General features: G+C 60.2%; 4 protein-coding genes and 23 non-coding genes across 31 annotated transcripts in view; 1 reads left to right on the top strand and 26 right to left on the bottom strand.

The window, feature by feature from the left end:
• LOC142024757 (uncharacterized) overlaps window positions 1-9,783 on the bottom strand; it is a 30,464-nt gene extending 20,681 nt beyond the window's left edge. Inside the window, exon 1 of one of the 3 annotated variants that reach the window (XM_075016955.1) lies at window positions 7,679-9,783. In XM_075016955.1, coding sequence (XP_074873056.1) covers window positions 7,679-8,038 — 360 coding nt within the window. In that variant the 5' untranslated portion in view covers window positions 8,039-9,783. Of the gene's footprint in view, window positions 1-1,674; window positions 1,797-3,787; window positions 3,922-7,678 lie in introns of those variants that run through there. The other 2 variants (XM_075016957.1, XM_075016956.1) reach the window with 2 other exon arrangements.
• Window positions 9,784-11,537: 1,754 nt separating this feature from the next.
• On the top strand, window positions 11,538-49,927 carry LOC142024619 (uncharacterized). The gene is given in 13 exon segments (XM_075016759.1): window positions 11,538-12,968; window positions 14,808-14,893; window positions 15,330-15,456; window positions 22,070-22,183; window positions 22,694-24,488; window positions 24,490-24,734; window positions 33,079-33,140; window positions 33,747-33,889; window positions 34,500-34,612; window positions 35,797-35,888; window positions 45,508-45,634; window positions 46,775-46,888; window positions 47,261-49,927. Coding segments are annotated over 12 exon segments (4,059 nt in total). The 5' UTR covers window positions 11,538-12,968; window positions 14,808-14,869; the 3' UTR covers window positions 48,364-49,927.
• A 3,876-nt stretch (window positions 49,928-53,803) lies between these two features.
• On the bottom strand, window positions 53,804-65,853 carry LOC142024756 (uncharacterized). Of its 3 annotated transcripts, none has more exons than XM_075016952.1 (5): window positions 59,771-62,206; window positions 59,213-59,339; window positions 58,611-58,718; window positions 55,884-57,618; window positions 53,804-54,625 (listed from the first exon to the last, which is right to left on the bottom strand). In XM_075016952.1, exons 1-4 carry the CDS (start codon window positions 60,308-60,310, stop codon window positions 55,916-55,918), a joined length of 2,478 nt encoding a protein of 825 aa, XP_074873053.1. In that variant the 5' UTR covers window positions 60,311-62,206; the 3' UTR covers window positions 53,804-54,625; window positions 55,884-55,915. The 3 variants fall into 3 exon arrangements, with proteins under 3 accessions (XP_074873053.1, XP_074873054.1, XP_074873055.1); XM_075016953.1 differs by lacking the exon at window positions 59,771-62,206 and adding an exon at window positions 64,645-65,853 and having other exon boundaries at window positions 53,805-54,625; XM_075016954.1 differs by lacking the exon at window positions 59,771-62,206 and adding an exon at window positions 62,225-62,899 and having other exon boundaries at window positions 53,805-54,625.
• Window positions 65,854-69,564: 3,711 nt separating this feature from the next.
• On the bottom strand, window positions 69,565-69,637 carry TRNAK-UUU (transfer RNA lysine (anticodon UUU)). The gene has a single exon. It is a non-coding gene; the product is annotated as a tRNA-Lys (tRNA).
• A 1,714-nt stretch (window positions 69,638-71,351) lies between these two features.
• TRNAK-UUU (transfer RNA lysine (anticodon UUU)) lies at window positions 71,352-71,424 on the bottom strand. The gene has a single exon. It is a non-coding gene; the product is annotated as a tRNA-Lys (tRNA).
• A 1,714-nt stretch (window positions 71,425-73,138) lies between these two features.
• TRNAK-UUU (transfer RNA lysine (anticodon UUU)) lies at window positions 73,139-73,211 on the bottom strand. Its single transcript has one exon. It is a non-coding gene; the product is annotated as a tRNA-Lys (tRNA).
• Window positions 73,212-74,915: 1,704 nt separating this feature from the next.
• TRNAK-UUU (transfer RNA lysine (anticodon UUU)) lies at window positions 74,916-74,988 on the bottom strand. The gene has a single exon. It is a non-coding gene; the product is annotated as a tRNA-Lys (tRNA).
• Window positions 74,989-76,702: 1,714 nt separating this feature from the next.
• On the bottom strand, window positions 76,703-76,775 carry TRNAK-UUU (transfer RNA lysine (anticodon UUU)). The gene has a single exon. It is a non-coding gene; the product is annotated as a tRNA-Lys (tRNA).
• A 1,704-nt stretch (window positions 76,776-78,479) lies between these two features.
• On the bottom strand, window positions 78,480-78,552 carry TRNAK-UUU (transfer RNA lysine (anticodon UUU)). The gene has a single exon. It is a non-coding gene; the product is annotated as a tRNA-Lys (tRNA).
• Window positions 78,553-80,266: 1,714 nt separating this feature from the next.
• TRNAK-UUU (transfer RNA lysine (anticodon UUU)) lies at window positions 80,267-80,339 on the bottom strand. Its single transcript has one exon. It is a non-coding gene; the product is annotated as a tRNA-Lys (tRNA).
• A 1,719-nt stretch (window positions 80,340-82,058) lies between these two features.
• On the bottom strand, window positions 82,059-82,131 carry TRNAK-UUU (transfer RNA lysine (anticodon UUU)). The gene has a single exon. It is a non-coding gene; the product is annotated as a tRNA-Lys (tRNA).
• A 1,704-nt stretch (window positions 82,132-83,835) lies between these two features.
• On the bottom strand, window positions 83,836-83,908 carry TRNAK-UUU (transfer RNA lysine (anticodon UUU)). The gene has a single exon. It is a non-coding gene; the product is annotated as a tRNA-Lys (tRNA).
• A 1,714-nt stretch (window positions 83,909-85,622) lies between these two features.
• Window positions 85,623-85,695, bottom strand: TRNAK-UUU (transfer RNA lysine (anticodon UUU)). The gene has a single exon. It is a non-coding gene; the product is annotated as a tRNA-Lys (tRNA).
• A 1,713-nt stretch (window positions 85,696-87,408) lies between these two features.
• On the bottom strand, window positions 87,409-87,481 carry TRNAK-UUU (transfer RNA lysine (anticodon UUU)). Its single transcript has one exon. It is a non-coding gene; the product is annotated as a tRNA-Lys (tRNA).
• A 1,701-nt stretch (window positions 87,482-89,182) lies between these two features.
• Window positions 89,183-89,255, bottom strand: TRNAK-UUU (transfer RNA lysine (anticodon UUU)). Its single transcript has one exon. It is a non-coding gene; the product is annotated as a tRNA-Lys (tRNA).
• A 1,725-nt stretch (window positions 89,256-90,980) lies between these two features.
• TRNAK-UUU (transfer RNA lysine (anticodon UUU)) lies at window positions 90,981-91,053 on the bottom strand. The gene has a single exon. It is a non-coding gene; the product is annotated as a tRNA-Lys (tRNA).
• Window positions 91,054-92,748: 1,695 nt separating this feature from the next.
• Window positions 92,749-92,821, bottom strand: TRNAK-UUU (transfer RNA lysine (anticodon UUU)). The gene has a single exon. It is a non-coding gene; the product is annotated as a tRNA-Lys (tRNA).
• A 1,713-nt stretch (window positions 92,822-94,534) lies between these two features.
• On the bottom strand, window positions 94,535-94,607 carry TRNAK-UUU (transfer RNA lysine (anticodon UUU)). Its single transcript has one exon. It is a non-coding gene; the product is annotated as a tRNA-Lys (tRNA).
• Window positions 94,608-96,320: 1,713 nt separating this feature from the next.
• Window positions 96,321-96,393, bottom strand: TRNAK-UUU (transfer RNA lysine (anticodon UUU)). Its single transcript has one exon. It is a non-coding gene; the product is annotated as a tRNA-Lys (tRNA).
• Window positions 96,394-98,105: 1,712 nt separating this feature from the next.
• TRNAK-UUU (transfer RNA lysine (anticodon UUU)) lies at window positions 98,106-98,178 on the bottom strand. The gene has a single exon. It is a non-coding gene; the product is annotated as a tRNA-Lys (tRNA).
• Window positions 98,179-99,897: 1,719 nt separating this feature from the next.
• Window positions 99,898-99,970, bottom strand: TRNAK-UUU (transfer RNA lysine (anticodon UUU)). Its single transcript has one exon. It is a non-coding gene; the product is annotated as a tRNA-Lys (tRNA).
• A 1,712-nt stretch (window positions 99,971-101,682) lies between these two features.
• TRNAK-UUU (transfer RNA lysine (anticodon UUU)) lies at window positions 101,683-101,755 on the bottom strand. Its single transcript has one exon. It is a non-coding gene; the product is annotated as a tRNA-Lys (tRNA).
• Window positions 101,756-103,474: 1,719 nt separating this feature from the next.
• TRNAK-UUU (transfer RNA lysine (anticodon UUU)) lies at window positions 103,475-103,547 on the bottom strand. The gene has a single exon. It is a non-coding gene; the product is annotated as a tRNA-Lys (tRNA).
• Window positions 103,548-111,201: 7,654 nt separating this feature from the next.
• Window positions 111,202-111,274, bottom strand: TRNAK-UUU (transfer RNA lysine (anticodon UUU)). Its single transcript has one exon. It is a non-coding gene; the product is annotated as a tRNA-Lys (tRNA).
• A 1,707-nt stretch (window positions 111,275-112,981) lies between these two features.
• On the bottom strand, window positions 112,982-113,054 carry TRNAK-UUU (transfer RNA lysine (anticodon UUU)). Its single transcript has one exon. It is a non-coding gene; the product is annotated as a tRNA-Lys (tRNA).
• Window positions 113,055-114,765: 1,711 nt separating this feature from the next.
• Window positions 114,766-114,838, bottom strand: TRNAK-UUU (transfer RNA lysine (anticodon UUU)). The gene has a single exon. It is a non-coding gene; the product is annotated as a tRNA-Lys (tRNA).
• Window positions 114,839-121,788: 6,950 nt separating this feature from the next.
• LOC142024769 (uncharacterized) lies at window positions 121,789-125,618 on the bottom strand. The gene is given in 6 exon segments (XM_075016971.1): window positions 121,789-123,867; window positions 123,870-123,904; window positions 124,211-124,324; window positions 124,998-125,124; window positions 125,477-125,527; window positions 125,529-125,618. Coding segments are annotated over 6 exon segments (2,079 nt in total). The 3' UTR covers window positions 121,789-122,205.
• Window positions 125,619-135,460: the final 9,842 nt, after the last annotated feature.

The following is a 135,460-nucleotide window of genomic DNA, read 5'->3' as shown; positions in this document are numbered from 1 at the left end:
GTTATCTCTGCCCAGACCTGACCCCTCCCACGGGGACCAAACCCACAGCACACCAGGGAGCCCCCCCCGGGCTCTGTCCCTGCAGACAGACACCCTCGACTGCACCGCGCTGGGAACCCCAGTGGTGTTATCTCTGCCCAGACCTGACCCCCCCACGGGGACCAAACCCACAACACCCCAGCAAACCCCCCCCGGGCTCCGTCCCTGCAGACAGACACCCTCGACTGCACCGTGCTGGGAACCCCAGTGGTGTTATCTCTGCCCAGACCTGACCCCCCCACGGGGACCAAACCCACAGCCCACCGGGGAGCCCCCCGGGGACAGAGCCTCTCAGCCAAACGCCGTGAAAGACCGGAATCCAAGGAGCTGCTCTAGCAGCTGCCCCGACCCCATCCCCATTCCAGCGCCGGGACCAGGCAGGATCAGCTCCTCCCCAGGAAACCTGCCCTGCCCTGGGATGCGCAGGGCTGGGAGCCTCCCTCCTCGCTGACTCCCCTGCTGCCCCTGCCGGGTTCCCTCTCTCTGTCCGGCATGGGGCAGCCAGTCACTGCCCTGCCATTCCCAGGGGCAGGCCCCCTCCAGCGCCTGGTGCCGCTGCTGCTGCTAATGGTGCGGGGGGGACAGTGGAGTCCAGGGCAGCTGCTCTCGGGCTCGCAGACATGGGGAGCTGAGCTGGGGTGAGTGGGGGCCATTGGGGCAGAGTCACTCCCCGCCCAGCCCTAGCACATACCCCAGGTCTCTCTCCTCAACTGCGGTCCAGGGCAGAGCCCAGGGCTGCCCCAGGAGGCTGGTTCCAAGCACAGCAGAGTCCCCACTGGCTGGGCCCGGCGAGGCGTTGGTGATGGTCGGCCCCAGCACAGACCCCAACGGGCAGCGTCTGGGCACCCTGGGTCCCAGAGCACGAGGGAGGCAGCAACATCTGCCCCAGGGAGCCCAGCTGGGTCCTGGGCTCCCACACCCTGAGCACAGGGTGCCCCCCGCCTCCTCCGCCGTAGCACTCAGCAGGGGCTTCTGCTGGGGACAGCCCATGGCCCAGCCTTCCCGTGCGGCCCCGACAGCCCGGCCCAGAGCTCACTGGCCAGTCTGGGCTGACAGTGAAACTGGAGCAGCCACTCAAACCTCGCGGGAACCAGCCAAGCAGTTCAGAGGGGTGTTTTGAGCTGGAACCGGCTCCCCGGGTGCGAGTGAGCTGAACCGACCGAGAAGGGGGCGGGGGCCGGCTGGACGCCCCACCGCTTTCAGAGCAGTGCCGGCGAGCCTGTTTTCACCGCAGGAGAAGACAACCAGCTCACCCCTGGGCTGGGGAGGGGGCCGGGAACGGCCTGCCCCGGGACAGCGAGTGAACAGGAGACATGAGTGGGGGAGCGGGCGCTGCCGGATGACCACGGGGAGCAGAAGTGGGGCCGGGAGGTAGAGGAACCGTCTCTGACATGTCCTCCGCCTCCCCGACCCCCAGCCAGGAGAGCAGAGCTGGGATGCTCCCCAGGCCTGGAAATTCACAACAACTCCAAGTCCAGGGGGCATGGGTCCCCCTTACCCCCCCCAGCACCCCCAGTTCCCCCCCCAGTCCAAGGGGCATGGGTCCCCCTTACCCCCCACAGCACCCCCAGTTCCCCCTCCAGTCCAAGGGGCTTGGGTCCCCAACCTTCTCCCCCTAGACAGGCCTCTACCCACCATCCCCGGCCTCTGGGCAGCTCCTGTCTCCGCCCGAGGCAGGGAACATGCTCCCAGGGCCTTTCCCGGCTGAAGTTACCAGCAGATCCCACTGCCAAGACCCCCCGGGGGAACTCTGCGACGCCTGCTTCCAGACCCCGTCCCCCACCGCGGACAGATCGGTTTCTCTCCAAGGCTGCGTCTCAAAGGCACATGGCGCAAAGCTTCCGCGTCTCTCCGGCCGACGGTTCTGTCAGGAGAGGCTTTGACGGCATCTGGCCCATCCGAACGGGGACACACGCCGGAAAACCCCCTCCGCCGACACCTCCGTACCACGAGGACGACTGGGATGCCGACAGGACATTCCCAGCCTCCTGTCGGGACACCTCCGGGCAACGTAGACACAGCCCTACGTGGGGCCGGGCCTTCGACTCCCATCCCCGCCCTCAGAGGAGGACGAGCCGAGGCAGGATTTCGTTACACCAAACCCTGGACGACGATGGAAGCGCCGGCCTCAGAAGTCGGAAACGACGTCACGGAATCGGCGCCCGAGGGGTCGGAAATCGAGAGGGGAACCGGGACGCCTTCTGAGCGCTGCAAGGGCAGAAGATACGCAATTCCAGCCACGGCACAGCTGGAATCCACAGCTCTCCGATCGACTTAACCGGCCGCTCTCGTTGGAGGCGGCAGGAGGGAGAAACTCTCCTCTCCACCTCCTTTTCTCCCCCTGAGAACGAGGAGTATGGGGTCAACTGTCCACCCCGATAATTCGACTTTGCGTGTTCCCGCTGGGCGTGTGAAATCCATCCCCAGAAGACTGACCGCGACGGGGCCAGTCTCCCAGGTAACGTATTGGTGCCCTGTGACGCTGCAGCGTCGGGAGGGAGGAAAGCTCCAAAGAGGATCGGCCCGTTTCTTGGCTCCCTGGCCGATGAGCCGCAGCTCAGTAAGAACGGGAACAGACCGAACCTCTGGGAATGTCGCGCCCCGGGTGCGTGAACCAGCACAGACCGGACGGGCAGTCCCAGCAGCACCCGCGAGGGCTGAAAGGCAGCTCCCAGGCCGCGAGGACACCTTGCGCCGCAGAGGTCCAAGGGAACCGCGCCAAGCCGTTACTCAGGCTGCTCCGGGAAACGGGGCGTAAAACACTACAAAAGCTCGGGGGACACGCACGGAGCAGGGGAGCTAGGAAAGAACAGCAGCGGCCGCCTTTCCGCAGCGCCGCCCCACGAGGGGCTCACCCAGGGCCCTGGGCTCGGATTCGATTTCTTTGGGGGGCTGGAACCCGAAAGGAAAGCGAAATGTCGAACGCCGGAACGAACCCAACCGAAATACTAATTGGAGTCCCTGCCTGCTGTTGACACAGAACCGCCCCCCCACCCCCAGCCATCACAGCGGGATCTGCACCAGCCCGGTCGCCCCCCAAGCTCTTAGCGGGGCAGACCCACCATCCGAGTTTGCTTTACAAAGGGGGTTGGGGGGGCAGGATATGGGTGGGGAGGTGGAATCTGCATTGGAGCCGCTGAGGCCTTTGGGGGGCTATGCCCTGCTCGGCCCCTTCTGCCACGTGTGGGGTCATTTCTAGGGGAAACGATCCAGCCCCCCTCCTGCTGCTGGGGGGCAGCCCCTCCCCCCCTCACAACCCAAGAGCTGGGGGGGCTGCCCAGGTCTCTCCCCATCCCCCCTCCGTATCCTGCCTCCTTCCAGGCCCCCCACGCACCCTTTGCTTCCCTTCACCCCCACCCATGTCCCCCGTTCCCCCGACCTCCTCCACCGCCCCACAGCCTCGGGGCCCCCTCCACCTCCGCTCCCCCTTACCCCCCCAGCGCCCCCAGGGTCCCCCCCAGCCCAGCTCAGTCTCCCGAGCCCCAGAATCCCCCTGCCCCATTGCTGGGAGTCTCCCCCGCCTCCTCCAGCGCCCCACAGCCTCGGGGTCCCCTCCACCTCCGCTCCCCCTTACCCCCCAGCGCCCCCAGGGTCCCCCCCAGCCCAGCTCAGTCTCCCGAGCCCCAGAATCCCCCCGCCCCATTGCTGGGGGTCTCCCCCGCCTCCTCCAGCGACCACTGTCCCCTGCACCCCCCGGCCCGGCAGGGACCCACACCCGCCCCGCACCCTGGCAGCGCGGGGGCCTCACCTTCTCCCACGTGGGGCGCGGCGGGGGGGCGGCTTCTCTCGGGGAGCAGCGGGGCCCCCCACCGGCGGGGCTCGGGGACCCCCCAGCGGCAGCGGGCGGGAGCAGCGGGGAGGGGGGGAGCAGCGGGGGGGCAGCGGGAGCAGCGGGGAGGGGGGGGAGCAGCGGGGGCGCAGCGCTCCAGTCCCAGCGGCGGCGGCGGCGGCGGCGGCCCCGAGTCACTTCCTGCGCCGGGCGGAGTCCACCGCCCCCTGGGTCCTAGCGGGCCGGGCCGGGCGCGGGGCGCGATCCTCCCCCGGGCTGCCGGGCCGCGCCTCACACTCACACCCCTACACACACTCACACACACACCCCTACACACTGAGGCACACTCACCCCTACACACAGAGACGCACACACCCCTACACACAGAGAGACACACACTCACACACACACACACCTACACACACACACACAGAGACACACACTCACACCCCCCTACACACTGAGGCACACTCACACCTACACACAGAGACGCACACACCCCTACACACAGAGAGACACACACTCACACACCCCTACACACTGAGGCACACTCACACCTACACACAGAGACGCACACACCCCTACACACAGAGAGACACACACTCACACACACACACACCTACACACACACACACAGAGACACACACTCACACACCCCTACACACACTCACACTCACCCCCCTACACACTGAGGCACACTCACCCCTACACACAGAGACGCACACACCCCTACACACAGAGAGACACACACTCACACACACACACACCTACACACACACACACAGAGACACACACTCACACCCCCCTACACACTGAGGCACACTCACACCTACACACAGAGACGCACACACCCCTACACACAGAGAGACACACACTCACACACCCCTACACACTGAGGCACACTCACCCCTACACACAGAGACGCACACACCCCTACACACAGAGAGACACACACTCACACACACACACACCTACACACACACACACAGAGACACACACTCACACACCCCTACACACACTCACACTCACCCCCCTACACACTGAGGCACACTCACCCCTACACACAGAGACGCACACACCCCTACACACAGAGAGACACACACTCACACACACACACACCTACACACACACACACAGAGACACACACTCACACCCCCCTACACACTGAGGCACACTCACACCTACACACAGAGACGCACACACCCCTACACACAGAGAGACACACACTCACACACCCCTACACACTGAGGCACACTCACACCTACACACAGAGACGCACACACCCCTACACACAGAGAGACACACACACACACACACACACACCTACACACACACACAGAGACACACACTCACACACCCCTACACACTGAGGTACACTCACACCTACACACAGAGACGCACACACCCCTACACACAGAGAGACACACACTCTCACACACACACACCTACACACACACACAGAGACTCACACACCCCTACACACTGAGGCACACTCACACCTACACACAGAGACGCACACACCCCTACACACAGAGAGACACACATCCTCACACACCTACACACACACACTCACACACCTACACACACACAGAGACACACACTCACACACCCCTACACACTCAGGCACACTCACATCTACACACAGATACACACACCCTCACACCCTACAAGCACACACACACTCACACACCCCTACACACTCACACTCAGACACCTACACAGACACTTACACATACCTACAGCCCTACACACACGCTCACACACCCCTACACACTCAGACACCTACACACACACACTCACACACCCCTACACACTCAGACACCTATACACACTCACACCCCCTACACACTCAGTCACACTCACACACACACCCCCTACACACTCACACTCAGACACCTACACACATACCTACACACACCCACAGCCCTACACACGCACACCCCTACACACTCAGACACCTACACACACACCCCTACACACTCGCACACACCCTACACACTTACACACACACCTACACAGACACCTACACACAGACACACACACCTACAGACACACTCACACATGCACTCCTACATGCTCACACTCAGACACCTACACACACACGTACACACACCCACAAACACACCCACACCCCTACACACAGACACACACTCACACCCCTACACACTCAGACACCTACACACACACACCCCTACACACAGACACGTGTCACTTTTATCTCCGCCCGGGGGGGCCACCAGGCTGTACCACACACACGTCACTTCCATCTCCCCTGGGTGTCTGCCCCCACCCCACGGTGCACTAGGCTGCACCTCTCTCTCTCTGTCTCACACACACACACACACACACATCTCACTTCCATCTCCCCCAGGTGTCTCCCATGGCCCGTGGCATTCCAGGCTTCACCTCGCTCGTTCACTCACGCACACACATTCACAAACACACACACACAGGCATCACTTCCATCTCCCCAGGGTGTCCGCTATGGCTCTGTGGCGTGCTGGGCTGTGCCTCACTCACTCTTACACACACGTCACTTCCATCCCTGGCCAGGTGTAACACTGCCAGCACAAGAACGATGCAAGACCGAAACCAAATCCCGACAAGCCGTCCCGCAGCACCTTAGAGACGGGTTTATTTTATTTTATTGTATTTTATTTTATTTTTTGCGCGGTGCTGCACTTAGGAAGGAACAATCCGTTTCACACCTACCGAATGGGAAGCAAAAGGGAGCTCGGGGTCAGCGGACCACAAGCTAAAAACGATTCAACAGGGTGAGGCTGTTGCCACCAAAGCAAACGTGAGTCCGGGTTGCACTGCAGGAGTGTGGTGAGCAAGACACGAGGAGTCATTCTTCCCCTGGACTCTGCTCTGGCCAGGCCTCCGCTGCAGAGTTGCGTCCAGTTCTGGGCGCCGCAGTTCAAGAAAGATGTGGCGAAAGTGGAGAAGGTGCAGAGAAGAGCAACACGAACAAGGGAAGGTCCAGAGAACACGAGCTCTGCGGGAGGCTGGCAGAACTGGGCGTGTGCAGCTTAGGAAAGAGAAGACCCAGAGGGGACATCACAGCGGTTTTCAAATAGCTCCAAGTGGGTGGCGAGGAGGAGGGAGAAAAATTGTTCTCCAGCCTCTGAGGACGGGGCAAGGGGCACAAACTGCAGCACGGGAGGGTCAGGTCGGACATTAGGAAAAAGTTCCCAACTGCCAGGGTGGCCGAACACTGGAATAAGTAAATTGCCGGGGGAGGCGGTGGGGTCTCCATCCCTGGAGATATTGAAGAGCAGGTGAGACACACGCCTGTTGGGGACGGTCCACAGCAGATGGTGCCTGGTCCAGCCATGAGGGCCGGGGGGCTGGACCTGAGGTCCCTCCCAGCTCTCGTGTTCTGCGATCAGGTCCTGAGCTCTCATGAGTCAGACCCGCTTCTGGAGACTCTGCACTAGCAATGGGAAGACGTGGGTCTTACCCAGGCCAGCTCACACGGGGCGATTTGTCAGCTGGGCTTCATACCCGCACCTGGCAGAGGAGCACCTGGCATGGAGGAGGACGGCAATTCGCTCACGCGTTACAGGGACTGCGTCCCCTCCTCTGAGGGCGGCAATGCTCTCAGGCCGGACACGCACCACCCCCAGCCCCTGCACTCGGTGTGTTCGATTTGTCAGGTTTATGGCCGGGTTTTGGAGCCCTGCTGCGCACCTGGGCCTGGACTGGAAAGTCGACAGACGCACAGAAGTGGCGCTGCCCCGCGAAAGCTCATCGCGGAACAGATCCCGGTGTTAGTCTTTCAAGCACCCCAGGACTGCTGTCCTGGTTCGGCAGCAGACGCCTCGTTAGAACACGGCGCCTCCGCCCCGTACCACGAGAGCTCCTCACCTCATAACGAAAAGGCTCGTTTTCCGGTGCTCCAGGCCTGCCGGTGGGCTGCTGTGAAGCTGCAGGCCGTCCGCCAGCACAGTCTGTACCGGGAGTGCTCGTAACCGTCGGGCCTCCTCTCCGGCACTGTGTCTCTGCGCCCCCGTCCTTCGCCCCAGGGCTCTTGAGCTGTGACAGTGGTGAGCGTGTCCCCATCACTTTCCGGTGCTCCAGGCCTGCCGGTGGGCTGCTGTGAAGCTGCAGGCTGTCCGCCAGCACAGTCTGTACGGGGAGTGCTCGTAACCGTCGGGCCTCCTCTCCGGCACTGTGTCTCTGCGCCCCAAGGCTCTTGAGCTGTGACAGTGGTGAGCGTGTCCCCATCACTTTGCTGCCCCTCCCTTTGCGCCCCCTCCTCCCGCTGCCACACCCGGCACAAGTCGTGACCTTCACTGGAGAGCGAAGCCCTCCCTGCCACGGGACGGCGTGGGGCAGCGGAGGACTACGGGAGCCTGGTGCGGGGCGGCCCAGCTTTGCCACGGCCCGTGCTCCCCCCAGCAGCCTGCTTTGCTCCGCGCACTGCCCCCTGCCAGCTCTCCTTACCGCCGGGGCGGGAGGCAGAGCCCCTGGGGTGCAGAGGCTGGGGGGAGGCTGCCCGGCCCCTCCAGGTCCCGTCCCCAGGGGGGTGCAGGAGTGGGCCCCGCTGGAGCAGCCCCTCTGGGAACCCACCAGTGCTGTTGCTCAGGTGAGACGGGGGGGTGGTGGGGGGCTTAGGGAAGGGGCAGAGCTAGGGGCGGGGTCTGCCGTGGGGGGTGCCCTAGGCCCTGCACCTGGGGCATTCAGGGGAGGTTACCCAGGCCCCGCCCCTCCATTGGGAATGGCCCTGCCAGAAGGGGGATGGGGTGGGGGAACTGAGCATCCATTTCGCCCCATACAACAGGCTCTTTCCCTCCTCTTCCTGCTGAGCAGCTGCCCCTGGAGCCCTGGCCAGGAACGGGGCCAGGCAGATGCTGGGAGCCAGGGGCCTCTCGCCTGCCTGGAGTGGGGAGGCCCGAAAGCAGCCCCTGGCTGAGGCCCCCGCCAGCTGGAAAGCCCACGGCTCCCCTCACTATTGCTTTCTCGGGGCCGGAGCCACATGGTGGCTGAGAGGAGCTGCAGACCCTCCAGCCACCCTGTGCACACAGGGGCCTTGGGGAGCTGCCTTGAGCACCCCCAATCCTGGCGGGTGGAGGGACCTCCCGCCTCCTGCTTTCTTGGGGGTGGAGCTCAGCGGGAAGAGGGGAAAGGGTGGGGCAGGGGCAGGTCCATCAGGGTGAGGAAGAATCCTTCGGCCCCTGCCTCTGGCACAGCCATCCCCTCCCGAGGTGGGGCGGCTGCCCAGGCCCCAAGGCAGCTGCCCCAGCCATCCTACGGAACGGAGGGGAAAGAATTACCTGGGGCTGGGGCTGGTATTATCTGGGACTGGGGCCTGGGATTCCCTGGTGTCTGGGCCGTGGGATTATCTGGAGCCAAGGCTGCGGGATTACCTGGGGCTGGGGTGGCGTGTAGCTTTGGGTGCCGGGAGCCCCAGAGCTGGGATCAGGGGAGCTGCAGGGCAGGGAGGAGGCCCAGAGATTGTAACCGTGTGAGTGAGTGGGAAGAGGGGACCTCAGCTGGGAACAGAGGGGAGCAGCCAGGCAGGGAAGTTGGGGGACCCTGGCTGGGACAGGAGTGGGGAGCCAGGCTGGGGCACCTACAGGTAGGTGGGGGATGGGCTGCGACCCACCGGGGGTCCTCTGGTTGAGGGGCGCTGGGGGTTTCCCAGGGTGGGGGGGGGCAGTGTGCGCACCGTCCTGCCCCGTCCCATCCCCGGGCACTTTGCAGCGGGTGCTGCGGGCGGGTGGGCGGCGAAGGGGGTGCCCAGCGGCAGAGCCCCCCTGCTTCCCCCCTTGGGAGCTGGCCCTGCTCAGTGCACGGCCGGTAGTTCCCGCCCCTCCGTGGGGCCCAGGGGGCAGCCCCGCCTCTCCCCAGGGGCTCGGCCCGAGCTGGAAATATTTCCCACGCGCCTTCCGAGTCCCGCGGCAGTAACTTCAGCGTGGGGGGGCGCCTTTCCCGGGGGGGGGCACAGCACGGGACTGTCCCACCCCCCCTTTTCGGCCCCCCGAGCCCGTCCCAGCTCCTCACCCACCCCCGACCGGCTCACTCGAGCCCCACCCCGCCTACACACTCCCGCCCCGGCTCGGCTCCTCTACCAGCCGCCGCCCTCCCAGCCCGGGCCCCCTGCGTGGGGTTAGCACCCCTCCCCCTCCGGAGTGACTCCGGATCCTGCTCCGCTTCCCCACAGGGCGGCCCCAGCGAGCTGGGCGGCTGAGCACAGCCCAGGGGGCGGGCTCCACCCCCACGGAAGCTATTGTCCGCCCCCGTCCTTTGTCTGGGGTGGGTGTCCCTGGGAATCTCGTCCCTAGCTGCTCCAGCCTGAGCGGGCCGGGCCGGGCCGGGACCCGGTGCTCCTGTGCCCCGTTTATACCGGCAACCCCCCGGCGCCACAGAACCCGCTTCGCTCCCGCCCGCTGCTCCGCCCCGCCCCGCCCGGGACACGGCGGCTCCTCTTCCCCGGGACGTGGGGCCCGGCCGGGCTGCAGCGAATACCGCCCGCGCTAGGACCCAGCGGCGCCGGGAGCGGGGCCGGGCCGGACCGGGCTGCAGCGAATCCCGCCCGCGCTAGGACCCAGCGGCGCCGGTGAGCGGGCGGGGCGGGGCGGGGCTCGGCCGGCGCAGGAGGGACTCGCTGCTGCAGTGAGTGCGGGGAGCCCCGAGCCCGGCGGGGGGGGACCGACAGCAGGGACCGGCCGCTGCGCCAGGGACCCCCTAAATCCCCCAACTCCCCCAGCTCCCCCTGCCCAGCCAGGGACCCCCAAATCCCCCCAGTGCCTCCGCTCAGGCAGGGACCCCCAAATCCCCCCAGCACCCCCTCTCGGCCAGGGACCCCTAAATATCCTAGCACCCTCCGCCTGGCCAGGGGCCCCCACATTTCTGTGGCACTCCCCACCTGGCCAGCTTCCCCCCCCGCACCTGGTCAGCGGCACCTGAAATCCCCTTGCCACCCCCAGCCTAGCCAGGTACCTCCAAATCCCTCCCACTGCCCCCTGCCCGGCCAGGGCCCCCTGAGCACACCTGCCCGGCCAGGGTCCTCCCCCAGCACACGCAGCCTGGCTAGGGACCCCCAAATGCACCATGGGTGGGCAGCGCTGGGAGGAGGGGAGGGAGGCCCCGGGAGGTTTTGACCCCAGGCTGAACCCGGACGAACTGCTGCAATACCAGCTGGGTCCCAGGGAAGCTGCTGCCATCCCCCAGGGTGGGGCGGGGGGCAGATCAGCGTGGGGGGCTGGGCTGGGCTGGGCTGGGCTGGGTGGGGGGGCAGGTCAATGGGGGGTGCAGATAAGTAGGTAGAGGTACAGCCAGGGATGGGGAAGGGGGTAGTGAGGGGGGATGGGGAAAGGTGGGGGGAACGAGGCTGGGGGAACCCACAGCGGTTGTGGCTGGGGGAGAATTCTGGGCTCGGGGAGCAGAGCTGGGCGGGGGGGACCCTGGGAGGTGAAGGGAAGGAGAGGGGGTGTAGGGGAGGCGCAGCCTGGCCCGGAGGGCAGAGCCAGAGGGCAGGGTGGGGGTGGGGAGAGACCCCCAGCAGCTCCCCCAGCCTGTGGGGAAGGGGCTGCCCCCAGCTGCATTGAATGGGTATTGGTGGGTGGGTAGGCAGGGGGCTTCCCCCTGAGGCCCTGGTGGCCAAGCAGGGGCTGAAGCAGTGGCCACACCAACGAGCTGCACTCAGCCAGCCAAGGAGACACTTGTGGCCAGCAGCTTGGGTGTTGGGCCCCCTGGCTCTTAGCCCCCCGACCTTACACACACACACACACACACGCTGCTCCCCAGCAGTCTTTGGTAAGCTGAGACAATTTCCTCCTGTCTGTGCCCGACTCCTGGGTGCTCCGTGCTGGGGCAATGGGGCTGGTTCTGGGCAGGATGCTGTGTCCACCCCCGGTCACTGGGAGCAGCAGCTGGGAATGGGCCCTCGGTGTTCAGCCTGGTTTGGCTCAGGTTTGGCTTCCCTTGCCGTCAGTGTGTTGAGTTTCCTGTCTGAGTCCAGCCACCCAGCGACAAGGTCAACTGCCAGCGTAAGTCTCAGAGGACCTAAGTTCAGGAAGGAGAGCGCCAACCCCACAGCCCAACATCCAGAAACTTCCCACGTTTGTTTGGATTTTCACTTGATCAGTGTATGAGTTTTCCGAATGTTTAACAAGATTTCTGTCGTGCCCGCATTGCTCGCGCAACCTAAAACAACAGCTCTGCTCGGTGGCGTTGGACTTCTGCAATGAAAAGGCTGGAGGCCTGGAAGTTTCCTTTCCGCGCTTACTTGTGCTGCTGGAACCTGCAAGGGTCTGGAACCTGCAGCTCTGTGAGGACTTCCGTGTGGTGCCCGCTGCGAGAATTGCAAAGTTAAAAAAAACAACCAAACCCTCCTGGTTCTTTTCGCAAAGCCCTGGAAGTCTAAAAGCCCCCAGGTGAACAACTAGCAAATGAGCTGAGAGCTCCAAATGTTGGAGAGCTCCCTCTCGCGTCCCCTGGAGACAGGGGAAGTTTGGGAGTGACAGTCAGGAAGACGGTGGTACAAACACCCCCCTGTGAATTTGAGGCAATAGAATATGGCCGTGTCTACACTGAGACAAAACTTTGAAACGGCCGTGCAAATGGCCAAATTGAAGATTACCGATGAGGGGCTGAAACGTGTATTCAGCGCCTCATTAGCATGCCGGCAGCCAGCCACGGCACTTTGAAATTGCCGCGTTTCGCTCCCGCGTGGCTCATCCCAATGGGGATCCTTCTCGAAAGGACCCTGGAACTTTGAAATCCCCTTATTCCTATCAGCTGATAGTGCGCTGATCTGAGCGCGGGGTTACAGAAAGCACGGTTTGATGTTATTGATTAAGCGCTGTCTTGTATGCCTGGTGGCTCCTGAACTGTAGGTTTCTTTAACTGAATTGGGAAAAATGGCTCTTGTACTTTGGTTGGTAGCCCCATACCAGTTCATACAACAGGATGTGACCTTTTTTTTGTGGTGTTGCCAGTACTTTGGTGTAAACAACAAGAAGCCCGGTGGCACCTTACAGACTAACGGATTGTTTGGAGCGTGAGCTTTCGTGGGCAAAGCCCCGCTGCGTCAGATGCCTGCTTTGGCACACTCCCTTTCTTCTTGCTGCTCGGCTCATCCTTTCCTTCCCCTAGATGTGGCTCCCTTTCAAGCGTTCAGAAGACGTTCCAATTCCTATCTCAACTGCAGGTGCGTCTGGCAGGGATTCTGTGGCCTCCTTACTTCTCACCACTGACTGAAGCATTTCCATCGTCATCTATCTTTTGGTGTCATGGTTTTGCCTACGCTTTCCCCTTCTCGCAGTGCATCAGAGGGGTTGCCGTGTTTGTCTCCATCTGCAAAAATGAGGAGAAGTCCTCTGGTAAATTATAGACTGACATGTCATGCATCTGATGCAGCGGGTCCTTGCCCACAAAAGCTCATGCTCCAATAAATCTGTTGGTCTATAACGTGCCACAGGGCTTCTTGTTGTTATCTCGCAATGGCTACGCTAGAGAGTTTTGTTGGCAGAAGGGGCCTTCTGTCAACATGACTCAGGGAGCGTGTGCACACTTAAAGCATTCAGTTGACAGTCTCAACAGAACTCTGCACTTTCCTCGAGAGTAGTAGGCATCCTTTGATCCCGAGGGATCGTGGGTTTGCGCCCCAGTTGGACTGATTCCAGCAGCGTCTCCTGTGGCTGTGCAATCCAATCCGGGAGTGGCGGTCCTTTCCGCACTGTGAGCAGCAGTAGGCAGATGTCGCTCTGGTATCACGGGCACGGATCTTCCTGAGGGCTCTCCTGTCTTCAGCTTCCTTCACCAAAGTAGTTTCGTACATAGCAAGAGCTTCCTTCACTCCCTGTTTCCAGGCGTGCCTGTCTGAGGCGAGCGAATGCCAGGTGTTCACACTGATAGAGAGAGCGCTGAGGTCACGCTTGCACGTGTCCTTGTAGCGCAATTTAGGTCGCCCTTTCGGCCTCTTTCCAGACGCCAGTTGGCCGAAGAGGAGGTCCTTCGGTATTCAGCCATCCGTCATGCACGAGACATGGCCCAGCCAGCGCATACGCCTCTGTTTGAGAAGGGTGAACATGGAGGCGGTGCCTGCCCGCTCAAGCACTGCGCTATCGGGGGCCTTGTCCTGCCGTGAGATACCGAGTACGCGCCTAAGGCAGCGCGTGTGGAATGCGTTGAGCCGCTGCTCTTGTTTTGAGCGCAAAGTCCACGTTTCACTGGTGTCCAGCAGTGTGCTCAAAGCACAGGCTGCGCAGACCTGCACCTCGAGAGTGTTATCCCTCACAAACTGCAAACCTTTGTCGATGGGGAGGACTTCCGGCTGCAGGGCAGCCCTCTTTGCAGAGCTGCCCTTCCGCTTTCTGGCACCAGAGGGTGGTGCAGCCTGGCAGCCGTCTGTCGACAGAGCAAGTTGTGGGTTGGGGGCGCAGCGGCTGTCCCATGTTGGGGCTCCTGCTGCTCCAGGGTGAGGCACCAGGACAGGGGCGCTGCAGCCTCCGATGGGCAGGCACTAGGGATGAAGGGGAGTCGGGGATGGGGGCTCCAGAACCCCCTGGTGGGGGTGTTCCAGAGCCTCCCAGTGGGGACGCGAATGAAGCAGGAGCTGCCTCCCCGAGGCATGGGAGGCCGGGGACGAGGCAGCCGACCCGTGGAGGAGCTCCCTGGCGGGAGAGGCTGCCAGCCCCAGACATGGGGCCAGAGGCCAGGGCAGCCCCCAGGAGAGGAACTCCCTGGCAGGAGAGGCTGCCAGCCCCAGCCACAGGGCAGGAGACAGGAGCCCTGCAAAGTAAGGGACAATTTGCCCATTTTGTTAAAGAGGTGGGGAGGCCTGTGAGCTGCCTGTGAGACAGCTCAGATAAGGGCCTGTCCCGGTGAAAGCAGGAGCAGCGGTCACCCTTCCCAGAGGGTTTCCCCAGCAGAGCCCTGTCAGCACCTGGCTGTAGGAACGGGCCCTGGAGCAGAGAAATGTAAGTGCAATGGACCAAGGCTCATTCAGAAACCACCCCACCCCCACTTGCCCTTCTCACCCTGACAGGCAGCGGCACGGCCCCGAGTTGCTCCAGATCATCCCATCTCCCCAGGTAGCAGAGACGAGAGATGGCTGTGGTGGACCCAGCTCAGGTAGGGGAGGTGGTGGGGAGCTGCTGGGGAGGGGTGTTGAAGAGGGGGTGGGCAGGAAACGTGCAGGGTGAGGCCGGAAGGGAACAGGGTGTGATGAACCTGGTGGGACATGCTCAGCCTGGGGCCTGATTTATGGGTAGGCCCATGGAGGGGGTCCGTGTTTCCCCATTTCTGAATCAGGGCAGGGCTGGGAGAACCCGCCAGAACCCGCTGTGAACCGCAGAGGGGAGGGCTGGGATTCCTGTCCCGCTTCCCTGCCCAGAGCTCCGCTGCCCGTGTCGGCCTGTGCCGAGCGTGTGCGGTAAAGGAAAAGCCCCGGCCCCGTCTCTCTGTTCCCGGGAGCCTCCTGGCCACTTCGCAGGGTGATGCTAGACGTCTGTTCCCCCAGCTGTGGCTGGGGCAGCCAGCGCTGATTGGGGGACTGTCGTCGTTCCAGGTGCTGGTGACCTTCGAGGAGGTGGCTGTGTACTTCACCCTGGCTCAGGGGGTGCTGCTGGGCCCCGCTCAGAGAGCCCTTTACCGGGCCGTCATGCTGGAGAACTACCAGATGGTGACCTCGCTGGGTAAGGGCGTCCCGGCCCCTCGGTTATTAGAAGCTGCGGGTCTGTGTGTGTGACACCGGTCAGGTTCCTCCTGGGTCTGCAGGGAGGGGATCCCCCCAACCAGGTCTACACCTGCCCTTGCTAGTGAAGACGTCTGCTGTTCCAGGTGCTAACCCCTCACTTCCCCTCTCCGTGAACGGCAAAGCCTTGCCCTGGCAGGTGTGCGCGCAAGCCCTGCCCGGTTGGCAGGAGCGCTCCCTGGCTGACACCGCAGAACCCCTCGTTGCAGGGGCGGGCGGATTTGTTGGCAAAAGCCCCAGCAAACAGCCTTTGCACAGGCTGACTCGTGGTGGCCGGGCTGTGTCGTCTCTGCCTGGTGGCTAAGGCCACGTCGCGTCGGCACGCCTGTATTCCACAGCTGCAGTGAGAGAGGGACAGTCACCTGCAGGTCTCTTTCCATGGGCAAAGGGAGTCATGGCCTGGCTAATTTATCCCCTTCCCACCAGCTCTCCTGGGCTGCAGACACAGGGCGTTATCTGCTCTGTGTTTACTATCACTCGAGCAGAATCCCCGTTCGCCGCCTTCTGTGGGACCTAGCCCCATCTGGGCAGGACCCTCCGTTGGATTTTTGGTGCCTACGCTGTGCTCTGAGACAGGCGCGCCTCTGCCTGGCTTGGTCTTCGCAACACTTACAACAGTTTACGGTGCTGCAGAACTTATCCCCAGCCCTGTGTAAAAACCAGTTGAAACAAATGAAGTGCCCTGTAATGCTGGTGGATTACGACTGCAGCTGTAGGAAAAAACTGCTTCATTGCCAGAGGGATGCGCGTAATACAATATTTCATATCTGTCCGTATAACCTTTTACTGGAAATTGCAAGGCAGAGGTAAGACTCGGAAAGGAGCCAAGTTAATCTCTAGCTGTAAAATCCCCAAGTAATCCTGTGGCATATTATAGACTCACAGATTTACTGGGCATAAGCCTCTGTGGGGTTAAAAACCCCTCCTTTTTACCCACCAAAGCTTTACCCACCAAAGCTTGTGGCCTGATAAATGCGTTGGTCTGTAAAGTGTCCTGGGACTCCCCGTTGTTTACGAAGAGGTACTGAAACAAGGATTTGTTTTTAATTACAGTAGAACCCTGACTTACACGCAGGTTACATTCCTGGGTACCCGCGTAAGGAAAACTTCGTGCAAGTTGAGGGGGGATTAGACCTCCTGCCAGCGGCAGCTCCAGCCCCATGAGCCACCTGGCTGGGGGTAACCCCTGGCAGTAACAGGGCTGGGAGGTGACTGGGGCGCAGCATTCTGCCCAGATCCCAGCCCCCGTTGCTGCCAGGATCCTCCCCAGGGGTGGAGCTGGCGGTGGAGCTGTGCTCTGGCGAGTCCCTGTTGCTGCTGGGAGCCCCAGGAGCGCATGTTTGTGTATACGTGTGAATGACGCACACCTAGGGTTTCCTTTTAAAGTCACTTGTTAACCGTGACTTGCCTTGATCCAAGACACACATCAGTGGAAAGCGTGTAAATCGGGGAGTTACCATAAAGGCATTCTTCCTGCCTTCTTTTGGCTCTAAAATCAATCGTGTGACAAAGGCGAAGTGGGGTCTTCTTCCACTGCAAGAGTACCAAGACCAGTTGCGTGCTCCTGGCTCGTTGTAGAATGGAGGTCGTTTCTAATGAACTTGGGTTTTGAGAAGTTGCGTGGAGGCCTGTAGCTTACGAGGGGATGTATAAAACAGCAGAAATGCAGGCTTTTTGCTCCTCTGGACTTATAACGGTCAGCCTGTGTTGGAAATGAGATTGATCTGCTGAAGTGGGTCTGCCCCACGAGGGCTCATCCCCGAGTAAGTTGTTTGGTTAGTCTTTAAAGTGCTACATTTCAGCTGCTTTGTTGTGCTGGAGTGCAGACTAACACAGCCGCCTCTCTGCCCCTGTTCAAGGGGATATATGTACTCGTTAGGGTGTGGGCCAACAGGCGAGCTGGGGCGGCTGCCGGACGGTGCCCACCGCTGACTCTGCGAGTGGTAACGTTGATGACAAAGCACTCAGTGCCTCGGACATTTCGTTCGAATCAGAAATGTCGCTGTGCTCCGGGGGCAGGGTCTCCATGCTCCCTCCCTTTGTCCTTAGCGGCTCGTGTGTAGTGACGTTGCTGGGGAAGGAGAGCTCAGTGGTTAGAGCAAGGGCCTTATAAACCCAGCCTCGTGAGCTCAGCCCTTGAAGGGCCCTTCCAAAGGTCGGGGGCAGGTTAGATTTAAAAAAAAAACATCTTGTCAGGGATGGTGCTCGGCCCTGCCCTGAGCACAGGGGACTGGGCTTGATGACCTCTCGAGGTCACTTCCAGTTCTATGAAATAGTGTCTGTTCGAGCTCTACGTCAGCCTTGTACTGGAAACGGATCAGTGGCATTATCCGGTTAACTCACAGCGCACCCCACGGGTCCTGAAAACGCCTCATGCAGGCATGAGAACTTCACCTCCCCAAAGAGCTGCCCCCTCTCAAGGAGGGAGCCCATCTCCCCCATTTACTTCGTGAAAGTTGTACAAAACATGGTGGAAAACCTGAGCCATTGGCTGCACAACCTCTGGTCTGGGAAAAGCTACCCTGGTGCGCTGGAAAGCAAGGGATTGCTCTGTACCATAGTCAGTAGATGGGCAGGGAACAGGAGGAGGACAGCGTGGGGCAGGTGAGGCGGTGAGTGGGCGGCAGGGAGGGAGGCAGCGATGTGGGGTGGGAGCAGGAGGACAGTGGGGAGGGGAGCATGAGATTACCAGTTCTGAGCACTCTGTTTAGCAGTAATGAGGTTACAGCGCACAGTCAACCTGTGGAACTCCTTGCCAGAGGACGCTGTGAGGGCCAGGACTCTAACGGAGTTCAAAAAAGAGCTTGATAAATGTTTGGAGGTTAGGTCCATAGATGGCTATTAGCAAGGGGTAAGGGATGGTGCCTTTTGTCGAAGGCGGGAGATGGATGGCAGGAGACAAATCGCTTGATCGTTGTCTTCAGTTCACCTCCTCTGGGGTGTAGAAAGTACAGGCCCAGTATGAGGCCTGAGGCCTGAACCGAAGTAATGGTTAAGGCTTTGCTAACAGAAAGCAAAGTGCAGCTGTGCGCTGAAGGGATGCATTGCTCACGGAAGTTGGCAACAAGGGGGCTGATGGTGCATAAACAGAGCTACCCAGCATATTGAAGTAGGAACATGGCACCAGAACACCCGACCCTGGAACATTCCACAGAGAAGAAAGAACAGGCCGACCCATCCCAATGACAGGGGCAGAAGGGTAATATGATGGATAGAGTTGTTTTGTTCAAACCAACATGTACAAGGTGAGAGGTGGCACCTGACTACGTAGAAGGCTTGTACTTCAGTATGTCAGGAGTGATGTGTGAATTGTTTGTACCTGTGTATAAGAATGTAATCCTAGGATGTGGTCTGGGTCCGGCCGAGGGGGCAGTGGAAAGTCCTGCCACTGACTGAGCCGAGTCCATTGACCGTGGGTGCATATTTGTAGTATGCCCTGACTTAGACTGAGGAGTCTACAGGGAACTACTATTGTATCCAATACGGCAATCAACCTGGCCGACGTGCCTTCGCACCTTACTAGACTCTGTGGTCATTGGGGGTTCTCTTCGAGTCTGCTGTGTCAGCCATCTGCAGAGCTGGGGCAGCGCACAGAGGGAACACACGCACGCAGCCGAGTGATACCGACATTGGAGAGAGCAGAGCACCGCGCTGGTGGCAACTCTGACGACATGGAGCACCAGGCGTTGGCTACTGTCGGCAGACAGGATACTGGGCTAGACGGACCTTTGGTCTGACCCAGTATGGCCGTTCTTATGTTCAGGAAGGCCCGTCAACATTTTTTGTTTCTCTGATGAAAACGCGCCCACCCCCTCCCTGAAACCGAGCTTCTCAACTTGACTATCAGGTTTTGGCTCAGGTATTGTTTTGGATTCATAGAATCATAGTCTGCTAGGCATGGAAGGGACCTGAGGGGTCATCAAGTCCAGCCCCCTGCCCAGAGCAGGATCAATCCCAACTAACTCATCCCAGCCAGGGCCTTGTCAAGCCAGGACTTAAAAACTTCTAGGGATGGAGAATCCACCACCTCTCTAGGCAACGCATTCCAGTGCTTCACCACCCGCCTGGGGAAGTAGTTTTTCCTAATATCCAACCTATACTTCTCACTCTGTAACTTCAGACCATCGCTCCTTGTTCTGCCATCGGACACCAGTGAGAACAGTTTCTCACCCTCCTCTTTAGAGCTCCCCTTCAGGAAGCTGGAGGCTGTTATTAAATCACCCCTCAGTCTTCTCTTCTGCAGACTAAACAAGCCCAGATCCCTCAGCCTCTCCTCGTAGGTCTTGTGCTCCAGCCCCTTAATCATTTTTGTCACCCTCCCCTGTACTCTCTCCAATGTGTCAACATCCTTTTTGTACCGGGGAGCCCAGAAGAAGACGCAGTGCTCCAGATGTGGCCTCACCAGTGTCAGATAACGGGGAATAGTGTGTGCGAGGGCTCTGTTCTACGCGGTCTTGCGTAACGCGGATTTCGCTTAAGTGGGGGTCCGGCTTTTTCCCTGGCAGAACCCCCATTCCGCAGCCAGGGAAGCAGCAGAAAAGTAAGTCCTGGGGTGGCGGGGGGTGGGGGGTTAAGCCTGACAGTGGGTTGATGAGCTGGAGCCCTGCTCGGGTGGTGAGTCGGGCGGCGGGGGGTGGGGGGGTTGAACTGGAGCACGGGGCTGGGGAGAGTTGAGCTGGAGCCGTGCCTGAGAGGTGGTGAGCCAGAGCCGGGCGCGGGGATGGGGGGTGAGCAGGAGCCAGAGCTGCGCAGAGCTGGGGCGGTTGAACCAGGGCCGGGGAGAAGGAAGTTAAGCGCAACTGGAAATCACGCATTTCCAGGGTTTACTGTCGGAATCGGGGTCAGAGGCGTAAGGGCCGGGTCGCATCCTCTGGGTTTGTGTACTCTGAGACCTGACCGTAATCAATGCCATAGGCCTGCTGGAAATGCTTCTCTTAATACTCCCCAATATGCCATTAGCCTTCTTGGCTACAAGGGCACACTGTTGACTCATATCCAGCCTCCCATCCACTGTAACCCCCAGGTCCTTTCCTGCTGCACTGCTACTTAGCCAGTCGGTCCCCAACCTGTAATTGTGCTTGGGATTCTTACTCTGCGCTTCTCCTTGTTAAATTTCATCAGGTTTCTCCTGGCCCAGTCCTCTGGGAGACCCCTTTTTGTGAGAGCCTTTCAAAGTTCTTCACAGTCTGCTTTGAACTTACCTATCTTGAGCAGTGTTGTATCATCTGCAAATTCTGCTGCCTCATGAATTACCCCTTTCTCCAGATCATTTATGAGTAGGTTGACTAGGATTGGTCCCGGTATAGACCCTTGGGGGACACCACCAATTCTCTCTCTCCTGTCTGAAAACTGAGCGTTTATTGCTACCCTTTGCTCCTTTCTTCTAACCTGTTGTCAGTCCATGAGAGGACTTTCCCTCTTAGCCCATGACAGCTTACTTTGCTTAAGAGACTTTGGTGAGGTACCTCACCACAGGCTTTCTGAAAATCTAAGTATGCTACATCCCCAGGTTTCTTGAACCCCCTCCCTGAAGAATTCCAGCAGATGGGCCAGAGATGATTTCCTTTACAAAAACTTACGAACTTAGAGTTCACTTAAACAGATTTTGGAGCTGGGAGGTTGCAAGTGGTTTGCAGGAGAGGGTCACAATTCAAAACGATCTGGACAAACTGGGGACGTGGCCTGAGGTGAACAGGATGAAGTTCAGTCAGGACAAACACAAAGCGCTCCACTGAGGGAGGAGCAATTGGTTTCACACATACAGAATGGGAAGTGACTCCCTAGGAAGGAGTCCTGCAGAAAGGGATCTAGGGGTCAGAATGGACCACAACCTACGTACGAGTCAACAGTGTGACGCTGTTACAAACAAAGCAGACGTGATTCTGGGAGGCATTAGCAAGAGTGTGGCGAGTAAGACATGAGAGGTCGTTCTTCCACTCTGCTCAGCGCTCATTAGGCCTCAGCTGGAGTGTTGTGTCCAGTTCTGGGCTCCACAGTTCGGGAAGGATGTGGGGAAATTGGAGAAGGTCCAGAGAAGAGCAACAGAAATGCTGGAAGGTCTAGAGAACATGAGCTCTGAGGGAAGGCTGGCAGAACTGGACTTGTTTAGTTTAGAAGAGAGAAGGCTGAGCGAGGACATGACAGCGGCTTTCAAATACCTAGAAGGGTATTACTAGGGGAAGGGAGGAAAATGATTCTCTTTAACCTCTGGCGCTATGACAAGAAGCAATGGGCTTACCTTGCATCCAGGGAGGTTTAGATTGTACGCACTGGAATACATTGCCTGGGGCGGTTGTGGACTCTCCATCACTGGAGATATTTACAACATCTCAGGTGAGACAGACACCTGTCAGGGATGGTCTAGCCGGTACTTGGTCCTGCTGTGAGGGCAGGGCGCTGGACTCGATGACCTCTCGAGGTCCCTTCCAGTTGCAGTATTCCCCGACAAGTTACGTTCATCTGTGTATTTGGTCCGTTCTGTGCTGTGGGTTCAACCAGTTTGCCCTCTGCTGAAGTGTACATTCTGATCACACCTGATTTCACTCCCCGAGCAGGACTCCCCATGCCCAAACCTGACCTGATCGCCCGGCTGGAGGCAGGGGAAGAGCCGTGGGTCCCCGATCCCCAGGGCTCTGAGGAAAGGAAGAGCCCCAGGGGCATCTGCACAGGTGAGGAGTCAGTGAGGCTGACACAGAAATATCCATAAAATGAGGGAAAAGGCCAAAAATCCCCAAAATGTAGTGTGAGCCCCCTCAGTTCTGCCTCCTGTCACCCAGGTCAGGCTGTGGTCACCGGGTGTCATGTCATCATGGCAGGTATTGCTCATGGGTCCCACCAGCCTTCCCTGTAAGCTGAGCGCTTGGGCAGCCACCCAGGAGAGATTCAGGTGCTGCCCAGCTGATTAGCAGGTGGCCCCCAGCTTCCCACACCCCACTGTGCGTGTTTCTGCTGGTGGTGCAGATTTGCACAGGCCTCGGTGCACATAAAATTGATTCCATGCATGGGTGGAAAAGATTAGAGCAAACATTGGCTCCCACCCACCAGTTAGCTGTCAGTTTTCTCTCTCACCTCCCGGTGAGTGCTTGAATCGGAGAATGCAATCTGTCAGTCTTCCCAACAGTCACTGTGTTGTATTTTCCCTCTTTGCAATTCCCCTTTTGTTCCTTTCTACCATCCAGGGCTTTTCTCTCTCCCTGCAGAAAGTGAGAGAGTGCGTGAGAACAAGGAGGGAAACCCACAGCCTCAAGGTCCTTGGCAAGTGGAACTGCAAGGGATCTCTTTGAGACAAGTTCATGGAAATTTTTCCCAGTGTCTCAAACAGAGAAAAGCCTGGCAGAGTCGGCAGAGGTCAGCGAGGAAGTTGGGAAACAACCCAAGGAAGAAAGCAGATGAACCCAGTGAATGTGGGGGAGGAGGCAAGTCTCCCAAAGAAGCTGCAGCCCAGCCAACAAATCATAAGGCGAAGAAACTCTTCAAATGCTTGGATTGCGGGAAAAACTTCAACCGGAACGCAAATCTCACTGCTCATCAAAGGCTGCACGCAGGAGAGAAACCATACAAATGCCTTGAGCGTGGAACAAGCTTCACACATCTCTCAGGTCTTATTAACCATGGGAGAAGCCATGCCAGAGGGGGACCCTGTAAATGCCTCGAGTGTGGGAAGAGTTTCGATACGCCATCAGCCCTTGTTGTAAATGAAAGGACTCACACAGGAGAGAAACCCTATAGATGCCTGGAGTGTGGGAAAAGCTTCAACTGGAGCTCGAATCTAACCACCCATCAAAGGCTGCACACAGGCGAGAGAGTGTATAAATGCCTGGAGTGCGGGAAAAGCTTCAGCCAGCTCTCCGGCCTTACTAGCCATGGAAGGATCCACACTGGAGAGGGACCATATAAATGCCTGGAGTGTGGGAAAAGCTTTAGTGCGCCCTCAGCACTTACTACACATCGAAGGACCCATACGGGTGAGAAACCCTATAAATGCCAGGAGTGTGGGAAGAGCTTCAGCCAGTGCTCACACCTCGTTAGCCACAAGAGAACACACAGGGGAGAGGGCCCGTATAAATGCCTGGAGTGTGGGAAAAGTTTCAGCGCGCCCTCAGCCCTTGCGACACATCAGAGAACTCACACGGGAGAGAAACCCTATAAATGCCTGGAGTGTGGGAAAAGTTTCAGCCAGCGCTCAGTTCTTGTTGCCCATGGGAGAACACACACGGGAGAGGGGCCATATCAATGTCTGGAGTGTGGGAAAAGTTTCAGTTCGCCCTCAGCCCTTCTTATACACCAGAGGACCCACACAGGAGAAAAACCCTTTAAATGCTTGGACTGTGGGAAAAGCTTCAGCCAGCGCTCAGGGCTTCTTAGCCATGGGAGAATCCACACTGGAGAGAGACCCTATAAATGCTTGGACTGTGGGAAAAGTTTCAGTCAGCGGTCAGTCCTTACTAGCCATGGGAGAATCCACACCGGCGATGGCCCATGTAAATGCCTCGACTGTGGGAAAAGTTTCAGTGTCGCATCAGCCCTTATTGTCCATCTGAGAACTCACACCGGAGAGAGGCCCTATAAATGTTTGGTCTGTGGGAAGCGCTTCAGCCAGCGCTCCATCCTTATTAACCATGGGAGAATCCACACGGGAGAGAAACCCTATCAATGCCTGGCCTGTGGGAAGAGCTTCAGTCGCAGCTCCAATCTTATTACCCACCAGAGACTGCACACGGGGGAGAGGCCCTTTAAATGTCTGGATTGTGGAAAAAGCTTCAGTCGCAGCTCCAATCTTATTGCCCATCGGGGCCTGCACACGGGGGAGAGACCCTATAAGTGCTTTGAGTGTTTGAAAAGCTTCAGCCAGCGCTCAGGCCTGATTAACCACTGGAGAATCCATACCGGAGAAAGGCCCTATAAGTGCTTGGACTGTGGGAAAAGCTTCAAGAGGAGCTCAACTCTTACGTCCCATCGCCGATTGCACATGGGAAGGAGACGGTAAAAATGCCCCGAGCGTGGGAGAAGCTTCTGTTGGAGAATCCACAGAGGGGAAAACAACGAGAAGGCCGGTGGCACTTTATAGACTAACAGATTCACTGGAGCAGAAGCTTTCATGGGCAGAGACCCGCTTCTTCAGAGGCGTGCGTGCAAAGCTGGTCTTTGCCCACAAAAGCTTATGCTCCAATAAATCGGTCAGTCTATCAGGTGCCACAGGACTTCTCCTAGTTTTTGCGGGTACAGACTAACATGGCTACTCCTCTGATACGTGTCACCACAGAGAGGAGAAGCTCATGTTTCCCTGTGATGAACATGGGACACCTGGTAAAATTGTTCACATTCAGGGGAGTTCAATGGCAATCAATCAGAACTGTGTGGTACCCTCCCCCAACTAGGGGCAACCAGAGGGGGTAGCAGCAAAGCACCATTTGACCTTGGCCCCAAGCTCGGAGGGGGCCTCAGATTTAGATGTGTTTGGGCATTGATCGGCTAGGAAGGTATTTTTTAAATAATAAAAAAGTGTTCCAGTTCTCTCTCTCTCTCTGTCTCTCTTCTGTGGAGCCTTATTTTGTTTTCGTGCATCACCTTAACACTCCGGCATTTAATTTCAGAAAGGGGAATTACACTAAAATGAGGAAGCTAGTTGAACAGAAACTAAAAGGTAGAGTAACTAAACTAAAATCCCTGGAAGCTGCATGGAAACTGTTTAAAGACACCATACTAGAGGCCCAACTTAAATGTATACCCCAAATAAAAAAAACACAGTAAGAGACCTAACAAAGAACCACCATGGCTTAACAGCCATGTTAAAAAGGCAGTGAGAGAGAAAAGGGCAGCTTTTAAAAAGTGGAAGTCAAATCCTAGTGAGGAAAACAGAAAGGAGCACAAACACTCCCAAATTAAGTGTCATAATGTAGTAAGAAAAGCCAAAAAAGATTTTGAGGAACAGCTAGCCAAAAATTCAAAAAATGAGAGTAAAATGTTTTTTAAATACATTAGAAGCAGGAAGCCCGCTAAAAAAGGCAGTGGGGCCCTTGGACGATAAAGATATAAAAGGAGCGATCAAGGAAGACAGTGCCATTGCGGAGCGATTAAATGATTTCTTTGCTTCAGTCTTCACGGCTGAGGATGTTACAGAGGTTCCTAAATCTGAGCCAGCCTTTTTAGGTGACAAATCTGAGGAACTCTCCCAGATCGAAGTGACATTAGAGGAGGTTTTGGAGTTAATTGATAAGCTGAATAGTAACAAGTCTCCAGGACCAGACGGTATTCACCCAAGGGTTCTGAAAGAACTCAAATGTGAAATTGCGGAGTTATTAACAGTGGTTTGTAACCTATTCTTTAAATCCGCTTCGGTACCCAATGACTGGAAGACGGCCAGTATAACGCCAATATTTAAAAAAGGCTCTAGAGGAGACCCTGGCAATTATAGACCGATAAGTCTAACATCAGTACCAGGCAAATTAGTAGAAACAATAGTAAAGAATAAAATTGCAAGGCATGTAGCAGAGCATGAATTGTTGGGCAAAAGTCAGCATGGTTTCTGCAGAGGGAAGTCGTGTCTAACTAATCTATTAGAATTCTTTGAAGGGGTTAATAAACATGCGGACAAGGGGCACCCAGTGGACATAATATACCTAGATTTCCAGAAAGCCTTTGACATGGTCCCACACCAAAGGCTTTTATGTAAATTAGGCGGTCATGGGATAGGAGGAAAGATCCTTTCATGGATCGGGAATTGGTTAAAAGACAGAAAACAAAGGGTTGGAATAAATGGTAAATTTTCACAATGGAGGGGGGTAACTAGTGGTGTTCCCCAGGGGTCAGTCCTGGGACCGATCCTGTTTAACTTGTTCATCAATGATCTAGAAAATGAGGTAAGCAGTGAGGTGGCAAAGTTTGCAGATGACACCAAGTTGTTCAGGATAGTCAAAAACAAAAGGGATTGTGAAGAACTACAAAAAGATCTCAGCAAACTGAGTGATTGGGCAGCAAAATGGCAAATGAAATTTAATGTGGGTAAGTGTAAGGTAATGCACATTGGAAAAAATAACCCAAATTACACGTACAACATGATGGGGTCAAATTTAGCTATGACAGATCAGGAAAGGGATCTTGGAGTTATAGTGGATAGTTCTCTGAAGACATCCACGCAGTGTGCAGTGGCAGTTAGTGAAGCAAATAGGATGTTAGGAATTATTAAAAAAGGGATAGATAATAAGACAAAAGATATCATACTTCCCCTATATAAAACTATGTTACGCCCACATCTTGAGTACTGCGTGCAGATGTGGTCTCCTCACCTCAAAAAAGATATACTGGCATTAGAAAAGGTTCAGAAAAGGGCGACTAAGATGATTAGGGGTTTGGAATGGGTCCTATATGGGGAGAGGCTAGAGAGACTGGGACTTTTCAGTCTGGAAAAGAGGCGATTGAGGGGCGATATGATAGAGGTATATAAAATCATGAATGGTGTGGAGAAAGTGAATATAGAAAAATTATTTACCTTTTCCCATAATACAAGAACTAGGGGACACCAAATGAAATTGATGGGCAGTAGGTTCAAAATTAATAAAAGGAAATTTTTCTTCACACAGCGCACAGTCAACCTGTGGAACTCCTTGCCCGAGGAGGCTGTGAAGGCCAGGACTCAATTAGGGTTTAAAAAAGAGCTTGATAAATTTTTGCAGGTTAGGTCCATAAATGGCTATTAGCCAGGGGTAAAGTATGGTGCCCTAGCCTTCAGTACAAGGGCAGGAGATGGATGGCAGGAGATAAATCACTTGATCATTGTCTTCTGTTCTCCTTCTCTGGGGCACCTGGCACTGGCCACTGTCGGCAGATGGGATACTGGGCTGGATGGACCTTTGGTCTGACCCAGTATGGCCATTTTATTCTTACGTTCTTATTTTGTAATTTATTGGCATTATGAGGACGGCCCTCAAAAGCTGGGCATGGCCAGGCCCTCTCTGGACCCTGTGAGAGGCCCTGCCCTGCCCGCTACATGCTTTAAAAGAGCCAAGGCCCAACAGGGAAGGGGGCCCATGAGGGCCTGGGCAGAGGGTGGGGGGTGGGGTCTCAGCTATAGATGTAATGTGACTTCTGTTTTGAGGCAGGACCCAGCAGGCTCAAGCCAGCCCCATATTGCAGGACCAGGAAGGCAGCACCACACCCCCCCGCATTCAAACCAGCAGCCACCCAGCCTGGCTTGGCTGTGGTGGGGAGAATGGGGGAGTGAGGCTCAGCTCAAATAGTTTGAAAACAGCTCCGGGTGTGGAAAGAGGAGTGGCCAGGAGCTGTGTGTGGGCAGCAGCTAGCTAGGGGCTGTGTGCTTCAGTAGGTAGCTAGGGGTTGTGTGCAGGCAGCTGGGTTCAGGGCGAGGTGGCTAGAGGCTGTGTGCAGGTAGGCAGCTAGCTCAGGGTGCAGGCCAGGGTAGCTTAGGGTGAAGGCAGGAGATAGCCCTGGGGACAGGAAGAGGGTAGCTTGGGGCTATATGTGGCCGGGGGGATAATGGGGTGCAGGGAGCGGGTAGGTAGAAGCAGTGTGTGGACAAGGGGTAGCTCATAGTGCAGGGAAGGGGGCATTAGGGGCTGTGTTGGGGCAGGAGTAGCTCATAGTGCAGGGAAGGGGTAGCTAGGGGCTGTGGGCAGGTAGTGGGTAGCTCAGGCTGCAGGGATGGGATAACGAATCTGTGTGCCAGGAGGGATCCCCTGCAGCCCCAGCTGTCTGCGGGCTCTGCCACCTATGGATCCGGGTCCCCCACCCCTGCAGCTCTTACTGGCAATGTGAGAAAAGGGGGCTGGGAGCTGGCCAGAGGCAGGGAGAGAGGAGGAGCGGGTCTGTCCCTGGGACTGCTCCGCACTTTTACTTAAGTTTGGGGAGTGTGCACAGAGGTCACCAGGGCTCAGGCATTCAGTCCCGCAGCTCCCGGCTTTGTTGGCAGGAGACAGGGGGAACAGCAGGGATCAGGGCTTCAGCCTCGTGGAAGGAGCCTGGGGGGCAGAAGGAATGGCTCACTAGGAACAGGTCTTCAGCCTGTGAGGAGGGGCACACCAGGCATTGGGGCTTCAGCCCTCAGTTCCTGTCCTCAGCCCCATGGGGGTCACCCATTTGGGCACTCAGCTCTGCAACTCCCAGCGTCAGCGGGGGACAGGAGGCTGCCAGGGATCGGGGCTTCAGCCCCACAGCCTGCAAGGGCTGGCAGACTCCACTCCCTCTTTGAGAAACGCCGTTTTAGGGGGCACACAGAGGGGTGACACCCTAACCCTCCATCACACACAGGCTGCATCTCCTCCAACTGCCTTCGTGTCCATCGGCCGCTGAGCCTGGCCTGACACCGGCACCAGCTGGCCGCAGCCTGCTCGGCATTGTGCCAGTCACAGACAGGAGGCAGCTACACTGGCCGCACCTGCCCAGGAAGGGGAGCGCTGGAGCTAGAAGTGTGGGACAATCGGCTTTTTAACCACAAAAGTCAGGACAGGGCCTAAAGCGTAGGCCTGTCCTGTTAAAAACGGGAGGGGTGGTCGCTCTGTGTTCCTCCTCCTGCCGTGGGAAAATGGCCCTAGGAACTCAGATTAGGGCTGTCAGTTCATCTGAGTTCACTCGAGGGGTAAACTCAGCGAAATTGCTCAGTGTAAGAAATGAATCACACTGATCACGGTTGTGGCCTCCCTGCTAAACAATAACGGAATGCCAGTCTACGTTTATGCAAACGGTTTTGGCTGCTTTTCTGTCTTCAAATACATCGGTGACGGTGCACGATAGACAGTGTGTAGCGTGTACCATTATTTTTGTTAGAAACATTTGCACTGTAAAAACCATAAAAAATAGTATTTTTGATTCACCTGATACAAGTAGCTTAGTGCAAACTCTAGTGACAGTGTAACTTAACAAATGTAGAATTGCAGTGAAGGAGCTACACATTGTAGCATTATTCTGTGTCTTAAGAGCTCCTATTTCGAAGGAGGCATTACTCTGCCTGCAGTGAGGTTTACGAAATTCGAAATAGTGCACCCGCCATTTCAATTTTATTTCAAAATAACGTGTGCATCGTGCAGATGCTTGCAAAATTGTTTTGAAATAAGAGCTGTTATTCTGAAATAACTTTGCTGTGTAGTTGTGGCCTGGGTCACCTTGGTCACACGGACTGATATTAATTCAGCATGACAGGCTGCAGCTCAGTCCCTATGATGGCTTCATAAGAGACCTGAGCAATTCCCAAAAGTATCTTCTTCTTCTTCTTCTTTTGATTTTCTAGTAGCCTTTCTTCACCTTTTGTCATGAGATTGTTTGAACAACGTAGGTGCTTAATATCTCTCGCCATGAATGCTCACTCCAAGTCTGGGAGTTCTTCCATTGATGTCCGCAGGGCTGGGAGAGAAGGTTGGAAAGGAGGAACTTACGGAGCTAGAAAACTGATGACTTGTCTCTTGAGAGCTAGACAGCTGAGGCTGAGAACTGTGAACTTGCTGCACCAGTGCCAGACAAAGACAGGAGTTGCCCTGGGAGTGCTGGGTAAAGCCGCCCCAAAATCTTAAAGGCAACATTTCCCTCACGTCAGCAGCGTTACAGTGATGACCCAAGAGGAGTGATGGCGGCAAGGGGGTGCTGGGCAGCAGGAAGAAGGAAGATGATGGAGAAGTCAACACCCCTGGGGCAGGTTTGTAGCCATAGTGACCATCTTCAAGGCCAGGAGAGACCAGCAGCCCGGCTGGTCACTGTCAGCTCGCACGGCCGTGGCCAAACAGGACTCTGGATTTGCTTTACCACAGCGTGTCCTTTATTAATCTTCCGCACGCTGCAGGGTACGCTCGAGCAAGCGACGGCACTTCAGGCCAGTGCTTAGAGAAGTAAAAGGCTCCTTGGAAGGCTTACGTCCCTTCTGCCACGGGAAGTCTCTTCCCCGTGGCCTCGCACCAGGGCTGCAGCCGATGTGCCTCCAGCTGGGGGAATCCAGAGCACCCCTGAGGCTGAAGTCCCTGGTGAAACTCACCAGCGGCGGGACCTTCCAGTGATGTTATCCCTTAGCTGTTCCCTGAGTGTGCGCACACTGGCTCATTGCCACTCTTATCTTTCTCACGAGGCTAAAAACAAGTTACGCTGCCTGCTGGTTCCTTGGGTCCCGGCTCAGCTGCAGGTGCCAGGGCTGCCCTGGCTGTCGGGTGTCTGTTTGCGGGATTTAAGGCTGTAATGGGCTGTAACATAGCGATAGGAGCTTGCTGGGTTCCCTGCCTTCTCCGTGCGTGCTTTGTGCCTGGGTCCAACATCTGACCTGGACTCCCTGGTCTGATTTGCTGCTTGCTCTGGTGCACGGTGGAAAGTGCCCTGCTGAGTTGGGCTGAAGATAACAGGGTCGAATTTCCCTTCTGGCACTCCTGCCGGTGTCCTCTGTTCTGCACTCAGTGTGCAGCAAATTCAGCGAGGAGGTTGCCAAGGGTACTGAGGGAATTGGCAGATACCTTTGCAGAGCCTTTGGCGTGGAGATGGGGAGAGGTCCTGGGTGATTGGAAAAATGCAAACGTGGTGTTCATCTTTAAAAAGGGAAAGAAGGACAATCCAGTGAACGACAGACCGGTCAGCCTTACCTCAGTCCCTGGTAAAATCCTGGAGGGGATCTATCTTGGAGCACTTGGAAGAGGGGAAAGTGATCAAGAGCAGTCAACATGGATTCACCAAGGGCAAGCCGTGCCTGACCAACCTGATTAGCTTCTATGACGAGGTAACAGGCTCCGTGGACATGGGGAAGTCAGTGGATGTGATATACCTTGACTTCAGCAAAGCTTTTGATACGGTGTCCCACAACATTCTTGCCCATAAGTTAAGGAAGTATGGATTGGATCCTTGGACTATAAGATGGATAGAAAGCTGGCTTGACAGATGGGCCCAGTGGGTAGGGGTCAATGGCTGTGTCTGGTTGGCAGTTGGTTTCAATTGGAGTGCCCCCCAGCATCAGTTCTAGAGCTGGTATTGTTCAACATCTTTATTAATGACCTAGACGAGGGGATGGATTGCACCCCCAGCAAATTTGCAGATGACACTAAGCTAGAGAGACAGGTAAATACACTGGAGTGGGCGGACAGGGTCCAGAGTGACCTGGATAAATTGGAGGACTGGGCCAAAAGAAATCCTATGCAGCCCAACAAGGAGACGTGCAGAGTCCTGCCCTTGGGAGGGAAGAATCCCGAGCACTGTTACAGGCTGGGAACTGACTGGCTCAGCAGCAGTGCAGCAGGGAAGGACCCGGGGATTGCAGTGGATGAGAGGGGCAGGACGGGGTAGCGATCCAAGTGCTTGATGAGTTTCAGAAGACTCTGCCACACGCTGTCGATGTTTCGTAACGCTCAGGAGCGATCCTGAGAGCAAAAGGGCTATGAGTGACGCGCCAGGGGCCTCGTGTCCTCAGCTTTTGTCTGCCAGTGCTTGGGGATGGGTGACAGGAGAGAGCTCACTTGATTGTCTGCTCTGTTCCCTCCCTCTGGGGCACCTGGTGTGGGTGCTGCCAGCAGACAGGACACTAGGCTAAATGGGCCTGTGGTTGGACTCAGTGCGGACGTACTTGATGAGGGGAGGGGGCAGCGTCCGAGAGAAAGTGGCTTTCTCCTTATAGCAGCTCTTGTTACGTGTGGACAATGCAGAGTTTTCTTCTCATGAATTCCAGCCGTTCTTCTTAGGCTTTGCTTCAACGCGGCTGCCCAGTCCCGGCGGGGATGCTGGCAGAGAGCTCTCCCACCCCTCCCCGGTCTGGGTGGCCGATGGACCACTCTGTCCCTCTTCAAAGGGAGTCCCCCACCAGCACCACCCGGCGTCTTCTCTTGGGGGTGCGGTTGTAGAAGTCCCATCCCTAGGCCTGTGCATCCCAGGCCTTACAATCCGTGGGGTGGTCTTCTGACCCCTTCCCTGGGGGCTCCCTGCCACAGCTAGCTCCACCGTGGCCCCCGTGCAGACAGCCTGAAAGCAGGTGCTCACCTCCAGCAGATTTGGAGATATCTAATGTTCTCATCTGCCTCCTTGAAGAGGCAGAGGAGAAACAAAGTGCAAGAAAACAGACTAACAAACAGTAAGACCACCAAAATGGTGAGTGCCTGGGCCAGCCACCTGCCCAGCCCTGCACCCGGTCCAGCCACCTGCCCAGCCCTGCGCCCAGTCCAGCCACCTGCTCAACCCTGCACCAGCCCAGGAGGACCTGGGCCAGACACCTACCCAGCCCTGCGCCCAGGCCAGGAGGGCCAGAGAACATTAACACTGGCACACCTTGGTATCTTGTCAATGCTGCAAAAGAGGAAATGCAGAATCAGACACCATCGCACAGGCCGGGCGTGGTAGGGGGTGTTGGTGTGTGGTGGGGTGGTGTGTGGTGGGGTGGGACTAAACCGTAAAATACACAATAACTACAAGTCAACACAGGTAGGCAAGGTGGAGATGGGCGATCGGCCGGGACCGAGGCTCTGGGCTCAGGTCGGCAGCAAGCAGTGACTCAGTCGCTGCCCAGCAGGAGTCGCTCTTCCTCCTCCAGGAGCTGCCGCGGTCGATGAAATTGAGACTCAATCATCTGCCTCTCGGGTGTGTCTGTTTCTGTAAAAAGATGAGGAACAGGCTGGCTGGGAACGTGGGTGGAGCCGGGGGGCCATTAACGGCGTCTTCCAGGTGAGCATCCCCTTACAGGCTGCCAGACGTCTGTGCAGGGCCCGGCCCTGGGCTGTCAGATCCGGATTCAGAGCCAGGATCTCCCCATGGGTTGGAGCCAGAGTCGAGATCAGGAGTGGTGCCCCAGGCAGAGCCGGCATCCGTGTCGGGAGTCAGGGGAAGGGCAGGTTGGGTGTTGGAGCCAGACAGCCATACTGGAGGTCCAGCCGGGGCTGGGAACGATGTGAAGCCACAGGCAGGGCCCCATCCAGCAGCCACGCAGGGATTCGCTGGGTCGTCTCAGCCACCTCCAGGGACTCCTGCTGGAGGAGCAGGCCTCCGGGTGCACCACCTGCAATCAGGAGCATCGCAGGCGCACGCACACGCACGCGCGCGTGCACACACACACACACACGCACACACACACCCCGCGGGCTGTGGAGAGCTATGGGGGGGCCGTGATGATCTGGGGGTGATACGGCTGGTGCTGGAGCACCCTTTGTCATTCCAGGGGAGCGCAGCTTCCCACAGCTTCCCCTTGGCCCCAGTGTCTCTGGCAGGGCTGTCGGCCTGTGTGCTGGGGCTCAGGCACGCCTTCGCGTGTGCCGAGCTTCCCTGGCGCCTCAGGTCCGGAGCAGCAGGCCGCCGATGGGTGACCGGGGCGAAACAAGCGTCCAGCGATTTAAAACCACGCAAGAGATGATGGCGATGCCGGCACACGGCTCTGCCGGGAGACACTCGGTCCCCTTTGGGAGCAGCCGCCAGGAAAGGTAACAAACGCGGCCACTAAAATCCAGCTTAGCTGCTGCCGGGGCTGCTGTTGTCCTTCTCAAATGACAGAGCATTCATGATGCGCGCGCGTGTGCTCGTGTGTGTGTGTGTGTGTGTACACACCCTGCCCCACCCCCCAGAGTAACACACACACACACACACACACACACACACACACACACATTTTCCTCACCACGGAGAAATCAGCCAACAAAGAAAGCTGCCACCTCTATGCCCAGCAGGCAGGCAGCAAAGCAGCTACTCAGGGCTTTGCGTCCCTCCAGTGATTTCTAGTCCCAGGCACTTTTCTCTCAGCCCAAAGAGGCTTCAAATGGGCCTGGGTTTTCTCCTGAAAAGCGGAAGCGACGTAGTGGCTTGATTCTGAGAGATGATCGTGTGTTTGGAGGGTTTGGCTTTCCACCCAGAAAGCAAGACTTGAGATATCCGAAAGTCCTACTGCATAGCTGAGTGGTTAGAGCACTGGCCTGGACCTTGGAACCCCAGGAGTTTCTACCCAGCTCTGATACTGATGTGCTGAGAGGCCTCGGTCAAGTCACTTCCCTTCACTGTACCTCTCCTTCTGCTCGCCGCTTTGGCTGTCTTGTCCAGCGAGACTGTGAGCGGCTTTAGGCAGAAACTGGCCTTCGCTGGGTTCTGTTCAGAATCCTGCACAGTCTCTTCCGGGGTCTGCTGGGATGCAAACAGCAATGAATACTGCGATAGTAAGTAAGAACCATGCGTTCGTAGAACAATTTCTGTATCGTTTTCTTACAATCTTGTGTTATGTTTCTCTACCGTTTGCTTATTAAACCTTTTTATATGGAGACCTCGTAACGTTTAAGTCTTTTGTCACGTATCTGGGGAGCAACATAGCGCGTGGTCTAGACCATAAGAAGGAAACAGCGACTGGAACAGCAAAAGCAAGAGCAAGTTTGGAGGTGACGGGTAAGATCTGGAAAAGCAAAGCGATTAGCTTAGGAACAAAGCTGAGTGTCTCGAAAACGTGTGCATTCAGCAGCGTGTTGTGCGACGTGAGGCATGGGTGATAACGAGTGATTCGAAGAGAAGGATACTGGCGTTCGAGAGGAGCTGTTGTAGAAAGAGCCTGAGGATACGATGGATGCAGAAGGTCACCCATTAAGAATTAGATAGGAAGATACAGCCGAAAGAGAACCTGCTGCGGAAGAAAAAGCGGTCAAGTAGCACTTTAAAGACTAGCAAAATAGTTTATTAGGTGATGAGCTTTCGTGGGACAGACCCACTTCTTCAGCCCAGAGCCAGACCAGAACAGACTCAATATTTAAGGCACAGAGAACCAAAAACAGTAACCAAGGAGGTAGGGGCTCGTCCGCATACTTAACTCAGTCTAATTCTTGACCATCCCCCCCACCCCTCCACTCTCTGATTTGCTCACCTTGATTATCTTTTTCCGATTTGTCCTCCTTGATTACTGTTTCACCGGGGCGCAGCTGGGCCAGGGGCATTCCCGGGGCTGTGGTCACCCCCGGCAGCAGTGCCCTGGGGAGGCTCCACTTCGCCTCCTCCCGGGGTGGGGTAATTGTCCCCTGCTCCCCGGCCCGGGGTGACTGTCCGACCCGTCCCCCGCTGCGGGCGCGGCCTGACCACCGAGGTGCCGGGGGGGAGCCCCGAGCCCCCCGCCCCAGTGCCCCGGGTAAGGGAACCCCGCAGCGGTTCCCACGGCCGCAGGGTGCTCGCCCCGCTCGGTCCGCTGCACAGGCCGGATCGGGCCCTGCGGTGTGTCCCTGGCCCGGGCGCTGCACCGCCCTGAGCTGGCGGCGGGGACCGCGGGGTTGGGGGGTGTAGGGGGAATGAGGAGCGCTAGGACCCAGCGGCGCCGCCCGCCCGCCCGCTCGCTCACTCCGCCCGGCCGCCGCGGGGACTGGAGCGCAGCCCCCCCCGCACCCCCCCGGGGGGCACCCGCTGCTCCCCGAGAGACGCGCCCGCCCCGCACCTCCCTCCGCGCCCCACGGGGAGAAGGTGAGACGCCCGCGGGCCGGGGGGCGGGGCGGGGCGGGGCGGGGGGAGCCGGGAGTGGGTAGAGGGGGGCTGGGGGGTAGGGATGCGGGAGGGGGAACAGGGGGTACAGGGGAGGGGCCCAGGGCGGGGGGAAGCCGGGAGTGGGTAGTGGGGGGCTGGGGGTAGGGATGCGGGAGGGGGTACAGGGGAGGGGCCCGGAGCAGGGGGAGCCGGGAGTGAGAAGGGGGGCCTGGGGGGGTAGGGATGCGGGAGGGGGTACAGGAAAGGGGCCCAGGGCGGGGGGAGCCGGGAGTGGGAAGGGGGGGCTGGGGGTTAGGGTTGCAGAAGGGGGAACAGGAGGTACAGGGCCGGGGGAGCCGGGAGTGGGTAGACGGGGGGATGGGGGGGTTGGGATGTGGGAGGGGGAACATGGAGTACAGGGGAGGGGCCTGGGGCAGGAGGATCCGGGACTGGATAGAGAGGGGCTGGGGGTTAGGGATGTGGGAGGAGGAACAGGGGTACAGGGGAGGGGCCAGGGGCTGGGGGCGGTCATGAGAACTCACAGCCATCGGAGCAGGGGGACACGGTGGGGGGAAGGGAAGCAGAGGAAGAGGGGGGTGCAGGCTGGCGGGGAGGGGAGGGCAGAGCTGGAGGGCAGGGCAGGGTAGGGAGAAGGGTGGGGGAGAGGCTCGAGCAGCTCCCCCAGCTGGGGTGCGGGGGGCTGCCCTGGCTGACCTTTTCCTGTACTAGCCCTGGGGTGGGGTGGGGGGCGGGGGATTGGCCGGGCACTGCTGCCCGTGGGGTCAGAATTTACAAGGTCAATCTCCCCCCCCTGCCCTCCGTGCCCTTGCCCCTCCCCCACCAGCACTCAGGGGGCTGCCCCCCATGGTGAGGGTGGGGGCCGGGTAGGACTCTGTGGCCGGCGGGAGCCCCAGAGTCTGGCTGCGCCGTTTTCCGGTCAGGCAGTTAAACGACCTTAGGGCTCTGCTTCGGCCCTGTTTGAGCTGCTTCTCTGGCTCCGGGGTGGTGCGAAGGGCAGGGGGCTCAGGGCTGCACAGGGGGCTGGGCATTGGCTGCCCCTGGTGAGTGCTAAGGCTGAGGAGGTGGGGGGCAGCCTGTGCTCAGGGTGCGGGAGCCCCGGCCCCAGCTGGGCTCCCTGGGGCGGACGCTGCTGCCTCCCTCATGCTCTGGGAGCTGGGGTGTCCAGCCGCTGCCGAGCAGGGCCTGTGCTGGGGCCAACCATCCCTCTGGGCAGTGGCTGGCACCAGGGCTGTAGGTCAGCCATAGGTCCTGTCGCCACCAGCTCCTGAGCCGGTGAGGGGGCGACTGGAGAATGGCCACTCAAACCGCCGGTCCTCAGCCCGTCTCTGCTCTGGGGGTCTGCGAGTCCCAGAGCTGCAGCCCCCATTAGCAGCGCAGTGGGGAAGACCCAGGCCTGGCGGGGGCCGTAAGAGCTCTTCCAGGCAGAAGGGAGACCAGACAGCCGGGAGCGATCCGTGAGGATGGGGGTTCCCAGCTCCCAGCCACGTCCAGCTGCATCAAGCTGGACATGAGTCAACAGTGTACCATTGTAGCCAAGAAGGCTAATGGCACATTAGGGTTGTTGCATCAAGAGGAGCGTTGCCAGTAGATCCAGAGAAGTGATTATTCCTCTTTGTTCGTCTTTGGTGAGGCCGCATCTGGAGTACTGTGTCCAATTCTGGGCCCCCAATTATAGGAAGGATGTGGACACACTGGAGAGGGTCCAGTGGAAGGTGTGATGGAGTGGGGGATACCTGTGTGTGTGTGAGTGGCTCACAGAGGGTGTGGGGCTCCTGCTGAGGGTAACCTTGATGACCAGGTAACACCTTTGTACTGCAGACAAAGGAGGAGGTGGAGCCTGAGGGGTCTGAATTGGAACTGGGAGTTGGGAAGTAGTTAGTCTGGGCTGAGGGAGAGAGAGACCAAGGAGGGGGCAAGGCCCCAGCTCTGGGGGCCCCTCGGGGCCTCCTCTCCCCAACATGAATTGGACTGGCTGTCTCTGCCTGCTGCACTGACTCCTCTGTATGATGCTGTGTCCTGTCGGCTAATAAACCCGCTGTTGTCCTGCTGAGTGAGAGTCACTCCTGCCTGCGGACGGGGTGCAGAGCTTGGGGGACCCCAGAACCCCATCACACTGGTGTCAGAAGTGGGATGTTCTGCACCCCGAGGATGGAGCATCCAGCAGTAAGTGACCGGGGCCCCGGAAGAAGTGGGGCCTGCGAGACCCAGGTGTGCTGAAGGGCAGTGAGGTGCAGCTCCCCAAGGCGGAGGGGCCTGCGGCCAAACCCAAGCAACTGCGGTCGTGGTCCTCGAGAGGGGGTGTCACACCCGAGGAGGGGTTACTCCTGGGAATCTGTTGGAGTCGGTCCCAGAAGGTGGAGGGGCCGAGAGCCCAACCCCCAGGAACAAGTGACCCCTGAGGAGGCTGACGCTGAATGAGTCCTTCCCAAGACAGGGTGCTCATGGTCCCTGAGAGCGGGTGTCACACTGAAGAAGGGGTTCCGCTGGGAGTCTGTTGGAGTCGGTCCCAGAGGGCAGAGGGGCCTACGGCCTAACCCCGGGCAGCTTGTGACCCGCAAGGAGCCTGGCACACTGAAGGGATTCTTCCAGGAATCGTGGGGTGCAGAGGGCATCAGCCTGAGAGCCTGCAACCACGCTGAGCAACTCCGCTGTGAAGTGGCAGCACCTGGAAACCGAATCGAGATTAAAGAAGCTGGACAAGGCAGCGTGGATGTGCAGTGGCGGAGCTGAGGGCTGGGGAGAATCCTGCAGAGGTGAGCCCAGATCGGAGCAGGGAACCCTGGACTGCATGGAGCTCTGAACCGAGTGGCCTGCCGCAGCTCAAGGAGGGAAGGAGCGATTCCAACCCATCATCTACTAGTGGCCAAGACAGACCTGCGAAGAGTTTTCCAGGCCTGGGCCGAGGAAGGTGCCTGTGTGTCTGTGCAGGAAAGCAGCTGGTCCACTGGGAATGGCAAGTTGTCTCTGAGAGAAGCTGCCTCACCTTCTGGGTGTGTGTCTCAGACCAGCCAGGGGGCTGGGACAAAGGAGAAAGTGTCTCCCATTGTCTGTCTGTGTTGAACAGCAGCAGCAGCAGCAGCCTGGGGAGAGAGCAGAGCCTGCGTTTGGAAAAGGTGCCAATAAGGAAACTAGCCCATTGTCTGAGGAAGATTCACCAGCCTGGGGTGGCTGGAGAAGGAACCACCAGAAAAGAGCATTCCAGGTGTGACTCTGAATCCAGCCATGGGGGCTGGAGCAGAGGGAATGGCTCTGGGATGGGCAGTGGTGTCCCTGCTAAGGACACTGGTCCTTGGTGCAAGAAAAGTGCTTCTGCTTCTGGGGAAGTGAATCCTTTGCCTGAGCCTGTGGGGGCTCAAGATGGAGCCAAGATCCCAGAGCTGGATCTGAGGGCAGCTGAAGCCCAGATGGGAAGTGGGCCTACCTCTGTGTCTCTCAGGGGGGATGATGCTTTAACTTGGTCTAATCCAGTTAGGATCATCAGGGAATCCCAGAGACCAGACGATTCTGGTACTTGTTCTGTGCCTGATGCTGAGGTGTTACTGGGAGGGGGTGAGAGGGCTCTGTCCTACCAGAGTCATCCTCTCGCCAGGACACAAGAACAGATGGGCAATAAAGTTATGCTGACTGAAGATAAAGGAGCTGGTAGCAGAAGGGAGGAAAGGGACCCTGACCTTCTGTCCGGTGGTACTGGCTGTCTGCCTGGAGGGGGATTACATGGGAATCTGCCTGATGGGCCAGAAGTGATCCTGGGTGTAGGTAAAACCCAGGAGCTGGTTGTGGCTCAAGGGAGCAGTGCCCCTGTGGAGCCAGACAGGGGTAAGTTGTTGTTTGGGGGAGCTCTTAAGGAAAAAAATTTCCCTGAAACTTTTCCTCACCCGTCTGTGGGGACTGCAGAAAATGGGAATGAGGTGGAGGAGAGTGAACAGGAAAGGTGCTTGTCTGTAAGCACCAGAGCAACCCTTTGCCTGGGGAGAAGTTTGTTTCAGCTCCTGATGGCCAGGACCTGCCTGAGTGTGAAACCACTGGCTGTGCTCTGCAAGGGTCCAAAGCAGGCAGGGTAAAAGTTTCTCAGGAATTGGAAGCTGGTGCAAGTAAAGTAAAAACTATCAGGAAATGTAAGCAGCCCTGTGAGAACCAAGTAAAACAGCTGCACAGCCAGAGAGATCAAATTTCCACCCCAGGGGGCAAGGGAGAAGATTAGAACTTGATGGTGCTAAGAAAGGCCTCAGCCATTTATCCCCAAAATACCAGATTCTCAAGGAGGTTACACAAAAGTTGTGGTCTACCAAAGAGCAACGTAAATGTGCAGTTGCAATGGGTTTGTTCTGTTACTCACACTGACTGCTGTAACCAAGGGGTGCTGCTACCAAAAGCTGTAGAATTGTACCATGCACTGAATGTTTGAAAAGAGCCATGTGACATGATGACATTGATGTAGAAGCATGAATTGTATGTTGAAGGAGTCTGTAACTCTGAAATGTCACCATTGTTCCCTGTAACTAGTCTTGCAACCTCTGACATGAGAAGGAACATTCCAAACCTATTGTGTGGCATGGAAGGGGAAACTGAGGCACACAACCATTTTGGTGGTCTGGCTAAATGCCAAGGGTGGAAGCATTTGTACCTTCCGTTACTGGACTGTAACTGAATTCCAGACATCGGCTGGAGCAGCTGTATGGACTGGTGGTCAGATGGGGCAGGACCCAGACCACAAAAGACCTGTTTGATCTGTTGGTGCTGCAGCATCTGTATGGGCTCTGCCCGCCCGACTTGAGAACGTGGCTGACGGACCGGGGCCGAAGCAGCGAGACCAACCAACCCAAGGGAACTAAAAGGACTTGCCCGGCTGCATCACATGAAAAGGGCCAATACCAAGCTCCTGAGTTGGAGCCTCCCCCAGCAGGACTATGATGTGGAGGTGGTGCACATCGAGGGGAGCACTGAGGGTACAGCCGATGCCCTGTCACGAGGGGAGAGCCCCGAACTTCCCCAGGTCACCAGTTGAGTGACCCTGCTCAGTTCGGTCTGAAATGGGGGAGAGATGTGATGGAGTGGGGGATACCTGTGTGTGTGTGAGTGGCTCACAGAGGGTGTGGGGCTCCTGCTGAGGGTAACCTTGATGACCAGATAACACCTTTGTACTGCAGACAAAGGAGGAGGTGGAGCCTGAGGGGTCTGAATTGGAACTGGGAGTTGGGAAGTAGTTAGTCTGGGCTGAGGGAGAGAGAGACCAAGGAGGGGGCCAGGCCCCAGCTCTGGGGGCCCCTCGGGGCCTCCTCTCCCCAACATGAATTGGACTGGCTGTCTCTGCCTGCTGTACTGACTCCTCTGTACGATGCTGTGTCCTGTCGGCTAATAAACCCGCTGTTGTCCTGCTGAGTGAGAGTCACTCCTGCCTGCGGACGGGGTGCAGAGCTTGGGGGACCCCAGAACCCCATCACAGAAGGCAACCAAAATAATTAGGGGGCTGGAGCATATGACCTATTAAGAAAGGTTGAGGGAATTGGGACTGTTTAGTCTGCAGAAGAGAAGACTGAGGGGGGACTTGATAACAGCCTTCAGCTTACTGAAGAGAGGTTGCAAAGAGGCTGGAGAGAGGCTGTTCACAGCGATCACAAATGGCAGAACACGGAACAATGATCTCAAGTTGTGGTTGGGAAGGTCCAGGCTGAACATCAGGAAAAACTTTTTCACTAAGAGGGTGGTGAAGCACTGAAATGTTCTACCCAGGGGAGTAGTGGAGTCTTCATTCCTGGAGGTGTTTAAGTCTCGCCTGGACAAAGCCCTGGCTGGGCTGATCTGATGGGTTTGGTCCTGCCTAGGGCAGGGGGCTGGACTTGATGGCTTTTTTAGGTCTCTTCCAGCTCTATTGTTCTATGATTTTATGATCACCTGCGGGGCAGATTGACTCCTCTGATGACAGTGATGTGAAGAGGGGCAGAGAGAGGAAAAGCCAGGTCCTGCCTCTGGCTAGTCCCTGCGCTCCCGGGGGAATATCAGCCAGGGCCGGGGATAGTTCAGGGCAGCTCCTTTGACCAGGCTCGGCACCAGCACAGCAAGAAGAGCCATTTTTTCAACTTTGGGAAAAGCTCAGTAATTGGAGGGCTGCAACGTGTGTGCGTGAGTGGGAGACGGTCCTTGAAAGTAAGGTCCGAGCGTAACCCCTGTTTTCAGAGCAGCGCCCAAGCGGCGATTTGCAACGCGAGACGTGCTTACGGCGGGACGGTCCCGAACTTCGTACACGTGCTACGTCCGCACACTTCACGTGTGTGCGTTGGTACCCTGTCCTCCCAGCTCTGACACCGCCCATTTTACTTCCTGTTACATTCCTGTTTCCTTCCTTACAATGCAGAGCGAGAGAGGCATCAGACGCCAACGGGCGCCGAGCCCACGGTTACTGATGATGAGGATGAGGATGACGTTACCCTGCCCACCAGGAGTGCTGCAGGCTTCTTTTTCCTTTTCAAAATCTAGATTTCATTCGCAACATGTTCAGCACCCAGCTCCGGTCTCGTGTCCCACAATGCACTGCGCCTAGTAAAGCAGGGCGTGAGCCAACATTTGGAGATCACACGTGGTTTGCTGTTCAGACAGGGGTTGTTCACTGGTGGGCTTTGAAAAGTTCACCGCTTAGCAAACAATCAGGAGGGTTTTTTTTGTTTTTGTGGTTTTTTTTTTAACTTTGCAATTCTAGGGCCGGGAACCACAAAGAAATCCTCAAAGAGCCGCATGTGGTTTTGGAGCCGCGGGTTGCAGCCCCCTGCCTCTGACCGTGCTCCTTTCCGGCATTTGGCTCAGAGGCTCTGTGCCCCGGGAGGGTCGGTTCTCGTGGGTTTAGCCCAGTGGGAAAGATCAGGTCTGTGTCTTACTGTGACCGAGGGTTTTCCCAGCCTGGCCAAGCCCAGCACCCCTGGCTACAGGGAAAGAGCCTCGGCAGAACCGGGTGCAAAATGGGCTAACGATGATCCGAAGCTGCCCTTCTCCCCGGACAGGCAGCAGGATAACGACCCCGTCAGGGCAGGGCAATGGCTGTGCTGGAGGCAGCTCAGGTAGGGCTGTCTGGGGAGCTGTGGTAGGGGGTGTGGCCTTTTATTACCATGTGTAAGCGGGTGAGAGGGCCGCTACGCTTCCAAGCAGAGGGAAAGTCGTTTTGGTCACTTGCTTCAGATTTAGAGTCTCTGAGAGCCCGAGGTGGAAAGGGTACTGGAGTACTGAGAGTACCCAAAAGTTACTTGAGTAAAAGCAATAACGGTGCGTGTGTACTTTTACTCAAGTAGTTTCCCAGAGGGACACCGGTGCCTTGTACTTAAGTACACCCCCCCCCCCCCAAACAGCTGCACTTTTACTCAAAAAAACTTTGTGGGTATTTTTCCACCCCTGCTAGGAACATACAAGGACCGAGGATCGTGCCCCCTAGGGGATGTAAAACCCCATTTAATTAGTTAACGGTCTGACAGATTCAATTGGGGGGCGGGGTAATGGGAGGGGGGCACGCTGGTTGTGCTGGAGCAGCTCCTGGGCCCACCAGGGAGGGGGGCTTCTCTGGCTGCACGGGGCTGGAGCTGCTCATGGTGCTGTACCCAGTAAGCCTCGTCCGTTTAGGTTTACTGTTAACGTTCCTAGTGACCTCCCCAGCCTTCACCAGCCCAAGAGTTAGTCTGCTGGAAAAGTTTTATTGAAGTTGTACCGAGGTTACACCTGCAGTTCTACTCACTGTCCTGACCACAGCGCCAGGCTCTGATGGGTCTCTCAGGCCTAGATCACCAGGGGTTCCCGCTGGAGTCTGCCAGAGGCAGCTCCGCGTTTCCCGTTCTGCGCCCCCTTTTTACGCCACCTACACGTCCTTTCTCCCCACGTCCAGGTGACGGTCCAGCCTCTGTCCTCTGGTTAGTCTTTGTCCCCTGGAAACTTACGGGCCCCCAGTCTCTGCAGGCAGGGCCATATCCCTTTCTTCTTTATGAGCACTGATGGACAATCTGTCTCTCCTGATTAAAACTGGGCAGAATAAATCGGGTTCTGCGCACCGAGCTGTGTGCGGAAGTGAACCACCCATAGAAACACGCTGTCGGCTGTGGGCGCTTTGCTCATCTCTCCTGGGGGGGCCGCCCAAGCGCTCGGCTTACAGGGACAGTGGTTGAACTGGGTATGACGCCGGCGTTAGTTGCCCTTGGTCCCTTTCCAGCCATGCACGAGGTGAGGTTATAACCCACAGATTCACCACGGGACTTTTCACGTTTGGGCACCTCGATGCTTCACAGCTAGTGGTGATACTTGAGTTTGTTCCTTATCACTGTCCTCTTCTAGTCGCACTATGGAATGGCTCAAATACATCCGTCCCACGAAAGCTCACCACCTAATAAATTATTTTGTTAGTCTTTAAAGTGCTACTGGACTGCTGGTTTTGTTTTGAGCACATGTATTTCTCTCTGTTACTATCTTTATTTGTGGGGATGAGGCACGAGAGCGGAAATGAGACAGGAGGTTTATAAAATGTCACAGGGGTTGCTTGAATAACATGCGTGGCCTGGACATCGTGCAGCAGAGCCCAAGTTTTATTTGAACCAAATGAGTCAAATTTTATATAGTGTGTATATGTGTGTGTATATATATATATATATATATATATATATATATTTAACTTGGCCTTTAAGTTTTTCTTCTCCATGTTTTTGAATACAGTGTGCAGAATGCCAATTTAAAATATGTTAATTTCTAATTAATCTGGAAACCTTTTAAGTTTCAAGAATGAGCAAATATTAATAGTGCCTATTTTATGTATTTCCCACATAATAAACAAGTATTTTTTCAAAATAATGTTTTTCCTTATTATATTAAATTAATTGGTTAATGTAATTTTGAGGTTTATTAAACAATTTGGTTATTTCATGATTATATTTCGTAAATCGTTTTACTACGTCATAAATCTTTAACATGTGATTAGTTATGCTTTCTTCTGAATTGTGTAACCAATGCACTTTTGTTTTTTGTTTTTAAATTTAATCTTATTTTAAATTAATAGTTTTGTACTCATAAAACCTGTGATACAATTCAAAATTTTAAAAATATTAATTCCTTGTTTTCTTCTGGAAACAAATGTTGGTTTTTATCTTGATATTTAAATTAGTTATAGTTGGTACTTATACTTTTATAACCCTGCAACTGAACTGAATCTGGCACACAATGAACATATGTGATACAACAATCCTAGCACCATGCAAGTGAAGAACAACAAAAACCATTGGCTACAGGTGGCCGGGACAGGAAATACTCGGGGGGGGGGGGAGCCAGGGATAAGCTGTGTTAGACCCCCCCCCCGGGACACGCTCCACCCATGTGCTGATAGATGAGCGGGCCTGTTTTTGTGGGCTGGGGGCTGAACACTCCCACGTCTCAGAAACTAAAACCAACCCTCTGCGCGGGGCTGGAGAACGCGTCTGAACCCCCTCTCCAGAGACTGCCGGGGATGGAGAGGCGGGGGCCGGGGTTCCTGCCCCTGCTCCCTGCCCAGAGCTCGCTGCCCACGTCAGCCTGTGCCCAGGGGGCGTGTGGTAAGCGAGACCCACTACAAAGCGCTGAGCGGGGGCACCTCTTGTTGCAGATGGCGGTGGCCTTCGAGGAGGTGGCTGTGTACTTCACCCCGGCGCAGGGGGCACTGCTGGGCCCCGCTCAGAGAGCCCTCTACCGGGACGTCATGCGGGAGAACTACCAGACGGTGACCTCGCTGGGTAAGGACGTCCCGGCCTCTTAGCTATTGAGACTTTGGGGTCTGTATTGCTGCATCGGGTCAGGGTCTTCCGTGGACACGGGGATGCGAGGGGAGTGACCCGTGTAGGCCCCCACCCAGTGTGAGCGCCACTCCCCTCCACGCCGCCTCCCGTTGGAGCGGGGAGTCAGGGATCGAATGGGCATGATCATTCACCCCTGTCCCGCCAGCTGTCACCGGGCAGGAGCAGGGCGTTGCCCAGGTCGGATCAGTTCCCCTCCCTCGCAGGGTCTCGGCCCCTGGGGAAGGAAGCAAACTCCCCACTGCAGCACCTGCTGCTGGTACTTGGGGGGATCAGGTCTTCGCTTCTGGCCAACGTCCCATCCACTGCTCCCTGCTTGTTCTCCACCATTTACAGCAGCCACCCCCACTCTCCCCCCAGACTGCAGGGCCTCCCTCTCTCTGGGGTCTTCGCCTCTTAGCGAACCCCAATCTCTTATGCCCTTCTTGCCTCGGTGCCCACTACCAGTCATCACCTAACCTTTCCCGCCAGGGTTCCTGCGGTCTGACGTGGCCACTCGTCGTTGGAAAGGGGTTGGACCTGCAGCTGTGGCACGCTCAGGCCCTGCAGCCTGGGGCTCGCCTGGCCAGAACTCCCCCAGCCCTGCTCTGTGTTGGGCAGCCCCTGTAGCTTCCCTGGCAGCCGGGCCTCTCCTGCTCCGCCGCTAGAGCAGGGGTCTTCTCTCCTTTCTCTCAAGGAGCCCCCTACTCATGCAGCCCCATCTGGGCCCTAAATTGGCATCTAACTGCCCCAGCTGCTGGTCCTTCAGCCGCAGCCTTCTCCCAGGGCGGTGTTTAGCCCCCACTACAACCTCCCTGCCTGGGACTGGCTCCGTGTGCTGGGAGGGCCCTGGGCTCCGGAGGTTTGGACATAGGCAGGGGTGTAACCCCAGAGCAGTGTGTGCCTCAGCAGCCTGAGTGCCCCCAGCGAGGGCGTGAACACCGGCCCCTTCCCCAGACACCCCTCTCCTCTCAGCAACCCTGTTCCCAGCTGTTCAGATTCCACAGATCCCAGCAAAGTCCCAGGGAGAACTTAAACGCGAGCCGTACCCTTCGCGAGCCATAGCGCTGTCTGCTCACGCCTGATCTCACCCCCACGCAGGACTCCCCATTCCCAAGCCTGCCCTGATCGCCCGGCTGGAGGCAGGGGAAGAGCCGTGGGTCCCGGATCTCCAGGCCTCCGAGGACAGGAAGCGCCCCAGAGGCAGCGGCACAGGTGAGGAGTCAGTGACACTGACACAGGAAGTGTCTGGCAAATGGAGGGAAAAGGCTAAACGCCCCAGAGTGTGGTGTGAGCCCCTCAGACCTGCCTCCTCTCCCCCCGGTCCGGCTGTGCCCAGCAGGTGTCACGTCACCATGGCCCATGTCGGTCCTGGCTTCCTTCCCACCCAACCACCCTGTCAGCAGCTTTCTCCCTGACTTCACTTCCCGGGAGCGGGGGGCGGTGTTCAGCTGAGAGGTGTTGACGGAATCCAATTTCTCGTTCTTCCAGCAGTTACTGTTTCGTGTTTTCTCTCTCTGCTCTTTCCCTTTGTGTCCCGTTGGCCAGCCAGGCACTGACTTCTGCCTGGACTTTCCCTCTCCCCAGCAGGTCACGAAGCCATGCCTGAGAACGAGGAGGGGAAGCCACAGCAGGAAAGCTCAGAGCAAAGGGAACTGCCAGGGGCCTTCCTGAGAGGAGCTGGATGTTTCTTCCCCCATTGCTTGGAACAGAAAATACCCAGGAGTGATTGGCAGCAGTCAGAGAGGAACCTGGGAAAAGTGGCTCAGTCGATTGACTGTAGTGGAAGAGGGAAGCGTCCCAAAGAAGCCACAGCCCTGCAGAGAAATCAAAAGAAAAAGAAGCCCTATACCTGCCTGGAGTGCGGGAAAAGCTACATTTACCCCTCAGCCCTTATTAACCACCGGAGAGTCCACACAGGAGACAAGCCGTACGAATGCCTCGAGTGCGGGAAAAGCTTCTGTCAGCGCTCCAGTCTCATTACACACTGGAGGCAGCACACGGGAGAGAAACCCTACAAATGTTTGGAGTGTGGGAAAAACTTTACCGTGAGCTCAAATCTTATTACCCACCAGCGAGTGCACTCCGGAGAGAGACCCTACGAATGCCTGGAGTGCGGGAAGGCCTTCTATCAGAGCTCAGATCTGACCACCCATCAGAGGCAGCACACAGGAAAGCGACCCTATCGATGCCTCGAGTGCGGGAAAAGCTTCACCCAGCGCTCAGTCCTTCTTAACCACGGGAGAGTCCACACGGGGGAGAAGCCCTATAAATGCCTGGCCTGCGGGAAAAGCTTCAGTGTGAACTCAAGCCTTGTTGCCCATCGGAGGGTGCACACCGGAGAGAGACCCTATAAATGCCTGGACTGTGGGAAAAGCTTCTATCAGAGCTCAGATCTGACCACCCATCGGCGGCAGCACACAGGAGAGCGACCCTATAAGTGCCTTGAATGCGGGAAAAGCTTCACCCAGCGCTCAGTCCTTCTTAACCACGGGAGAAGCCACACAGGGGAGAGACCCTATAAATGCCCAGACTGCGGGAAAAGCTTTGCTGTGAACTCAAGCCTTTTTGCCCACCGGCGGGTGCACACAGGAGAGAGACCCTATAAATGTCTGGAGTGTGGGAAAAGCTTCAACTGGAGCTCGAGTCTCCACAAACATTGTAGACGGCACACAGAAAAGAGAGCCTAGAAATGCCCTGAGTGCAGGGAAAGTTTCAGGGTGGATCAAGAGTCACTGGACATCAGCAAATCTGCATGGGTGAGAAACGGTGTAATGCCTGGAGGGTGGGAATGGTCTTCCACCTTCCTAAACAAGTCAGAGGCCACAGGGAACAGAACCTGTAAATACCTTGACAGGGGGAAAAAAGTTACATTGTAAGAGCAAATCTTGGGTCCCATGAGACAAACCTCCCCCACCCCCGGGAGAGAACCCCTACATTCTTGGGTCACGGGAAAGCTTCGGTAATTGCAGAAAAAGATTGTGTGAGCTCCCACGACGCCCCCACCCCCCGACAAGTCACACAAGAAGTAACTTGCAGGTGTGTGTCTGTGGTGGGTGGGGCGGGGGCTCTTTGTGGTTTGTGAGCCCCTCGGATGTCCTTAGCATGGAAAATGCTTCAGTTGGTGCAAGCAGCACATTGGCCATCGGCGACTGCTCCGCACAGGAAAGTAAAGCGCTCGGGGCCCTGGCTAGAGCTGGCCTTAGCACAAACTCCATTTCCTAATCCCCCACCCCCACCCCACACACACACATAGCGGGGGCATTATTCCAGAAGAGCTTATTTCGAAATAAGGCTGCTACCTGCAAAAATGCATTTCGAAATGACGCTGAGATATTTTGAAATACAGCATCTGCACGCACAGAGCCTGTTTGGGAGCACAGCCCCCGGATGCGCCGGGGCTATTTCGAAATAGGAGCTGTTAACGCAGGGACTAGAGCCGATTTCAAAATGGCACCATTCTTCGTAAAATGAGCTTTGCCAGTTTTGAAATAAGGCAACTGCTGTTTCAGAACTATTTCGCAAGCAAGGCTAGTTTGCTGTGGACACCTACCTTTTAGGGGCTACGTCTACACTGCAGTGATCTGTCGGCAGACGTCACTGTCGGAAAAGCTCTTCCCACAAAGCTGCTGTCGACAGAGTGCGTCCACGCACAAAAGTGGATCAAAAAGGTGATCTGCTCCGTTGACAGAGCGTGGCCGGGCTGCCGGGCCCTCTCCACAGAACGGCCAGCTGGAAGCACAGCAGACAGGGCTGCCCCGTGTCTGGAAGCCCGGTCTGTCGACAGAGGGCCCCCAGAGCGTCCACACGGCTTTTTTTTTGTTGACGGGTTCTGTTGAGAAAGGCGTTCTGCCTCGTGCCTGACAGGCAGAAGGCTGTCAATGAAAGTGCCGAGTTTTGCCTATTTACTGTCGACAAAACATATTTTGTGTGTGGATGCTCCACAGATTTTTGTCGGCAAAACTAACGTAGCTGTAGGCAGGGTGTGTGGACACGGGTTCCTGTTTAGACCAGAATTAACTGAATGTTAAGCGTAGGTCTAAAAGAGATGTTATTTCAAAATAACTTTCCTAGCGTCCACGCAACGCAACTGCTATTTCAAAATGATTTTAAAATACCAGTTGGTTTGTTTTTGAAATAGGTAAACCTCAGTCCATGAGGAAGAGTGCCAATTATGAAATAGCAAGGGCAAGATAGGGGCTTCGAAATGCATTTTGGCTGTCTACACTTGCATTCCTGTTTCGAAAGAGGAACGCAAATAAGGGAAATCAAAAATGCAAATGAGGCACTGATTTACATGGTTTGTGCTTCATTTGCGTGATCTCTTTTCAGAAGAGATCCTTTCAAAGGGAAAAAAACCACAGTGTAGAAGGGGCTCTTTTGAAAATAAACCCCATCTTCGAACGAACCCTTCTGGAAATAAAATAGGAAAAAGGGCTCGTTCGAAGATGGGGTTTATTTTCTACAGAGCCCCTTCTACACGGCTTTTTTCCTCTCAAAACAATCTCTTCCGAAAAGGGATTATGTAAATGAAGTGCAAGATACATAAATCAGTGCCTCATTTGCATTCCTCTTTCAAAAGAGGAGTGCAAGTGTAGACTTTGCGTGTAGCAGCACTACGGCGAAATAAACGCTTCTGGAATAGCTCTTCCGAATAAAGGCTGCAGTGTAGACATAGCCTAGGAGTGCTGGAGCTGGGAGCGTGCAATGTGGAATCTTGCCTTCCCTCCCCTGCTCGACTTTCATGCCGCATCCCAACACAGCAGCCTCAGGCCGATTTGGAGAATCTCTTCCTGTTGATACCTGGCCTGTCCTCACACCACAACTTTCCCCAAATTCATTCTAGGCTGGTTACCAAGTAACTGCCTCTTGGTTAATACCACAGACATTTGTACTACTGCAGCAGCGGGAAGCTACCCAGGCACCTGCGGCCATACCGTGCTGGGCTCGGTGTGTACACGTGCTTAGCAAGCCGCCCTAACGAGGGCGTGCGTTGCGCACAACACTGGCGGGGGCGGGGGAGGTAATGACAGGACTGGAAAAGTTGTGATCTACTGAAATGTTTCCCATTTGTACGCCTGGCTCATCTCTGCAGATCTCGGTAAGCCGGTGGAGTGTAAATCTGTTACCCATGTGGTCGTGCTAAGCAAGGGCCGTTAACGGCACTTCAGGCCCACTAGTGAAAATGGCAGCGCCACTTGGCTTTCCTGTGGGTTGTGGCCACATCACAGTGAAAAACACCCCCCCACCCTCAGCCGCAGCCCCTTGTCGGGGTGGCTGACGTAGCGCACTGGGGGCCTGTCTGCTCTACAGCGTTAGTCCGGAATAGCTTGTTCCAGAGTTGTTATCCCACAATAAGGTATTCAGGAGTAATGCGGCCACACGCGAGAGAAGCGCTGGAAGAAACAAATCTGATTTCAGAACAGCCTGTCCACACACCTCAGAGCCTCTGTCGGATCGGCGCCCCGGGACCACTCGGGAGCGATGTCTGCCCGGCAGCATTAGTTCAGAGTGAGCTATTCCGCTTCGAAGTAGCCCCATGCCTGGGCTATGCAGCCCCTGTTCTGAAACAGCTACTTCAGCCTCGGCGCTGTTCCTCGTAGGAGGTGCTTTTCTGAATCTGGGACAAGCCGTCCACAGTTATGCAACGAGTGGTTTGGCTGCGTCGACACTCCCAAAGTCGTTTCAAAACAGTGGCCAGTGTTCTGAAATAACTTACTGTGTAGACCCCCACCCCCCCCATAAAAAAAGCTCCCTCCCATGCTTCTGCCCTGGCTGTGTCTCCACTTACAGTGCGGCCCGGCTGTGCTTGACCTGGTGTGTGTCGGTGATGGGTGTGTCACTGGCTGCTGATTGTCGTCCCCCCCCCACCACACACACACACACACACGAGCAGAGTGAAAATTTAACCTCAGCACAAAGGACTCCCACCTCTGGCAAAGTTTACATAGACGTGTAGGACACCAAACACCTGCTGTAACCCCAGATGTCTCCTGGAAGCAGCTGAAGGGGCAAAGCCCAGCCTGGTCCGCGAATCGATTCTACAACAGCCGTTGGGGAAAGGGCTTGCCTGGAACAAGTTTCTTTAGTGTATTAAGCGCAGCTTGTGACTTCTGTTTTATGTTGCTTAGTCGCCTGCTTTATTCTGGCTGGCTCTCTACGGCCCACGCCAGGCCCACCTTTTATACGTAATAAAATCCTGTTTACCAATAACCCCAGCGTGGCTAATTACAGGGAAGAGGGCACCAAGTCATCGTGCCTGAGCTTTCGTGGGACAGACCCGCCTCACCAGAGCCACGGAAGCTCAGCGCCAGATAAATGGGTGGGTTAAAGTCCTACACGCCTGCTGCTGGGGTTTGGTGGCGCACACCCTACCGCCGCCACCTCTCAGTTACTGCTCCCCAATGCTCACGTTATGGGAGCAGAGAAACACCTTTTCCTTGGTGTCATGATTCCACAGACCTCCGTCATATCCGCCCCCCTCAGTCTCCTCTTCCCTCGGCTGAAAAGGCCCAGCCACTCACAGCCCAGCCGCGGCGGGAATGTAGCACGTGCTGAGGCACGAAGGAGGCCGGGCTGGGAGAAACCAAATTCTACTTTATTAGCGCAAAGGAGAGACGCAGACAGGCTCCGTACCCTGCCCCTGCTCACTACGGCACTTTTCACCCCCGCCTGCTGCTGCGCCCGGATCCCCCAGGCACCAGTGCAGAGCAAGGAACCGGTGAGCTGAAGAGACTGGGACACCGAAGGGAACCGTGGGCCTTTGTATGGAGATAACAGACCTGCGGCCAGGCCACAGCTGGGTCAGAGCTGCAGAGCTTGGGCTGTGGGACTGTGACGCTGCAATCGGGGCTGGAGCCTGGGGTTACGGCCTCAGGGCCCAGGCACCGGCCCGAGCCCAATTTCTATGCTGCAATTTTTAGCCAGTCAGGCCAAGCCCCACAGGCCTGAGTCAGCGGCCCTAGACCGATGCTGGCTGCCGTGGGGTGTTATCACAGGGCAGGCGTACCCCTGAACCCAGCCACCAGCACTAAGATCAGAGGGGTGCAGGGAGGGGTGAGTGGGGTGGGGACAAGCCAGGGGAGGGTGACCCAGCTGGGCTCCCTCTAACCTCTAGCCTGGGAGTCAGCCTGGCTTCACAGCTTCCCCTGCTCCTTCCTGCCCTCTGCCCAGACTCGTGCTCACGCCGATGGGAAGACGCTGGCCCTGCTGTCATCCTCCTTTGTTGCCCTTTAGATTTCAGGGGCGGCTTCACTCCACGTTTCCTGCCACTCTCTGCCATTAGCGCAGCGAGCTCGTGGGTCTCAGCCTCGGCCAGCTAGTGCTTCACAGCAAGCCCTGCAGCTCCCGCCTCTGGAACCCCTGCTCCCTCTGGCTGTCCCTAGCCGGGATCTGCCAGGAACGAGCCCCCCCCAACCCTGGGGCTCCGTCTGCCAGAACACGCCTCTAGTCCCCCCGGCTCCGGGTCTGTGCTGAGAGACACGGACCCTTGTCTTTGTGCAACCCACACCGGCTCTTTACACCAGGGAGCTCTTTCGGGACACCTTGGTACCCTGAAATAGTAACCCGCGTCTAGGAAACAGGCCTGCTATTCCCAAATATTTTTTAAAAGACCAAACCCGCGTCTCTCTACCCCTGTTGCAGGAGGGGTAAGGGATGCGTCCCAAGAGTACTGCACTTCAAAACTAAATCCCCAAATACCCTACTTAGAAATTAACTCGAAACGGGATATGTAATTTGCACTGCGCCAACTGCGTACCTAATTTCAAGGTAGGGGCACCGTGTAAACGTGGCCACAAAAATGCTCAGAACAAAGGGCAGGCCCAGGTTAAAATACCACTGAAAAGGCTATTCTGGCAAATCAGCATTAGCTTTGTGGCGTCCTCAGCACCTCTAACTAGAATAACAGCCAAGCCTGTGCCCAAATGGCAGAAGTGGGAAAAGCACCTACAAAGTTACTCGAGCAAAAGAATCACAGAGGCGGCCAAGTTTGTCTGTATCCTCAACAACAGCAAGCAGTCCTGTGGCACCTTATGGACTAACAGAGATTTCGGAGCATGAGCTTTCGTGGGCAAAGACCCACTTCATCAGATGCCTGAGATCTTCGTGCATCTGGGGAAGCGGGTCCTTGCCCACAAAAGCTCATGCTCCGAAATCTCTGTTAGTCCATAAGGTGCCACAGGACTGCTTGCTGGTTTTGAGTCGAAGCGTGGCTGCTTTCACTGCTGGGTACTGGAGTACACTCTAGATGCGAGCTGTACTTTTACTCCAGCGCTGCGGTTACACTACAGGGCTCTGTCAACAGAAGTCACTGTTCCCAACCAGTCGTCTGTCGACAGAGGTCGGCCACACGCAAACGCCAATCGGGAGAGCGCTCCGCTCCGTCGCCAGAGCAGCCGGACCGCCTGGCCGCTTTCTCGACGAAACAGGCACCCGGAAGCACAGCAGACCAGGCTGCCCATGGTTGCGGTTGCCCTGGCTGTCGAGAGAAGGCCCCCCAGAGCGTCCACCCAGCTCTTTTGTGGACAGCATCTGTCGATGGCAGAGTTCTGCCTCATGGCAGAGAGGCAGAACGCTGCCGGAGAAAGTGCTGAGGGTCGCCCACAACCAGTGGGGGAAACGCATTTCGTGTGTGGCCGGCCCACGAGTTTGGCGGACGAAACCGGGGTTTTGCCTGCACAGCTCCCGAGTGTAACCGCAGCCAAGTAGCTTTTCAGAGGGACACCGGCGACTTGTACTGAAACACATCCTCGCCTCCAAAGCAGCTGCGCTTCCACTCAAGTAACTTTTCGGGTAGCTTTTCCACCGCAGCCGAACGGCCTCACAAAGAGAGGATAAACTCCACCCAGCTGGGAACCAGGGAAACAGACGCATCCGTCGTCTTCTGAAGCGGCCGAACCTGCCTCGCGACTCCCCTCGAAGTTCGGCTGGATTAGTGTCAGTGTCGTTATCCTACAAGAAAGAAAAAAGAAATCCTCCAACTGCCCGTCTGCAAATGGCCCTGACCAGCCCAGCGGTGACTGTACCCCAGATGGGCCTGGGGGTGGGAGGCCCACGGGGATTTCCCCACCCACCCCCAGGTCTGTGACACTTTCTCCTGCAGCCCTCAGGAGACCAATGGAGGATCACGGAAACGGAGCTGGGATTCCTGAGCAGGCAGCACCCCGGCCACCGTGGTCGGGGACCCTTTGGGGGCGCAGCAGTACAACGGGGACAGGCCAAAATGCTCCACTGTGGGGACAGCAGTTCCTGTGTCTAGGGAGTAGGGTGATGGGGGGGAAGGGAATCCCCCCTAGAATCACAGAGTCTTAGGGCTGGAAGGGGCCTCAGGAGGTCACCCCAGCCCCAGCCTAGCCCCCTGCAATGGCACTGGAGGGAAACACCATGTTTTACTGTCCCCCTGCCCCTGCTCATGGGGCACCTGGTTAATTGTGGCCCCTCAGGAAAGCTGTGCAAATGATCAAGTTTTCAGCCCGGCCTGGAGGAACGTGAGAACGTCTGGGAACAAGATGCTCTGGCCCCAAAGGGGAACTCAGGGCCCAGCGATCACTCTGCTACCGGGGGACCAGAACACACCTACTGCTCAGGGGGAGGACATCCGGCGGAGGGTCCCAGCCACGTTTCCTGCCCCAGAGAGAACCTCCGAGGCGGACGTTGTGGAGGCAGCGGTGGGATCTCTGGGTCTCCCCCAGAAGGCCCTGTGGGAATCAGCCCTTCCCCATGGTGCTTCCCAAAGGCAGGGACCGGAAGAGGGGGGATGGGTGATTGGGGCAGCCCTTCACCAGCCCTGCACTCTCTCCCTCCCCGACCCACCGGCGTGATCCCGGAGCCCCACTGCCCAGCTCCCACGGCTTCCAAGTGCCAGCAGCCCCAAAGCGTGGGACTGGCCCAAGCGTCCTCCTCGTAAGCACCGGGAAGGGGCATCGAGGCTGGGGAGGGAACATGGGCCAGGTGGAAGGAACACATGGAGATGGATTCTCCCGGTCCCACCCTGCCCCTCCACCCCCTGGAGCCCATCAGCTCAGCACAGAGGGAGGGGCTGATTGGGGCTTCCCCTTCCTTAGCTCAGCGGAACATAGCGCCAGCACCACCTGGGCCATTTTCCTCACTGGTGACCTCTCAGAGCTCTCTTCCCCGTGCGCCCGTGCTGGAGCCTGACCCCAGAGAAGGCCCAGGGGAAGAATGCCGGTGTGGATTTGCTGAGGTTTACCGAGATCTGAGCTCTTCCCGCCGCCAAGGCACTTATGGGGCGTCTGGCTCCCTTGGCGCCTTGTGGGCCCTCCGATGCCTCAGGAGACTTTGCCTCCCCGAGAAACTCTCTCCGCAGTCGAGGCATTTCTGAACTTTATCCCCACTGTGAGTTCTCTGATGCCGAATGAGGTGGGAGCTCTGGACGAAGCTCTTCCCGCACTCCCGGCACTTGTAGGGCCGCTCCTCCGCGTGGGTCCTCCAGTGCCTGGCGAGGTAGGAGCTGTGGCTGAAGCTTTTCCCGCACTCCAGGCACTGGTGGGGTCGCTCTTCGGTGTGGGTCGCCCGGTGCGTAAGGAGACTCGATTTCTGAATGAAGCATTTCCCGCAGGCCGGGCACTGATAGGGCCTCTCCCCCGTGTGGATTCTCCTGTGCTTGGTGAGGTTCGATTTGTGACTGAAGCTCTTCCCACACTCCGAGCACCCGTAGGGCTTCTCTGCCGTGTGGATGCGCTGATGCACCACGAGGCCGGAATAATGCGCAAAGCTCTTCCCGCAGGCCGAGCATTTGTGGGCCCGCTCCCCGGTGTGCATCGCCTGGTGGGACACAAGGTTGGCTCTCTGAATGAAGCTTTTCCCGCAGTCCGGGCACTGATGGGGTCTGTCTCCGGCGTGGATTCGCTGGTGTACAACCAGGGCCGACCTCTGCGTGAAGCTTTTCCCGCACTCCAGGCACTTATGGGGCCTCTCGCCCAGGTGGATTCTCTGGTGTCTCACGAGGTTGGGTCTCTCAAGGAAACTTTTCCCACAGTGGAGACACTGATGCAGTTTATCTCCCGTGTGAATCCTGTGGTGTCGGACCAGGTGGGAGCTCCGGACGAAGCTCTTGCCGCACTCCAGGCACTTGAAGGGCCGCTCCGCCGCGTGGGTTTCCCAGTGCCTGGCGAGGTAGGCGCTGTGGCTGAAGCTTTTCCCGCACGCCAGGCACTGGTGGGGCCTCTCTCTGCTGTGGGTGGTCTGGTGCGTAACGAGGGCTGACTTCTGAACGAAGCATTTCCCGCAGGCCGGGCACCGATAGGGCCTCTCTCCCGTGTGGATTCTCCTGTGCTTGGTGAGGTTTGAGCTGTTGCTGAAGCTTTTCCCACACTCCAGGCAGACGTAAGGTCTCTCTCCCGTGTGGGTCCTCCAGTGCGCACTGAGATAGGACATGTGGCTAAAGCGCTTCCCACACTCCGAACATTTGTGGGGTTTCTCTCCGGCGTGGGCTTTCTGGTGCCCAGGAAGGGCTGCAGTCGGACCGACAGAGTCCCGGGAGTCAAGGCCTTCAGACGAGCTCTCCCCCGCGTGGGTTCTCCTGCGCTCGGCGCCGTTGCTGAAGCTTTCCCTCCAGCCCAGGGGCATCTGGGGTTCCTCTCCCGTGTGGACTGCCTGATGTGTGACAAGCTGTGATCGCAGGGGGAATTTCTCCCCACACCTGAGGCATCGATTTGGTTTCTCTTTCTCCTGATCGGTCTGCCGGGCTGTTGATTCCTCGGGCTTTCCTCCCCCGTATTTAATAGACACCGCGGCCAATTTCTTCCTGGGGCGGTTACCGAGCAGGCTCTGTGACCGGCCATGACTTCCACGGGCTTTTCCTTGTGCCGAGCCCTGGGGAAAATTCCCCCCAACTCCTCTCTCAAAGGCTCCCTGGGGTTCCACTTTCGCAGGACCTTCCAGAGTTCGAGGCCCCTCCTCCTCCGCACCGATTCTCTTCTCACCTGCCGGGAGAGAGCCAACCCAGACGGGAGAAAGAGTAGCACCGAGAGGAAATCCAACACAACACAACGTTTCAAACAACTGACCGGTCGGATTCTCCCTGCACATTGTAGGGCGCGCCCACAGAAGGGAGCTCCTGCGCTAACGGGATGGGTGGGAGGCTCTGGGGCATCTGCCGCCCTACAGTCCTGATCTGGGGGACACGGGCACCCCCGCAGAATCCTAGAACCCCAGGGCAGGAAGGGACCTCAGGAGGTCCTCGAGTCCAGCCCCCTGCCCGAAGCAGGATCAACCCCAATAAATCATCCCAGCCAGGACTCGGTCAAGCCGAGACTTAAACACCTCCTGGGACGGAAATTCCACCACCTCTCTCGGCAACGCATCCCAGTGCTTCACCGCCCGCCCGGGGAAAGAGTTTTTCCTAATGTCCCACCTACACCTCCCCCTCCGTAACTTCAGACCATTGCTCCTTGTTCTGCCACCCGTCACTACTGAGAACAAGAAGTCCTGTGGCACCTTATGGACTAACAGATATTTCGGAGCATGAGCTTTTGTGAGCAAAGACCCAGTTCATCAGATGCCTGAGATCTTCATGCATCTGATGAAGCGGGTCCTTGCCCACGAAAGCTTCTGCTCCAAAGTATCTGTGAGTCTATAAGGTGCCACAGGACTTCTTGTTGTTCTCGAAGATACAGACTAACACGGCCACCTCTCTGACACACTGAGAACAGTTTCTTTCCATCCTCTGCAGAGCTCCCTTGCAGGAGGTTGCAGGCTGGTATCAAATCGCCTCTCAGTCTTCTCTTCTGCAAACTAAACAAGCCCAAATCCCTCAGCCTCTCCTCATAGCCTCTCCTCTCCACTCCAGCCCCTTAATCATGTTCACTGCCCTCCAGTGTATCCACATCCTTTCTATAGCGGGGGGCCCAGAACTGGATGCAATACTCCGGATGTACGCCAGGTATGGGGGACTCATAACTTCTCTAGATCTCACCTGGGCCTCTCCAGATCTCCTTTCCCCCGCAGGCCTGCGGGTCGGGTACCCACGGCTCCTCCCCTCGTTCCAGCCGGGCGATCAGGTCAGGTGTGGGAATGGGGAACCCTGCATGGAAAGCGAAAGAGGAGACCTGGAAGGCCGTTGGGCTTTTTTGGCACAAAGGACCTTCCGTGAGTTGAGCCAGTCCCCATGCAGTGCTGGGGGAACATGGAACCCCGGGGAGGGGAACAGGGTTACTGAGCCCCCCCCCCCGGGAAAGGCAGATGTCCGGGGAGATGAGGGGAACCCTGACAGGGTGTTCTCAGGGTGTGTGCGGCTGAGGCCCTGGCTGACCCGGGCAGCTCTGGAGCCAGTCCCGAGAAGGACAGAGGAATAGCACAGGCAGGACAGGATGCAGCTTGGGCCCCCGGCAAAGCTGGGGGGACGGGGTGAGGTAGGATAGCCAGCGGTTTGACAGCTGTGCTCCCTGGGAGGCGGTATGGAGAGGCACGACTCTCTCCCCACGGCTGTGCTGAGAGGGACTTGCTCCTCCCTCGCTGGCTGGGCTCAGAAATACAGACCCCGCGGCTTCTAAGAACCGAGGGGCCGGGCCCCCTTACCCAGCGAGGTCACCGTCTGGTAGTTCTCCCGCATGACGTCCCGGTAGAGGGCTCTCTGAGCGGGGCCCAGCAGTGCCCCCTGCGCTGGGGTGAAGTACACAGCCACCTCCTCGAAGGTCACCGCCATCTGCAATGACCCCAGGCCCCCGATCAGCGCCGGCTGCCCCCGCCGACGGGAGGTGGGAAGGAGGCTCCGGCAGCAGAATCCCCCCGCTCTGTGCTCAGAAGAGCCCGGGCGCTGAGAGAACGGGAGCCCCCCTTGTCCCCGCCAGCTGGGAGAGGAGGAGGCAGCCCAGGGTTCTCATACACAACCACCGCCGCACACGGAAGTGGGGCTCAGCACAGGGCCAGGGCCAGGCATCCCTCCCCGGCTTCCCAGCCTCAGAAAGGTAAAGCTGAGCAGGACCTCACCATGGGTCAGGCTCCGGCCCTGGGAGACTGGACGTGTTCCCAGCCCCACGCAGGGAAGCTCCTTCTGGTTTCAGAGACCTGGGAACATTCGCCTGCCTCCCCTTGGGGATTTCCTGCCCTCCCGCAGCAGCAACCCGAAACCCCCACCTGAGCCTGCTGCGCCCCAGGCGTGTCTGTGCCCTTCCCGGGACAGAGGGCGAGCTGGCAGAGACAGATGCCGACATTCAGCCTGACCGTGAGAGAAGGGGACCTGGGAGGGCTCAGAGAGGGGTTTGCTACATTCACACCCCGATTAGCCCCCGGCTCTTGCCGTGCAGACGGACGCTCCCACTGGCGGGAAACGCCCCCTGCCAGGAAGAGTCCCTGGCGCGCTAGAGAAGAGACACTCTGGGGCATTTCCCTCTCCCTGGCAGTGACAAGAACAGACATCTCCCCCCGGCTCCTCGCCAGCTCCCAGGATGGTCCGTCTGCCCCGGGGGGGGACGGGGAAGGAACGTAGGCAGCTGCTGCCCCTTTCCTCCCTCCCCTGCGGCACCACCTCACCCGCCGGCCCGGGAAAGGCGCAGGTTGCGCAGTCACTTTCCGCAGCCCATTGCCCCAGTGCCCTCTGCATCGCCGGCGGAGGTTCCAGCCCCCAGGGAAAGGGCCCCCAGGCTTGGCACAAGTGGGACCTCTCGTCGTCGTCATCCACGGGCAGAATAAATTTTACCACCTGCACTGGGGCCTGTGCGTACGCGCACCACAGCAGAAACACCTGACACCCTCCTGGGCAGCCGCCTCCATGCTCAGCTCAGGGAACGCTGCTGGGCACCGAGAGGGGTTAACGAGGCCTCAGCCCAGCACAGACCCCACCAGGGGAGCAGCAGCTGCTCTAACTAGAGCCACGTTTCCCACATGCAGCCACCCACGTAGCCGACTCGTGGCCTCCAAAGCTCAGGCAGAGACGAGGCAGTCCCTCCCCGCAGCACCCAGAGGCTACCCCTGACCGGCTGCTACTGGAGGAAGGGCGGCCAGATGCGCTGCCCCGGTGTCTGTGCTGAGAGAGCCAAGCGGCACTACCGGAGACACCCGGGGCGGGTGCAGAAATGGCTCCGGCGTTTGGTCCCTGGGGTGCTGACCTGCTCCTGCTCCTTCCTGCCTGGGCCCTGGGACGCCACAGGTGGCCAGTGAGTACCTGGCCCTCCTTCCCCAGGGTGGGCTCTCGCTGAAGGACCATGGAACCACAGCCTCCTAGGGCTGGAACAGACCTCAGGGGTCATCACGTCCAGCCCCCTGCCCAAAGCAGCATCAACCCCCACTAAATCATCCCAGCCAGGACCTTGTCCAGCCAGGACTTAAAAACCTCCAGGGATGGAGATTCCACCACCTCTCTAGGCAACGCATCCCAGTGCCTCACCATCCGCCTGGGGAAAGAGTTTTCCCTAATACCCAACCTACACCTCTCCCTCTTCAACTTCAGATCATTGCTCCTTGTTCCGCCATCTGTCACCACTGAGAACAAGTATCAGAGGAGTAGCCATGTTCGTCTGGATCCGCAAAAGCAAGAAGGGGTCCTGTGGCACCTTACAGACTAACAGAAATGGATGAGCAGAAGCTTTCGTGGGCAAAGACCCACTTCGTCAGATGCAGGTAGTGGAAATTTGCAGAGGCAGGTATAAACTGAGAACAGTTTCTCATCATCCTCTGTAGAGCTCCCCTTCAGGAAGTTGAAGGCTGCTATTAAATCACCCCACACTCTTCTCTTCTGTAAACTAAACAAGCCCAAATCCCTCAGCCTCTCCTCACAGGTCACGTGCTTAACCATATTCGTTGACCTCAGCTCAACCCTCTCCAATGCATCCACATCCTTTCTATACTGGGAGCCCAGAGCTGGACACAACACAGAGACTGTTGTGAGCTGGGAGCCTCTCGGGGTGCTCACACAGAAGAGGGGGGTGGCCAGGGTCCGAGCGGGGCTGGAATTGTCCGGCCCAGGGGGTCCAAGCCGCTGGAGGCAGGGTTAGGGCAAAAGTGGGGGCAAAGTCAGGGATGAGGGGAGGAGACGGGGCGAAGCTCAGGGGTGAGGTGCTGCCAGGGGGCAACACCCGGGTTTGCAGAACAGATGAGGGGGGCAGAGGGGCTGTTTACTTCCCCTCTCGCAGGGCAGCAAGTCTTAGCATGGGCTGCCGAGGCCGGGCTCTTACAGGCACCCCCCTGCAGCTCCTCAGCGGCTGCCGTAGCCAGCTGGGGCGCGCAGGAGACAGAGTCAGCGCAACCGTTTCCATGCACCTCCTCAGAGACAAGCAGGAAGGTGCAAAGCAGTTCACAAACGCACCTCCCTGCAGCCGGGGGTCCCCGACCTGGGCTCCCTTCGTCGCCCACCCGCATCCATGGAACCACAGGACACTAGAGCTGGAAGGGACCTTGAGAGCTCACCAGAGTCCAGTCCCGGCCCCCACGGCAGCACCGAGCACCGTGTAGACCGTCCCCGCCAGGCGTCTGTCTAACCTGCTCTGAAACACCTCCAGGGATGGAGACCCCACCGCCTCCCCCGGCAATTTACTTATTCCAGTGTCCGGCCACCCTGGCAGTCAGGGGGTTTTCCCCAGTGTCCAAACTAACCCTCCCGAGCTGCAGTTTGGGCCCCTCGCTCCTTGTCCCGTCTTCAGAGGCCAGAGAACAATTTTTCTCCCTCCTCCTCGCCACCCCCTTGGAGCTATTTGAAAACCCCTGTGATGTCCCCTCTGGGTCTTCCCTTTCCGAAGCTGCACACGCCCAGTTCTGCCAGCCTCCTGCAGAGCTCGTGTTCTCCGGACCTTCCAGCGCTCTGGTCGCTCTTCTCCACACCCTCCTTGAGACGCGGTGCCCAGAACCGGCCACGAGACTCCAGCTGAGGCTGAATCAGGCGGAGCGGAGCAGAGGAACGTGTCCTGCTCGCAACGCAACACGTGCCAGCCGCTTTCCACCGGTCCTGTTCGCTGTCACACGCCCTGTAACCTCCAGTCACCAACACTGCCTGGCTCCCTGCGTAAACCCGTCAGCGCCCTGGCGCCGGGAGAGGCCCCGGGCAGGCCGGGGGCAAGCGGCTTATTCGGGGGACAGCAGGGCTGTCTGGAAAGGAAGGAGTTCGGCTCCCATCCCACGTCGCTGCCCTGGGACGCCCCCTCGGGGGCCCAGACAGACCGCGTGGCCGTGGCCGTGGCCAGAGTGGGGCCCACCGCAGTCAGCGCTGGCCGGGGGAAGCAGCTTCCAGCAGAGGCACCCCAGAGCTCAGGCAGATTTTCCCCCGGTGATGCCGCTGGCCCATCACACCCCCCCCCACTGCGACAGATCTGCACCCCCCACCACGTATCTCCCATCCCCCTCCATTCCCGCACCTGTGTCACCCCCCTGCCCCTCGCACCCCTGGGCCCGGGAGGGGGGAGCAGCCTGGTGCCAAACCCGCCCCCAGCAGCCCAGAGCCACTAGGGCACTATTGGGGTTGGGGGGCTGGGTCCCTCTTCCTTCCCCGAAGCACTGCCTGCCTAGTGGGGGTCCCTGGCCAGGCTAGGGCCCCTGGGGGGGTCCCCTGGCTGGGCAGGGGGCACTGGGTGGGGATTCGGGGGTCCCTGGAAAGGCAGGGGGCACTGGGTGAGGATTCGGGGGTCCCTGGAAAGGCAGGGGGCACTGGGTGAGGATTCGGGGGTCCCTGGAAAGGCAGGGGGCACTGGGTGGGGATTCGGGGGTCCCTGGAAAAGCAGGGGGCACTAGGTGAGGATTCGGGGGTCCCTGGAAAAGCAGGGGGCACTGGGTGGGGATTCAGGGGTCCCTGGAAAGGCAGGGGGCACTGGGTGGGGATTCGGGGGTCCCTGGAAAGGCAGGGGGCACTGGGTGAGGATTCGGGGGTCCCTGGAAAGGCAGGGGGCACTGGGTGGGGATTCGGGGGTCTCTGGAAAGGCAGGGGGCACTGGGTGGGGATTCGGGGGTCCCTGGAAAAGTAGGGGGCACTGGGTGAGGATTTGGGGGTCCCTGGAAAAGCAGGGGGCACTGGGTGGGGATTCGGGGGTCCCTGGAAAGGCAGGGGGCACTGGGTGGGGATTCGGGGGTCCCTGGAAAGGCAGGGGGCACTGGGTGAGGATTCGGGGGTCCCTGGAAAAGCAGGGGGCACTGGGTGGGGATTTGGGGGTCCCTGGAAAGGCAAGGGGCACTGGGTGGGGATTTAGGGGTCGCTGGAAAGGCAGGGGGCACTGGGTGGGGATTCGGGGGTCCCTGGAAAGGCAGGGGGCACTGGGTGGGGATTTGGGGGTCCCTGGAAAGGCAGGGGGCACTGGGTGGGGATTCGGGGGTCCCTGGAAAGGCAGGGGGCACTGGGTGGGGATTCGGGGGTTCCTGGAAAGGCAGGGGGCACTGGGTGGGGATTTAGGGGTTCCTGGAAAGGCAGGGGGCACTGGGTGGGGATTTAGGGGTTCCTGGAAAGGCAGGGGGCACTGGGTGGGGATTTAGGGGTTGCTGGAAAGGCAGGGGGCACTGGGTGGGGATTCGGGGGTCCCTGGAAAGGCAGGGGGCACTGGGTGGGGATTCGGGGGTCCCTGGAAAGGCAGGGGGCACTGGGTGAGGATTCGGGGGTCCCTGGAAAGGCAGGGGGCACTGGGTGAGGATTCGGGGGTCCCTGGAAAGGCAGGGGGCACTGGGTGGGGATTCGGGGGTCCCTGGAAAGGCAGGGGGCACTGGGTGGGGATTTAGGGGTCTCTGGAAAGGCAGGGGGCACTGGGTGGGGATTCGGGGGTCCCTGGAAAGGCAGGGGGCACTGGGTGGGGATTCGGGGGTCCCTGGAAAGGCAGGGGGCACTGGGTGGGGATTCGGGGGTCCCTGGAAAGGCAGGGGGGTCCTTGCGGGGGGGGTGCTGGGGTGATTTGGGGGTCCTCGGCGGGCGGGGGGCGCAGGGGGGGTTGTAGGCCACGGGGGATCCCTGGCGGGTGGGGGGTCCCTGGCGTAGCGGCCGGTCCCTGCTGTCGGGCCCCCCCGCCGGGCTCAGGGCTCGGGCCGGGGCTCCCCGCACTCACTGCAGCAGCGAGTCCCTCCTGCGCCGGGCGAGCCCCGCCCCGCTCCGCTCCCGGCGCCGCTGGGTCCTAGCGCGGGCGGGATTCGCTGCAGACCGGCCCGGCCCCGCCCCGCTCCCGGCGCCGCTGGGTCCTAGCGCGGGCGGGATTCGCTGCAGACCGGCCGGGCCCCGTCCCGCTCCCGGCGCCGCTGGGTCCTAGCGCGGGCGGGATTCGCTGCAGACCGGCCGGGCCCCGTCCCGCTCCCGGCGCCGCTGGGTCCTAGCGCGGGAGGGATTCGCTGCAGACCGGCCGGGCCCCGCCCGCTCCCGGCGCCGCTGGGTCCTAGCGCGGGCGGGATTCGCTGCAAACCGGCCGGGCCCCGCCCGCTCCCGGCGCCGCTGGGTCCTAGCGCGGGCGGGATTCGCTGCAGACCGGCCGGGCCCCGTCCCGCTCCCGGCGCCGCTGGGTCCTAGCGCGGGCGGGATTCGCTGCAGACCGGCCGGGCCCCGCCCGCTCCCGGCGCCGCTGGGTCCTAGCGCGGGCGGGATTCGCTGCAGACCGGCCGGGCCCCGCCCGCTCCGGGCGCCGCTGGGTCCTAGCGCGGGCGGGATTCGCTGCAGAGCCGCCGGAGGCCGGGGCCCTTTTCCCACGCCCCGTTTCGCTGAGCCCCGGGCCGGGCTTCTCTGCTTCCTGGGGCTGGTCGCTGCCAGGGGAGTGTCCCTGGGGCGGCCGCGCGCGCCCCCAAGTGCGCGGCCGGGGGATGAGGGGGGAGTGCCGTGTTCAGGGCTCGGCCGGTAAGTGTGGGGCGCAGGGGGGTGTCAAGAGGCGAGCGGGGCATCACCGCCCCCCCCCCCCCGCACTAAGCGAGTCCCGGTCAGCTCCCCCAAAGCGACGTGCACCCGGGGAAGCGGCCTGGGGTGGGGGGGAGGCGGCACCCCCAAAGCTCGCTCTCAGGGCGGACTCTCGCTCCTCATTTCTTCCGCGCTCGTGTCGCCCCGGCCCGGGGTGCGGGACCCCCTCGGAGTCCTGCCCCCGCCCCGCTGCAGCCGCTGCCCCCGCGGCCGAGGGCAGGGCCAAGGTCCCCGGGCCGGTCCAGCCTTTCCCGGCCGGGCACCGACCCCCCAGGCCAGCACCGAGCGCTGCCCCCCAGCTGTCCTTGTTTGTACACAGCCCAGCGGGCAGGTCCGTCCGGCTCGTGTCTGCACCACCGGGCCCCCCCACGGCTGCAGCGGGCACGGGGGGCGGGGCGAGGCGGGGCGAGGGGACAAGCTCGGCCTTCCCAGGGCACCTTGCGTTGCCGGCGGAGCTCCCACAATGCCCCGCGAGGCCAGGCACGCTGCCCCCCACCCCCCGCCCCCCATTGCATTGCCCCGCCCCGGGGTGTGAGCGGGCGCTGGGGTGGGGGGCGCGCGGTGTGGACGCGCTGTTCCGGAGTAACTCGCTCCGGCCTCGCCAAGCCCCATAAGTCATTCCAGCCAAACCCGCGGGGGCGCCTGTGCCTCCGCTGACCCCCAGGCTCTGGCTGCAGGGGGGAAAAGGGGGTGGGCTTAGCCGGCCCAGCGCCTCTTCCCACCCCCTTTCCTGGGCGAGCCTGACCCCAGCCCCCTGCGATGGAGTGGGGGGAGGGCATGTGAGACTCAGGCTGGATGAGGAGTGACGGAGAGGGACCCGTGCTAGTCCATCTACTATCAAAACAGAGAGCAGTCCGGGAGCGCTTTAAGGACTCACACGATAATTTATGAGCTTTGGTGGGAGAGACCCACTTCTTCAGCCCGGAGCCAGACCAGAACAGCCTCAGTGTGTAAGGCGCAGAGAACCACAAGCAGTCAGCAGGTGGACAAATCAGAGAGCAGAGAGGTAGAAGTGGGGGGACTCAGGCTGGATGGGTGTGAGACAGGCAGAGCAGCTCCCAGCGGCTAAGGGTGACCCCTGGGCTGTACCCTAAGCTGGCAGGTAACACCTCTGCCCTGAGCACAGAGCAGGGAGGAGCCGAGCTGGGTTGGAATCGGAGGCGGCAGTTAGAAGCTGGCGGAGAGGGAGCTGGAAGGCAGCCAGCCTGGCGAGGGGGGAAGCTACAGCCCAGAGGGGCCCCCCTCGGGCTCCTCTCCCCAGGACGGGTTGGAATGACTGTCTCTGCCGGCTGCACTGACCCCTCTGTGCTGAGCTGGGCTCTGTCGCCCCATCAACTTCCTGTTCTACCTGCTGAGTGAGAGTCACTCCTGCCTGCGAGGGGGTGCAGAGCTTGGGGACCCCTGAACCCCATCACACCTTCTCACGTCTCCCCGCCATAAGCAGAAACATGGTTTCACGGTGGCTAGTCGTGCACTGGTCCAGTTCATGATCTGTCTCTTCCTGGCTCCCTTGGAGATTGAAAGCAATGAGATGCTGAAGGGGCTGGAGCAGGGAGAGGACAACGTGGCGTTCAGGGCTCTGGGTGATCTCAGGGTGGTGGGAGCAGTTGGAGGGATTCCACATTCTCCTCCTCTGTCCGGCTGCACCCCAAGACAACAGCCTGTGTCTGAGCTGCTCAGCCGTATCCTGTTCTCTGTCCCACCCCCAGCCCAGCACTTCCCACAATGTTCTTTGTTCTCCATGCAGGAGAATCGCATGGTTGCCCCTCTGATCCCGACTCCGAGTCCTGCGGACTGGAGGCGCTGGTGTCCCCATCCTGGGGAGGGGAATTTGGGTGAACCCTGAAGTTGCATGTGAGGTTTCTGAGCTTCAGTCCTCATTGGCGAAGTGGCCTGTGGGGCTGGGCGCATGGAGCACAGCTGTGAGCCCTGCACCCAAGAAAGGTGGGGACAATGAAAGTTGGGCTTGGAATGACACGGTGCTCTAGGCTGGGTCCCACGGAGCTTTGCGAGAGGCATCCCCCTTGAAGCTGGCTTGTTGGGTTTGCCAATGGTAAGGAGCAAACAGAGCCATCCGTCTGTCTGTCCATTCGTCCATCCCCACGTGCCGGCATCCCCCTCGAAGCTGGCTTGTTGGGTTTGCCAATGGTAAGGAGCAAACAGAGCCACCTGTCTGTCTGTCCGTTCATCCATCCCCACGTGCCGGCATCCCCCTTGAAGCTGGCTTGTTGGGTTTGCCAATGGTAAGGAGCAGATGGAGCTGTCCATCTGTCTGTCCATTTGTCCATTGCCATGCACCAGCATCCCCCTCGAAGCTGGCTTGTTGGGTTTGCCAATGGTAAGGAGCAGACAGAGCCGTCCGTCCATCCCCGTGCGCCGGCATCCCCCTCGAAGCTGGCTTGTTGGGTTTGCCAATGGTAAGAAGCAGACAGAGCTGTCTGTCCATCCCCGTGTGCCTGCAGTCAGCCCCACCCTGCCGCCCCCCAACCCCTGGGCACCTTCGTGGCTCCTGGCTTGGTCTGCACTCACCCCTCTGCCCTGCACGGGCAGGAGAGCGCTGACTAGTCCTGTTTTCCCATTTTCCCTGCTGGCTGGAGGGTGCGGGAGGGACATGGCTCGCCGTCGAGAGGAGAAGCCTGTGTCTTCTCCACGGCTGGGCCGCAGAGGGAGAGGGGTGCAGAGAGCAGGAGGGTGGCAGAAGAGAAGCGGGTTAGAGAGCCCGGGGATAGTTTCTCCCTCTTGCTCGGTGCGGTGTCCTGGGGTGGCGTAAGGGGCTGCCAAGTGGCTGAGGGGACTGGCGGGTGCTGCGGCACAGCCGAGGGCTGAGAAAAGAAAGCAGCAGACCTGGGGAGGAGCTTTCTCCAGGCCTGTCCCTCACCACTGTTCCTTCTGGGGTGGGCTGGGCTCGGCATCAAGTCCATGAGAACGCAAAGCCTCCCCTCTGGACTGCGTCCCTCAGGGATTAGCAATCACACTGAGCCCTCTCCTGCTCATTACTTTTCCCTCTTCCACACCTGCCTCCCCTGCCAAGACCTGTTTCCTCTGCCCCTCAACAGGAGGCTTCCTCATCCAGGTGGTGGCCACCTGCTCTGCGGCAAGAAAGGCCTTGCACCCTCACACGCGGGCCTGCCCCCTTCCCGCGCTGCTTCTCCAGCTTGTCTGGCTGCCCCTGAAGGAAAAGGTGCAAACTGAAGTTCTCCAAGTTTAGCTCTTCCCTACCTGCATTCAAAGCTCGTGCTCAAAGCTTTTCTGTTAGTCTATAAGGTGCCACAGGACCCTTTGTTGCTGTTACAGATCCAGACTAACACGGCTGCCCCTCCAATGCTAGAAGGTTTCTGTGCCCCCAGGCAGTGCAGGAAGGGATTTGGTTCAAAGGATTCTTTTCCCTCCTGAGGGCCTGCACTGCATGTTTTCTTTAACAGGGGACCCCTGTTTCTTTTACTCAGGGAGAGGTCCTTCCCTTCCCAAAGGGAGCCTGGGCACCAGAAGAGAGAAAGATAAGTAGCAGCAGACGGACCAGCACCTGAGAACCACACGCTCAGTTTCCCCATGCAAAGAATAACGGTTTGTCTGACAAGGGACTTGAACCCTGGACCCTCAGATTAAAAGTCTAATCTTCTACCAACTGAGCTAGCTGCACTCGCAGTAGTTATGGGGGCTGGTGGCTCTACAAGTGAAGGGAGTGTCGGGGAGGTGCGCTCAAAGGGAGGACATGGACATGTCCAAAGAGCATGAGGAATCCCACAGCTGCCAAAGCAGGAAAGCCAACGGGTAGCTGGCGTGTGCACCTGTGCTTTGAACGGCTACCGGCAGATGTGGAGTTTTGGCCTGGCTGTCCGGGGGCAGAAGGCTTGTGCCTGCTTTGGGGGCAGGTGGACACCTCCTGGAGAAGTGGCGTGGCCAGGAAGCAAGACTATGCGTGAGGTTGGAAGGCCTTTCTTGCTGCAGACAAGGGTGCTGCCGTGGCCCCCTGTTGAGGGCCAGAAAAGAAGAAGTCCTTGGCGGGAGAAGCAGGGTGCAGAAGAGGGAAAAGCAAAGAGCAGCAGAGAGATTGTTTCCAGGGACCCACCTGCTCAGAGGAGAAAACCCATGTCTGACCAGGGACTTGAACCCTGGGCCCTCAGATTAAAAATCTGATGCTCTACTGACTGAGCTAGCCAGGCTCACACAAGAGTGCCCGCCTTGCCCCAATCAGGCCAGCATGCTGCAGCTAGTCCACCCAACCAGCGCAGGTTTCTCCTGCCCTGCCCTGCCCTGCCCTGCCCACTCAGCGGCTTGCCGTGGCCACCCCCACAACCTTTGTGCTCTTGCACCCACCCACCAGGGACCTTTTGCAGCCCACATCAGCTGCGCAGGGGCAGGGAGGCCGCCAGGACAAGGAGCCCGCACCTCCTCTGCCCTTTCACAGCACTCCAAGCCCTCTTCCACACCGCCTGCACAGCCGCATGCCCGCCTACCCACTCCTCCTCCCCACCATGGCACCATGTGCACTTGGGGGCATGGAAGGAGCGTCAACAGACCCACGCCTCCCTGCGCACCAGCACCAGCACCAGCACCAGCACCAGCACCGCAACCAGCATACGCACGCACTTCCCCGCCTTCCCGAGGCACGAGTCCAAGGAGCCAAAGGCAAGAAATGAGCTGGCTGCTCTCGGGGAGCGCACAGCACTTTTACGCAGACACTTTCTCGCAACGACACCCCTCCCCAGCCCCAAGCTGAAGGGAGGAAGGCTCGTGCCACGTCTCCACAGTGGCCGGGGCTGGCTTTGCAGGGCTGTCTGCCCGCCTTGGCCAGCGCAGCTCGGAGGGCTGCATCGGCTCGCCAGGCGTCTTTGCCGACGGGCCCTCTCCCTCTTTTCCTTGCAAGTCTCCAGGCCTGCCGTGGGCCGCCCCAGACCATTGCTGTGCCAGCGTCCGTGCGCCACCCAGTCCTGCTCTGCTCTTCTTGCCCAAAGGAGGAGCCCTGCTTTTCCCCGCTCAGACGTCCTTCCCTTTGCAAAGTGGGCCTCCGGCCTTTTCCTCTTTGGCCAAGGTGGGCTTCTGCTGCCGGCTTCTGCGCCGGGCTTGGGCCCTCTCTGGCCAATGCCCCGAGAGGGAGGCCCCCTTCCACACGGGGAGAGACTAGGCTCGGAGCCCTGGCGCGGAGCGGGCCAGGCCCTCGGCTTCCAGCAAGAGCCCTGGCGAGCAGGCTCGCCAGCTCAGCTGGGCCCCCCTGGGGCACCTCCCCGGCGCGAGCCACAGGCTCCCTTGAGAGGCTCCCTTGCCTGAGCGTCTGGCCCACGTGCCTTGAGGGAAGCCAAGCTTCCAGGTGCCTTTCCTCCCTTGGATGAGGATGGAAAGAGGGGCCCCGAAAGAGGCGGCTAGCGCCCAGAGCACTCGGGCGGCTGTGCCAGCGTGGCGGAGGCGGGCTGATGGGGAGGAGATGGACGCGTGGGTGCGGCTGCGGGGCCGGGCCGGCCGGCGTTGCGGATGGCGCCCGAGAGCGTGAGGCATCCCACGGCTCCCGAAGCAGGAATGCCAAGAGGCAGCTGGCTTTTCCTGGAACGGCCGTCGGCAGAAGCGGAGTTGAGGCCCGGCTGTGGCGGGCCGAGGGCTCAGAAGGCCTGCGTCTGCCCTGGGGGCAGCTGGACTTTTCCTGGAGAAGCGGCGCGGGCAGGGGGCAGGCCTGCGTGTGAGCGCGCAAGGCCCTTGGGGCTGCAGAGGGAAGGGGCGGGCGTCACCACCGCCTGGGGGAGGGGCGCAGCTGGTTGCGGGCCAGAGAGGAGAGAGGCCTTGTGAGGAGAGGCGGGGTGGGCAAGAGGGCAAAAGTAACCAGCAGCACGGGGGCCATCTCCAGGGAGCCTCCAGCTGAGCGCGCCCAAGCAGGAGAGGACACCTCGCCTGACCAGGGACTTGAACCCTGGGCCCTCAGATTAAAAGTCTGATGCTCTACCGACTGAGCTAGCCAGGCTCACACAAGAGTGCCCGCCTTGCCCCAATCAGGCCAGCAAGCTGCAGCTAGTCCACCCAACCAGCGCAGGTTTCTCCTGCCCTGCCCTGCCCTGCCCTGCCCACTCAGCGGCTTGCCGTGGCCACCCCCACAACCTTTGTGCTCTTGCACCCACCCACCAGGGACCTTTTGCAGCCCACATCAGCTGCGCAGGGGCAGGGAGGCCGCCAGGACAAGGAGCCCGCACCTCCTCTGCCCTTTCACAGCACTCCAAGCCCTCTTCCACACCGCCTGCACAGCCGCATGCCCGCCTACCCACTCCTCCTCCCCACCATGGCACCATGTGCACTTGGGGGCATGGAAGGAGCGTCAACAGACCCACGCCTCCCTGCGCACCAGCACCAGCACCAGCACCAGCACCAGCACCGCAACCAGCATACGCACGCACTTCCCCGCCTTCCCGAGGCACGAGTCCAAGGAGCCAAAGGCAAGAAATGCGCTGGCTGCTCTCGGGGAGCGCACAGCACTTTTACGCAGACACTTTCTCGCAAGGACACCCCTCCCCAGCCCCAAGCTGGAGGGAGGAAGGCTCGTGCCACGTCTCCACAGTGGCCGGGGCTGGCTTTGCAGGGCTGTCTGCCCGCCTTGGCCAGCACAGCTCGGAGGGCTGCATCGGCTCGCCAGGCGTCTTTGCCGACGGGCCCTCTCCCTCTTTTCCTTGCAAGTCTCCAGGCCTGCCGTGGGCCGCCCCAGACCATTGCTGTGCCAGCGTCCGTGCGCCACCCAGTCCTGCTCTGCTCTTCTTGCCCAAAGGAGGAGCCCTGCTTTTCCCCGCTCAGACGTCCTTCCCTTTGCAAAGTGGGCCTCCGGCCTTTTCCTCTTTGGCCAAGGTGGGCTTCTGCTGCCGGCTTCTGCGCCGGGCTTGGGCCCTCTCTGGCCAATGCCCCGAGAGGGAGGCCCCCTTCCACACGGGGAGAGACTAGGCTCGGAGCCCTGGCGCGGAGCGGGCCAGGCCCTCGGCTTCCAGCAAGAGCCCTGGCGAGCAGGCTCGCCAGCTCAGCTGGGCCCCCCTGGGGCACCTCCCCTGCGCGAGCCACAGGCTCCCTTGAGAGGCTCCCTTGCCTGAGCGTCTGGCCCACGTGCCTTGAGGGAAGCCAAGCTTCCAGGTGCCTTTCCTCCCTTGGATGAGGATGGAAAGAGGGGCCCCGAAAGAGGCGGCTAGCGCCCAGAGCACTCGGGCGGCTGTGCCAGCGTGGCGGAGGCGGGCTGATGGGGAGGAGATGGACGCGTGGGTGCGGCTGCGGGGCCGGGCCGGCCGGCGTTGCGGATGGCGCCCGAGAGCGTGAGGCATCCCACGGCTCCCGAAGCAGGAATGCCAAGAGGCAGCTGGCTTTTCCTGGAACGGCCGTCGGCAGAAGCGGAGTTGAGGCCCGGCTGTGGCGGGCCGAGGGCTCAGAAGGCCTGCGTCTGCCCTGGGGGCAGCTGGACTTTTCCTGGAGAAGCGGCGCGGGCAGGGGGCAGGCCTGCGTGTGAGCGCGCAAGGCCCTTGGGGCTGCAGAGGGAAGGGGCGGGCGTCACCACCGCCTGGGGGAGGGGCGCAGCTGGTTGCGGGCCAGAGAGGAGAGAGGCCTTGTGAGGAGAGGCGGGGTGGGCAAGAGGGCAAAAGTAACCAGCAGCACGGGGGCCATCTCCAGGGAGCCTCCAGCTGAGCGCGCCCAAGCAGGAGAGGACACCTAGCCTGACCAGGGACTTGAACCCTGGGCCCTCAGATTAAAAGTCTGATGCTCTACCGACTGAGCTAGCCAGGCTCACACAAGAGTGCCCGCCTTGCCCCAATCAGGCCAGCAAGCTGCAGCTAGTCCACCCAACCAGCGCAGGTTTCTCCTGCCCTGCCCTGCCCACTCAGCGGCTTGCCGTGGCCACCCCCACAACCTTTGTGCTCTTGCACCCACCCACCAGGGACCTTTTGCAGCCCACATCAGCTGCGCAGGGGCAGGGAGGCCGCCAGGACAAGGAGCCCGCACCTCCTCTGCCCTTTCACAGCACTCCAAGCCCTCTTCCACACCGCCTGCACAGCCGCATGCCCGCCTACCCACTCCTCCTCCCCACCATGGCACCATGTGCACTTGGGGGCATGGAAGGAGCGTCAACAGACCCACGCCTCCCTGCGCACCAGCACCAGCACCAGCACCAGCACCAGCACCGCAACCAGCATACGCACGCACTTCCCCGCCTTCCCGAGGCACGAGTCCAAGGAGCCAAAGGCAAGAAATGCGCTGGCTGCTCTCGGGGAGCGCACAGCACTTTTACGCAGACACTTTCTCGCAAGGACACCCCTCCCCAGCCCCAAGCTGGAGGGAGGAAGGCTCGTGCCACGTCTCCACAGTGGCCGGGGCTGGCTTTGCAGGGCTGTCTGCCCGCCTTGGCCAGCGCAGCTCGGAGGGCTGCATCGGCTCGCCAGGCGTCTTTGCCGACGGGCCCTCTCCCTCTTTTCCTTGCAAGTCTCCAGGCCTGCCGTGGGCCGCCCCAGACCATTGCTGTGCCAGCGTCCGTGCGCCACCCAGTCCTGCTCTGCTCTTCTTGCCCAAAGGAGGAGCCCTGCTTTTCCCCGCTCAGACGTCCTTCCCTTTGCAAAGTGGGCCTCCGGCCTTTTCCTCTTTGGCCAAGGTGGGCTTCTGCTGCCGGCTTCTGCGCCGGGCTTGGGCCCTCTCTGGCCAATGCCCCGAGAGGGAGGCCCCCTTCCACACGGGGAGAGACTAGGCTCGGAGCCCTGGCGCGGAGCGGGCCAGGCCCTCGGCTTCCAGCAAGAGCCCTGGCGAGCAGGCTCGCCAGCTCAGCTGGGCCCCCCTGGGGCACCTCCCCGGCGCGAGCCACAGGCTCCCTTGAGAGGCTCCCTTGCCTGAGCGTCTGGCCCACGTGCCTTGAGGGAAGCCAAGCTTCCAGGTGCCTTTCCTCCCTTGGATGAGGATGGAAAGAGGGGCCCCGAAAGAGGCGGCTAGCGCCCAGAGCACTCGGGCGGCTGTGCCAGCGTGGCGGAGGCGGGCTGATGGGGAGGAGATGGACGCGTGGGTGCGGCTGCGGGGCCGGGCCGGCCGGCGTTGCGGATGGCGCCCGAGAGCGTGAGGCATCCCACGGCTCCCGAAGCAGGAATGCCAAGAGGCAGCTGGCTTTTCCTGGAACGGCCGTCGGCAGAAGCGGAGTTGAGGCCCGGCTCTGGTGGGCCGAGGGCTCAGAAGGCCTGCGTCTGCCCTGGGGGCAGCTGGACTTTTCCTGGAGAAGCGGCGCGGGCAGGGGGCAGGCCTGCGTGTGAGCGCGCAAGGCCCTTGGGGCTGCAGAGGGAAGGGGCGGGCGTCACCACCGCCTGGGGGAGGGGCGCAGCTGGTTGCGGGCCAGAGAGGAGAGAGGCCTTGTGAGGAGAGGCGGGGTGGGCAAGAGGGCAAAAGTAACCAGGAGCACGGGGGCCATCTCCAGGGAGCCTCCAGCTGAGCGCGCCCAAGCAGGAGAGGACACCTCGCCTGACCAGGGACTTGAACCCTGGGCCCTCAGATTAAAAGTCTGATGCTCTACCGACTGAGCTAGCCAGGCTCACACAAGAGTGCCCGCCTTGCCCCAATCAGGCCAGCAAGTTGCAGCTAGTCCACCCAACCAGCGCAGGTTTCTCCTGCCCTGCCCTGCCCTGCCCTGCCCACTCAGCGGCTTGCCGTGGCCACCCCCACAACCTTTGTGCTCTTGCACCCACCCACCAGGGACCTTTTGCAGCCCACATCAGCTGCGCAGGGGCAGGGAGGCCGCCAGGACAAGGAGCCCGCACCTCCTCTGCCCTTTCACAGCACTCCAAGCCCTCTTCCACACCGCCTGCACAGCCGCATGCCCGCCTACCCACTCCTCCTCCCCACCATGGCACCATGTGCACTTGGGGGCATGGAAGGAGCGTCAACAGACCCACGCCTCCCTGCGCACCAGCACCAGCACCAGCACCAGCACCAGCACCGCAACCAGCATACGCACGCACTTCCCCGCCTTCCCGAGGCACGAGTCCAAGGAGCCAAAGGCAAGAAATGCGCTGGCTGCTCTCGGGGAGCGCACAGCACTTTTACGCAGACACTTTCTCGCAAGGACACCCCTCCCCAGCCCCAAGCTGGAGGGAGGAAGGCTCGTGCCACGTCTCCACAGTGGCCGGGGCTGGCTTTGCAGGGCTGTCTGCCCGCCTTGGCCAGCGCAGCTCGGAGGGCTGCATCGGCTCGCCAGGCGTCTTTGCCGACGGGCCCTCTCCCTCTTTTCCTTGCAAGTCTCCAGGCCTGCCGTGGGCCGCCCCAGACCATTGCTGTGCCAGCGTCCGTGCGCCACCCAGTCCTGCTCTGCTCTTCTTGCCCAAAGGAGGAGCCCTGCTTTTCCCCGCTCAGACGTCCTTCCCTTTGCAAAGTGGGCCTCCGGCCTTTTCCTCTTTGGCCAAGGTGGGCTTCTGCTGCCGGCTTCTGCGCCGGGCTTGGGCCCTCTCTGGCCAATGCCCCGAGAGGGAGGCCCCCTTCCACACGGGGAGAGACTAGGCTCGGAGCCCTGGCGCGGAGCGGGCCAGGCCCTCGGCTTCCAGCAAGAGCCCTGGCGAGCAGGCTCGCCAGCTCAGCTGGGCCCCCCTGGGGCACCTCCCCTGCGCGAGCCACAGGCTCCCTTGAGAGGCTCCCTTGCCTGAGCGTCTGGCCCACGTGCCTTGAGGGAAGCCAAGCTTCCAGGTGCCTTTCCTCCCTTGGATGAGGATGGAAAGAGGGGCCCCGAAAGAGGCGGCTAGCGCCCAGAGCACTCGGGCGGCTGTGCCAGCGTGGCGGAGGCGGGCTGATGGGGAGGAGATGGACGCGTGGGTGCGGCTGCGGGGCCGGGCCGGCCGGCGTTGCGGATGGCGCCCGAGAGCGTGAGGCATCCCACGGCTCCCGAAGCAGGAATGCCAAGAGGCAGCTGGCTTTTCCTGGAACGGCCGTCGGCAGAAGCGGAGTTGAGGCCCGGCTGTGGCGGGCCGAGGGCTCAGAAGGCCTGCGTCTGCCCTGGGGGCAGCTGGACTTTTCCTGGAGAAGCGGCGCGGGCAGGGGGCAGGCCTGCGTGTGAGCGCGCAAGGCCCTTGGGGCTGCAGAGGGAAGGGGCGGGCGTCACCACCGCCTGGGGGAGGGGCGCAGCTGGTTGCGGGCCAGAGAGGAGAGAGGCCTTGTGAGGAGAGGCGGGGTGGGCAAGAGGGCAAAAGTAACCAGCAGCACGGGGGCCATCTCCAGGGAGCCTCCAGCTGAGCGCGCCCAAGCAGGAGAGGACACCTAGCCTGACCAGGGACTTGAACCCTGGGCCCTCAGATTAAAAGTCTGATGCTCTACCGACTGAGCTAGCCAGGCTCACACAAGAGTGCACGCCTTGCCCCAATCAGGCCAGCAAGCTGCAGCTAGTCCACCCAACCAGCGCAGGTTTCTCCTGCCCTGCCCTGCCCACTCAGCGGCTTGCCGTGGCCACCCCCACAACCTTTGTGCTCTTGCACCCACCCACCAGGGACCTTTTGCAGCCCACATCAGCTGCGCAGGGGCAGGGAGGCCGCCAGGACAAGGAGCCCGCACCTCCTCTGCCCTTTCACAGCACTCCAAGCCCTCTTCCACACCGCCTGCACAGCCGCATGCCCGCCTACCCACTCCTCCTCCCCACCATGGCACCATGTGCACTTGGGGGCATGGAAGGAGCGTCAACAGACCCACGCCTCCCTGCGCACCAGCACCAGCACCAGCACCAGCACCAGCACCGCAACCAGCATACGCACGCACTTCCCCGCCTTCCCGAGGCACGAGTCCAAGGAGCCAAAGGCAAGAAATGCGCTGGCTGCTCTCGGGGAGCGCACAGCACTTTTACGCAGACACTTTCTCGCAAGGACACCCCTCCCCAGCCCCAAGCTGGAGGGAGGAAGGCTCGTGCCACGTCTCCACAGTGGCCGGGGCTGGCTTTGCAGGGCTGTCTGCCCGCCTTGGCCAGCGCAGCTCGGAGGGCTGCATCGGCTCGCCAGGCGTCTTTGCCGACGGGCACTCTCCCTCTTTTCCTTGCAAGTCTCCAGGCCTGCCGTGGGCCGCCCCAGACCATTGATGTGCCAGCGTCCGTGCGCCACCCAGTCCTGCTCTGCTCTTCTTGCCCAAAGGAGGAGCCCTGCTTTTCCCCGCTCAGACGTCCTTCCCTTTGCAAAGTGGGCCTCCGGCCTTTTCCTCTTTGGCCAAGGTGGGCTTCTGCTGCCGGCTTCTGCGCCGGGCTTGGGCCCTCTCTGGCCAATGCCCCGAGAGGGAGGCCCCCTTCCACACGGGGAGAGACTAGGCTCGGAGCCCTGGCGCGGAGCGGGCCAGGCCCTCGGCTTCCAGCAAGAGCCCTGGCGAGCAGGCTCGCCAGCTCAGCTGGGCCCCCCTGGGGCACCTCCCCTGCGCGAGCCACAGGCTCCCTTGAGAGGCTCCCTTGCCTGAGCGTCTGGCCCACGTGCCTTGAGGGAAGCCAAGCTTCCAGGTGCCTTTCCTCCCTTGGATGAGGATGGAAAGAGGGGCCCCGAAAGAGGCGGCTAGCGCCCAGAGCACTCGGGCGGCTGTGCCAGCGTGGCGGAGGCGGGCTGATGGGGAGGAGATGGACGCGTGGGTGCGGCTGCGGGGCCGGGCCGGCCGGCGTTGCGGATGGCGCCCGAGAGCGTGAGGCATCCCACGGCTCCCGAAGCAGGAATGCCAAGAGGCAGCTGGCTTTTCCTGGAACGGCCGTCGGCAGAAGCGGAGTTGAGGCCCGGCTGTGGCGGGCCGAGGGCTCAGAAGGCCTGCGTCTGCCCTGGGGGCAGCTGGACTTTTCCTGGAGAAGCGGCGCGGGCAGGGGGCAGGCCTGCGTGTGAGCGCGCAAGGCCCTTGGGGCTGCAGAGGGAAGGGGCGGGCGTCACCACCGCCTGGGGGAGGGGCGCAGCTGGTTGCGGGCCAGAGAGGAGAGAGGCCTTGTGAGGAGAGGCGGGGTGGGCAAGAGGGCAAAAGTAACCAGCAGCACGGGGGCCATCTCCAGGGAGCCTCCAGCTGAGCGCGCCCAAGCAGGAGAGGACACCTCGCCTGACCAGGGACTTGAACCCTGGGCCCTCAGATTAAAAGTCTGATGCTCTACCGACTGAGCTAGCCAGGCTCACACAAGAGTGCCCGCCTTGCCCCAATCAGGCCAGCAAGCTGCAGCTAGTCCACCCAACCAGCGCAGGTTTCTCCTGCCCTGCCCTGCCCTGCCCTGCCCACTCAGCGGCTTGCCGTGGCCACCCCCACAACCTTTGTGCTCTTGCACCCACCCACCAGGGACCTTTTGCAGCCCACATCAGCTGCGCAGGGGCAGGGAGGCCGCCAGGACAAGGAGCCCGCACCTCCTCTGCCCTTTCACAGCACTCCAAGCCCTCTTCCACACCGCCTGCACAGCCGCATGCCCGCCTACCCACTCCTCCTCCCCACCATGGCACCATGTGCACTTGGGGGCATGGAAGGAGCGTCAACAGACCCACGCCTCCCTGCGCACCAGCACCAGCACCAGCACCAGCACCAGCACCGCAACCAGCATACGCACGCACTTCCCCGCCTTCCCGAGGCACGAGTCCAAGGAGCCAAAGGCAAGAAATGCGCTGGCTGCTCTCGGGGAGCGCACAGCACTTTTACGCAGACACTTTCTCGCAAGGACACCCCTCCCCAGCCCCAAGCTGGAGGGAGGAAGGCTCGTGCCACGTCTCCACAGTGGCCGGGGCTGGCTTTGCAGGGCTGTCTGCCCGCCTTGGCCAGCACAGCTCGGAGGGCTGCATCGGCTCGCCAGGCGTCTTTGCCGACGGGCCCTCTCCCTCTTTTCCTTGCAAGTCTCCAGGCCTGCCGTGGGCCGCCCCAGACCATTGCTGTGCCAGCGTCCGTGCGCCACCCAGTCCTGCTCTGCTCTTCTTGCCCAAAGGAGGAGCCCTGCTTTTCCCCGCTCAGACGTCCTTCCCTTTGCAAAGTGGGCCTCCGGCCTTTTCCTCTTTGGCCAAGGTGGGCTTCTGCTGCCGGCTTCTGCGCCGGGCTTGGGCCCTCTCTGGCCAATGCCCCGAGAGGGAGGCCCCCTTCCACACGGGGAGAGACTAGGCTCGGAGCCCTGGCGCGGAGCGGGCCAGGCCCTCGGCTTCCAGCAAGAGCCCTGGCGAGCAGGCTCGCCAGCTCAGCTGGGCCCCCCTGGGGCACCTCCCCTGCGCGAGCCACAGGCTCCCTTGAGAGGCTCCCTTGCCTGAGCGTCTGGCCCACGTGCCTTGAGGGAAGCCAAGCTTCCAGGTGCCTTTCCTCCCTTGGATGAGGATGGAAAGAGGGGCCCCGAAAGAGGCGGCTAGCGCCCAGAGCACTCGGGCGGCTGTGCCAGCGTGGCGGAGGCGGGCTGATGGGGAGGAGATGGACGCGTGGGTGCGGCTGCGGGGCCGGGCCGGCCGGCGTTGCGGATGGCGCCCGAGAGCGTGAGGCATCCCACGGCTCCCGAAGCAGGAATGCCAAGAGGCAGCTGGCTTTTCCTGGAACGGCCGTCGGCAGAAGCGGAGTTGAGGCCCGGCTGTGGCGGGCCGAGGGCTCAGAAGGCCTGCGTCTGCCCTGGGGGCAGCTGGACTTTTCCTGGAGAAGCGGCGCGGGCAGGGGGCAGGCCTGCGTGTGAGCGCGCAAGGCCCTTGGGGCTGCAGAGGGAAGGGGCGGGCGTCACCACCGCCTGGGGGAGGGGCGCAGCTGGTTGCGGGCCAGAGAGGAGAGAGGCCTTGTGAGGAGAGGCGGGGTGGGCAAGAGGGCAAAAGTAACCAGCAGCACGGGGGCCATCTCCAGGGAGCCTCCAGCTGAGCGCGCCCAAGCAGGAGAGGACACCTCGCCTGACCAGGGACTTGAACCCTGGGCCCTCAGATTAAAAGTCTGATGCTCTACCAACTGAGCTAGCCAGGCTCACACAAGAGTGCCCGCCTTGCCCCAATCAGGCCAGCAAGCTGCAGCTAGTCCACCCAACCAGCGCAGGTTTCTCCTGCCCTGCCCTGCCCTGCCCTGCCCTGCCCTCTCAGCGGCTTGCCGTGGCCACCCCCACAACCTTTGTGCTCTTGCACCCACCCACCAGGGACCTTTTGCAGCCCACATCAGCTGCGCAGGGGCAGGGAGGCCGCCAGGACAAGGAGCCCGCACCTCCTCTGCCCTTTCACAGCACTCCAAGCCCTCTTCCACACCGCCTGCACAGCCGCATGCCCGCCTACCCACTCCTCCTCCCCACCATGGCACCATGTGCACTTGGGGGCATGGAAGGAGCGTCAACAGACCCACGCCTCCCTGCGCACCAGCACCAGCACCAGCACCAGCACCAGCACCGCAACCAGCATACGCACGCACTTCCCCGCCTTCCCGAGGCACGAGTCCAAGGAGCCAAAGGCAAGAAATGCGCTGGCTGCTCTCGGGGAGCGCACAGCACTTTTACGCAGACACTTTCTCGCAAGGACACCCCTCCCCAGCCCCAAGCTGGAGGGAGGAAGGCTCGTGCCACGTCTCCACAGTGGCCGGGGCTGGCTTTGCAGGGCTGTCTGCCCGCCTTGGCCAGCGCAGCTCGGAGGGCTGCATCGGCTCGCCAGGCGTCTTTGCCGACGGGCCCTCTCCCTCTTTTCCTTGCAAGTCTCCAGGCCTGCCGTGGGCCGCCCCAGACCATTGATGTGCCAGCGTCCGTGCGCCACCCAGTCCTGCTCTGCTCTTCTTGCCCAAAGGAGGAGCCCTGCTTTTCCCCGCTCAGACGTCCTTCCCTTTGCAAAGTGGGCCTCCGGCCTTTTCCTCTTTGGCCAAGGTGGGCTTCTGCTGCCGGCTTCTGCGCCGGGCTTGGGCCCTCTCTGGCCAATGCCCCGAGAGGGAGGCCCCCTTCCACACGGGGAGAGACTAGGCTCGGAGCCCTGGCGCGGAGCGGGCCAGGCCCTCGGCTTCCAGCAAGAGCCCTGGCGAGCAGGCTCGCCAGCTCAGCTGGGCCCCCCTGGGGCACCTCCCCGGCGCGAGCCACAGGCTCCCTTCAGAGGCTCCCTTGCCTGAGCGTCTGGCCCACGTGCCTTGAGGGAAGCCAAGCTTCCAGGTGCCTTTCCTCCCTTGGATGAGGATGGAAAGAGGGGCCCCGAAAGAGGCGGCTAGCGCCCAGAGCACTCGGGCGGCTGTGCCAGCGTGGCGGAGGCGGGCTGATGGGGAGGAGATGGACGCGTGGGTGCGGCTGCGGGGCCGGGCCGGCCGGCGTTGCGGATGGCGCCCGAGAGCGTGAGGCATCCCACGGCTCCCGAAGCAGGAATGCCAAGAGGCAGCTGGCTTTTCCTGGAACGGCCGTCGGCAGAAGCGGAGTTGAGGCCCGGCTGTGGCGGGCCGAGGGCTCAGAAGGCCTGCGTCTGCCCTGGGGGCAGCTGGACTTTTCCTGGAGAAGCGGCGCGGGCAGGGGGCAGGCCTGCATGTGAGCGCGCAAGGCCCTTGGGGCTGCAGAGGGAAGGGGCGGGCGTCACCACCGCCTGGGGGAGGGGCGCAGCTGGTTGCGGGCCAGAGAGGAGAGAGGCCTTGTGAGGAGAGGCGGGGTGGGCAAGAGGGCAAAAGTAACCAGCAGCACGGGGGCCATCTCCAGGGAGCCTCCAGCTGAGCGCGCCCAAGCAGGAGAGGACACCTAGCCTGACCAGGGACTTGAAACCTGGGCCCTGAGATTAAAAGTCTGATGCTCTACCGACTGAGCTAGCCAGGCTCACACAAGAGTGCCCGCCTTGCCCCAATCAGGCCAGCAAGCTGCAGCTAGTCCACCCAACCAGCGCAGGTTTCTCCTGCCCTGCCCTGCCCACTCAGCGGCTTGCCGTGGCCACCCCCACAACCTTTGTGCTCTTGCACCCACCCACCAGGGACCTTTTGCAGCCCACATCAGCTGCGCAGGGGCAGGGAGGCCGCCAGGACAAGGAGCCCGCACCTCCTCTGCCCTTTCACAGCACTCCAAGCCCTCTTCCACACCGCCTGCACAGCCGCATGCCCGCCTACCCACTCCTCCTCCCCACCATGGCACCATGTGCACTTGGGGGCATGGAAGGAGCGTCAACAGACCCACGCCTCCCTGCGCACCAGCACCAGCACCAGCACCAGCACCAGCACCGCAACCAGCATACGCACGCACTTCCCCGCCTTCCCGAGGCACGAGTCCAAGGAGCCAAAGGCAAGAAATGCGCTGGCTGCTCTCGGGGAGCGCACAGCACTTTTACGCAGACACTTTCTCGCAAGGACACCCCTCCCCAGCCCCAAGCTGGAGGGAGGAAGGCTCGTGCCACGTCTCCACAGTGGCCGGGGCTGGCTTTGCAGGGCTGTCTGCCCGCCTTGGCCAGCGCAGCTCGGAGGGCTGCATCGGCTCGCCAGGCGTCTTTGCCGACGGGCCCTCTCCCTCTTTTCCTTGCAAGTCTCCAGGCCTGCCGTGGGCCGCCCCAGACCATTGCTGTGCCAGCGTCCGTGCGCCACCCAGTCCTGCTCTGCTCTTCTTGCCCAAAGGAGGAGCCCTGCTTTTCCCCGCTCAGACGTCCTTCCCTTTGCAAAGTGGGCCTCCGGCCTTTTCCTCTTTGGCCAAGGTGGGCTTCTGCTGACGGCTTCTGCGCCGGGCTTGGGCCCTCTCTGGCCAATGCCCCGAGAGGGAGGCCCCCTTCCACACGGGGAGAGACTAGGCTCGGAGCCCTGGCGCGGAGCGGGCCAGGCCCTCGGCTTCCAGCAAGAGCCCTGGCGAGCAGGCTCGCCAGCTCAGCTGGGCCCCCCTGGGGCACCTCCCCGGCGCGAGCCACAGGCTCCCTTGAGAGGCTCCCTTGCCTGAGCGTCTGGCCCACGTGCCTTGAGGGAAGCCAAGCTTCCAGGTGCCTTTCCTCCCTTGGATGAGGATGGAAAGAGGGGCCCCGAAAGAGGCGGCTAGCGCCCAGAGCACTCGGGCGGCTGTGCCAGCGTGGCGGAGGCGGGCTGATGGGGAGGAGATGGACGCGTGGGTACGGCTGCGGGGCCGGGCCGGCCGGCGTTGCGGATGGCGCCCGAGAGCGTGAGGCATCCCACGGCTCCCGAAGCAGGAATGCCAAGAGGCAGCTGGCTTTTCCTGGAACGGCCGTCGGCAGAAGCGGAGTTGAGGCCCGGCTGTGGCGGGCCGAGGGCTCAGAAGGCCTGCGTCTGCCCTGGGGGCAGCTGGACTTTTCCTGGAGAAGCGGCGCGGGCAGGGGGCAGGCCTGCGTGTGAGCGCGCAAGGCCCTTGGGGCTGCAGAGGGAAGGGGCGGGCGTCACCACCGCCTGGGGGAGGGGCGCAGCTGGTTGCGGGCCAGAGAGGAGAGAGGCCTTGTGAGGAGAGGCGGGGTGGGCAAGAGGGCAAAAGTAACCAGCAGCACGGGGGCCATCTCCAGGGAGCCTCCAGCTGAGCACGCCCAAGCAGGAGAGGACACCTCGCCTGACCAGGGACTTGAACCCTGGGCCCTCAGATTAAAAGTCTGATGCTCTACCGACTGAGCTAGCCAGGCTCACACAAGAGTGCCCGCCTTGCCCCAATCAGGCCAGCAAGCTGCAGCTAGTCCACCCAACCAGCGCAGGTTTCTCCTGCCCTGCCCTGCCCTGCCCTGCCCACTCAGCGGCTTGCCGTGGCCACCCCCACAACCTTTGTGCTCTTGCACCCACCCACCAGGGACCTTTTGCAGCCCACATCAGCTGCGCAGGGGCAGGGAGGCCGCCAGGACAAGGAGCCCGCACCTCCTCTGCCCTTTCACAGCACTCCAAGCCCTCTTCCACACCGCCTGCACAGCCGCATGCCCGCCTACCCACTCCTCCTCCCCACCATGGCACCATGTGCACTTGGGGGCATGGAAGGAGCGTCAACAGACCCACGCCTCCCTGCGCACCAGCACCAGCACCAGCACCAGCACCAGCACCGCAACCAGCATACGCACGCACTTCCCCGCCTTCCCGAGGCACGAGTCCAAGGAGCCAAAGGCAAGAAATGCGCTGGCTGCTCTCGGGGAGCGCACAGCACTTTTACGCAGACACTTTCTCGCAAGGACACCCCTCCCCAGCCCCAAGCTGGAGGGAGGAAGGCTCGTGCCACGTCTCCACAGTGGCCGGGGCTGGCTTTGCAGGGCTGTCTGCCCGCCTTGGCCAGCGCAGCTCGGAGGGCTGCATCGGCTCGCCAGGCGTCTTTGCCGACGGGCACTCTCCCTCTTTTCCTTGCAAGTCTCCAGGCCTGCCGTGGGCCGCCCCAGACCATTGATGTGCCAGCGTCCGTGCGCCACCCAGTCCTGCTCTGCTCTTCTTGCCCAAAGGAGGAGCCCTGCTTTTCCCCGCTCAGACGTCCTTCCCTTTGCAAAGTGGGCCTCCGGCCTTTTCCTCTTTGGCCAAGGTGGGCTTCTGCTGCCGGCTTCTGCGCCGGGCTTGGGCCCTCTCTGGCCAATGCCCCGAGAGGGAGGCCCCCTTCCACACGGGGAGAGACTAGGCTCGGAGCCCTGGCGCGGAGCGGGCCAGGCCCTCGGCTTCCAGCAAGAGCCCTGGCGAGCAGGCTCGCCAGCTCAGCTGGGCCCCCCTGGGGCACCTCCCCGGCGCGAGCCACAGGCTCCCTTGAGAGGCTCCCTTGCCTGAGCGTCTGGCCCACGTGCCTTGAGGGAAGCCAAGCTTCCAGGTGCCTTTCCTCCCTTGGATGAGGATGGAAAGAGGGGCCCCGAAAGAGGCAGCTAGCGCCCAGAGCACTCGGGCGGCTGTGCCAGCGTGGCGGAGGCGGGCTGATGGGGAGGAGATGGACGCGTGGGTGCGGCTGCGGGGCCGGGCCGGCCGGCGTTGCGGATGGCGCCCGAGAGCGTGAGGCATCCCACGGCTCCCGAAGCAGGAATGCCAAGAGGCAGCTGGCTTTTCCTGGAACGGCCGTCGGCAGAAGCGGAGTTGAGGCCCGGCTGTGGCGGGCCGAGGGCTCAGAAGGCCTGCGTCTGCCCTGGGGGCAGCTGGACTTTTCCTGGAGAAGCGGCGCGGGCAGGGGGCAGGCCTGCGTGTGAGCGCGCAAGGCCCTTGGGGCTGCAGAGGGAAGGGGCGGGCGTCACCACCGCCTGGGGGAGGGGCGCAGCTGGTTGCGGGCCAGAGAGGAGAGAGGCCTTGTGAGGAGAGGCGGGGTGGGCAAGAGGGCAAAAGTAACCAGCAGCACGGGGGCCATCTCCAGGGATCCTCCAGCTGAGCGTGCCCAAGCAGGAGAGGAGACCTCGCCTGACCAGGGACTTGAAGCCTGGGCCCTCAGATTAAAAGTCTGATGCTCTACCGACTGAGCTAGCCAGGCTCACACAAAAGTGCCCGCCTTGCCCCAATCAGGCCAGCATGCTGCAGCTAGTCCACCCAACCAGCGCAGGTTTCTCCTGCCCTGCCCTGCCCTGCCCGGCCCACTCAGCGGCTTGCCGTGGCCACCCCCACAACCTTTGTGCTCTTGCACCCACCCACCAGGGACCTTTTGCAGCCCACATCAGCTGCACAGGGGCAGGGAGGCCGCCAGGACAAGAAGCCCGCACCTCCTCTGCCCTTTCACAGCACTCCAAGCCCTCTTCCACACCGCCTGCACAGCCGCATGCCCGCCTACCCACTCCTCCTCCCCACCATGGCACCATGTGCACTTGGGGGCACGCAAGGAGCGTCAACAGACCCACGCCTCCCTGCGCACCAGCACCAGCACCAGCACCAGCACCAGCACCGCAACCAGCATACGCACGCACTTCCCCGCCTTCCCGAGGCACGAGTCCAAGGAGCCAAAGGCAAGAAATGCGCTGGCTGCTCTCGGGGAGCGCACAGCACTTTTACGCAGACACTTTCTCGCAAGGACACCCCTCCCCAGCCCCAAGCTGGAGGGAGGAAGGCTCGTGCCACGTCTCCACAGTGGCCGGGGCTGGCTTTGCAGGGCTGTCTGCCCGCCTTGGCCAGCGCAGCTCGGAGGGCTGCATCGGCTCGCCAGGCGTCTTTGCCGACGGGCCCTCTCCCTCTTTTCCTTGCAAGTCTCCAGGCCTGCCGTGGGCCGCCCCAGACCATTGCTGTGCCAGCGTCCGTGCGCCACCCAGTCCTGCTCTGCTCTTCTTGCCCAAAGGAGGAGCCCTGCTTTTCCCCGCTCAGACGTCCTTCCCTTTGCAAAGTGGGCCTCCGGCCTTTTCCTCTTTGGCCAAGGTGGGCTTCTGCTGACGGCTTCTGCGCCGGGCTTGGGCCCTCTCTGGCCAATGCCCCGAGAGGGAGGCCCCCTTCCACACGGGGAGAGACTAGGCTCGGAGCCCTGGCGCGGAGCGGGCCAGGCCCTCGGCTTCCAGCAAGAGCCCTGGCGAGCAGGCTCGCCAGCTCAGCTGGGCCCACCTGGGGCACCTCCCCGGCGCGAGCCACAGGCTCCCTTCAGAGGCTCCCTTGCCTGAGCGTCTGGCCCACGTGCCTTGAGGGAAGCCAAGCTTCCAGGTGCCTTTCCTCCCTTGGATGAGGATGGAAAGAGGGGCTCCGAAAGAGGCGGCTAGCGCCCAGAGCACTCGGGCGGCTGTGCCAGCGTGGCGGAGGCGGGCTGATGGGGAGGAGATGGACGCGTGGGTGCGGCTGCGGGGCCGGGCCGGCCGGCGTTGCAGATGGCGCCCGAGAGCGTGAGGCATCCCACGGCTCCCGAAGCAGGAATGCCAAGAGGCAGCTGGCTTTTCCTGGAACGGCCGTCGGCAGAAGCGGAGTTGAGGCCCGGCTCTGGCGGGCCGAGGGCTCAGAAGGCCTGCGTCTGCCCTGGGGGCAGCTGGACTTTTCCTGGAGAAGCGGCGCGGGCAGGGGGCAGGCCTGCGTGTGAGCGCGCAAGGCCCTTGGGGCTGCAGAGGGAAGGGGCGGGCGTCACCACCGCCTGGGGGAGGAAGCAGCTGGTTGCGGGCCAGAGAGGAGAGAGGCCTTGTGAGGAGAGGTGGGGTGGGCAAGAGGGCAAAAGTAACCAGCAGCACGGGGGCCATCTCCAGGGAGCCTCCAGCTGAGCACGCCCAAGCAGGAGAGGACACCTCGCCTGACCAGGGACTTGAACCCTGGGCCCTCAGATTAAAAGTCTGATGCTCTACTGACTGAGCTAGCCAGGCTCACACAAGAGTGCCCGCCTTGCCCCAATCAGGCCAGCAAGCTGCAGCTAGTCCACCCAACCAGCGCAGGTTTCTCCTGCCCTGCCCTGCCCTGCCCTGCCCACTCAGCGGCTTGCCGTGGCCACCCCCACAACCTTTGTGCTCTTGCACCCACCCACCAGGGACCTTTTGCAGCCCACATCAGCTGCACAGGGGCAGGGAGGCCGCCAGGACAAGGAGCCCGCACCTCCTGTGCCCTTTCACAGCACTCCAAGCCCTCTTCCACACCGCCTGCACAGCCGCATGCCCGCCTACCCACTCCTCCTCCCCACCATGGCACCATGTGCACTTGGGGGCACGCAAGGAGCGTCAACAGACCCACGCCTCCCTGCGCACCAGCACCAGCACCAGCACCGCAACCAGCATACGCACGCACTTCCCCGCCTTCCCGAGGCACGAGTCCAAGGAGCCAAAGGCAAGAAATGCGCTGGCTGCTCTCGGGGAGCGCACAGCACTTTTACGCAGACACTTTCTCGCAAGGACACCCCTCCCCAACCCCAAGCTGGAGGGAGGAACGCTCGTGCCACGTCTCCACAGTGGCCGGGGCTGGCTTTGCAGGGCTGTCTGCCCGCCTTGGCCAGCGCAGCTCGGAGGGCTGCATCGGCTCGCCAGGCGTCTTTGCCGACGGGCCCTCTCCCTCTTTTCCTTGCAAGTCTCCAGGCCTGCCGTGGGCCGCCCCAGACCATTGATGTGCCAGCGTCCGTGCGCCACCCAGTCCTGCTCTGCTCTTCTTGCCCAAAGGAGGAGCCCTGCTTTTCCCCGCTCAGACGTCCTTCCCTTTGCAAAGTGGGCCTCCGGCCTTTTCCTCTTTGGCCAAGGTGGGCTTCTGCTGACGGCTTCTGCGCCGGGCTTGGGCCCTCTCTGGCCAATGCCCCGAGAGGGAGGCCCCCTTCCACACGGGGAGAGACTAGGCTCGGAGCCCTGGCGCGGAGCGGGCCAGGCCCTCGGCTTCCAGCAAGAGCCCTGGCGAGCAGGCTCGCCAGCTCAGCTGGGCCCACCTGGGGCACCTCCCCGGCGCGAGCCACAGGCTCCCTTCAGAGGCTCCCTTGCCTGAGCGTCTGGCCCACGTGCCTTGAGGGAAGCCAAGCTTCCAGGTGCCTTTCCTCCCTTGGATGAGGATGGAAAGAGGGGCCCCGAAAGAGGCGGCTAGCGCCCAGAGCACTCGGGCGGCTGTGCCAGCGTGGCGGAGGCGGACTGATGGGGAGGAGATGGACGTGTGGGTGCGGCTGCGGGGCCGGGCCGGCCGGCGTTGCGGATGGCGCCCGAGAGCGTGAGGCATCCCACGGCTCCCGAAGCAGGAATGCCAAGAGGCAGCTGGCTTTTCCTGGAACGGCCGTCGGCAGAAGCGGAGTTGAGGCCCGGCTCTGGCGGGCCGAGGGCTCAGAAGGCCTGCGTCTGCCCTGGGGGCAGCTGGACTTTTCCTGGAGAAGCGGCGCGGGCAGGGGGAAGGCCTGCGTGTGAGCGCGCAAGGCCCTTGGGGCTGCAGAGGGAAGGGGCGGGCGTCACCACCGCCTGGGGGAGGAAGCAGCTGGTTGCGGGCCAGAGAGGAGAGAGGCCTTGTGAGGAGAGGTGGGGTGGGCAAGAGGGCAAAAGTAACCAGCAGCACAGGGGCCATCTCCAGGGAGCCTCCAGCTGAGCGCGCCCAAGCAGGAGAGGACACCTCGCCTGACCAGGGACTTGAACCCTGGGCCCTCAGATTAAAAGTCTGATGCTCTACCGACTGAGCTAGCCAGGCTCACACAAGAGTGCCCGCCTTGCCCCAATCAGGCCAGCAAGCTGCAGCTAGTCCACCCAACCAGCGCAGGTTTCTCCTGCCCTGCCCTGCCCTGCCCTGCCCACTCAGCAGCTTGCCGTGGCCACCCCCACAACCTTTGTGCTCTTGCACCCACCCACCAGGGACCTTTTGCAGCCCACATCAGCTGCACAGGGGCAGGGAGGCCGCCAGGACAAGGAGCCCGCACCTCCTCTGCCCTTTCACAGCACTCCAAGCCCTCTTCCACACTGCCTGCACAGCCGCATGCCCGCCTACCCACTCCTCCTCCCCACCATGGCACCATGTGCACTTGGGGGCACGCAAGGAGCGTCAACAGACCCACGCCTCCCTGCGCACCAGCACCAGCACCAGCACCAGCACCAGCACCAGCACCAGCACCGCAACCAGCATACGCACGCACTTCCCCGCCTTCCCGAGGCACGAGTCCAAGGAGCCAAAGGCAAGAAATGCGCTGGCTGCTCTCGGGGAGCGCACAGCACTTTTACGCAGACACTTTCTCGCAAGGACACCCCTCCCCAGCCCCAAGCTGGAGGGAGGAAGGCTCGTGCCACGTCTCCACAGTGGCCGGGGCTGGCTTTGCAGGGCTGTCTGCCCGCCTTGGCCAGCGCAGCTCGGAGGGCTGCATCGGCTCGCCAGGCGTCTTTGCCGACGGGCCCTCTCCCTCTTTTCCTTGCAAGTCTCCAGGCCTGCCGTGGGCCGCCCCAGACCATTGATGTGCCAGCGTCCGTGCGCCACCCAGTCCTGCTCTGCTCTTCTTGCCCAAAGGAGGAGCCCTGCTTTTCCCCGCTCAGAAGTCCTTCCCTTTGCAAAGTGGGCCTCCGGCCTTTTCCTCTTTGGCCAAGGTGGGCTTCTGCTGCCGGCTTCTGCGCCAGGCTTGGGCCCTCTCTGGCCAATGCCCCGAGAGGGAGGCCCCCTTCCACACGGGGAGAGACTAGGCTCGGAGCCCTGGCGCGGAGCGGGCCAGGCCCTCGGCTTCCAGCAAGAGCCCTGGCGAGCAGGCTCGCCAGCTCAGCTGGGCCCCCCTGGGGCACCTCCCCGGCGCGAGCCACAGGCTCCCTTCAGAGGCTCCCTTGCCTGAGCGTCTGGCCCACGTGCCTTGAGGGAAGCCAAGCTTCCAGGTGCCTTTCCTCCCTTGGATGAGGATGGAAAGAGGGGCCCCGAAAGAGGCGGCTAGCGCCCAGAGCACTCGGGCGGCTGTGCCAGCGTGGCGGAGGCGGGCTGATGGGGAGGAGATGGACGCGTGGGTGCGGCTGCGGGGCCGGGCCGGCCGGCGTTGCGGATGGCGCCCGAGAGCGTGAGGCATCCCACGGCTCCCGAAGAAGGAATGCCAAGAGGCAGCTGGCTTTTCCTGGAACGGCCGTCGGCAGAAGCGGAGTTGAGGCCCGGCTCTGGCGGGCCGAGGGCTCAGAAGGCCTGCGTCTGCCCTGGGGGCAGCTGGACTTTTCCTGGAGAAGCGGCGCGGGCAGGGGGCAGGCCTGCGTGTGAGCGCGCAAGGCCCTTGGGGCTGCAGAGGGAAGGGGCGGGCGTCACCACCGCCTGGGGGAGGAAGCAGCTGGTTGCGGGCCAGAGAGGAGAGAGGCCTTGTGAGGAGAGGCGGGGTGGGCAAGAGGGCAAAAGTAACCAGCAGCACGGGGGCCTTCTCCAGGGAGCCTCCAGCTGAGCGCGCCCAAGCAGGAGAGGACACCTCGCCTGACCAGGGACTTCAACCCTGGGCCCTCAGATTAAAAGTCTGATGCTCTACCGACTGAGCTAGCCAGGCTCACACAAGACTGCCCGCCTTGCCCCAATCAGGCCAGCAAGCTGCAGCTAGTCCACCCAACCAGCGCAGGTTTCTCCTGCCCTGCCCTGCCCTGCCCTGCCCACTCAGCGGCTTGCCGTGGCCACCCCCACAACCTTTGTGCTCTTGCACCCACCCACCAGGGACCTTTTGCAGCCCACATCAGCTGCACAGGGGCAGGGAGGCCGCCAGGACAAGGAGCCCGCACCTCCTCTGCCCTTTCACAGCACTCCAAGCCCTCTTCCACACCGCCTGCACAGCCGCATGCCCGCCTACCCACTCCTCCTCCCCACCATGGCACCATGTGCACTTGGGGGCACGCAAGGAGCGTCAACAGACCCACGCCTCCCTGCGCACCAGCACCAGCACCGCAACCAGCATACGCACGCACTTCCCCGCCTTCCCGAGGCACGAGTCCAAGGAGCCAAAGGCAAGAAATGCGCTGGCTGCTCTCGGGGAGCGCACAGCACTTTTACGCAGACACTTTCTCGCAACGACACCCCTCCCCAGCCCCAAGCTGGAGGGAGGAAGGCTCGTGCCACGTCTCCACAGTGGCCGGGGCTGGCTTTGCAGGGCTGTCTGCCCGCCTTGGCCAGCGCAGCTCGGAGGGCTGCATCGGCTCGCCAGGCGTCTTTGCCGACGGGCCCTCTCCCTCTTTTCCTTGCAAGTCTCCAGGCCTGCCGTGGGCCGCTCCAGACCATTGATGTGCCAGCGTCCGTGCGCCACCCAGTCCTGCTCTGCTCTTCTTGCCCAAAGGAGGAGCCCTGCTTTTCCCCGCTGAGACGTCCTTCCCTTTGCAAAGTGGGCCTCCGGCCTTTTCCTCTTTGGCCAAGGTGGGCTTCTGCTGACGGCTTCTGCGCCGGGCTTGGGCCCTCTCTGGCCAATGCCCCGAGAGGGAGGCCCCCTTCCACACGGGGAGAGACTAGGCTCGGAGCCCTGGCGCGGAGCGGGCCAGGCCCTCGGCTTCCAGCAAGAGCCCTGGCGAGCAGGCTCGCCAGCTCAGCTGGGCCCCCCTGGGGCACCTCCCCGGCGCGAGCCACAGGCTCCCTTCAGAGGCTCCCTTGCCTGAGCGTCTGGCCCACGTGCCTTGAGGGAAGCCAAGCTTCCAGGTGCCTTTCCTCCCTTGGATGAGGATGGAAAGAGGGGCCCCGAAAGAGGCGGCTAGCGCCCAGAGCACTCGGGCGGCTGTGCCAGCGTGGCGGAGGCGGGCTGATGGGGAGGAGATGGACGCGTGGGTGCGGCTGCGGGGCCGGGCCGGACGGCGTTGCTGATGGCGCCCGAGAGCGTGAGGCATCCCACGGCTCCCGAAGCAGGAATGCCAAGAAGCAGCTGGCTTTTCCTGGAACGGCCGTCGGCAGAAGCGGAGTTGAGGCCCGGCTCTGGCGGGCCGAGGGCTCAGAAGGCCTGCGTCTGCCCTGGGGGCAGCTGGACTTTTCCTGGAGAAGCGGCGCGGGCAGGGGGCAGGCCTGCGTGTGAGCGCGCAAGGCCCTTGGGGCTGCAGAGGGAAGGGGCGGGCGTCACCACCGCCTGGGGGAGGAAGCAGCTGGTTGCGGGCCAGAGAGGAGAGAGGCCTTGTGAGGAGAGGCGGGGTGGGCAAGAGGGCAAAAGTAACCAGCAGCACGGGGGCCATCTCCAGGGAGCCTCCAGCTGAGCGCTCCCAAGCAGGAGAGGACACCTCGCCTGACCAGGGACTTGAACCCTGGGCCCTCAGATTAAAAGTCTGATGCTCTACCGACTGAGCTAGCCAGGCTCACACAAGACTGCCCGCCTTTCCCCAATCAGGCCAGCAAGCTGCAGCTAGTCCACCCAACCAGCGCAGGTTTCTCCTGCCCTGCCCTGCCCTGCCCTGCCCACTCAGCGGCTTGCCATGGCCACCCCCACAACCTTTGTGCTCTTGCACCCACCCACCAGGGACCTTTTGCAGCCCACATCAGCTGCACAGGGGCAGGGAGGCCGCCAGGACAAGGAGCCCGCACCTCCTCTGCCCTTTCACAGCACTCCAAGCCCTCTTCCACACCGCCTGCACAGCCGCATGCCCGCCTACCCACTCCTCCTCCCCACCATGGCACCATGTGCACTTGGGGGCACGCAAGGAGCGTCAACAGACCCACGCCTCCCTGTGCACCAGCACCAGCACCAGCACCAGCACCAGCACCGCAACCAGCATACGCACGCACTTCCCCGCCTTCCCGAGGCACGAGTCCAAGGAGCCAAAGGCAAGAAATGCGCTGGCTGCTCTCGGGGAGCGCACAGCACTTTTACGCAGACACTTTCTCGGAAGGACACCCCTCCCCAGCCCCAAGCTGGAGGGAGGAAGGCTCGTGCCACGTCTCCACAGTGGCCGGGGCTGGCTTTGCAGGGCTGTCTGCCCGCCTTGGCCAGCGCAGCTCGGAGGGCTGCATCGGCTCGCCAGGCGTCTTTGCCGACGGGCCCTCTCCCTCTTTTCCTTGCAAGTCTCCAGGCCTGCCGTGGGCCGCTCCAGACCATTGATGTGCCAGCGTCCGTGCGCCACCCAGTCCTGCTCTGCTCTTCTTGCCCAAAGGAGGAGCCCTGCTTTTCCCCGCTGAGACGTCCTTCCCTTTGCAAAGTGGGCCTCCGGCCTTTTCCTCTTTGGCCAAGGTGGGCTTCTGCTGACGGCTTCTGCGCCGGGCTTGGGCCCTCTCTGGCCAATGCCCCGAGAGGGAGGCCCCCTTCCACACGGGGAGAGACTAGGCTCGGAGCCCTGGCGCGGAGCGGGCCAGGCCCTCGGCTTCCAGCAAGAGCCCTGGCGAGCAGGCTCGCCAGCTCAGCTGGGCCCCCCTGGGGCACCTCCCCGGCGCGAGCCACAGGCTCCCTTCAGAGGCTCCCTTGCCTGAGCGTCTGGCCCACGTGCCTTGAGGGAAGCCAAGCTTCCAGGTGCCTTTCCTCCCTTGGATGAGGATGGAAAGAGGGGCCCCGAAAGAGGCGGCTAGCGCCCAGAGCACTCGGGCGGCTGTGCCAGCGTGGCGGAGGCGGGCTGATGGGGAGGAGATGGACGCGTGGGTGCGGCTGCGGGGCCGGGCCGGACGGCGTTGCTGATGGCGCCCGAGAGCGTGAGGCATCCCACGGCTCCCGAAGCAGGAATGCCAAGAAGCAGCTGGCTTTTCCTGGAACGGCCGTCGGCAGAAGCGGAGTTGAGGCCCGGCTCTGGCGGGCCGAGGGCTCAGAAGGCCTGCGTCTGCCCTGGGGGCAGCTGGACTTTTCCTGGAGAAGCGGCGCGGGCAGGGGGCAGGCCTGCGTGTGAGCGCGCAAGGCCCTTGGGGCTGCAGAGGGAAGGGGCGGGCGTCACCACCGCCTGGGGGAGGAAGCAGCTGGTTGCGGGCCAGAGAGGAGAGAGGCCTTGTGAGGAGAGGCGGGGTGGGCAAGAGGGCAAAAGTAACCAGCAGCACGGGGGCCATCTCCAGGGAGCCTCCAGCTGAGCGCTCCCAAGCAGGAGAGGACACCTCGCCTGACCAGGGACTTGAACCCTGGGCCCTCAGATTAAAAGTCTGATGCTCTACCGACTGAGCTAGCCAGGCTCACACAAGACTGCCCGCCTTTCCCCAATCAGGCCAGCAAGCTGCAGCTAGTCCACCCAACCAGCGCAGGTTTCTCCTGCCCTGCCCTGCCCTGCCCTGCCCACTCAGCGGCTTGCCATGGCCACCCCCACAACCTTTGTGCTCTTGCACCCACCCACCAGGGACCTTTTGCAGCCCACATCAGCTGCACAGGGGCAGGGAGGCCGCCAGGACAAGGAGCCCGCACCTCCTCTGCCCTTTCACAGCACTCCAAGCCCTCTTCCACACCGCCTGCACAGCCGCATGCCCGCCTACCCACTCCTCCTCCCCACCATGGCACCATGTGCACTTGGGGGCACGCAAGGAGCGTCAACAGACCCACGCCTCCCTGTGCACCAGCACCAGCACCAGCACCAGCACCAGCACCGCAACCAGCATACGCACGCACTTCCCCGCCTTCCCGAGGCACGAGTCCAAGGAGCCAAAGGCAAGAAATGCGCTGGCTGCTCTCGGGGAGCGCACAGCACTTTTACGCAGACACTTTCTCGGAAGGACACCCCTCCCCAGCCCCAAGCTGGAGGGAGGAAGGCTCGTGCCACGTCTCCACAGTGGCCGGGGCTGGCTTTGCAGGGCTGTCTGCCCGCCTTGGCCAGCGCAGCTCGGAGGGCTGCATCGGCTCGCCAGGCGTCTTTGCCGACGGGCCCTCTCCCTCTTTTCCTTGCAAGTCTCCAGGCCTGCCGTGGGCCGCTCCAGACCATTGATGTGCCAGCGTCCGTGCGCCACCCAGTCCTGCTCTGCTCTTCTTGCCCAAAGGAGGAGCTCTGCTTTTCCCCGCTGAGACGTCCTTCCCTTTGCAAAGTGGGCCTCCGGCCTTTTCCTCTTTGGCCAAGGTGGGCTTCTGCTGACGGCTTCTGCGCCGGGCTTGGGCCCTCTCTGGCCAATGCCCCGAGAGGGAGGCCCCCTTCCACACGGGGAGAGACTAGGCTCGGAGCCCTGGCGCGGAGCGGGCCAGGCCCTCGGCTTCCAGCAAGAGCCCTGGCGAGCAGGCTCGCCAGCTCAGCTGGGCCCCCCTGGGGCACCTCCCCGGCGCGAGCCACAGGCTCCCTTCAGAGGCTCCCTTGCCTGAGCGTCTGGCCCACGTGCCTTGAGGGAAGCCAAGCTTCCAGGTGCCTTTCCTCCCTTGGATGAGGATGGAAAGAGGGGCCCCGAAAGAGGCGGCTAGCGCCCAGAGCACTCGGGCGGCTGTGCCAGCGTGGCGGAGGCGGGCTGATGGGGAGGAGATGGACGCGTGGGTGCGGCTGCGGGGCCGGGCCGGCCGGCCTTGCAGATGGCGCCCAAGAGCGTGAGGCATCCCACGGCTCCCGAAGCAGGAATGCCAAGAAGCAGCTGGCTTTTCCTGGAACGGCCGTCGGCAGAAGCGGAGTTGAGGCCCGGCTCTGGCGGGCCGAGGGCTCAGAAGGCCTGCGTCTGCCCTGGGGGCAGCTGGACTTTTCCTGGAGAAGCGGCGCGGGCAGGGGGCAGGCCTGCGTGTGAGCGCGCAAGGCCCTTGGGGCTGCAGAGGGAAGGGGCGGGCGTCACCACCGCCTTGGGGAGGAAGCAGCTGGTTGCGGGCCAGAGAGGAGAGAGGCCTTGTGAGGAGAGGCGGGGTGGGCAAGAGGGCAAAAGTAACCAGCAGCACGGGGGCCATCTCCAGGGAGCCTCCAGCTGAGCGCGCCCAAGCAGGAGAGGACACCTCGCCTGACCAGGGACTTGAACCCTGGGCCCTCAGATTAAAAGTCTGATGCTCTACCGACTGAGCTAGCCAGGCTCACACAAGAGTGCCCGCCTTGCCCCAATCAGGCCAGCATGCTGCAGCTAGTCCACCCAACCAGCGCAGGTTTCTCCTGCCCTGCCCTGCCCTGCCCTGCCCTGCCCACTCAGCGGCTTGCCGTGGCCACCCCCACAACCTTTGTACTCTTGCACCCACCCACCAGGGACCTTTTGCAGCCCACATCAGCTGCACAGGGGCAGGGGGGCCGCCAGGACAAGGAGCCCGCACCTCCTCTGCCCTTTCACAGCACTCCAAGCCCTCTTCCACACCGCCTGCACAGCCGCATGCCCGCCTACCCACTCCTCCTCCCCACCATGGCACCATGTGCACTTGGGGGCACGCAAGGAGCGTCAACAGACCCACGCCTCCCTGCGCACCAGCACCAGCACCAGCACCAGCACCGCAACCAGCATACGCACGCACTTCCCTGCCTTCCCGAGGCACGAGTCCAAGGAGCCAAAGGCAAGAAATGCGCTGGCTGCTCTCGGGGAGCGCACAGCACTTTTACGCAGACACTTTCTCGCAAGGACACCCCTCCCCAGCCCCAAGCTGGAGGGAAGAAGGCTCGTGCCACGTCTCCACAGTGGCCGGGGCTGGCTTTGCAGGGCTGTCTGCCCGCCTTGGCCAGCGCAGCTCGGAGGGCTGCATCGGCTCGCCAGGAGTCTTTGCCGACGGGCCCTCTCCCTCTTTTCCTTGCAAGTCTCCAGGCCTGCCGTGGGCCGCCCCAGACCATTGATGTGCCAGCGTCTGTGCGCCACCCAGTCCTGCTCTGCTCTTCTTGCCCAAAGGAGGAGCCCTGCTTTTCCCCGCTCAGACGTCCTTCCCTTTGCAAAGTGGGCCTCCGGCCTTTTCCTCTTTGGCCAAGGTGGGCTTCTGCTGCCGGCTTCTGCGCCGGGCTTGGGCCCTCTCTGGCCAATGCCCCGAGAGGGAGGCCCCCTTCCACACGGGGAGAGACTAGGCTCGGAGCCCTGGCGCGGAGCGGGCCAGGCCCTCGGCTTCCAGCAAGAGCCCTGGCGAGCAGGCTCGCCAGCTCAGCTGGGCCCCCCTGGGGCACCTCCCCGGCGCGAGCCACAGGCTCCCTTCAGAGGCTCCCTTGCCTGAGCGTCTGGCCCACGTGCCTTGAGGGAAGCCAAGCTTCCAGGTGCCTTTCCTCCCTTGGATGAGGATGGAAAGAGGGGCCCCGAAAGAGGCGGCTAGCGCCCAGAGCACTCGGGCGGCTGTGCCAGCGTGGCGGAGGCGGGCTGATGGGGAGGAGATGGACGCGTGGGTGCGGCTGCGGGGCCGGGCCGGACGGCGTTGCTGATGGCGCCCGAGAGCGTGAGGCATCCCACGGCTCCCGAAGCAGGAATGCCAAGAAGCAGCTGGCTTTTCCTGGAACGGCCGTCGGCAGAAGCGGAGTTGAGGCCCGGCTCTGGCGGGCCGAGGGCTCAGAAGGCCTGCGTCTGCCCTGGGGGCAGCTGGACTTTTCCTGGAGAAGCGGCGCGGGCAGGGGGCAGGCCTGCGTGTGAGCGCGCAAGGCCCTTGGGGCTGCAGAGGGAAGGGGCGGGCGTCACCACCGCCTGGGGGAGGAAGCAGCTGGTTGCGGGCCAGAGAGGAGAGAGGCCTTGTGAGGAGAGGCGGGGTGGGCAAGAGGGCAAAAGTAACCAGCAGCACGGGGGCCATCTCCAGGGAGCCTCCAGCTGAGCGCGCCCAAGCAGGAGAGGACACCTCGCCTGACCAGGGACTTGAACCCTGGGCCCTCAGATTAAAAGTCTGATGCTCTACCGACTGAGCTAGCCAGGCTCACACAAGACTGCCCGCCTTGCCCCAATCAGGCCAGCAAGCTGCAGCTAGTCCACCCAACCAGCGCAGGTTTCTCCTGCCCTGCCCTGCCCTGCCCTGCCCACTCAGCGGCTTGCCGTGGCCACCCCCACAACCTTTGTGCTCTTGCACCCACCCACCAGGGACCTTTTGCAGCCCACATCAGCTGCACAGGGGCAGGGAGGCCGCCAGGACAAGGAGCCCGCACCTCCTCTGCCCTTTCACAGCACTCCAAGCCCTCTTCCACACCGCCTGCACAGCCGCATGCCCGCCTACCCACTCCTCCTCCCTACCATGGCACCATGTGCACTTGGGGGCACGCAAGGAGCGTCAACAGACCCACGCCTCCCTGCGCACCAGCACCAGCACCAGCACCAGCACCAGCACCAGCACCGCAACCAGCATACGCACGCACTTCCCCGCCTTCCCGAGGCACGAGTCCAAGGAGCCAAAGGCAAGAAATGAGCTGGCTGCTCTCGGGGAGCGCACAGCACTTTTACGCAGACACTTTCTCGCAACGACACCCCTCCCCAGCCCCAAGCTGGAGGGAGGAAGGCTCGTGCCACGTCTCCACAGTGGCCGGGGCTGGCTTTGCAGGGCTGTCTGCCCGCCTTGGCCAGCGCAGCTCGGAGGGCTGCATCGGCTCGCCAGGCGTCTTTGCCGACGGGCCCTCTCCCTCTTTTCCTTGCAAGTCTCCAGGCCTGCCGTGGGCCGCCCCAGACCATTGATGTGCCAGCGTCTGTGCGCCACCCAGTCCTGCTCTGCTCTTCTTGCCCAAAGGAGGAGCCCTGCTTTTCCCCGCTCAGACGTCCTTCCCTTTGCAAAGTGGGCCTCCGGCCTTTTCCTCTTTGGCCAAGGTGGGCTTCTGCTGACGGCTTCTGCGCCGGGCTTGGGCCCTCTCTGGCCAATGCCCCGAGAGGGAGGCCCCCTTCCACACGGGGAGAGACTAGGCTCGGAGCCCTGGCGCGGAGCGGGCCAAGCCCTCCGCTTCCAGCAAGAGCCCTGGCGAGCAGGCTCGCGAGCTCAGCTGGGCCCCCCTCGGGCACCTCCCCTGCGTGAGCCACAGGCTCCCTTCAGAGGATCCCTTGCCTGAGCGTCTGGCCCACGTGCCTTGAGGGAAGCCAAGCTTCCAGGTGCCTTTCCTCCCTTGGATGAGGATGGAAAGAGGGGCCCCGAAAGAGGCGGCTAGCGCCCAGAGCACTCGGGCGGCTGTGCCAGCGTGGCGGAGGTGGGCTGATGGGGAGGAGATGGACGCGTGGGTGCGGCTGCGGGGCCGGGCCGGCCGGCGTTGCGGATGGCGCCCGAGAGCGTGAGGCATCCCACGGCTCCCGAAGCAGGAATGCCAAGGGGCAGCTGGCTTTTCCTGGAACGGCCGTCGGCAGAAGCGGAGTTGAGGCCTGGCTCTGGCGGGTCGAGGGCTCAGAAGGCCTGCGTCTGCCCTGGGGGCAGCTGGACTTTTCCTGGAGAAGCGGCGCGGGCAGGGGGCAGGCCTGCGTGTGAGCGCGCAAGGCCCTTGCGGCTGCAGAGGGAAGGGGCGGGCGTCACCACCGCCTGGGGGAGGAAGCAGCTGGTTGCGGGCCAGAGAGAAGAGAGGCCTTGTGAGGAGAGGCGGGGTGGGCAAGAGGGCAAAAGTAACCAGCAGCACAGGGGCCATCTCCAGGGATCCTCCAGCTGAGCGTGCCCAAGCAGGAGAGGAGACCTTGCCTGACCAGGGACTTGAACCCTGGGCCCTCAGATTAAAAGTCTGATGCTCTACCGACTGAGCTAGCCAGGCTCACACAAGAGTGCCCGCCTTGCCCCAATCAGGCCAGCATGCTGCAGCTAGTCCACCCAACCAGCGCAGGTTTCTCCTGCCCTGCCCTGCCCTGCCCTGCCCTGCCCACTCAGCGGCTTGCCGTGGCCACCCCCACAACCTTTGTACTCTTGCACCCACCCACCAGGGACCTTTTGCAGCCCACATCAGCTGCACAGGGGCAGGGGGGCCGCCAGGACAAGGAGCCCGCACCTCCTCTGCCCTTTCACAGCACTCCAAGCCCTCTTCCACACCGCCTGCACAGCCGCATGCCCGCCTACCCACTCCTCCTCCCCACCATGGCACCATGTGCACTTGGGGGCACGCAAGGAGCGTCAACAGACCCACGCCTCCCTGCGCACCAGCACCAGCACCAGCACCAGCACCGCAACCAGCATACGCACGCACTTCCCTGCCTTCCCGAGGCACGAGTCCAAGGAGCCAAAGGCAAGAAATGCGCTGGCTGCTCTCGGGGAGCGCACAGCACTTTTACGCAGACACTTTCTCGCAAGGACACCCCTCCCCAGCCCCAAGCTGGAGGGAAGAAGGCTCGTGCCACGTCTCCACAGTGGCCGGGGCTGGCTTTGCAGGGCTGTCTGCCCGCCTTGGCCAGCGCAGCTCGGAGGGCTGCATCGGCTCGCCAGGAGTCTTTGCCGACGGGCCCTCTCCCTCTTTTCCTTGCAAGTCTCCAGGCCTGCCGTGGGCCGCCCCAGACCATTGATGTGCCAGCGTCTGTGCGCCACCCAGTCCTGCTCTGCTCTTCTTGCCCAAAGGAGGAGCCCTGCTTTTCCCCGCTCAGACGTCCTTCCCTTTGCAAAGTGGGCCTCCGGCCTTTTCCTCTTTGGCCAAGGTGGGCTTCTGCTGACGGCTTCTGCGCCGGGCTTGGGCCCTCTCTGGCCAATGCCCCGAGAGGGAGGCCCCCTTCCACACGGGGAGAGACTAGGCTCGGAGCCCTGGCGCGGAGCGGGCCAGGCCCTCGGCTTCCAGCAAGAGCCCTGGCGAGCAGGCTCGCCAGCTCAGCTGGGCCCCCCTGGGGCACCTCCCCGGCGCGAGCCACAGGCTCCCTTCAGAGGCTCCCTTGCCTGAGCGTCTGGCCCACGTGCCTTGAGGGAAGCCAAGCTTCCAGGTGCCTTTCCTCCCTTGGATGAGGATGGAAAGAGGGGCCCCGAAAGAGGCGGCTAGCGCCCAGAGCACTCGGGCGGCTGTGCCAGCGTGGCGGAGGCGGGCTGATGGGGAGGAGATGGACGCGTGGGTGCGGCTGCGGGGCCGGGCCGGCCGGCGTTGCAGATGGCGCCCGAGAGCGTGAGGCATCCCACGGCTCCCGAAGCAGGAATGCCAAGAAGCAGCTGGCTTTTCCTGGAACGGCCGTCGGCAGAAGCGGAGTTGAGGCCCGGCTCTGGCGGGCCGAGGGCTCAGAAGGCCTGCGTCTGCCCTGGGGGCAGCTGGACTTTTCCTGGAGAAGCGGCGCGGGCAGGGGGCAGGCCTGCGTGTGAGCGCGCAAGGCCCTTGGGGCTGCAGAGGGAAGGGGCGGGCGTCACCACCGCCTTGGGGAGGAAGCAGCTGGTTGCGGGCCAGAGAGGAGAGAGGCCTTGTGAGGAGAGGCGGGGTGGGCAAGAGGGCAAAAGTAACCAGCAGCACGGGGGCCATCTCCAGGGAGCCTCCAGCTGAGCGCGCCCAAGCAGGAGAGGACACCTCGCCTGACCAGGGTCTTGAACCCTGGGCCCTCAGATTAAAAGTCTGATGCTCTACCGACTGAGCTAGCCAGGCTCACACAAGACTGCCCGCCTTGCCCCAATCAGGCCAGCAAGCTGCAGCTAGTCCACCCAACCAGCGCAGGTTTCTCCTGCCCTGCCCTGCCCTGCCCTGCCCACTCAGCGGCTTGCCGTGGCCACCCCCACAACCTTTGTGCTCTTGCACCCACCCACCAGGGACCTTTTGCAGCCCACATCAGCTGCACAGGGGCAGGGAGGCCGCCAGGACAAGGAGCCCGCACCTCCTCTGCCCTTTCACAGCACTCCAAGCCCTCTTCCACACCGCCTGCACAGCCGCATGCCCGCCTACCCACTCCTCCTCCCCACCATGGCACCATGTGCACTTGGGGGCACGCAAGGAGCGTCAACAGACCCACGCCTCCCTGCGCACCAGCACCAGCACCAGCACCAGCACCAGCACCAGCACCGCAACCAGCATACGCACGCACTTCCCCGCCTTCCCGAGGCACGAGTCCAAGGAGCCAAAGGCAAGAAATGAGCTGGCTGCTCTCGGGGAGCGCACAGCACTTTTACGCAGACACTTTCTCGCAACGACACCCCTCCCCAGCCCCAAGCTGGAGGGAGGAAGGCTCGTGCCACGTCTCCACAGTGGCCGGGGCTGGCTTTGCAGGGCTGTCTGCCCGCCTTGGCCAGCGCAGCTCGGAGGGCTGCATCGGCTCGCCAGGAGTCTTTGCCGACGGGCCCTCTCCCTCTTTTCCTTGCAAGTCTCCAGGCCTGCCGTGGGCCGCCCCAGACCATTGCTGTGCCAGCGTCCGTGCGCCACCCAGTCCTGCTCTGCTCTTCTTGCCCAAAGGAGGAGCCCTGCTTTTCCCCGCTCAGACGTCCTTCCCTTTGCAAAGTGGGCCTCCGGCCTTTTCCTCTTTGGCCAAGGTGGGCTTCTGCTGCCGGCTTCTGCGCCGGGCTTGGGCCCTCTCTGGCCAATGCCCCGAGAGGGAGGCCCCCTTCCACACGGGGAGAGACTAGGCTCGGAGCCCTGGCGCGGAGCGGGCCAAGCCCTCCGCTTCCAGCAAGAGCCCTGGCGAGCAGGCTCGCGAGCTCAGCTGGGCCCCCCTCGGGCACCTCCCCTGCGTGAGCCACAGGCTCCCTTCAGAGGATCCCTTGCCTGAGCGTCTGGCCCACGTGCCTTGAGGGAAGCCAAGCTTCCAGGTGCCTTTCCTCCCTTGGATGAGGATGGAAAGAGGGGCCCCGAAAGAGGCGGCTAGCGCCCAGAGCACTCGGGCGGCTGTGCCAGCGTGGCGGAGGTGGGCTGATGGGGAGGAGATGGACGCGTGGGTGCGGCTGCGGGGCCGGGCCGGCCGGCGTTGCCTATGGCGCCCGAGAGCGTGAGGCATCCCACGGCTCCCGAAGCAGGAATGCCAAGGGGCAGCTGGCTTTTCCTGGAACGGCCGTCGGCAGAAGCGGAGTTGAGGCCTGGCTCTGGCGGGTCGAGGGCTCAGAAGGCCTGCGTCTGCCCTGGGGGCAGCTGGACTTTTCCTGGAGAAGCGGCGCGGGCAGGGGGCAGGCCTGCGTGTGAGCGCGCAAGGCCCTTGCGGCTGCAGAGGGAAGGGGCGGGCGTCACCACCTCCTGGGGGAGGAAGCAGCTGGTTGCGGGCCAGAGAGAAGAGAGGCCTTGTGAGGAGAGGCGGGGTGGGCAAGAGGGCAAAAGTAACCAGCAGCACAGGGGCCATCTCCAGGGATCCTCCAGCTGAGCGTGCCCAAGCAGGAGAGGAGACCTCGCCTGACCAGGGACTTGAACCCTGGGCCCTCAGATTAAAAGTCTGATGCTCTACCGACTGAGCTAGCCAGGCTCACACAAGAGTGCCCGCCTTGCCCCAATCAGGCCAGCATGCTGCAGCTAGTCCACCCAACCAGCGCAGGTTTCTCCTGCCCTGCCCTGCCCTGCCCTGCCCTGCCCACTCAGCGGCTTGCCGTGGCCACCCCCACAACCTTTGTACTCTTGCACCCACCCACCAGGGACCTTTTGCAGCCCACATCAGCTGCACAGGGGCAGGGGGGCCGCCAGGACAAGGAGCCCGCACCTCCTGTGCCCTTTCACAGCACTCCAAGCCCTCTTCCACACCGCCTGCACAGCCGCATGCCCGCCTACCCACTCCTCCTCCCCACCATGGCACCATGTGCACTTGGGGGCACGCAAGGAGCGTCAACAGACCCACGCCTCCCTGCGCACCAGCACCAGCACCAGCACCAGCACCGCAACCAGCATACGCACGCACTTCCCTGCCTTCCCGAGGCACGAGTCCAAGGAGCCAAAGGCAAGAAATGCGCTGGCTGCTCTCGGGGAGCGCACAGCACTTTTACGCAGACACTTTCTCGCAAGGACACCCCTCCCCAGCCCCAAGCTGGAGGGAAGAAGGCTCGTGCCACGTCTCCACAGTGGCCGGGGCTGGCTTTGCAGGGCTGTCTGCCCGCCTTGGCCAGCGCAGCTCGGAGGGCTGCATCGGCTCGCCAGGAGTCTTTGCCGACGGGCCCTCTCCCTCTTTTCCTTGCAAGTCTCCAGGCCTGCCGTGGGCCGCCCCAGACCATTGATGTGCCAGCGTCTGTGCGCCACCCAGTCCTGCTCTGCTCTTCTTGCCCAAAGGAGGAGCCCTGCTTTTCCCCGCTCAGACGTCCTTCCCTTTGCAAAGTGGGCCTCCGGCCTTTTCCTCTTTGGCCAAGGTGGGCTTCTGCTGACGGCTTCTGCGCCGGGCTTGGGCCCTCTCTGGCCAATGCCCCGAGAGGGAGGCCCCCTTCCACACGGGGAGAGACTAGGCTCGGAGCCCTGGCGCGGAGCGGGCCAAGCCCTCCGCTTCCAGCAAGAGCCCTGGCGAGCAGGCTCGCGAGCTCAGCTGGGCCCCCCTCGGGCACCTCCCCTGCGCGAGCCACAGGCTCCCTTCAGAGGCTCCCTTGCTTCAGCATCTGGCCCACGTGCCTTGAGGGAAGCCAAGCTTCCAGGTGCCTTTCCTCCCTTGGATGAGGATGGAAAGAGGGGCCCCGAAAGAGGCAGCTAGCGCCCAGAGCACTCGGGCGGCTGTGCCAGCGTGGCAGAGGCGGGCTGATGGGGAGGAGATGGACGCGTGGGTGCGGCTGCGGGGCCGGGCCGGCCGGCGTTGCAGATGGCGCCCGAGAGCGTGAGGCATCCCACGGCTCCCGAAGCAGGAATGCCAAGGGGCAGCTGGCTTTTCCTGGAACGGCCGTCGGCAGAAGCGGAGTTGAGGCCTGGCTCTGGCGGGCCGAGGGCTCAGAAGGCCTGCGTCTGCCCTGGGGGCAGCTGGACTTTTCCTGGAGAAGCGGCGCGGGCAGGGGGCAGGCCTGCGTGTGAGCGCGCAAGGCCCTTGCGGCTGCAGAGGGAAGGGGCGGGCGTCACCAGCGCCTGGGGGAGGAAGCAGCTGGTTGCGGGCCAGAGAGGAGAGAGGCCTTTGTGATGGAGTGGGGGGGGTGCATGTGTGAGTCAGGCTGGATGTCCGAGGCAAGCAGCAGATCCCAGTGGCTAAGGATGACCCTGGGGCTACAACTTGCAGATAACACCTCTGCCTGAACAAAGAGCAGGGAGGAGCTGAGCGGGGTTTTGAATCGGGGGCGGCAGTTAGAGGCGAGGAGAAGGGAGAGCTGGAAGGCAGCCAGCCTGAGGAGGGGAAAGCTACACCCCAGAGGGGCCCCCCTCGGGGTCTTCCCCCCAGGACAGGTTGGAAGGTCTGTCTCTGGCTGCTATGCTGTTGCTTCTGTGAGAAACTGGACATCTGTTGCCTAATAAACCTGCTGTTGTACCTGCTGAGTGAGAGTCACTCCTGCCAGCGGACGGGGTGCAGTGCAGGGGGACCCCTGAACCCCATCACACTGGTGTCAGAAGTGGGATGCACTGCACCCACGGATGAGCTCCCAGCAGTGGCTGACTGAGCACCAGAGAAGGAAGGAGTCTCACAAGAGTCAGAGGGGGAACAGAGCCATTCCTGCAGCTGCTGCTGGTGAGTGGATACCCCGGGAAATAGCGGGGAGATGGATTATACCCGACTCCTGAAGGCAGAGCTACAGGGCTGTGCAGAGAGAGGGGCCTCACCGTGGGGAAGGCGACCAAGGCCCAGCTGATTGCACAGCTGGAAGAGAATGACCGATCCGGGGGGGCAGAGCCTGTCCCGGCAGAAAGTGGCCGGTCAGCCTCGGGAAGCATTTCGGATTCTCCGACAGGAGCAGGGGCTCGACGCTGTCCGACAGACGCGGTGCCCACCAGGTCGCGCTCAGCTAGCGGTGGTCCATCGCGGGCAGAGTCCCCCGCCGCAGAGCTGAGACGGCTGGAACTCGAGGTGAAATTAAAGGAACTGGAGCGCCAGGAACGGGAAAGAGAGCGTGAGCATGAGCGACAGGAACGAGAAAGAGAGCGTGAGCGCCAGGAACGGGAAAGAGAGCGTGAGCGTGAGCTCCAGGAACGGGAAAGAGAGCGTGAGCGTGAGCTCCAGGAACGGGAAAGAGAGCGTGAGCACGAGCGCCAGGAACGAGAAAGAGAGCGTGAGCACGAGTGCCAGCTACAAGAGAGACAGCGGGAGGAGAGAGAGCGAGAGCGGGAGCATGAGCGAACCATGGCAGAGGCGAGACGCCAAGAGGCCCCAGCTGCGGTAAGCGGGGAGAGGGCCAGACGGCTCGGGGTGGCCAGTCACTTGGAGACGCGTGTGCTGGCCCAGTGTCAGGACACAGGGGACATGGACGAGTTCCTTACCGCCTTCGAGCGAGCCTGTGAGTTGCATGAGGTTCCCCCAGATGAGTGGCTCCGGCACCTCACCCCCTTGCTGGGCCGGAAGGGCGCAGCGGTGCTCAGCCAGCTGGTGGGGCTGCAGCCTGGGGACTATGAACGGTTCAAACAGGCCCTGCTGCATAAGTTCGGGCTGACTCCGGAGATGTACAAGAAGAAGTTCCAGGAGGCGCAGAAGAGGCCAGAGGAAACCCACGTAGATACAACCGCCCGCCTGAAGCAATACTACCAGAAGTGGGCATTCGGAATGGGAGTCCAGTCCGTAGAGGACCTGATCGAGCTGGCAGTTGTGGAGCGATTCTACGAGATGTGCGCACCTGACCTGAGGGTGTGGCTCGTGGACCGGAAGCCGGGGGACTCACATGATGCAGGGAAACTGGCAGATGACTTCACAAACAGCCGGGCCAGGTTTGAAAGTGAGCCCCACAAGGAGAGGGAGTCTCGGAGAGAGAGGGAGTCCCGGAGGGAGAGGGAGTCCTGGAGAAACCGAGAATCTCAGAGAGACCGGTCCCTAACTGTACGACAGAGGGGACCACCTCTTGGGCAAGCCCAGGAAAGAGGGGCCAGCCACCCACCCCCCAGAGAGCCAAACAGAGCCCAGACAGAGCAGCCGGCCCGAGGGACACAACCAGACCCAGGCTGTTACCGCTGTGGGCAAAAGGGGCATAGAGCAGCCCAGTGCCCCAGGCTCCCAGACAGGTTGAGCAGGCCGGGGGGTCATGGAGTCAACTGGGTGGGGTCCCAGAAGTCAGAGGGGCTGGCGGCCAAGGCGGGTGGTGCTGACAATGGGCACTCGGATTGGGCCGAATCCGCCCCACAGACCAGCTCCTCAGGGGGACCAAATGCTCAGAGGCCAGTTTACAGAGTGGGGGCAGCGCTACCTCTGTGGAGCAAGTGTCTCAAACACCTCGAGGTAGACGGGAAAAAGGTCACGGGGTTCTGGGACACAGGCGCTGACGTGACGCTGGCCCGACCCGGGGTGGTGGCACCGGGCTGCATGATACCCGATTCCCACCTGACGATAACAGGAATTGATGGGACCCCTTTCAAGGTGCCCATGGCGAGGGTGCACCTGAAATGGGGGAAGAAGGAAGGCCCCAAGGAAGTGGGCGTGCACAGCCATTTGCCGGCAGATGTACTGATGGGGGCTGACCTGGAGAAATGGCAAGGTGAACGCCCTCGTGCCCTGGTCCTGACCCGTAGCCAAAGAAAACGAGGGGTGCGCTCCCCAGATTCAGGGGTACAGGCCCAGCCAAAGCCACAGGGGCCAACCCTGAGAGAAAGGGGGCTCCCAAAAACCAGATCTCACAGGCCAGGGATGCTGGAGCCAGGCAGGGATGGGGAAGTAGCCTCCGCTCCTGCCCGAGCGGAAGAATTCCAGGCAGAGCAGCAGAGAGACCCCTCCTTGCAGAAGCTGAGGGAACTGGCCAGTCTCAGCCCAGCTCCGCAGCTGGGGGAGGGCTGCAGGGAGAGATTCCTGTGGGAAAAGGGATTCCTGTACCGGGAATGGGCTCCCAGACGCAAAGCGGAGCCATGGAAGGTCCAGAGGCAACTGGTGGTTCCCCAAAAGTACCGGCGCAGGCTGCTGTACCTAGCTCATGATGTCCCGCTCGCAGGACACCAGGGGATCCACCGCACCAGGAGAAGGTTGTTACAGAACTTTTTCTGGCCAGGGATCTTTGCAGCTGTCCGTCTGTATTGCCTGTCCTGCGATCCCTGCCAGAGGGTGGGGAAGAGCCGGGACAAGGGGAAAGCTGCCCTGAGGCCACTGCCCATCATAGAGGAGCCTTTCCAGAAAGTGGCTATAGACATAGTGGGACCCTTCAGCAAGGCAACGCGTTCGGGGAAGAAATATATTTTGGTAGTGGTAGATTTTGCCACGCGATACCCAGAAGCAGTGGCCTTGACCTCTATCGACGCTGACACCGTGGCAGATGCACTGCTGTCCATTTTCAGCAGAGTGGGGTTCCCCAAGGAGGTCCTCACAGATCAGGGGTCCAACTTCATGTCGGCCCTACTGCAAAGCTTGTGGGACAAGTGTGGGGTCCGGCACACCTGGGCCACAGCCTACCACCCGCAGACCAATGGGCTGGTGGAGAGGTTCAATGGGACTCTGAAGCAGATGCTGAGAACCTTCATGAATCAATACCCCCATGACTGGGACAAGTACTTACCCCACCTGCTGTTTGCATACAGGGAGGTGCCCCAGGAATCCACGGGGTTCTCCCCGTTTGAGCTGCTGTATGGAAGGAGGGTACGGGGACCCTTGGACTTGCTCAGAGAAGAGTGGGAGGGGACGGCCTCCCCTGAAGGGGAGTCAGTGGTACAGTATGTACTGACCTTCCGGGAAAAACTCACCGAGCTCATGGGCCTGGCCAGGGAGAACCTCTCCATGGCCCAAAGGAAGCAAAAGGTCTGGTATGACCGTAACGCCAGGGCCCGAGCCTATGCCACCGGGGATCAAGTGATGGTCCTTATACCTGTGCGGCGGAACAAGCTGCAAGCGGCCTGGGATGGGCCCTTCAAGGTCGTCAAACAGCTAAATGACGTGAATTATGTGGTGGAACTGTCGAACCGGGCCCACAGCCACCGGGTCTATCATGTGAACATGATGAAACCTTACTGGGACAGACAGAACTTGGTGCTGGCAGTGTGCAGACACTGGGAGGGGCAGGGGGAAGATCCCTTGGTGGATTTACTCGCGAGGACTGGAGCCGGCTCCTTGCTGGAGTCTATTCCCCTCTCAGACCAGCTGACCCCTGCCCAGCAGACGGAGATCAAGGAGGTGCTGCATTCGCATCAACAGCTGTTCTCGGACAGACCCGGACGCACTGACCTGGCTGTCCACCGAATAGAGACAGGCACCCACGCCCCTATCAAGTGTGTGCCATTCAGAGCCACAGGGAGGACGGCTCAGGACATAGAGCGGGAGGTTGAAGACATGCTGGCTCTGGGGGTGATCCAACCCTCGTCCAGCCCCTGGGCCTCTCCCGTGGTGTTAGTCCCTAAAAAAGATGGGTCTGTTCGGTTTTGTGTGGACTATCGCAAGCTTAACGCCATCACTGTCTCGGACGCCTACCCCATGCCCAGGCCTGATGACCTTTTAGACAAGCTGGGGGGAGCCCGTTACCTCACCACCATAGACCTCACCAAGGGGTACTGGCAAGTGCCATTAGACCAAGATGCCCGGCTGAAGTCGGCTTTCATCACTCCTGTGGGGCTCTACGAGTTCTTGGTCCTGCCCTTCGGCCTCAAGGGGGCACCCGCTACCTTCCAGCGTCTGGTGGACCAGCTACTGAAGGGGATGGAGAGCTTTGCCCTGGCTTACATGGACGACATTTGCATCTTCAGCCAGACGTGGGAGGACCATGTGTCCCAGGTCAAGCAGGTGCTGGACCGACTCCAGAAGGCTGGTCTGACTATCAAGGCAGGGAAGTGCAAGGTGGGGATGGCTGAGGTGACCTACCTGGGCCACAAGGTGGGCAGCGGCTGCTTAAAGCCAGAGCCAGCTAAAGTGGAGGCTGTCAGAGATTGGCCAACACCCCAGACTAAGAAGCAGGTCCAGGCCTTCATTGGGATGGCGAGGTACTACCGGAGGTTTGTGCCCCACTTTAGCTCCATCGCAGCCCCCCTCACGGAGCTGTGTAAAAAGGGAAAGCCTGACAAGGTGGTTTGGACCGAGCAGTGCCAAGAGGCCCTCTGCGCGCTGAAGGAGGCTCTGGTCAGGGCCCCAGTGCTGGCAAATCCAGACTTCAACAAGCCCTTCCTGGTGTTCACCGATGCCTCGGACGTGGGGCTGGGGGCGGTGCTAATGCAGGTGACTGACAAAGGGGAGAAACACCCCATTGTGTACCTGAGTAAGAAGCTGCTGCCCCGGGAGCAGAACTATGCGGCCATAGAGAAGGAATGTCTGGCCATGGTGTGGGCGCTGGGGAAGCTGCAGCCGTACCGGTTTGGACGGCGTTTCACCGTGTACACCGATCACTCACCCCTGACCTGGCTGCATCACATGAAAGGGGCCAACGCCAAGCTCCTGCGGTGGAGTCTGCTCCTGCAGGACTACGACATGGAGGTGGTCCACGTCAAGGGGAGCAACAACACCATAGCCGATGCCCTGTCACGCAGGGAGGGCCCCGAACTTCCCCAGGTCACTGGCTAAGTGACCCCGCTCAGTGCGGTCTGGAAGGGGGGAGAGATGTGATGGAGTGGGGGGGGTGCATGTGTGAGTCAGGCTGGATGTCCGAGGCAAGCAGCAGATCCCAGTGGCTAAGGATGACCCTGGGGCTACAACTGGCAGATAACACCTCTGCCTGAACAAAGAGCAGGGAGGAGCTGAGCGGGGTTTTGAATCGGGGGCGGCAGTTAGAGGCGAGGAGAAGGGAGAGCTGGAAGGCAGCCAGCCTGAGGAGGGGAAAGCTACACCCCAGAGGGGCCCCCCTCGGGGTCTTCCCCCCAGGACAGGTTGGAAGGTCTGTCTCTGGCTGCTGTGCTGTTGCTTCTGTGAGAAACTGGACATCTGTTGCCTAATAAACCTGCTGTTATACCTGCTGAGTGAGAGTCACTACTGCCAGCGGACGGGGTGCAGTGCAGGGGGACCCCTGAACCCCATCACAGCGTTGTGAGGAGAGGCGGGGTGGGCAAGAGGGCAAAAGTAACCAGCAGCACGGGGGCCATCTCCAGGGAGCCTCCAGCTGAGCGTGCCCAAGCAGGAGAGGAGACCTCGCCTGACCAGGGACTTGAACCCTGGGCCCTCAGATTAAAAGTCTGATGCTCTACAGACTGAGCTAGCCAGGCTCACACAAGAGTGCCCGCCTTGCCCCAATCAGGCCAGCATGCTGCAGCTAGTCCACCCAACCAGCGCAGGTTTCTCCTGCCCTGCCCTGCCCTGCCCTGCCTACTCAGCGGCTTGCCGTGGCCACCCCCACAACCTTTGTGCTCTTGCACCCACCCACCAGGGACCTTTTGCAGCCCACATCAGCTGCACAGGGGCAGGGAGGCCGCCAGGACAAGGAGCCCGCACCTCCTCTGCCCTTTCACAGCACTCCAAGCCCTCTTCCACACCGCCTGCACAGCCGCATGCCCGCCTACCCACTCCTCCTCCCCACCATGGCACCATGTGCACTTGGGGGCACGCAAGGAGCGTCAACAGACCCACGCCTCCCTGCGCACCAGCACCAGCACCAGCACCAACACCGCAACCAGCATACGCACGCACTTCCCCGCCTTCCCGAGGCACGAGTCCAAGGAGCCAAAGGCAAGAAATGCGCTGGCTGCTCTCGGGGAGCGCACAGCACTTTTACGCAGACACTTTCTCGCAACGACACCCCTCCCCAGCCCCAAGCTGGAGGGAGGAAGGCTCGTGCCACGTCTCCACAGTGGCCGGGGCTGGCTTTGCAGGGCTGTCTGCCCGCCCTGGCCAGCGCAGCTCGGAGGGCTGCATCGGCTCGCCAGGAGTCTTTGCCGACGGGCCCTCTCCCTCTTTTCCTTGCAAGTCTCCAGGCCTGCCGTGGGCCGCCCCAGACCATTGATGTGCCAGCGTCCGTGCGCCACCCAGTCCTGCTCTGCTCTTCTTGCCCAAAGGAGGAGCCCTGCTTTTCCCCGCTCAGACGTCCTTCCCTTTGCAAAGTGGGCCTCCGGCCTTTTCCTCTTTGGCCAAGGTGGGCTTCTGCTGACGGCTTCTGAGCCGGGCTTGGGCCCTCTCTGGCCAATGCCCCGAGAGGGAGGCCCCCTTCCACACGGGGAGAGACTAGGCTCGGAGCCCTGGCGCGGAGCGGGCCAAGCCCTCCGCTTCCAGCAAGAGCCCTGGCGAGCAGGCTCGCGAGCTCAGCTGGGCCCCCCTCGGGCACCTCCCCTGCGTGAGCCACAGGCTCCCTTCAGAGGCTCCCTTGCCTGAGCGTCTGGCCCACGTGCCTTGAGGGAAGCCAAGCTTCCAGGTGCCTTTCCTCCCTTGGATGAGGATGGAAAGAGGGGCCCCGAAAGAGGCGGCTAGCGCCCAGAGCACTCGGGCGGCTGTGCCAGCGTGGCGGAGGCGGGCTGATGGGGAGGAGATGGACGCGTGGGTGCAGCTGCGGGGCCGGGCCGGCTGGCGTTGCAGATGGCGCCCGAGAGCGTGAGGCATCCCACGGCTCCCGAAGCAGGAATGCCAAGGGGCAGCTGGCTTTTCCTGGAACGGCCGTCGGCAGAAGAGGAGTTGAGGCCCGGCTCTGGCGGGCCGAGGGCTCAGAAGGCCTGCGTCTGCCCTGGGGGCAGCTGGACTTTTCCTGGAGAAGCGGCGCGGGCAGGGGGCAGGCCTGCGTGTGAGCGCGCAAGGCCCTTGCGGCTGCAGAGGGAAGGGGCGGGCGTCACCACCGCCTGGGGGAGGAAGTAGCTGGTTGCGGGCCAGAGAGGAGAGAGGCCTTGTGAGGAGAGGCGGGGTGGGCAAGAGGGCAAAAGTAACCAGCAGCACGGGGGCCATCTCCAGGGAGCCTCCAGCTGAGCACGCCCAAGCAGGAGAGGAGACCTCGCCTGACCAGGGACTTGAACCCTGGGCCCCCAGATTAAAAGTCTGATGCTCTACCGACTGAGCTAGCCAGGCTCACACAAGAGTGCCCGCCTTGCCCCAATCAGGCCAGCATGCTGCAGCTAGTCCACCCAACCAGCGCAGGTTTCTCCTGCCCTGCCCTGCCCTGCCCTGCCCTGCCCTGCCCACTCAGCGGCTTGCCGTGGCCACCCCCACAACCTTTGTGCTCTTGCACCCACCCACCAGGGACCTTTTGCAGCCCACATCAGCTGCACAGGGGCAGGGAGGCCGCCAGGACAAGGAGCCCGCACCTCCTCTGCCCTTTCACAGCACTCCAAGCCCTCTTCCACACCGCCTGCACAGCCGCATGCCCGCCTACCCACTCCTCCTCCCCACCATGGCACCATGTGCACTTGGGGGCACGCAAGGAGCGTCAACAGACCCACGCCTCCCTGCGCACCAGCACCAGCACCAGCACCGCAACCAGCATATGCACGCACTTCCCCGCCTTCCCGAGGCACGAGTCCAAGGAGCCAAAGGCAAGAAATGCGCTGGCTGCTCTCGGGGAGCGCACAGCACTTTTACGCAGACACTTTCTCGCAACGACACCCCTCCCCAGCCCCAAGCTGGAGGGAGGAAGGCTCGTGCCACGTCTCCACAGTGGCCGGGGCTGGCTTTGCAGGGCTGTCTGCCCGCCTTGGCCAGCGCAGCTCGGAGGGCTGCATCGGCTCGCCAGGAGTCTTTGCCGACGGGCCCTCTCCCTCTGTTCCTTGCAAGTCTCCAGGCCTGCCGTGGGCCGCCCCAGACCATTGATGTGCCAGCGTCCGTGCGCCACCCAGTCCTGCTCTGCTCTTCTTGCCCAAAGGAGGAGCCCTGCTTTTCCCCGCTCAGACGTCCTTCCCTTTGCAAAGTGGGCCTCCGGCCTTTTCCTCTTTGGCCAAGGTGGGCTTCTGCTGACGGCTTCTGCGCCGGGCTTGGGCCCTCTCTGGCCAATGCCCCGAGAGGGAGGCCCCCTTCCACACGGGGAGAGACTAGGCTCGGAGCCCTGGCGCGGAGCGGGCCAAGCCCTCCGCTTCCAGCAAGAGCCCTGGCGAGCAGGCTCGCGAGCTCAGCTGGGCCCCCCTCGGGCACCTCCCCTGCGTGAGCCACAGGCTCCCTTCAGAGGCTCCCTTGCCTGAGCGTCTGGCCCACGTGCCTTGAGGGAAGCCAAGCTTCCAGGTGCCTTTCCTCCCTTGGATGAGGATGGAAAGAGGGGCCCCGAAAGAGGCGGCTAGCGCCCAGAGCACTCGGGCGGCTGTGCCAGCGTGGCGGAGGCGGGCTGATGGGGAGGAGATGGACGCGTGGGTGCGGCTGCGGGGCTGGGCCGGCCGGCGTTGCGGATGGCGCCCGAGAGCGTGAGGCATCCCACGGCTCCCGAAGCAGGAATGCCAAGGGGCAGCTGACTTTTCCTGGAACGGCCGTCGGCAGAAGCGGAGTTGAGGCCTGGCTCTGGCGGGCCGAGGGCTCAGAAGGCCTGCGTCTGCCCTGGGGGCAGCTGGACTTTTCCTGGAGAAGCGGCGCGGGCAGGGGGCAGGCCTGCGTGTGAGCGCGCAAGGCCCTTGCGGCTGCAGAGGGAAGGGGCGGGCGTCACCACCGCCTGGGGGAGGAAGCAGCTGGTTGCGGGCCAGAGAGGAGAGAGGCCTTGTGAGGAGAGGCGGGGTGGGCAAGAGGGCAAAAGTAACCAGCAGCACGGGGGCCATCTCCAGGGAGCCTCCAGCTGAGCATGCCCAAGCAGGAGAGGAGACCTCGCCTGACCAGGGACTTGAACCCTGGGCCCTCAGATTAAAAGTCTGATGCTCTACCGACTGAGCTAGCCAGGCTCACACAAGAGTGCCCGCCTTGCCCCAATCAGGCCCGCATGCTGCAGCTAGTCCACCCAACCAGCGCAGGTTTCTCCTGTCCTGCCCTGCCCTGCCCTGCCCTGCCCACTCAGCGGCTTGCCGTGGTCACCCCCACAACCTTTGTGCTCTTGCACCCACCCACCAGGGACCTTTTGCAGCCCACATCAGCTGCACAGGGGCAGGGAGGCCGCCAGGACAAGGAGCCCGCTCCTCCTCTGCCTTTTCACAGCACTCCAAGCCCTCTTCCACACCGCCTGCACAGCCGCATGCCCACCTACCCACTCCTCCTCCCTGCCATGGGACCCTGTGCACTTGGGGGTACGCAAGGAGCCTCAGGAAACCTACACCTCTATGCATACGATCACCAGCATGCAACTGAGTGGCCAAAGCACAAAACAGAAGAAATCTGCTGGCTGCTTTCAGGGAGCACAGGCCACTGTTCTGCCTCCCTTTCTCTGAAAGACATCTCCAAGGTGGAGGTAGGAATGCTTTCCCCTCTTCTCCAGACTGGCCGTGTCTGGCTTTTCACGGCTGTGTGCCCCCCTCGGGCACTCCACCTCGGAGGGATGGATTTGCTAAAAAGGAGACGTGCTCCCCTGTTCCTACGCCTCCGGGTGGTTCGCCATTTCTTGAGCTCCCCCACCAGCTCCGAGTGGTGGGATGAAGTGGCGATGTCGGAGTGGGACGACAAGCAGTGGCTGCCGAACTTCCTGTCCGTCTGCCCGTGGCTCACCCCCACACTCAGTTACTAGGACTCACGGATGCAGTGCGCCCTCCCCGTCGAGAAGAGGATCACAACAGCCCTCTGGAAGCTGGTCACTCCAGACAGCTACCGCTCCATCGGACACCAGCGTGGAGTGGGAAAGGCTGCAGTCACGGCTGTTGTCATAGAGGTAAGGAGGCCTGGGCATGCACCCACTGGGGCTTGGCTGTGGGTCTGGGGAGGTGCCCGGGAGGGGGGCCTAGCGCGAGGGGCCTGGGGCACCCTGCACACCCTCATGGGTGCTTGTGCCCCGCCCCACAGGTGGTCCCTCTACTCAATGTCATGCTGCTCCAGAGGGTCATGTGAGTTGAGGACCTGGACACAGCCATTGCCGGATTTGCTGCCATGGGGTTCCTGACCTGCTTCAGGGCCCTGGATGGGACCCACACCCCCATCTGCACCCTGGAACACAGCAGGGGAAGATACATCAACCGGACGGGCTACCACTCCGTGGTCCTGCAGGCCGTGGTGGACAGGTGGGGCCATTTCCAGGATGTGTACATGGGCTGGCCTGGCTGCACACACAACGCCTGCGTCTTCCGGAACTTGGGCCTCTGCTGCCGCATGGAGGCAGGGACCTACATCCCCCAGAGGGAGATCTCTCTGGGGCTCTCCAACCCTGGCTCATGTGCCCATACACCAGCCACTTCACCGCCAGCTAGGAGTGGTTCAACACTCGACTGAACCACGCCCGCCAGTTGGTGGAGAGGACCTTCAGCTGCCTGAAGGGCCGCTGGCGGTGCCTCCTTGCCTGCCTGGACGTTGGCCTCCAGAACATCCCCCAGGTTGTGAGCCTGTGCTGCATACTCCACATTGTTGAGAGCAAGGTGGAGGCCTTCCTCCAGGGGTGGGCAGTCGACAGTGGCATGAGCTTCCCCCAGCTGGCTACTGCATCCAGTTGCCAAGCCCACCACGAGGGGGTATGAGTCTGTGAGGCCCTGCAGGCCCATTTTGATCAGAGAGACCCCTGAGCACCTCCCAGGCCTTCTCCGGAGGGCCTCCCACACACACCGCCCACACACCATCCCCCAAACAAGCACACATCTCAGGTTCTTTGGAAAATAAAACTGTGGATATTGAAAACAAGTAAACTGTCTTATGTGCGCAACAAAAACTGGAACCAATACACAAAGGAGGACAACCATATACAAGGGGGACAACTATATACAAATGGGGGACCAGCAGCTGGCTTGGCCATCAGCCCATCAATCTGGAATGGGTGTAGAGGGGTGCGACCCCCGGTGGGTATGGTCACAGCCCCCCCACTTGTCTGCAGTCCCCAGCATGGCTGGCTGGGGCCCAGGAGGACTGGCAGGTGTGGCTGGGATGCCTCCACCATCTGGTCTTCAGCCCCAGTGGGCTCCAGTGCTGGGGGGCTGGCAGGCAACATAGCAGGTGGGGCAGCAGGCGGCGAGGCAAATGGCACAGCAGGGGGCAAGGCAGGTTGGGTGGCGGAGGAGCAGCAGGTGGAATGGTGGGGAGGGCAGCACGGGGCAGGAGCTGGGCGACAGCCTCCTGGATCAACCCGGCTACGTCCTGGAAGATGCCCGTGAATTCCTGCCATGCCGCCCAGCACCGGGTGGACTCCTCCCGCTCAAAGCAGAGCCTCTCCTTGGTCACCTCCGCCTCCACTGGAGAACCACCAGGAGCTGGGGGTCCATGGGAGCCATCCCCTGGGTCCAGCAGTGCCGTGCCAGTCCTGCTGGCCTTGGAGGTGTCCCTGGGCACAGGTGGTGCCTGACTTCTGGTGGACTCTCGGGGACCACGGAGGGTGCCTGGCTGCCTGGGGCCTTGGGGGGTGCAGTTGTGGACAGGGACGGGAAGGCTGTTAGTACTGTACCCTGGCACGTGGCCCAATTCCCTTATCCCCCCTTGGGTGCTAGTTCTCCATCCCTGTCGGTGGATGTGGTGTCCGTCTTGGGTGTCCCCATTGCATGGTCCCCCTGGCCCCAGGGTTAGGGCACAGTGCTGTCCATGGGTATGGGTGCTGATGGGCACTAATGGCCATGCTGCCATCCTGGACCATGCTGTGGCTGGGTCTGCTGGCGGTGTGTGGGGCCTCTGGTCGTATCTGGTGCCCCCATTCCGTGGCCCAGGGGTGTGTGCCCTGTGGGGTACATACCTGACCGTCCACTGCCGCTGTCAGGGGAACCCCAGTGGGCAGATGCCCAGAGGATGCCCAGCTGGTGCTCCTGGAGAGGATGTCTATGAGGAGCCCCCCTCCTCACTGCTGGACCCCTCCTCTGCCATTCCAAGGGGTGGCTCCTCGGGTGAGCCCCAGGGTGCGGAGCTGGCCTCCAGGCTGGCCTCCGGCTGCGAGGCCTGCTGGGACTCCTTGGCTGCAGTGTCCAATGTGACCTGGGGGGAGGAGGTGTCCTGGAGGCCCAGGATGGCCCTGAGCTCCCTGTAATAGGTGCAAGCAGCGGGGGCGGCTCCAGAGTGGCTGGCTGAGTCCCGGGCCCAGGCGTAAGCCTGCTGCAACTCCTTCACCTTGCTCCGGACGTGATCCGGAGTGCAGGCAGGGTGACCCCGGGTGGCCAGGCCCTTGGCTAGTTGGGCAAATTCTTCCATGTTCCGCTGTTTGCTCCCCATCATGTGGAGCACCTCCTCCTCACCAGAGCCCCAGCAGGTCTCGGAGCTCAGCCTCTGACTAGGAGGGGCCCCACCACTTTTTGGTCCCGTTTGGCTGCCAGGGTTGCCTGGGTCCCCCTTTCCAGAGGCCCTGATCTGCATGCAGGGCTAGCACGTCCGCATGCTGCTACCTGCCACAGGCAATCCGGGTCCGTGGTGCTTTAAGAGCTGCTGCACATGGCGACCACAGAGCCCTGCAGGGGCTGGACAGAGCGTCTCTCAACCCCACAGCTGATGGCCGCCCTGGAGGACCCCACTATTTCAAAGTAGCAGGATCATCTACACACACCCTACTTCAACGCTGAACAACGTTAGGCAGCGAGACGTTGAAATCGCTATTCCTATCTGAAGATGGGAATAGCGCCCTACTTCGACGTTCAACGTCGTAGTAGGGCGCTATTCCCATCTTCGGATAGGAATAGCGATTTCAACGTCTCGCTGCCTAATGTCGATTTCAACGTCGAAATAGCGACGGCATGAGTAGACAGGACATGCGCTATTTCAATGTTGTGCTGGCTACTTCGAAGTAGCCGGCTAGTGTAGACACACCCATTGTGGAGGTGCACCTCCAGTACAAACAAAAACTAGCTATGAATATCCTGTGTGTTTTAACAGTTTATAGGTAGAGAAGAAAAGGTGAAATAAGGGATAGTTAACAAGGATACATATTTAGGAATTTTATTTAATATGACATCAAATGAAAAGAAAATCAGTGCTATCTGTGGAGTACATTTATTATCACCCTTACAACCCAAGCTAGTAAACACACCAAAATGGAGCATATGGAAAATAGCTATAAGAATAAATCGAAGACATGGCCATTAAGTAAAAACATAATAAGATGCACCAGAGCCCCAATTTAACAGCTGACTCAGAGAATTGTTATAGGAAGATCCTGAGAATAGGATGGATGCAGAAGGTCACCAGTGAGGAATTACATCGGAAGATACAGCTAAAGGAGAACCTACTGCAGAAGGTTATACAATGCAAGTTACAGGTATTCGGGCATATCTGCAGAATGAATGACAAACAGAAAACCAAGATTCTGGTATTCGGCATAATGGACAGTTGGAATAAAAGAGGCAGACCGCACGGAGAATGGATAGATGATATAGTACATTGGTGCAGAGCTCGTCTACAGAAACTAAGCCACTCCGCCCTGGTCAGGGAAAGACGGAAGGAAATAGGGAGAGAGACACCAGACACCAATGGGCGCTGAGTTAATGGTTGATGATGATCCTACAGACCATTATATCTTCAGAATCGCCACTAAAGCTGCTCTTGAAAATGAAGCTGCTGTCAAAACATCAGCATGCTACAGACTTTGGCAGTTCACAAAACCACCCCTCTTGCATGTTAATTATCCACACATGGCTCAGCTTCCAGGTGCTAAACAAATGTTTTGAATAACTAGAAACAGTCAGACTCTCCTTGCAAACTGTAAGACAATATGTATGGACACTGGAAAGTAAAGTAAAAGGCATTCAGGCTTATGCAGTTTCTCTGGGATGTCAACACTTAATTTAATTCATAATGCACAGGTATAGAACAGGAAAAATAAGGTATAAAGCAACACAGACAAGAAACAAAGCCACAAAAAATGAACACTTGAAAACAGGAAGGGAAGTAAAACATCAGGTGGCTGGTTCTGAGTATGTTAAATGGAAGTTTTCGATCCATGCTGTGGAAGTAAAACAAAGGAAAGTTCTCCAGCTTTGATACTTGCGCACAGTATGTGCCACCAACTCAGAGCAGAAGTCTGAGAGCACATTAACACCTGGCTTCAGAGCTGTAAACAGGTCCTTGCTTCAAAGCGCTTGCAAATGAGTTCTTCATCCTACAAAGCTCCTGGCATCACACCCAGTGCCTGCTACCTCAGAGTACGCCCACTGCCTCCTAAGAGCCAGAAGTACCAGAGACCTCTACAAATACTGCTCCCTGTCTGGCACTGAACTGAATTCAACTCAAATCGAAAGGCCAAAAACCAGGACCCAGGACAACTTTCTTCCAGTGTTAACTATTCACCAGATATTAATTAGTAAAGCAGGTTTTTTAAAAAAGCATAAAGATCAGAGTTTTGAGATATTCACAACATTCCAAACATTGTTAGCAGAGTCCTTCTCTCTCGTAAGCTGCTAACACCTGCATAAACTTTGTTGCAATGTAATCACGCAAACGTCAAGAGCTAGGCCTTTTACTCCAGCATCCATCCACTGAAGCCTGAATCCTCATCTATAAGAGCAGCCTCGATGCTTTACAGATAAAACACCACCAAGACAAGCGACGTCGGATCCCGCATTAAGATCTCCTATTGCCGACTCTCTCAGCCCTTTGCTCTGCTCTGGACCTGCCTTCCTCCAAACAAACCACATTTTAGCCCAGGCTTTCAAACAGCTCCAGGCACATGGTCACCTATTAACAAACTCAACATGGCCAAACACAACCTCTTTTCCTCTCCCTCCTGATCCTACCCGAAACATATTCTGGTCTGCAACTGCAGAGGAGTCACCATTTTGTGTTTGCTCTCCAAGTCTAACCATGGGAAATAGCGGGAGCTCCATTATCCCCCCCATCATAGTTTTCCTGGTGTATTTCTGATAGTGTAATTATGTCACCCACCAGCTGGCAGTTAATACCGACTCCTCCCCATTCCAGCCTCCACAAGAAAAGGGAGGATGTATTTGGACTAAGCTCCCTCTGATGCATTAACGAGACAATGGAGTTCCCCCAACTGCACCCCACCTCCCATGATCCCCCGGTCTAAGGATGCCAGCCTAACCACCTGGAGTTCGGCAGCCTCCCAAGGGGTGTTTGCTTCCCTCCCCTTCCTGCCCAGGAGACTCCTGTCCCTTGCCTGGGTCTGACTCTGGTTACAGCTCAGCTGGGAGTCAGGATGCCCAAACTGCCCCCGGCTGCAGCTCTCCAAACAGATGCCGGCAGCCACACACCTCCTCTTCTCCCCACCTATTCCAGTGCAATCTGCTCCCCGGCCGCAGCCAGCTGGGGCCTGAGACACAGTCCTACCTCTTGGAATTGTGGACACCAGCAACTGCAGCCCAGCTGGGAGCCAGCGAACACCCCACAAACTCCCCACCCCCACCTCTCTAATACCAGCCCCACACTCCCCGATTGCCCCCACCTACCTCATGCAGACTGTCCCCACTCCTCAGCCCAGCTGGGAGCCAGTGAACACCCCACAAACTCCCCACCCCCACCTCTCTAATACCAGCCCCACACTCCCCGATTGCCCCCACCTACCTCATGCAGACTGTCCCCACTCCTCAGCCCAGCTGGGAGCCAGTGAACACCCCACAAACTCCCCACCCCCACCTCTCTAATACCAGCCCCACACTCCCCGATTGCCCCCACCTACCTCACGCAGTCTGGCCCCACTCCCCAGCCCAGCTGCGAGCAGAGAGTGAGCGCTGGCTTTCACACAAGCAGCCAGCTGCTGCCGTCTGAGTGGCTTCTCTCCTCCGCCAGCTGTGGCAGTTCATATGGGAAACGGGACACCCTCAACTCCGCTCCCCCAGCCACCGCCCCCCCCCGCCAGCTGGAAGAGTCACTGCTGCAGCTGAGGGAGAGGTGCCCCTCCCGCAGCTGGGTGTGCTGTCCCACAGCTGCCAGGATCTCTCATGTGGAGCCAACTGAGGCATTCTCCACGCTCAGGACTGCCAAGAGGCTCCTCCCTGCCTCGGTTTGCTGATACTTGCTGCCCTGGGAGCACCAAATGAAGGCACCCCACATGCAAACTTTCTTCCATGAATTGTCCAGTGGGGAATAACGTGCCAGCTCAGACTGGAGCCATTCTTGCAGCTTTCCCCACAAGCCAGGCACTCATGGGTCATCTGTTATGTGGACTGCCTGGTATCAAGCAAGGTTGGGTCTTCCAATGAAACTTGTTCCACACTGAGAGATTCTGTCCCGTGCGGATGCTCTGATGGTCATGAAGTTACGAGCTGGGACCGAAGCTTTTCCTTTTCCCCAAGCGCTTACGGGGTTTGCCTCTTGTGTGGATTCTTGCATGCTTAATAAGGCTTGAGCGCTGATTGAAGCTGTTCCCACACTCAGAGCATTTAAAGGGTTTCTCTCCCGTGTGGATTCTCCCGTGCTTAATCAGGCTTGCGCACTGACTGAAACTTTTCCCGCACTCCAGGCATTTAAAGGGTTTCTCCCCCGTATGGGTTCTTCGATGGCTAATAAGGCTTGAGTGCTGACTAAAACCTTTCCCACACTCCAAGCATTTAAAGGGCTTCTCTCCTGTATGGGTTCTCCTATGGCTAGTAAGACCTGAGGGCCGGCCAAAGCTTTTCCCACAGTCCAAACATTTATAAGGCTTCTCCCCTGTGTGGGTTCTCTGATGTATAAGAAGGGTGGATGGAGCACAGAAATTCTTCCCACAATCCAGGCACTGATATGGTCCCTCTCCTGTGTGGATTTGGGCATGGCTAACAAGGCCAGAGCGCTGGCTGAAACTCTTCCCGCACTCCAAACATTCAAAAGGTTTCTCTCCCGTGTGGATTCTCCAATGCCGAACAAGACTTGAGCTGCCACTGAAACTCTTCCCACACTCCAAACACTGAAAGGGTTTCTCTCCGGTGTGTGTTTTCTGATGTGTAACGAGGGCTGATGATGCTTTGAAACTTTTCCCACACTCAAGGCATTTGTACAGTCCCTCTCCTGCATGGATTCTCCTGTGCCTCATAAGGCCAGAGCGCTGCCTGAAGCCTTTCCCACACTCTGAACATTCATAGGGCTTCTCTCCTGCCTGGGTTCTCTGATGGACAGTAAGGGCAGAGGGTCCACTCAAACTTTTCCCATGCTCAAGGCATGGTGGCTCCTCTGTGTGGATCCTCCCATGGCTAATAAGGCAAGCTCTCTGACTGAAACATTTCCCGCAGTCCAGGCACTTATAAGGTTTATCTCCTGTGTGGATTCTCTGGTGGACAGTAAGGGCTGAGGAGGCACTGAAACTTTTCCCACAATAAATGCATGAATATGGCTTCTCTCCAGTGTGAATTCTCCTGTGGCAAATAAGGCCTGAGAGCTGACTGAACCTCTTCTCACACTCCAGGCATTTGTAAGGTTTCTCTCCCGTGTGGATTCGCTGATGTTCAAGGAGGGCCGATTGTGTTCGGAAACTTTTCCCACAATGGCAGCAGGCGTATGGCCTCTCTCCTGTGTGGATTCTCCTGTGGCAAATGAGGCCTGAGAGCTGAATGAAGCTCTTCCCACACTCAGGGCACTTATAGGGTCGCTCTCCCATGTGGATTCTCCCGTGGATAACAAGGCCTGAGCGTTTGCTGAAGTTTTTCTCACACTCCAAGCATTTATAGGGTTTCTTCTCCTTGGGATTGCGCTGCTGGGCTGTGATTTCCTTGGGAGACTTGGCTCCTCCCACACGTTCAATGGGTTCATTCGCTTTCTTCCCTGGGCTGTTTCCCAGCTTCCTCTCTGACCCGTGCCAACTTCTCCAGGGTTTTCTCTGTTCCAACGACTGGGAAAAATTCCCTTCAGCTCTTTTTATGAAGGGTCCCTGCAGTTCCACTTCCTCAGGAACTTTCCTCTCTGGATGCCCATCCTCGTCCTCACTCATCCTCTCGTCACCTGCTGGGGGACAGAGAGAATCCAGGCAGCAGTCATTGTCTGGGCTGCGACAAAGGACCAAAACAGGAAAACAGAGTCACTGAGTGAAAGACTGAGAATTTGGATTCTGCCTCCACATCCCATCCAAGCACTCCCACAGATGTCAAGATGAGGACGGCTGAAACTCTTGAGAGCTGACAGTGTGTGTGTGGGGCAGCTGTGAGTGGTATCTGCCACACCACCTGCTGGGCACAGCCTGACCCGGAGGAGAGGAGGCAGGTCTGAGGGGTCTCCCACCACACTATGAGGGATTTTGAGCTTTTCGCTCCATTTGCCAGATACTTTCTGTGTCAGTGCCACTGACTCCTCACCTGTGCCGCTGCCTCTTGGACGCTTCCTTTCCTCAGAGGCCTGGAGATCGGGGACCCACGGCTCTTCCCCTGCCTCCAGCTGGGCGATCAGGGCAGGCTTGGGAATGGGGAGTCCTGCTCAGGGGTGAGATCAGGCGTGAGCAGACTGCGCTGAGGACTGGGGGGCTACGACTTGCAAAGGGCACGGCTTGAGTTTAACCTGAGGCCATGGTTTGCTGGGGATCATGTGATATGAACAGATGGAATCGGTGGGGAATATTTTTTGGGCAGGGGGTGCGTGAGTTTTCACACCCTCACTAGGAGTGTTCAGTTTCTCAGGGCTCTGCGGGACTTGCTGAGCCACACACAGTTCTGGGGTCAAACCCCTGCCTATATCTGAACCTCTGGAGCCCAGAGCCCTCCCCGCACATGGAGCCAGTCCCAGGCAGGGAGATGCACAGAGACCCTGCGTGAGAGTGAGAATTAAGTGAGACTGGGTAACGCACCGCTCCCGCCCCCACGACAACCGGAGGGTGGGGGGATGAATTAGTGTGACCGTTAGGTTCATGACTTGTCTAGCCAGAGGGAAGAGGCAGGGATGCAACTAAATCTCGCACACTGAAGCTGTGGTGGGGCACTGAGAGTCTATAAGGTGCCACAGAACTTCCTGTTGTTCTTGAAGACACGGACGAACACGGCTCCCTCTCTGATACTTCCCCTCTAATGTAACTGACCTGAGAAAAATCCGACCCAATGCAGCAGTACAGACCCCACGGTCTCAATGGCTAAGAGACCGGGACGCCCTTACCCAGCGAGGTCACCATCTGGTAGTTCTCCTGCGTGACGTCCCGGTAGAGGGCTCTCTCAGCGGGACCCAGCAGCGCCCCCTGCGCCGGGGTGAAATACACAGCCACCTCCTCGAAGGTCACCGCCATCTGCAACAAGAGGTGCCCCCGCTCAGTGCCGGCTGCTCCAGCCACAGCCCTCCCAGACGTGGCGGGGAAGAAGCACAAAACCAGGGCAGCCCTGGGAGTGCCAAGGACTGCTCTCTCTGCCTAGGGGGTTTGGGCTCCAGCCCTCTGCTCTGTTTTCCCTGCCTCATTCCTCTTTCACAAATAGGGAAATGGTCAACCCCCTGCTCCAACGAGCCTCATCACAAATCAGCCCCTCAGCTGAGCTTGTCCCAGCCAGGTTATCACACCTTGTCCCCGCCCAGCCTCATCCTGCGCATTTCCTGTCCCTCCCCTTTCCAGCCCTCCCCAGCAGCTCCCCACCCAACTCCCCTACCTGAGCTGGGTCCACCACAGCCGTCTCTCTTCTCTGCTCCCTTGGGAGAAGGGACGAGCTGGAGCAACTCGTGCTCGTCGTTCTGCAGCCTTTCAGGGTGAGAAGGGCAAGCAGGGAGGTTTCTGAATTGGCCTGGGTCCATTGCACTCCCAGTTCCCCCAAGCTCTCTCTCTACAGACACTCTGGACTCCCCCGTGGGGGGCGAACCCTCAGTGACGTTATTACAAGACACGCCTGCCCCCACCTCTGGGCCCTACCTCATGAGACACTTTTACACCCTCCAGGGACACAAGCTCTGAGCCAAGTGCGAGAAAGGAGCAGAATCAGTGGAGCTGCTGCTTCGGGGTAAACCCCTGACTCTGCCCCAGGGCAGCACCCGGAGGCAGAGGCAGGAACTTGCTTTTCTCCCCTTGGACAAGGTGAGGCGCTAAGAGAAGTCAGCCTGCCCCAGGGGGCTGCAGAGAATGGAGCTGGGAACTTCCCTTCCCTCTGACGGCTCCTGCTGCTGCTTTCAGTCTCTACTCTCCCCCTGCAAGAGCTGGACACTGCCCGGCCATTCCTGGGGGTGTCTCCTCTCCAGTAACAGGAGTGTGAGCCTGGGCTGCTGGGGGCGGCTGGTCTGGGACTCACAGACACCTGGGAGCAGAGCTGGGGTGGGGCAGGCCAGGGCTGCTTGTGCAGTCACTTTCCTGCCTGGCCCTGGTGCATTCTGGTAATTTTCTTCCTCCCCTGGGAGTCTCTGGCTCAGAAGTTGATAGCAGCAGAGCTTAGGGTAACCCCAGAGAGAGCACGTCCCTCAGCTGGGCACAGAGATGGTCTCAGGATGATCTGTCCTCGCACAGACCCTGCTGGACAGGAGCTGCCCAGAGCACAAGGGAGGCAGCAGCGTCTGCCCCAGGGAGCCCAGCTGGCTCTTGGGCTCCGGCACCCTGACCACAGGCTGCCCCCAGCCTCTTCAGTCTTAGCAATTACCAGGGCCCTCTACTGTGGGCAGCTTAGGACCCTGCCATGAATGAATGCAGGGAAAGGGTTAACCCTGAGAGGGCTCTCTCTGCGGGGGGCAGCCAGGTAAGCCAATGGGAGGAAGAGAATTCTTTTGAGCTGCGAACAATTACAGTCTGAGAGGTCTTTCTTTGTGTGGCTGATGCAAAATAGACAGACAGAAATGACTGATCTTAAGCAGCTGGAATGAATCCAGTAAATAGCCTGGCCACATCATAATCAGAGCACAGACATGTAAGCACAAAGGAAATGTTTAACCACCATGGCTGTGTCTACACTTGCATTCCTCTTTCGAAAAAAGCATGCAAATGAGAGAAATTGAAAATGCAGATGAGGCACTAATTTACATACCTGGCACCTCATTGGCATAATCTTTTGAAAGCGCTTCTTTCGAAAGAAAGCAAGCAGTGTAGACAGGACTCTTTCAAAAGTAAACCCCATCTTCAAAAGAACCCTTCTTCCAGAAACAAAATAGAAAGAAGGGTTCTTTGGAAATTGGGGTTTATTTTCAAAAGAGACCTGTCTGCACTGTTTTTTTTTCTTTCAAAAGAATCTGTTTCTAAAAGAGATTATGCAAAGGAAGCACAAGATATGTAAATCAGTGCCTCATTTGCATTTTCAATTTCCCTCACTTGCATGCCTCTTTCGAAAGAGGAATGCAAGCGTAGACACAGCCAAATAGATTACGGTTATTTTGGATTTGCTGAAGGACCTCTCAGGCTGGCGAATGATTTCTTCTTTCCCCTGTACTCTGTAACTTCTAAGCTGAGTCCCAAGGATGTGTTGCAACCAGAATGTTTTGTTTTATTATATCTGGCATCCAAGTATATTTATTTACTTTCTTGGTATTTTTCCATATCTTGTTTTGTGACTAAATTATTGTTTAATGCAATGATTTGGACTCTGTGTCCTAGAGAAGTGTCTGTGTGCCTAAAGTAAGGTTAGCTCTCCGCTTACAGCTCTTTGTGTCCAAGCTATCTCATACAGAAAGGGTAAAGCTTGGGGTTACCCCAAACGAAGATATCCAAGTGGGTCTTCCTGGGTTTAAGGGGGCTTTTTTCACTGGGTGATGGCAGTCTATTGACTTAGGGTCTGGGAATCTGTGACCTTGGGGAGCTTTTTTAAACAGAGCCTTAGAGGCAAGGTATTTTTAAGGTTTTTGCAGGCCCCCACTTTCTGCACTCGGAGTGTCAGAGCCAGGAGGCAGCCCTGACAGACCCAACCTTCCTGGGCTGCCCCTGCAGCCCCCCAGCCCAGCCCATGCTGCGCTCATTGGCAACACTGAAGCTGGAGAACCCTCCCATTAGGGCTGGAACCGAACCTGGCCCATGTTTTAACAACTGAACCTGAACTGAACTGGGACAAAAGTGTGAGATGTCGGGGAGGAGGATGCAGTTAGAAGGAAGATTTAGCATTTTAACCTCAGCATTCGAAAGAGGGAGTGACCCGATTTTCACAGTAAGAGATGACACAATACACAGCGGGTGGGTGATTTTCAAAGAATGGGAGCCACCAGCTTCTGCACTGACCAACTCTGAACCATAAATCAACTGGGAACAGACATAGAGCAGAGCAAAATCTCACTGACGCAAACCACAGAAGGAGACGGAAAGGCTTGAGTCAGAAATAATGGGGTGGTGGAATCAACATCAGATACATCTGCACCTGAAAGGTGAATTGGAACTTCTGGACACTGGTGAAATCTCCAGCCAGGAAACTAGGAAACCCCAAAGGAGGACAGGGCCAATTCTTGATCCATTCGCAGACGATCTGCCTCTGTAAGAAAGAAAAGAAACCAAACTGCAGGGAGCAGCAGAAAAACGTCACGTTCAAGCTGCGTCAACCGGCGCAATTGTCTTGGCAGTTCCGCCAGTACCAGTGAGTGCAGGAAGAAAATGCCCAGGCCTCTCGTGTCGCCTTTCACAGCAGAGGCCCCACAGGGCAAAGCAAATGGTTAAAGATGTTATTTTAGGTCATTTGGTCAAATTGTTCAGAAAAATAATCATGCGGGCAACTAAAACAAGAACTCCTTCAACGGTAAAAAACATCAAGAGCCAAAAATCAAAACCACTTCCATTTCCAGCTCTGATTCTCTGACTTCTTCCAGACACCGAACTGGAAGCCAGCAAAAGGGGGATATTTGCCTTGTAAATGCTGAGCCCACATAGGGAAATCCCTGCTCTGCCCAGCCCCAGGGCTTGTGTGACCAGCTCTAGGGGAAAGATTCCCCACCGGTTGCTCGATGGGGCAGCCCCTGCCCCTGTGGTTCCCCACAAGCTGGGGGAGCTGCCCCAGCCTGAGGGACCAGACATTCCTGGTCTCCAGAGACAGGGCTAGTGAGGGGAGTTCCCTGCCTGTGAACGCCGCCACCGAGTATTTTGGATCGGCCGTTTGTCCCGTTTTTCCTCCAAGTACCGACAGGAAAGGGGGTGTGGCTGGGGAAGCAGGAGCTGAAGGCAAACAGTTTAGCACAGGGATGGGCAATTATTTGTGATGAACAGGCACAATTTGGGAAATGGCCAAGGGCTGAACTCTTCCGAGCTATTAATGGAGGAAGTGCAGGGCCTGGGATGGAGGCTGGGTGCAGAAGGGAGCTCGTGTAAGTGACGGGGGTGCAGGATGGGGAGGAGGGGTCAGAGGAGGCTGGGTGCAGAAAGGAGCTCGGGGTAAGTGACAGGGATGCAGGATGGGGAGGAGGGCTTGGGGGGATGCTGGGTGCAGAAAGGAGCTCGGGGTAAGTGACGGGGACGCAGGATGCGGGGGAGAGGTCAGGGGAAGCTGGGTGCAGAAGGGAGCTCGGGGTAAGTGACGGGGACGCAGGATGCGGGGGAGAGGTCGGGGCAGGCTGGGTGCAGAAAGGAGATCGGGGTAAGTGACGGGAATGCAGGATGTGGGAGAGAGGTCAGGGGAGGCTGGGTGCAGAAGGGAGCTCGGGGTAAGTGACGGGGACGCAGGATGCGGGGGAGAGGTCAGGGGAAGCTGGGTGCAGAAGGGAGCTCGGGGTAAGTGACGGGGACGCAGGATGGGGGGGAGAGGTCGGGGCAGGCTGGGTGCAGAAAGGAGATCGGGGTAAGTGACGGGAATGCAGGATGTGGGAGAGAGGTCAGGGGAGGCTGGGTGCAGAAGGGAGCTCGGGGTAAGTGACGGGGGTGCAGGATGGGGAGGAGGGCTTGGGGGGATGCTGGGTGCAGAAAGGAGGTTGGGGTAGGTGACAGGGATGCAGGATGGGGAGAAGGAGTTGGGGGGAGGCTGGGTGCAGAAGGGAGCTCAGGGTAAGTGATTGGGGTGCAGGATGGGGAGGAGAGGTCAGGGGAGGCTGGGTGCAGAAGGGAGCTCAGGGTAAGTGACTGGGGTGCAGGACAGGGAGGAGAGGTCAGGGGAAGCTGGGTGCAGGAGGGAGCTCAGGGTAAGTGACGGGGACGCAGGATGGGGAGGAGGAGTTGGGGGGAGGCTGGGTGCAGAAGGGAGCTCAGGGTAAGTGACGGGGACGCAGGATGGGGGGGAGAGGTCAGGGGAAGCTGGGTGCAGAAGGGAGCTCGGGGTAAGTGACGGGGACGCAGGATGGGGAGGAGGAGTTGGGGGGAGGCTGGGTGCAGAAGGGAGCTCAGGGTAAGTGACGGGGACGCAGGATGGGGGGGAGAGGTCAGGGGAAGCTGGGTGCAGAAGGGAGCTCGGGGTAAGTGACGGGGACGCAGGACAGGGAGGAGAGGTCAGGGGAGGCTGGGTGCAGAAGGGAGCTCAGGCTAAGTGACGGGGTTGCAGGATGGGGAGGAGGGCTTGGGGGGATGCTGGGTGCAGAAAGGTGGTTGGGGTAGGTGACAGGGATGCAGGATGGGGAGGAGGAGTTGGGGGGAGGCTGGGTGCAGAAGGGAGCTCAGGGTAAGTGATTGGGGTGCAGGATGGGGAGGAGAGGTCAGGGGAGGCTGGGTGCAGAAGGGAGCTCAGGGTAAGTGATTGGGGTGCAGGATGGGGAGGAGAGGTCAGGGGAGGCTGGGTGCAGAAGGGAGCTCAGGGTAAGTGATTGGGGTGCAGGATGGGGAGGAGAGGTCAGGGGAAGCTGGGTGCAGGAGGGAGCTCAGGGTAAGTGACGGGGACGCAGGATGCGGGGGAGAGGTCAGGGGAGGCTGGGTGCAGAAGGGAGCTCAGGGTAAGTGACTGGGGTGCAGGACAGGGAGGAGAGGTCAGGGGAAGCTGGGTGCAGGAGGGAGCTCAGGGTAAGTGACGGGGACGCAGGATGGGGAGGAGGAGTTGGGGGGAGGCTGGGTGCAGAAGGGAGCTCAGGGTAAGTGACGGGGACGCAGGATGGGGGGGAGAGGTCAGGGGAGGCTGGGTGCAGAAGGGAGCTCAGGGTAAGTGACTGGGGCGCAGGATGGGGAGGAGGAGTTGGGGGGAGGCTGGGTGCAGAAGGGAGCTCGGGGTAAATGATTGGGGTGCAGGACAGTGAGGAGAGGTCAGGGAAGGCTGGGTGCAGAAGGGAGCTCGGGGTAAGTGACGGGGTTGCAGGACAGGGAGGAGAGGTCTGGGGGAGGCTGGGTGCAGAAGGGAGCTCAGGGTAAGTGATTGGGGTGCAGGATGTGAGGGAGAGGTCAGGGGAGGCTGGGTGCAGAAGGGAGCTCGGGGTAAGTGACGGGGATGCAGGACGGGGAGGAGAGGTCAGGGGAAGCTGGGTGCAGAAGGGAGCTCAGGGTAAGTGATTGGGGTGCAGGATGCGGGGGAGAGGTCAGAGGAGGCTGGGTGCAGAAGGGAGCTCGGGGTAAGTGACATGGGACGCAGGACAGGGAGGAGAGGTCAGGGGAGGCTGGGTGCAGAAGGGAGCTCGGGGTAAGTGACAGGGGTGCAGGACAGGGAGGAGAGGTCAGGGCAGGCTGGGTGCAGAAGGGAGCTCAGGGTAAATGATTGGGGTGCAGGATGGGCAGGCTGGGTGCAGAAGGGAGCTCGGGGTAAGTGACAGGGGTGCAGGACGGGGAGGAGAGGTCAGGGGGAGGTTGGATGAAGCAGACTCCTGTGACCTGGTGCACACCACTGGGGCGCAGGGTCTGGGATAGGATGTGGGTACAGGAGGAAGACCAGAGGGTTCGGGCTATGTGGGGCCGGGAGGCAAGCGGGGGTCAGAGGGCTGCGGGGAGGGTCTGGGATGGCAGAGGCAGGCTCTGGCTGGGATACTTCCCGGGGTGACTGCCAGCCAGCAGCCCAGCAGCTTTCTTAGGCAGGTTCTGCTTGGCCATGCAGCCCCCCACTCTATCCTGGCCACATTTCGCCAGCAAGGCAGAAAGCAAGAGTGGAGGGGGCCCACGGGGGCCGTTCTCGTTTATGATGGAGATCCGGGGCTCACAGGGGAAATACTGAGAGTTAAAGAACAACAGTGATTCACGTACTGAGGCAACTGTTTGTGTTAAAAATTCCTAAGGAAAACAAGCAGAGGTTGAGCCTCCTGAGGTCTCTTCCAGCCCTAGGGTTCTATGATCTGGCACCCTTGGGACCTGACCAGTGCCGGAAGAGCGCGCTTGCCAGACCATGGAGGTGAATTTTGTGGAGCAGCATTACCAGCCCTTCCACTGCTCGCTGGGCTCTGAGAAGACAGCGGGGATAAATTCCAGCTAAAGAACAGCCCAGAGCCCGGAAAGCCAGGACCGGTGGCTGGAAACAGACTTTATGGGACCACGGGACGCTTGGGAACCCCCATGGCAAGGGGCCACTGAACTCCTGCTGGATTACGGATGTTGCTAGATGAGAAAGTTCTGGATTGGAGACATTCAACCCGCATTCAGTATCAGGGACAAATTTTGACTTTAGCTAATAAAACAGGGCCAAATTTTCCAGACAGATTCTGCTCTGGCTCCTATTGTTGGGGGCACAGAATTGCAGACTTCAGGCACTTTTGGAAATCTTCCCTGTCAGATGATGAATGGCCTTTCTCTAGTCACTAAGAACTCATTTGTAGGTGTGAGTCTGAGCAGAGATCAGATGCAGCTGAGAGACAATATGTCATCTGACAGATACACTAAGACGACTTAGCGAAAGCCTGTATTTCTACCGGATAAATAGAAAAGTAACTTGGTTGCGTCATGAGATTTTTCCCCTCAGAAATGTAAATATTAAACACAAACATACGATAAGTCGGCTCTGCCATATTTCCGACGGTGGGCATTATACGATAACTCTGGGTTTCTAAAAGATGGGACCCCTCAGTAACGGCAGCTCTGAGTCACGCGAACAAGCTCCAGGCGAAAGCTGCTGAACGGCTTCTGCAGCTCTCTCTATTCTTTAGGCTAGAGCTGGGTAAAGAAATGAAAGATTTACAAGGAAAACTTATTTACTCGTTCCCATAGGAGCACGACTAGAGGACGCCAAATGAAATTAATGGGCAGCAGGTTTAAGATAAATAAAAGGATGTTCTTTACCACATAGCGCACAGTCAGCCTGTGCAACTCCTTGCCAGAGGCGGCTGTGAAGGCCGGGACTGTAACGGGGTTTAAAAAAGAGCCAGATCAATTCCTGGCAGTTAGGTCCATTAACGGCTATTAGCCAGGCTGGGTAACCAAGTGTGTCCCTAGCCTCTGATGGTCAGAGGCTGGAGATGGATGGCGGGACAGAGATCGTTACCTATTTGGTTCACTCCTTCTAGGGTACCTGCCTTTGGCCACTGCCGGCAGCAGGACACTGGGTTGAAGAACAGCTAGCCAAAACACTCAAAAAGTAACAGCAAAAGGTTTTTAGGTAGATTAGAAGCAGGAAGCCTGCTAAGCAACCAGTGGGCCCCCTAGATGATCGAGATGCAAAAGGACCAATCAAGGATGATAAAGCCACTGCGGAGAGACTAAATGACTTCCTTGCTTCTGTCTTCACGGATGAGGATGTTAGGGAGATTCCCAGACCTGCACTGTCCTTTGTGGGTGATGAATCTGAGAAACTGTGCTGGACTGAAGCGTCATTAGAGGAGGTTTTGGAACAAATAGGAAAAACTTAACAGTAACAAATCACCAGGACTGGATGGCGTTCACCCAAGGGCTCTGAAAGAGCTCAAATGTGAAATTGCAGAATTATTGACTGTGATTTGTAACCTCCTTTAAATCAGCTTCTGTACCCAAGGACTGGAAGACAGCCAACATAACACCAATGTTTAAAAAGGGCTCTAGAGGTGACCCTGGCAATTACAGACCAGTAAGTCTAACGTCAGTCCTGGGCAAATCAGATGAAACAATAGCAAAGAATAAAATTGTCAGACACGTAGAAGAACATAATTTGTTGGGCAATAGTCAACATGGTTTCTGTGAAGGGAAATCATGTTTTACTAATCTAGTGGAATTCTTTGAAGGGGTTAACAAACATGCAGACAAGGGGGATCCAGTAGATATAGTACACTTAGATTTCCAGAAAGCCTTTGACAAAGTTGCTCACCAAAGGCTCTTGTGTAAATTATGTTGTCAGGGAAGGTCCTTTCATGGATTGAGAACTGGTTAAAAGGCAGGAAACAAAGGGGAGGAATAAATGGTAAATTTACTGAATGAAGAAGTGTAACGAGTGGTGTTCCCCAAGGGTCAGTCTTAGGACAGCTCCTAGTCAACTTATTCATAAACCGTCGAGAGAAAGGGGTAAGTAGTGAGGTGGTACAGTTTGCAGATGACACTAAACTGCTCAAAATAGTCATGACGAAAGCAGACCATGAAGAACTTCAAAAAGATCTCACCAAATTCAGTGACCGGGCAACTAAATGGCAAATGAAATTTAATGTGGATAAGTGTAAAGTAACGCACTTTGGAAAAAATAACCCCAAGTGTACTTTTATTATAATGGGGGCTAATTAAGCTACAACTAATCAGGAAAGAGATCTTGGGGCTGTCACGGCTAGTTCTTTGAAAACATCCACGCAGTGTGCAGCGGCAGTCAACAAAGCAAATAGGATGGCAGGAATTATTAAAAAAGGGATAGAAAATAAGAAAGAATATTTTACTGCCCCTTCATAATACTATGGTAGGCCCACAGCTTGAATACTGTGTACAGATGTGGTCTCCTCACCTCAAGAAAAAGTTATGTTGGCATTCAAAAAGGTTCAGAAACGGGCAACTAAAATGATTAGGGGTTTGGAATGGGTCCTGTATGAGAAGTGGCTAAAGAGACTTCGGTCTTTCAGTTTAGAAAAGAGGAGACTGAGGGGGGACATGACAGAGGGCTATAAAATCATGAGCGGTGTGGTGAGGGTGAATAAAGAAAAGTTATTTACTTGTGCCAATAATATAAGAACTAGAGGACACCAAATGAAATTAATGGGCAGCAGGTTTAAAACCAATAAAAGAAAGTTCTTTTTCACTCAGCGCATAGTTAACCTGTGGCACTCCTCGCCAGAGGAGGCTGTGAAGGCCAGGACTGTAAGAGAGTTGAAAGAAGAGCTAGATAAATTCCTGGAGGTTAGATCCATAAAAGACTGTTAGCCGGGGGTAGGAATGGTGTCCCTGGCCTCTGATTGTCAGAGGCTGGAGATGGATGGCAGGAGACAAATCGCTTGATCAGTCTTCGGTCCAACCCCTCTGGGGCACCTGGCACTGGCCGCCGTTGGCAGACGGGATGCTGGGCTGGATGGACCTTTGGTCTGACCCAGTAATGGCCATTCTCACGTTCTTTTATATTCTTATTTTTTCACAGTTAGACGGCCGCTGCCTTTTGACCAGTAACACAGCATATCTGAGGAGCACATGTCTTCTCACGACAGCTGTAGCCAGACAGCCAGCCCCCTCTCAGACCAGCATTGCTGGGAACACAAGGGAGCCAAAACAACAGGGCACTTAACATAAATTCCAGCACAGCCTTTGAAGCTGTGAGAAGCACAGGTGTGCTGCTACAAGGTGCCTCTGGGAACATATACAACGATTAGGCTCACAGCAGACAGAGAAGCTGTGACAAACATGGCTCTTAGCCCCTACTAAATAACGTGATGCACACACACCAACATCCTAGGTGGGAAAATATTTACCCTAATAAAAGGAA

Source organism: Carettochelys insculpta, chromosome 22 (genome assembly GCF_033958435.1).
Source record: "Carettochelys insculpta isolate YL-2023 chromosome 22, ASM3395843v1, whole genome shotgun sequence".
NCBI classification, from domain to species: domain Eukaryota; kingdom Metazoa; phylum Chordata; order Testudines; family Carettochelyidae; genus Carettochelys; species Carettochelys insculpta.
This window is presented reverse-complemented; position numbering and strand designations above follow the sequence as displayed.

Coding starts and splice junctions, on each gene's coding strand:
- LOC142024756 (XM_075016952.1), bottom strand. CDS start 60,310: ATGACGACGACGAGAGGTCCCACTTGTGCCAAGCCTGGGGGCCCTTTC. Junction 59,340..59,770: donor CTGGGGCGCAGCAGGCTCAG/GTGGGGGTTTCG, acceptor GGGTCATTGCAG/ATGGCGGTGACCTTCGAGGA. Junction 58,719..59,212: donor CCAGACGGTGACCTCGCTGG/GTAAGGGGGCCC, acceptor CTTTCCATGCAG/GGTTCCCCATTCCCACACCT.